This window comes from Malania oleifera, chromosome 8 (assembly GCF_029873635.1).
Source record: "Malania oleifera isolate guangnan ecotype guangnan chromosome 8, ASM2987363v1, whole genome shotgun sequence".
NCBI lineage: Eukaryota > Viridiplantae > Streptophyta > Magnoliopsida > Santalales > Ximeniaceae > Malania > Malania oleifera.
In genome coordinates, this window is record NC_080424.1 from 105290500 (window position 1) to 105410929 (window position 120430).

General features: G+C 37.5%; 3 protein-coding genes across 19 annotated transcripts; 1 reads left to right on the forward strand and 2 right to left on the reverse strand.

The window, feature by feature from the left end:
* The first annotated feature begins 13245 nt into the window (after nucleotides 1-13245).
* Nucleotides 13246-70931, forward strand: LOC131162128 (RNA pseudouridine synthase 2, chloroplastic). Of its 10 annotated transcripts, none has more exons than XR_009138682.1 (10): nucleotides 13267-13731; nucleotides 14946-15089; nucleotides 39764-40045; nucleotides 40120-40322; nucleotides 40517-40595; nucleotides 46725-46900; nucleotides 47025-47137; nucleotides 48471-48595; nucleotides 69578-69661; nucleotides 70605-70658. XR_009138682.1 is itself a non-coding variant. In XM_058118303.1 (8 exons), the coding sequence occupies exons 1-7, from the start codon at nucleotides 13369-13371 to the stop codon at nucleotides 47134-47136; spliced, it is 1359 nt and encodes a 452-aa protein (XP_057974286.1). In that variant the 5' UTR covers nucleotides 13267-13368; the 3' UTR covers nucleotide 47137; nucleotides 70605-70732. The 10 variants fall into 10 exon arrangements, 8 of the variants coding, with proteins under 8 accessions (XP_057974284.1, XP_057974283.1, XP_057974288.1 ...); XR_009138683.1 differs by having other exon boundaries at nucleotides 13269-13731; nucleotides 39764-40015; nucleotides 70605-70653; XM_058118303.1 differs by lacking the exons at nucleotides 48471-48595; nucleotides 69578-69661 and having other exon boundaries at nucleotides 70605-70732.
* A 348-nt stretch (nucleotides 70932-71279) lies between these two features.
* On the reverse strand, nucleotides 71280-81212 carry LOC131162130 (probable prolyl 4-hydroxylase 3). 3 transcript variants are annotated; one of them, XR_009138685.1, is made up of 9 exons: nucleotides 80781-81212; nucleotides 80585-80678; nucleotides 79486-79583; nucleotides 79220-79317; nucleotides 74197-74326; nucleotides 73886-74073; nucleotides 73405-73491; nucleotides 73122-73330; nucleotides 71678-71811 (listed from the first exon to the last, which is right to left on the reverse strand). XR_009138685.1 is itself a non-coding variant. In XM_058118308.1 (8 exons), the coding sequence occupies exons 1-7, from the start codon at nucleotides 80975-80977 to the stop codon at nucleotides 73418-73420; spliced, it is 879 nt and encodes a 292-aa protein (XP_057974291.1). In that variant the 5' UTR covers nucleotides 80978-81212; the 3' UTR covers nucleotides 71280-71681; nucleotides 73405-73417. The 3 variants fall into 3 exon arrangements, 1 of the variants encoding a protein (XP_057974291.1); XR_009138684.1 differs by having other exon boundaries at nucleotides 73122-73167; nucleotides 80781-81206; XM_058118308.1 differs by lacking the exon at nucleotides 73122-73330 and having other exon boundaries at nucleotides 71280-71681.
* Nucleotides 81213-83316: 2104 nt separating this feature from the next.
* On the reverse strand, nucleotides 83317-106537 carry LOC131162131 (uncharacterized). 6 transcript variants are annotated; one of them, XR_009138686.1, is made up of 6 exons: nucleotides 106354-106518; nucleotides 97955-98058; nucleotides 97705-97801; nucleotides 92986-93104; nucleotides 92540-92879; nucleotides 92084-92435 (listed from the first exon to the last, which is right to left on the reverse strand). XR_009138686.1 is itself a non-coding variant. In XM_058118311.1 (4 exons), exon 4 carries the CDS (start codon nucleotides 83895-83897, stop codon nucleotides 83424-83426), a length of 474 nt encoding a protein of 157 aa, XP_057974294.1. In that variant the 5' UTR covers nucleotides 83898-83946; nucleotides 97705-97801; nucleotides 97955-97992; nucleotides 106354-106537; the 3' UTR covers nucleotides 83317-83423. The 6 variants fall into 6 exon arrangements, 5 of the variants coding, with proteins under 5 accessions (XP_057974294.1, XP_057974292.1, XP_057974295.1 ...); XM_058118311.1 differs by lacking the exons at nucleotides 92084-92435; nucleotides 92540-92879; nucleotides 92986-93104 and adding an exon at nucleotides 83317-83946 and having other exon boundaries at nucleotides 97955-97992; nucleotides 106354-106537; XM_058118309.1 differs by lacking the exons at nucleotides 92084-92435; nucleotides 92540-92879; nucleotides 92986-93104 and adding an exon at nucleotides 83317-83946 and having other exon boundaries at nucleotides 106354-106534.
* Between the last annotated feature and the right edge of the window lie 13893 nt (nucleotides 106538-120430).

Below are 120430 nucleotides of genomic sequence, written 5' to 3' on the forward strand. Positions count from 1 at the left end.
CACCCCACTTTGGAGCTTGCTAGGCTCGATCACAAGATGGTCTTGAAAAATAAGTTGTATGATTGGGTGAGACACTTCTCAGTAAGGATGGAATAAATTATCATCAGTGTGTGGCCAAATGAATTTTAGTGTATACAAAATATAATTATTTGTTAAACGACAACAACTGTTAAAATACTTATAGACTATATTCACACATGCAACATCTTTTATAAGCGAGAGTTCCTGAGGATTAGGGAGATTACACACTCATACATGTAATGCCCATTTGCTCTGATACCATATGTAACCTTGCCCATTTAGTTTGGGTAAGGCTACAACTGATACCTATCAGGGCACTTACTTTACTCAGCAAGCCCTCGCACAGGGAGTTTACCTTGCCCCAATCACACGAAATACTATAGAATAATATACATTTAATACTTTGCTTTAATTAACTTTCATTTACTAACTATAACTCACACACATTCAACATCAATCATGCCACAAAATCACATGCACATATACCACAGCACATCCACAGTTACCGTGCATTCAACCTACATTCATGCACTCACACCCACAAATGAAAATGCACATTTACTTCACTTCCCAATACTTTCTTACACAAGCCTTCAACGTTAGTATAGACTTCACACAGAGTTTCTATACTGAGTTTCACCACTTCATCACACCACACAGGCCTTCTGTAATGACCCAAAGAATAATGGTATTTAAATAATAATTAAGAGAATGGAAAAATGGAAACAAAAAAGAAAAGGGGGCAGCAGCGTTCGTTGACGACATTGTATATTGGGTTTGTTGACGAAGGTGTGCTTCGTCAACAAAAAGATACCTAGAGAGGGTTTTTGGGTAACTCTTAATTAAGTCAACGAAAGGGAGAGTTCGTCGACAAATTGCCTCTTGACCTCGTCGACGAAGTGACGTGGCTCATCAACAAAGCCCCTAGTATAAATAGCCTAAAACTCAGTTTTATGCAGAAAAAATCGGCAGAAATGCTCTCTCTCTCTCTCTCCTCCTCCCTACGATTTCTCTATCCACTCTCTTTGATTTCGGCTCAGTCGTTCGCCGGATCGACGATCTGAAGCCACCATGATGCTCCTGGGGAAGTTCTCTCCAAATCTGCCAGAGCGAATCATTGATGGGATTGAGTTGAAATTCATCCCTAGGTTAAGGTAAGGTTTTTTATGCCTAATTTGGTCATTTTGTAGTTGTAAGAAAGGTTATTCATGAAGAAATACTGAAGTTTAGTTTTGAGAGTTGTCGTTTTCAGGGTGTTGAACGGGAAACCCTGCGGGTGCAAGACGAGCATGTTTTAGGGGGTTTCTTTTCAGTGTTAGGTAAGGGAATAAATTAAAGCAGTTATTTTCCATGTAAATTATTATTATTTATCATCATTAATTTTCAAAAAAGCATGTATTATACTTGATTATTATTGAGAAAATGCATACTTGGGAAAATACTGATGTTATACAGGAAATACGATTTTAGAATGAAATGTATGATTTTACTCAGCATTGTGTGGCATGAATATTATTTTACCTGATAAGTATTATAATATGTCGAATTTATGAATAAAGTAAGTTTTTCAGAAGTTATGAGATAATGCAGTACATTATGGTTTCAAAATACATGATGAATGAATTATTTATCCAAAACGATATTTATGAAATGTTCGGTACAAGGCCATGATTGATAGTTGGCGCAAGGCCGTGTATGATATATGATTTCGATGCAAGGTTGTATGTATGATTTTGGCACAAGGCCACAGATATGAAAGAAACGAGCGCAAGGCACTATGTATGTATGTTATTTCAGAAAATGTTATCAATCTATTTATGTTAGACAAGTATATTATCATGTATTATATGTTATCAAAGCCCGGATGTTAGTTTAGTTCAGTTATAGGAGCACGGTACCATAACTATACAGATCATAAATTATGTTTAGACTTGTGCTAACCACCCCACTAGGGGGTGAGAGATAGATAGTCGATGTGGCTTTCAGTGTAGAGTTGTAGACGTTCACCTGACAGTCTGGACCAAGGTGTGGCGGGCCCATCATACTTATAGACATTTTTGACTCAAAAGTGGTCGACCAGTCACTGTCGGGTCCTGCCTTCGGGCTGCACAACCCGTAATGGGGGGTAATATATGACATCAGCTACCTACACATCTTGGGTGAATTTTCAGTATTACCAGTTATATTAGACATTTCATGATCAGTATAAACTATTAGAAATTATGAAAGTTATGTTTATTCAAATATGTTACGATAAATGTTTTAAGGTAAATGAAATGTATTGTATATGTAGAATTGCATCAAATATTTATGTTGTCACACATCTATATTTAGTTTATTTTCCCTTACTAAGAAGTGTCTCACCCCCAACATTAAATAATTTTTCAGGAAATCCAGAAAGACCGGTTGATCAAGGCCTCCATTGAGTTAAGTTTGTGTTACCCCGCTAGGAGGGTAAGTGTTGAACTAGGATCAACGACTTTTGTTATAAGATCCTAGGAAATACTTTTTGGTATTTTTGGATATTTTGGAGATTGTGTATAAATACAGAACATGATGGTTTATAGTTAACTCTGGTATTATGTATTTTATGGTTTGAGAATGTGATTTTATATTTACTACTGCTTAGATTTCCACTGTATATGTTAGGTATGTGTCCCCGTTACCCACGGGTTCGGGTGGACTGTATTATTTATTCTTAATTATGTGATAGGATAAGTAGGTCGTTACACCTTCACTGTAACGCCCCTATTTTCATACAATTTTTTTATTTTAAAATAATAAATAAATATTCACTTGTCCTCAACAACATTCATAAATCGGTCACGTCAACAACCTTATTACCATTCATATGACCCGACCCTCATTGAGTACCGGATAAAAAGTTATTTCATTTATACAACCTAACAACGGAAGACGGTATATACATAACAGTCGGAATACAGTATCCAGAGTATCAACATATATATCACTACCCCATACTCGAAAATAACTCAACTCTAGGGGAATTACACCTCCCCTAATCCAAAACTCACCCTATGTGTCAGGGTCTCGGCTCCCTATGATCACGGAGCTTCATTACTTAGCCTGTCCCTGTTCCCTTAAAAATTTAGATAACTTGGGTGAGACACATCTCAGTAAGAAGAAATAAATTATTTACAGTGTGTGACAATATAAGTTCAGTTATAACACACTTTACTTTTCAAATCAACGTTTCATTTGAGAAAAATACACTGATAAACAAATTCTCATAATTATATAGATATACCACACAAGCTTTTATAAGCTTTAAAATCATTTCTCAAATTCAATTATTTCCAACACAAATTTACCCGCGAAGTTCTCAAGAATATGGAAGATTACCCGCCCATACAGGTAGTTTCCCTCTGCCCTAACACGTTATGCAGCCAAATATGACCACATTTGATACCTATCAGGGCACTCACCTTACTCAGTAAGCCCTCTGGTGGAGAGTTTCACTTCGCCCCAATTATTTATATTATTAACTCACGCTAATCCATTTCTCAACTTTATCATTCTCTATTTCTCAATTTCCATTATTTCTTTCATTTCTCATTTTAGCCCATTTTGTCATTCTTTCACTTTCCGTTTCAATTTCACTTTTCGGCTCATGAGTATCCTTGGTATCAAATACTAACATCGCGTCTGTAACTCATGGTCACCCTAAGGATCTTTCTTTCCACGCCATGCTCCCCCCCATGGTCAAGGTTGTGTGGCCCGAAGGCTGGATCCAACCGCGGTTGGCCAATCCGGTTAAATCAAAATATCATGTCACATATCACGTCTATAGTACGACTGGCCGGCCTATAGCCCTGATCCAGACTCAAGGAGCCCAATAACTCTACAAAATGGCTCAGTCAACAGTCACGCCACACGCTCCAAGAGTCTGTGTGGTTGCACTACACCACTAGCAATGGTACCGTGCTCAATATCACAACTATCCATCAGGGTTCACTACCACATATCCGCAATTATTATGTAGTATTGACATTTCATCAATCATATTTCAATTCCATATTATAGTATTCATATTTCCCATTTTTACATTTCAGTATTTCCATATCAATATACATCATTATTCTCATATCAATATATCTCAATCCATCTCAATATAAATGTTCTCATCGGTTTCTGTGCACATTTTATCATCTCATAATAGTATATATCGTGTTTCACGTATTTCAACATTTCTCAAAATACTCATTTCAATAATTCGCAAAATCTCATTTTTTATGCAAATTATTTTTACACACATATAAATACCATATTTCGTTATTTTCCACTAATCACAACAATAATTCTCATTTCAATATTTTCTTAGAAATAACTCATTGTTATATTTCACATTTTTCAATATACGTCATATGCCACACAGTTTTCATCTAATATTCATAATATATTAATTTCACACTCCAAAATATTACAATTAAATATTACTCAAATGCCACACAATTTATCTGATATTTATGTCACAATAATTTTCAGACAAAATACCATATGCTCATTTTCACATATTAATTCAAATAGTAGTTCTAAAAATACTGTTATAATTTATTCTCCTTACCTAACTTACTAAGAGTCTCATTAGAACCCAAATCCTACGCCCTTGGCGCCTGAAACTCCAATCCTACAATTTGTATTTTCCCCAGATTAATTAACTCATCTCCCCAAAATAATACTCATCTAACATTCCCTAGGCTCCATATACCCCAAATTAACATTTAAATTATTATTTAACACCCTTACTTAATTTTCTGAATTATGTTTGCGGGTCCCGAATTTACACCTGTGGCACTCACCTGGACCCTAAATTCCGAAAATCTTACTTCAACTTCAGATGCTCAATATTTTAGCATTTATAATTTAATACTAATTAAATAATAATAAGCTCCTTAATAAACCCCTTATCCCAAATTTGGGGTTATGCCTACGACGACCTCACGAAAATTCCGTTCTGCTAGTCTAGTAGAGAATCATCCTTAGATTCTTGTGGTCGTGGTTGGTCGTCAATTGGGCTTATAATTTGCAAGAAGTTGAGGTAAAAATGGAGATTTAGCTTATCCCAAGAGATACGTCTACGCCGCTCCTACTACCAATCCGCTCTAGTAAAAATGATGGCAGCGAAAAATGGAGTCCAACGGTATCTTCTGATTTTCGATCGGGTGAAAATCCGTCACGGAACTAAGGAGAGAGGGAGAGAGAAATGGAGAGTTACAGAGAGACTGAAGCTTCTTGCTTTAGGTGAATTGTTATATATATATAATTAATATTAATAATAATATATTTTATTAACAAAAATAAAAATAAATTTCAATTCTTATTTTTTTTCTTTTTTCTTTTTATAAATTTAATTAATTAATTAATTAATTTTTTTTATTTTTTTATTTTATTTTTGAATCACTCCACTAATCTTGTATAATCATTTCTTAGGTTATTACATTCAACATCAGTATAAACTTCAAACAAAGTTTCTATACTAAGATTCACCACTCCATCATGCCACACAGGGCTTTGGCATCAGTATAGACTTCACACAGAGTTTCTATACCAAGCATCACCATTTCATCACGTCGCACAGATACAACATACAAGACCCTATTCATAGTAAAGCAGTAAGATGACCTCCTCATGCCTGCGAACGTCTTACCCCGTCTATATAAATGACAATATAACGACCTCCTCGAATCCTGCCAACTTTATATTGTGATTTACAACACTATAACATATCAGATACACACCCCACAGCAATCACAACCAATTTATTATAAAAATGTTAATATCATGCCACACGATTTAAAGTGTAACGACTCGAATTTAAAATGGAATTTTGAGTAATAAAGAAAGAGGGAAATAGAGACAAAAACAGAAGGAGGCCGTAGACTTAGCGTTCGTCGACGACATTGCATTTAGGAAATAAAATAATTTTTAAGAGATTGCCTGAATTCATCGACGAACACAGGATTTCGTCAACGAAGTCTTTAAGAATTTCATCGACGAACATAGGGCTTTGTTGACGAGAAAATACCGAGAGGGGTTTTGAGGCAGTCTGAATTTTGTCGACGAATGCGGAGTCTCGTCGACAAAATTTATGAAGAACTCGTTGACGAAGATTGGGCTCGTCGACGAATTCTGCTGTCTATAAATACTAAAAATCCAATTTTTATTTCATTTGAAGCTTCCTCTCTCACTCTCTCTCTCTCTCTCATCTTCGGCCCTCTCATTCTCTCTCTTTGATTTTGGGCTAGTTGTACGCCAGATCGAAGATCTGAGGTTACCATGACGCTCCTGGCGAAGTTCCCTATAAGTTTGCTAGAGCGGATCGTTAGGGAAACGAAGTAGGAAATCATCCCCGAGTGGAGGTAAGGCTTTTTAAGCCAAATTAGCCTTTATGATAGTTATAGAAATTGACGTACGCATGAAAATACTGATGTTTAATACTGGGAGTTTTGAGTTTCAGGGTATTGATCAGGAAATCCTACGGGGATCAGCTAGGAAATTTTAGGGGCTTTCTCAGTAGTCAGGTAAGGGAATAAACTAAAGCAGTTATTTTCCATGCATGTTATTATTAATTATGAGCACATTTATTTTCAGAAAAGCCTATGCTATCTTTGTATATTACATATGAAATGTATGTTTGGAAAATACTGCTATTATGATAGAAATGTATATGTATGTACGAGATGCTAGAAATGATGATTTTTAAAATATGAAGCATGACTTTAAACGACATATGTGTGGCATGAACATTATTTTTATGTGAAGTGAATCAAGATATGATTGATTTTACGAGCAAACATATTTCCAGGTGTTTTGAAAATACGAGTTATGTTATACTGAGTTTGATGAATATATAAAAAATGAGTTATTTTCAGAATGTAAATACCTGAAACGTATTTATGTTATTGGCGCGATGCCATGTATTTATATTATCAGCATGAGGCCGTATTTACGATTTTGGCGCGAGGCCATGTATTTATATTATCGGCACGAGGCCGTATATACGATTTTGGCGCGAGGTCATGTATTTATGATTTCTGCACGAGGCCGTATCTATGTTTTCGGCACGAGGCCATGATGATGTTATGTATGTTCATGTATTATATGTTATTACAATTAGGATGTTAGTTTAGTTCAGTTCAGGGCTCGGTACCGTAGCTATTTGTGTAGATTAGATATCTACGTCAGATTAGTGCTAACCATTCCACGAGGGGATGGGAGATGGATAGTCGATGTGACTTTCAGTAGAGTGTGGACGTCCACCTGACAGTCCGAATTAGGGTGTGGCGGGCCATCATACTTACAGACATATTTGATTCGGCAGTGGTCAGCTAGCCATTGTCGGGTCCCGCCTACGGGCTGCACAACCCATCATGGGGGGTAATACATGACATTGCTAGCTATTCATCCTGGGTAAATTTTCAGTATTACAGTTATAACAGATGCTTATGTATGTTATGATTTATTAGCAAATATGGAAGTACATGATTATCCAGTATGATATTATGATCATTTTCAGAGTTATGAAATGTACTGTATATATTTAAATACTTTAAATGTTCATGTTGCCACACAACTGTATTTAATTTATTTTCCCTTATTGAAAAGTGTCTCACCCCCAACATTACATGATTTTTCAGGAAACCCAGAGAAACCGGTGGGTCAAGGCTGCCGTTGAGTGAGTGGAGCTTCCCTACTAGAAGGGTAAGCGTTGAACTAGGACTAGGAGATTTTTTTGTTGTATGGTCCTAGTGTCATTTTTTATTTTTTTTGAAAGATTGTAAATAAATACAGTATTTTAGGAATGTAAATAACTCTGGTATTATGTTTCATGGTTGAATGATTGAGATTTTATTTTACTGCTGCTTAGGCTTCCGGTGTGATTGACAGGTGTCCCCATTACCCACGGGTTCGGGTTGACCATTTTATCTAATATATTACATTTTATGTTAAGAAATCGACGGACGTTAGATAAAGTATAATTTCGAAATACCATAAACTACCCAAGAAAAATACATTTTTTAACGAAAATTAGGTCTAATTGCCTCCACAATTTTATTTAACCACGAGTATATTTTTCAGAAACAATGATGATCAACCTACACATTTTAGGTTTTTCTCAAATACATATAATAATCAAAAACACTCATTTCATATGCCTGAATCATATAGAAAATTATATATAGCATATACGAGATCATATACTCCAATTTAATCAATTAATTTTTCTAAAAAAAATAAAAGTATGACATAATTTATTCCGCTTACCTTAGCCTTGGAGTGATGCCTAAGATCCCCAAACCTAAAATTTGCTTCGATTAATTTGCTAAGGATCGAAGCCGGGACCTCGTGGTGATGTTCGTTTTTTTATTTGGCTTACGGATGGAGAAAAAATGAGGAGAGAGAGTGGGAGAGCGCGAGGAGAGAGAGAGAGAGAGCATTTGGATGGGGGGCTTCTGTGAATCTTACAATATATATATATATATATATATATATAATATGATATAATATTATATTATATTATTAAATCAATAAAAATTATTAATTAATTAATTTTTTTAGGATCACACTTACATAGACATTGTTTTTAGGGTCGTTACATCTCATTTGTGCGTTTAGTATATGAACATATTTATTTTTCAGAAGGCACAAATGATCAATGTCAAATGGAAGCCACGAGGCACTCAAAGCACACATCACATGGCTTATTCCATGGTAAAGTGAAGAGCAAGGAGTGAAGACACATATTTTTTCAGTTTTAATGTATTTAGTTTCATTTGTAAGTGTATGTCTCATTTAATCTGAATTAAACCTCACTAATGACCATAGATTTGCCCCAGGAACTCAAGATTTCATGGAAAACCTTTTCTATTAAAAATGATAAACAAAATCAAAAGGTTTGCAATGGTTTTTTAAGTTGAAAGAAGGCTAAAACTCATTTTTCTTAAGGGGTCAGTCGATCAGTTCATAAGCCCAGTCGACCGAAGTTAAGAAATAGTTGAAACCCAAGTTTTTTAAAGGGATCAGTTGACCAAATCATAAGCCTGGTCAACTGACATTCATTCGAGGATGATCTAGCAGACTGGATCATTATCCCAGCCGACCGAATCGCGCGAAAAGGGAAATTGCACTTGGGTCGGTCGACCGAACCTTAGTTTAGTCGGCCGGAACTCTCAGGTTTCGGTAATTCTAACCAGAAAACGAGCATAAAATTTGAAATATATTATTATAATACCTAACGGTCATATAACTGTTATAATTTGTTTTTAGCTATAAATACCAGGCCCAACATACTTGGAGACATTTTTTAATATATTATTAAATACTCTTGATATATTTGAGCATTTATTATACTCATTTCGCAAGAATCAAAAGTTCTTCTATTCTTTTTTTATTTGGAAAATTTCTTTTGAGAGAAATACCCAAACTTCACTTACTTTTGTTTTGAAAATATTTTTGGAGAAATCATTTATTACTATTGAATCTTTGAGCATTTATTATACACACTTTTCTCACGTCAAAGATCATTTAGTCTCATTTATTTGCATAAATCTTTTTGAGAGAAATACCCAAACTTTATGGAACTTCATTCTTATCTTTTGAGAGTGTTTTAGAAAAGTTTATTCATTGTACTCATTTGCTCGTAAAGGAGCATTTATTGTACACAAAACTTTATTCTCATTTGTATATTTTGCGGTTCAGGTTTAGAATCGTGCCAAGCGAGAGCACATTGTTTGGAGAGGTAGCTCCGCCTACAAGGAGTGGTGTAAAAGGCATCTCCACCTGTAAGGAGGGTTGTATGAGGTGGCTCCAGCTTGATTGAAGGAGTGAATAGTGGAAATCCTCAAGTAGTTGTCATGAGGCAAGGACATAGGTGGGAATAGTTGAATCTCGTAAAAATCGTCGTGTTTGTTTTCTCTATCCCTACTCTCATTTATATTTCCGCACTTGTATGTTTAACTATTTATAGTTTTGTGATTGTTTGATTAACCATAAACTTGAGAATGGTTGTGTTTTAAAAATAAGCTAACAAGTTGACCTAGATATTTAAAATATCCAATTCACCCACCTTTTGGGATACCCCAAAACTCACAATTGTTATCAGAGCTTTGTTACAAAAAGCTTAAACGTATTTGTTAAAGATCACATGGCTCATATTGATGTATCCCCTTTTAGTGAGGGACAATCATTTACATGCCCTCCAATCTTTTGCGGTGTTAACTATACGTTTTGGAAACAAATAATGAGAATTTTTCTTCAAAACATGGATTGGAGATTGTAAAGAGTTGTTGCTAAGGGAGATTATATACCTAAGAAAACTATTGAAAATAAAAGTGTTCCTAAAACTGAAGATGATTTTAGTGAAGATGATATGAAGTTATTGCAAGTAAATGCTAGTACTATGAAAGCCTTATTTGTGCTTTAGATGCAAATGAATTTAATAGAATCATGACTTGCAAAAATGCTAACAAAATTTGAGATAAATTAAAAATCACATATAAAGGAAGTACTAATGTTAAGGATAGTCGTATTGATATGCTTACTAGTGAATATGAGGCTTTCAAAATGACTCAAAATGAATCCATACAATCTATACACACTTGATTCACACACATCACAAATTCTTCATATGCTATTGGAAAGACTTATCCTACTTATGAGATGATCAAGAAGGTACTCAGAGGATTACCTCCAAACTGGGAGCCAAAAGTAATAACTATAGTTGAAGGGAGAAATTTGAAAGAAATGACGCTAGACGAGCTCATTGGATCTCTGATCGCATACGAAATGGCGATCAATGAGACAATAAATGAGTAGAGTAAAACGAAGAAGGTTGCTCTCAAAGCTTCTGCAAGTAGCTCCGGTGAGGAAAGTGACCAGGACACTGACGAAAACATGACTTTGTTGACCAAGAAGTTTGACAAGTTCTTTAAAAAGAACATGAGATTTGCCAAAAAAATATCGAGGCTCAATAATAGAAAAGGGAGAGTCGAGCAAGAGAGAGCAGAAATCAGATCCTCCGACGTGCTACAACTGCAAAAAGGTTGGCCACATCAAGCCGAAGTGTCCATTGTTCAAGAAGGACTCCAAAGAGAAAATGAAGGCAATGAAAGCCTTCACGTGGGACAAACCAAGTTCCAGTAGTCCTGACAACGACTCTAGCGAAAATTAAGTTGCAAATTTGTGCCTAAGGAAGTTGACATAGATTTTTAAAATATCTAATTCACCCCCTATGGGGATTATACCAAAACTCACAGTATTCATATTCACTTTAGGGAATGGGGTTAAACCAGTTGGACGAGTTTGGTGATTTTTCATCAAAAGCTCGTTATTTTACTCTGCAATAAGACATGATATAAGTTCATAAAATTTAACAAACTTGCTCTCCTTATATTGCTGCTGTAGAAGCACATTAGTTGGATGAAAAGTCTTTTCAAGCATATCTTCATTAATAATATTTTCACCACATAATTTTATCTTTGAGCTAATCATATGCAGAGCTGAGCCATTCACGTTGAGCATTTGGTAAAATCATAGCATTTTAAAGGTCAAATCTATCATTTAAATTTTTCAGTTTTTAATTCTTCATCTAAATGGCGACGGAGGAAGATCATAACCATTACGCGATCCTGCAGGGATGCAGTATTTTCATTTAAAATAGTGTTTCCAAAATTCATTGCATTTATATGGATATCAATATAAAAAATCTATGATAAATAATTATTACCCTTGATATAAAGGGGAACAAATTCAACTTTGTTTAGGTTCGACATGTGGATAAATTAACAATAATAAGATAATTTAGAAAAATAAATATAAAAATTGAAATAAAACTGAGATAATAATAGATATAATACTACTTCCACCCTTTTGGGGGTACTTAAATATATTTATTCAGGAACATTATTTTTTTCTCAATTTGTACCATTCAGGAATATGATTTCAATTACAATATGAAAATAGATAATAATTATCACATCTTTCAAAGGTTAAATGTACTACATCATTTGGAGGATAAACGTCTCATCTCTTCATGAGGTTGATTTTAACATCTCTTTAGGAGATTAAAAATATACTAACGTACGTTAGGAGGTAAATATTTACCATCTCTTATGGAGACTAGATACATAACCTATTCAGACGGTCTATATTTTTTGGGAGATTAAATATATAAGTGAAAGATTTAAATATATTAGTCTATTCAAGAGGACTATCTCATCATCTCTTATGGAGATTGATATTCTTTAAACTTTAAAAGACATATTCTCTTTTGGAGAATATTATACTATTGTGGAGTAAAACTTACAAGAAATAAATTAAATATGATTTAAAAAATATTTCAGATATTTAGAGTTTCGTGCTGATAACGTGTTATAAAAGATATGGAAAAATAAATAGTGATGAAACATAAATTTTACGTAGTTTGGTTATGTTTACTCTACGAGTGGATGAGATAAAAAATTTTACTATTTCGGAAGGAATTACAAGATGATTTAGAACCGACCTTGTAGACACCCTATTTTTACTCGAATCAAATATAACAAAGGGGTTACAATATTATTATATTATTATTATTATTTCTATTGTTATTATTATTACTTTACTATTATTTTTTTTATTTTTTTATCATTCTTATTATTTATATTTTATTATTACTTTACTATAATTATTGTTATTATTATTACTATTTTTATTTATTATTATTATTATTAGTATTATCATTATTTTTAAATATTATTATTATTATCATTATCTTATTATTATTATTATTATTATTATCATAAAAGTACGAAAAAAAAAGAAGAAAAAGAAAAGAAAAGAAGGAGCTTAGGGTTTAGGAAAAAGCCTTTAAAAAGGCATTAGAGGCACAGAGGCCGCCGGGGCTGTAGGGGGCGGGGGATGCACAAAAGCAAAAATAAAAAAACCTAAGCTCTCCTTCTCTCATCTCGCATCTTCTCTCATCATTTTTATATGCCTATTCTCTATAAATATTTTTTTGTGGATCTTCAAATGAGAAAGAGAGAGGCCCTTTATAGGGCAATAAGGATAGTACATTATTGAGAGAGGGTCCTTTATAGGATAATAAGGATAGTACATTATTGAAAGAGGGCCTTTATAGGACAATAAGGATGGTCCATTATTCATGGTAGTGGATGATGAAGGGGTGGTAATTATTTATATTTTACTTTCATTAGCAATTGTACCAACTTTCGGCAGCGAAAATTTCGCCACTGAACAGTCCTTTCATCCACCATAAATGGTTTCATTGTTTCGATTTCCCTCCTTCTCTCATTACGTCTGCTTGTACTCTGCAACGAAGCGGAAAGGATGTTGTCCCTGAACGCAATCCCTTCTTTATCGGCCGTATCCGCTCAGGCTCTCTTCTCTTCACCGTGTTTCCACTTCTTTCCTAGAAACCCTAGAACCAGCTGCTGCTCTAGAGTTTGCAGAGCCTTCGGTGTTTATTCTGGCTATCCTGATGATTCATCTTCCGGTGAACGTGAAGAATGCGTCGCCGGCCTGACATCCAACTACGCCGGCCTCCGGTTGGAAGAGACTGTTGACATTGAGGCAGGCAAGCTCAGGCTCGATTCTTGGATATCATCTCGCATTTCCGGCGTAAGTAGAGCTCGTGTGCAATCAAGCATTCGGTTCGGGCTCGTCAGTGTTAATGGCAGGGTTGTTGATAAGGTGACTTTTACTCTAAACATTCGGTTGTTTCTCTGCTCCAGGGCTTGTTTGATTTTGGGTTGCTGTTGAACTTCGTGGGCGTTATGGCTGTCTAGGGTTTTTTCCAAACAGTTGATTTTGGGTTTCAAAAACTTGTTAGCATTGACTGTAAATTATCAATCACATAAAAAATTTCGTTTATATCTGGAATTAGCATTTGGTTATTGAGAAAACAGGGACAAGAAATGTTAACTTTAGTCAGCCAAACTGTTGTGAAAGACGTAATTGAGAAGATGGAAATTGTAGTTTTTGTTTATTTATTTATTTAATTATTTATTTTATGCGGTTCCTCATTTCATAGAAATTAAAGGGCATCAGGGTTTTTAGTGGTTTGATAATTGGTAGGACGGGTTATTTGCACCTAATGTTATGATATTGTAGCCTGTAGTCTTTATCTCTTTAAATAATACAGTTCTTTGTCTATAAAAAGAATGTTTTGATACTGTCGCTTGAGGAAGAAAGTACCTAGCTCTCTCCCTTGTTCCTAAATAATGTGAACCAAACAGGGTCAAGAGGTAAATCTTCTACCAAACTGAAAAAAAAAAAGGGTCAATTTACTAACAGGTTTTGGACGATGAGAGCAATGTGCTTACAAGTGTCTACAAAAGAACTAAACTGTGTTGCTCCTCTCATCAGACCATTTTATGGCATTGATGATCTTCATAGCTGCAGCTGGGTTGACAGTCTGATTTGATTGCTGGGAAAGTAGTGGCAATGAGGAGAGAACGAACTGTTGGTTCTCATGATAACCATTTTTTAAGGGTTTATTTGGTGGTTTGAAATACTTGTGTTTGTGGAGCTGCTTCATATTTTCTTCAGTCATGGGAGATTCAGATTATTTTGGTTGTTTGGGGTGGGAGATATGTTTGATCGTGAAAGAATGAGAGGTTATATACTTTAAAATGAATTGCTTTCTTTAGGATTTTTACCATTTCATTTGATGTCTTTCCATTTTTCTAAAAACCTGTTTTTTGTGGGAATTGTTAAATTATGAATCATATTCTTTTGAACACTTGTCCATTATTGCTCTATGTTGCAATATATATATATATATATATATATATATATATATATTTTTAGATTCTAAGATGTCTCTTTATTGTTATTATGGATTTTATCCAAGCTTTATGGAATTAGGCTATTACAAATCTAATTTGTTGTATGCCTGAGAGCAGGTTTCTCATGCGGTTAGACCTGGAGATAAGGTTAAATGCACAGTATCAGAATTACAACCCTTAAGGGCTGAAGCAGAAGATATACCTTTGGATATAGTTTATGAAGATGACTGCGTACTGGTTGTAAACAAGCCTCCTCACATGGTAATTGTCAAAATGTCTTCCTCTTTCCATGACTGGACTCATCCTGTGTTGAACATGAATGACACTCTCAAACACATATACTAAAAGGTGCAAGTTTTGCTTGTCATGTATCTATTGCCCTGAGGCACATGTATGAATATGACATATTTTGTTGTTTTATTTATATGATTTGTTTTTTCACTATGTGAGATTTAAATGTGCAATTTCTCATTTCAAATTTGAGCAAGTTTGTATCTTTTCGATATTCTAGAAATTTAGCTTCTAGACAAATTGTTTTGAGTTTTCATGATTTTTATTGTCCACCCCGAAGGTAATTTAGAACTATATTTTCCTCCATCTTCCTCACAAGTCACTACCATTTTGAGCATATTAATGAGCTCTTGATGTCCATCATAGTATTTAATTTGGTGTGATAGAATGACACTTAAACAATATTCTTTGTTGTAGATCATGTTTCATCCATTTATTTGATTTAGGAGATGATTGCTTTTTTTGCTTCCATCTGAGTTTGCTCTATAGGGTTTTTTTGGTAGGACATCGACTTTTTTTTTAATATCTTGTGTGATTGGTTGGCTTTACTAGGGTTTGTGTGGTACACAACAACAACAACAACAACAACAACAACAATAAACCAAACCTTAAGCCCCACTAGGTGGAATCGACTACATTAATCATTTTCCACTAAATTGTAGGGGTATTTGATATCATTGTAGAAATTATAAAAGTAAAAGTGAGAAACGGAAACTAAGAATTACAAATAAAAACTCAAAACCACTAACCTATTTAGTTAATGTTTCTAAAGCTAAAACAAACTAAAAACCTAATTGAACAAATGCTTAGTTTTTTCCCTTCAATCAAATAGCAATTAAAATTTTGATTAAAATAATAAAATACAAAAACAATGTAGATTAAAAATATTATAATAAAAATAGAAATTATTATTAGTTACTTTGCTTAATTATTACATTCTAGGTTCACTTTACAAGAACAATCTTATTGTACATGACAATAGGAAAATAGTGAAAATATGAATTTTATTAAATGTTATTTTTTAAATTTTTAAAAATTGTATGGATGATTTTATTTTAATTATCATAGTCATAGTTTTAATTTTAATAAAAGATTATGTATCGAAGAGAAGATTGTGTTTGTAACAGGTCGAGACCTTTATTGCTATCATGTAATGCCCTTTGGCCTGAAAAATCCTCTTGGGAGGCCCCGATAGCCTTCGGGGCTCCGATGCTTAGGTCAGTCCATTGCCATTGTAAATATCAGTTTTGCATGTCATTGTAAATATTGGTAGTACAAATTTGACTATAAACAACAATGCTTTGTGCTTATGAATATTTGTAGTGGTGAACACCAAGTCCAAGAGGTATAAATACCTCCTAAGAGGAGGCTAAGTTTGCTAAAGGTAGTTTAATAAGTCCAAGAGGCCCAAAGACCTTCCGAAAGGAGTTCAGCCCTTGTTACCTCATTAGGTTGCCTTAGATCAGCTTGGCCTTTTCTTAGATTGTCTTCATTTTCCTTGTGAATTTTTTAGGTTACCTTTAGCTAATTTAGCCTCCTCCTGGGAGGCCTTTGTGCCTCCACTCAATAACAAATCCTATTAGTAAATGGAAGGATAAATGGGCTTAGCCTACACTTAGCTAGTATGGGCTTCCCAAGGAGGTCTTTATAATAAACCGCCCCATGCTTATTCATGGAGTACAAGAGATGCTCATATGCGAATATCTCATAAGAGGTCATGTTAGGTTCTGAGTTCCTATTCTAAACAAAGTCAGGGTCCTTCCACCAAGGCTCCCCTCTCAAATTGACCTATCTAGAGACATAAAAGAATTTCCCTTTCCAGCTATGAAACGAGGAGGGGTTGGCATGGACCAAACTCTTGCTAGGACGGTAGGTGAAGTGACATCACCTAGGCTCATGGGGATGAGCTTTGAGTTGGAAGAAAGCCTTAACTAAGTTCAAACTCGGCGCGTACATCATTAGCTTATTTAGTTTCACCAGAACAACAAAATTGACTAGACTCAAGTAAGAACTAGGAGTTAGCAAACCTAGAGCGAGCCTACAGAATTGGAATACCTCAAATAAAACGGGATTTAAAGAGAGCCACAACCCATTTCTAAAATAGTCCTTGTATAGGCTCAGCTCCCCAAACTAGTGTTGGTGAACTCGATCCTTGTTGCTTGGGGGCCGAAGTTTAACCGAGTAAGGTATATGGAATACCTTAGTCGGAGGAGAGACTCCCTAGACAAGGTGCACACCTCTAGATGTGCCTTATGGGACGACGAGGTTGTTAGGTCGGTAGCTTTGACCCCATCTTGAATTCTCACTTCTATAGAGCTAACCCCACCTTGTGAGAGCTTAGTCAGAACAACCCTTTGGTGGCTCCAACTCTAATCCTCCATAATCACGCTGTTACCCTCAACAAGGACACCAAAGGAGACAAAGAGAGCACGTACCTATCAAAAAAGAGTTGATGGCGGCAAGAAGACGAAAGTAGTAGCTTTGAAACCGAACACTCCAAAGAGTCTAAAGAAAGAGAGCAAATTGAAAGTGACAAATGAAGGGAGGAAGAGAAGTGAATTTTTAGGAGAGTACAAGTTTTCTTTTTGGCGGGAAAAATTGGCGCCAAAAACTAGAAAATGGGGAGAGGACATGTGTCTATTGTGGAAAAACTTAAAAAACTTACACAACTTAAGAAATATCCCATCAAAGCTTACATAGGAAAGGGAAGACTTAGTCAAAGATAGATCAAGACTAAAAGAAAGATTAGTAGCACCTCGGTTGTGGAGAGCAAGAACCCATCTTTTTTCCACCAGCTTGGTTCAAGTTGCTGAGCTACGGAAGAGGGGACGTTTGTAGGGGTCTCAACCAAAGGAAAAACCGAGCAGCTCCATTAAGCTCAAAATCGAGATGTTTGTGGGGCCCACCAATTGAGCTTCCCTATTAAGCCCAAGATCGAGCTGTCTCACCAAGGTCAAGACCAAACTGCCTCGTTAAGCCTAAGACTGAGCTGCCCCACTGAGCTCAAGATCGCGCTACCCTGTTAAGCCCAAGATTGAGCTGCCCCACCAAGCTCAAGACTTAGTTGCTCCATTACCAAATTACTTCATTAAGCTCAAAATCATGTTGTTTGTGGGGCCCACTAACCAAGCTACCACATTTCTCCCAAAATCGACTTGCTTGTGGGGCTCACCAATTGAGCTGCCTCACCTCTCCCAAAGTCAACTTGCTTGTGGGGCTCACTAACTAAGTTGACCAACCTTGGGGCTGATCTCATCCATCCAATACATTAATCACTCTAACTGCCTAGGGAGCCCACACCTTCATGAGGGTAATTGTTAACCACCTACTTTTACAAAGAGACCCACGTTCCTACAATGAAAGGGGGGAATAAACCACGGAGTAGGGATGTCCATGTCTCGAAGATGGTTGTCACAAAAGAGGCTGAGTAACAAGAAGGGAGGTAAGTTTACTAGGAGGGGACATATTCATTCTCTCGAGGGGCTGATTTTTTCTCTTTTTCATGTTGATCTGAGGATAATGGACTAACTTAGGCATCAAAGAGATCCCCCGGAGGCCTCGAGGACCTCCCAAGAGCCCATTTTTTTGATTTTGCAAGTCAGAAGTGAGAGAGATTCATGACAAATTTTCAACTTAACCGACCTCTGAAATGGCGATCCCACTCCAACTGAGCTCTCCCGAGGCATAAGATAAATTTCCCACTCATAAAGTGAGGAGGGGTTAGCATGGACCAAACTCTTGCCAGGATGGTAGGTAAAATAGCACCATTGGGCTCTTGGGGATGAACTTTTTTTAGATGTATTCTAAGGCCTTTCAGAATGCTCTTATTCATGTTTTCCACCTGCTTGTTGTTCTGAGGATGAGCAACCGAGGAGAATCTCAACTCTATCCTTAGCTTTGAGTAGAATGTTTTGAACGTTTCACAATCATATTGCTTACCATGGTCTGTATTGACAATTCTAGGTGCGCTATACTTGCAAATCACCGATTTCCAAAAGAAAGTGGTGGTGCTCTTTCTAGTGATCTTGGCTATTGCTTCTGCCTCTACTCATTTGGTGAAATAGTCAATTGCTACTATCAGGTATTGCCTTCGTCCTTTGGTTACTGGCAATGGTTTGAGCAAGTCTAATCCCCATTGTGCAAATAGCCAGGGACTTGTAAGTGTTGAAAGCTTGGTAGCTGGTCTCCTTCATTGGGAGATCTCTCCGATGCCTAAGTTAGTTCATTGTCCTTGATTCAGCTTGAAAGAGGGAAAAGAATCAGCCCCTCAAGAGAGTGACTCTGTTCCCGTCTTGTTACTCAATCTCTTTTGTCATAATTGTCTTGGAGGCGTGGATAATAGGGGTGTAATTGGTTCTATTTGGTTTGATTTTAATTAAAAACCGATAATCAAACCCTACTAATCGGTTTTCAAACTACACAAATCTAAACCGAACCATACACCGACAGTTTATTCGAACCAAAAATCATTTTTTTCCAGTTCTATTTGGCTTTTTTTGGTTATTAAGACAAAAATTTATAACTTTAAAAAACCCTTAGTAGGGTGGGCCAAAAATATTAGGCCAAAAATAAAATATTTTATGTCTAAACAAATGGCCGTTGAATAGCAACCCACAAACTATTCAAATACCCAAAACAGATGAGCTTTGTTTAGTAAGCCCAGCTTATCAATTAAAAGATAAGCCTAGCCTACAACTATGCATTTATAGGAGGGGGAAGAATTTCCCTTCGTTCCTCCTGCCCATGTGGGACAATGGTCCACTTCCCTCTTTAGATCTCCAATTCTCCTCTCCAATCCTCTCACTCTTCCCTTTTTAGCTGTCTTATATTGGAAGAATGGAAGTGGGTGCTGCCTCGCCTTCTTTATAAATATGAAAAAGCTTCAACTTAATCATACTCCTCTTTATATGCATATATATATATGTATAATATACATGTAAATTATATGTGTACACACACACACACATATATGTGTGTGTGTGTGTGTGTATTATTAAAGTTTTTTATATGTAATTGGTTACACACACACACACACACACACACACATACACACATATATATATATATATATATATATATGAATATATGTATATTATTAAAGTTATTTTTATATTAATTGATTTTTCGGTTCGATTTTTTTATAAAACCGAAATCGAAATCAAAAGTTGGCTTTCATAAAATCCAAAACTGAAATCGAATACCGAAATCGAAACAATCGACCGAATTGTTTAACGGTTTGGTTTTGGTACAATTTTTGATTTTTCGGTAATTTTTGTTCACCCCTAGTGAATAACCATTATCCTTGTGAATACGTGGGTTCCCTAGATAGCTAGAGTGATCAATATCTTGGATGGATGAGATTAGCTCCAAGATTGATCAGCTTGATTAGTGGGCCCCACAAGCAGGTTGAGGTTGGTTTTAAGGGAAGTGAGGTAGCTTGGTTGGTGGGCCCCACAAGCAGGTCTGTTTTGGAAGAAGTGTGGCAACTCGGTTGGTGGGCCCCACAAGCGACTTGGTTTTGAGCTTAATAGAGTAGTTTGGTAATGGAGCAACTTAGTTTTGAGTTTGGTGGTGCAACTTAGTTTTGAGCTTAATGGGGCAGCTCGGTCTTGAGCTTGGTGGGGCAGCTCAGTTTGAGGCTTAACAGGATAGTTCGGTCTTGGTCTTAATATGGTAGCTCAATCCTGGGCTCAACAGGGCAGCTCGGTTGGTGGGCCCCACAAGCAACTCGATTTTGAGCTTAATAGAGTACCTCGGTTTCTCCTTTGGTTGAGACCCCTATAGATGTCTCCTCTTCTTCCACATGGTAACTTGAAGCAAGCTGGTGGATGAAAGTTAGGTTCTTGCGCATGCTTTCTATTGGCCTTAGAGTCGTGTCTAGATAGGGAGTGAATAGACTCTCTGGCATATTTTTGCTTTTTTCTACAAAATTTAAAATCTTGGCGAGAAGCAAATGATTATATCACAATATATAGAACATAAAACATGCATAAGATATAAATTAAAGAGTGTAGAGAAGAAAAGCTTAACATTGTTGTTTAACGTGTTTCGGCCCCTTGCCTATGTCTACGCCTTGAGTCACACCCAAGGTTTCGACAATCCACTATAACCTCCTTCACCGGCAGAGAAGCCGTTGTAACACAAGGGAACAAATCTCTTAACGCTCACCAAGAGCCTTCACACGGGAACAAATCCCTTTATGCTCACCAAGAGCCTTTCCAAGGGAACCAATCCCTTACCACTTGGTTCACAAAGAACCCTTACAAGATGAATATGAAATACAACAAAAATGCTCCTTGAATGAGCTGATATTTGATACAGTTGAAAACCTCGCACAACTCTCTCAAGGTAGTGAATCACAACAAGACTGAAGAGTAAGAGAGAAGTTGAGCACAAAGATGATGAACTAAATTAAGTGTGCTTGCAAAAGATATGCCAAAGATGTTAATCACTAAAAGTCATGTTTAAACAAGTCTTTGGACTTGTATTTATAGGCAAAGGGGCGAACTAGCCATTTTATGGCCGTTGGGGGTTTAATGTAAAAAACCATTTTGAAAACTAGCCATTCCGTTGGGTGTTCTGTTTCCGTCTCAAACTATCGACGGTTTTTCTGATATTGTCGACTGTTTTCCCCTGAAAGTCTTCAACATGAAAGTTGTGGGATTTTTTCTTAGCTTTCTATAGATACCAAGATCGCCCTTTTTGGAGTCTTCTAGCAAAAGTTATGCTCCAAATACTGAAGGGTGTTCAGGAAATTTGAGAGGTGCATAGATGATGTTTAAAAGATTATAACACTAATATGATTTAAAACTTATCTCATATAAAAATACATTTGAGTAAAGGATATTTTTATAAAACTCTTGTTTTGACTTTGAAAACTCATAAGTACTGAACTTATGATTTGGTGATATCCTATATACTCTTATGTCCTAGTATGCATATGCAATTTGCTCAACTCTTGCTCAATAAACATGTGTGAAATAGAACTACAAGAGTTACAGCAAATACTTCCTTAAACGTTCCCCATTACATATTTTTCTATATTAGCTTCCATTGGTATGTGCTTGAGCTCTTCCGATTGAGTGTCCTATTGATCTTTGCCACTCGAATGTCTATTCGGTTCGATCTTTGCCTTTGATCCAGTACTTTCATGTATTTGTCACTTGTACCTGTACTAAACATGATCTGCAAAGATATGATACACTTGGAACTACAAATAGGTTAATATCATCAAAACACATTAAATATGATTATGTAGCCACTAAGGCTAACAATCTCCCCATTTTTGATGATGTCTAACCTATTAGGATTTTACTTAATCGTTGCATTTGAGTTTGTACTTATCATAGCTTGATATGCAAAAATTAGTTTACCTAGAACCACTAATGGGTTGTTATTATCAAAACATGACAATTAAGATCATGTAGCTATCAAGGCTAACAATCTCCCCCTTTTTGATGATGGCAAACCATTGGTGTTCTTACAGGATATAATTTACAAGCTCCCCCTTAATTTATGCATATTGTTGAATAAGATGAAAATTTTACTTCCCCTTACTATATGCATATAAGGCATAATTAAATCATTTAACTCTATATTTTCATATTCTTTGAAGCTATAACACTCAATACATTTAGCAACAAATCTGAACTTCCATTTATAATCGTTTAAGCAACACTACACAAATTTGTTCATAATTTACTAACCTACAACACCCAATCTACAACACCAACCTAATTCCCCCCTTTTGATCATCATCAAAAAGAGAGGAACCATTCATTTAGCTTAAAATGCCCTAAAAGCTTATTAGGACCAGTTTCCATGTTGGTGAGGCAAGTATGTGCTGAACCAAAACGTCAGCCTGCCTCGATTGATTACCGTTGATGGTTTCCTTTGAAATTGTCGACGGTTTGGTGCAAAACCAAACCATCTTTGCCTAGATATGATTTATACTTACTCATGAATGTTTAAATGATAATTACTAATAAAACAAAACTTCATTTGATTTATCAATGCTTGAGAGCTGATAAGAGAGTATGGATGAAGACTCTTATATAAAGAATAATTAAACAATGAATAAATAAGAGTACTTAGAAGAAATTTTTCTTCTTTTTGAATCAATCATAAGTTGGTGAATTCTTGACAACTAATTGCATTAGACAATATATTGATGCCCATGGTTGAGTGTGGGTTTCTTAGGTAAGAACGAATGTTGATTTGGAGAACCCATTATTGCTTTGAGGTAATGATAAGATGAATCCCCTGTTTCTTTGATGTTGCCACGAGAGAGTATAAGGATCCAAAAGGTTTCAACTTATGAAGTTTTTTATTTGATTCTCAAAGCGATACTTAACCTGAATCAAGTGAGTTAAGGATAAGATCTAGTCAGTTCATCACTTGGCACTCAGAGGCTTCCATTATTGCCACTGCAGAGGACAAATTTTCCTCTAATTGTAAGAGATGTTGATTTATGTGGCAAGTTAGAAGCTCTAGGATATGATATTGAATTTTCCTAAGCATTTTGTTGAGCGCTTAAAGCTTTTGTTGAGCAAATATCTCAACAAAGTGAATCTTACATAAGAGGTAGATAATTCCTATGTTAAGATAACCTTTCCTTGAATTACTTTGGTATTGATTCCAAATTTGCATCCAAATAATGAGTCATATATACCTTGGTATGGGATGCTTATCAAATTTGAGTGTAGCCCGAGCGCTATTTGCTAATTCAGTACAATCATGATTCCAAAGTAATCAAAAGTGGACTTTTTCCATAAAGAGTTCATGCTTGTGATTGAAGCATGATAAGTTTGTCCTTACTATTTGGCAATGAGCATTTAGGAGTATACGAATCTTTATTGAACAATGCTCTTGGTAATAGGAGACATGTTCTCCCGATTGGCCACTAATGGGAAGGTACCCTTAAAACTAAAAATATGCTCACAAGTTGAGCAAGAATATGATATTATATAATTCTTCACCAAATTGATCGTGATTTGGTAAAGCTTTAATATGGAAGAGAATGCCTTTTGTATTAACAAAGGTTAAGAAATTTTCTCGTAGGTCAAGCATAGAGTGAGGAATACACGGAAGAATATTTCTAGATATACACAAGTAGATAACTACTTTAGAATCTACTAGTGCTCATAACTAGATTATGTGATTTAGAAAGCTTTACTAATGTTGTATTATCAGTGATGACTGAATTTTCATTTTTGAATGCTCTTGAATTTGGATCAAACATACAATATTGATGTTACAAGATGAGTTTAGGGTTGGATGATGCGTAGTGCCCATGTTGCTATGATTAACTCCTCTAAAACTCAATTCTTATGTAAGGGATAAAATATGCTATACTTTAGATATAATTACTATGTATCCAAATTTAAGCATATATTATCAAAAATTTTATAATTAAGGAAGACATCTCTTGTCCATAAGAGATGGGTTTACTTACTAAAGCATGCTTCTGAGACTTTATTCAAGACCTAAGTAATTCATATCAGAAATACAAGTTTCTATTCTCACCCAAAAAATAGGCTAGTTGAGTCCTTGTACATTTTGGAGGAATGATATCTAATGTCTCACGAAAGCAAATATTGTTTCATTCCTTTCTAGTCCTAAAGAACAAGCCTAAGTATAGAGCTTGTGAGAGTGTGCATGCTATTTTATCCCATAAGCTATAACCAATACTCTAAACAGAAATTAACCCATCAACAAGGATAAACACAGTTAAAATATCATATTGGTTTTTATCATTTGAACTCATTATATTGGCTTAATTTTATAAAGTCTCTAGCGTGGTAATCAAACAATTATTATGCGTTAACTGGGATTTTATACCTTGAGCGCTATTGTGACAAATGTCTCTAATTTTTGCACTATATAAACTTAGTCATCTCAATCCCTTTTTACCTAGGTATGGTTAAATCTACCTAAATCCTATATTCCTATTTACTAATCCTAGGTTTTGAGGAAGCAATAGTCTAAAACTTATGTGATTCGTTTTGGTACCCATTCTTCCTTGGGTCCCAAGGGGTTTTTCTTCTTTACTGCCCATTCCAGCTTCCTTTCTTTGCCTTTGACACCTCTAAAGGGGTAAGAATAATGGATGTGACCCTTTCTCTCACAATATAAACATATTTTGTTTGTGTGTAAGGGTTTTGACTTATTTGCACTATTTGATGAGGCATTAATATAACCATGGGAATTAAAATAGGAACCATAACTTAAATTCTTTTTGTAAAAGCTATTTCTTTGGGTTCCTAAGAGCTTATTAAGATTTTCTTTCCCTTTGGTGAATTTACAAATAATCTTACTGTAATCATCAATCTTCCTTTTTAATATTGTATTCTCCTTTAAACAATTTTCAATTTGATTTTTAAATTTGTCTTCCTTTACTTTGAAAATTTCATGATCCTTTTTGATTCATGCAATAAGCTCCTCGTATTTATTTTTGAAAGAGATATTTTCTTCTTTCAAGGAGAATTCCTTTTGTTTAAACAAAGCAAGCTCTTTCTCAAAATTTTTGTTCTTTCTTTTTACCAAAACTAATTCATCAAATAATTTAGCATAGGTATTTACTAATTCATCATAAGAAAGAGCATAATTATCATCATGAGAACTTACCTCTTCTTGCTCATTAGCTATGAGACAAGAATGTTCCGCTTCCTCCTCTATTTCATTGTCGGTGGAAATTCCATCGAATTTGTCCCAAGTTATTGCAGTATCCATATCACCGTTCTTCTTAACTTAGTATGTATCTTTGAGTTTGTCCCAAATTTCTTTTGCAGTTTCACATCCGCAAATGCGATTGTATTCTTCATTGCTCAAGCTACAATACAGATAATATTTTGTTTTGAAGTTAAGTTGTATTAACCTCTTTTCAACGGTTGTAAGCTCCGTCAATGACTTTGGGATATCTTCAGTCTTCTTGGTGAAGGAGAAGTCTCCATTTGAGATGATCTCCCACATATATAGGTCGCATGATTGAATGAAGATGGTCATTTTGTTCTTCCATGCCGGGTAGTTGGAGCCATTGAACATCGGTGGTTTGGTCATGGATTGTCCTTGAGAAACTGAAGTGTCTACCATATACGCCATTTGATCTTTCCGCCTTGGAATTTACTCCGATAATGTAAGCGCCTTGCTCTGATATCACTTGTTGGCCCTAGAGTCGTGTCTAGGAGAGGGGGGGGGGTGTGAATAGACTCATTGGTGTATTTTCGCTTTTCTCTACAAAATATAAAATCTTGGCAAGAAACAAATGATTATATCACAATATATAGAACATAAAACATGCACAAGATATAAACACCATTGTTTAACGTGGTTTGGCCCCTTGCCTATGTTCACGCCTTGAGTCACACCCAAGCAAGTACTTAGACCTTTTGACCGAAATTTAGAATTTCGAGGGGTCCCGAAAGGAAATTGAGAGACAGATTCTCTTTTGAAAAAATTCGACTGAAATTTCAAGCTTTCAGTAAATTTCGAACGAAATTTTGAAAATTTCGGCTGTTCTTCCGAAGTTTTCTGGAAATCATGGGGTAAAATTTTTAAAAAAAAAATTGGAGTGAGGAATTTCAGTGCTGTTTTGAGTATTCTCAGACTTTATTTTGCTTTTCCAGTTTTCCCACGTGATTGTGCAAGTTGTGCAACCTGTGAGTGTATACAGTGAAAACCAAATATCTTGCAGAGATGCTCTATATATTCAACCCAATAATTCCACCAATTCATCAAAGGCAGGGCTGCCACTACACAATTTATTTCTATAAATTAACTTCATGCAGTAGTCGGATACATACCTCAAAGCTTTCTTCTTCTTCCATCTTCAAACTTAAAAAAATAAATCCTAGATTCCAAATTTCTAGCTGCCTCCTGCCTCCACCTTCGAAGTTTGAACTCCGAAAAGCCCTAACCTTCGGATCCCCTCCTGCTCTGACCCTTCGAGCCTCTGCCTCTAGCCTTTGGCTTCACCGCTTCACCCTCCACCTCCATCTTTGTCGCACACTCACAGTTGCAGTCAGCAGCAAGAACTCCCATCGCTCAAGTCTGCAATCTTCCTTTCGGCTGAGGCTCTCGCAAAGCTGTGAGCAAGAAACCGAGAGACAAGAGTCCACTGTCGGCCCCCCTCCAGGAGCAGCACCTAGCTCCGTGAAATAAAAGGGCTGAACTAAAGGCAATTTGTGGTTTATGTTTTAAATGCCATATTTTAAGTTACCTATTTTTTTATTTACTCAAAATCTCCCTTCCCCTCAATATATTTACGACAATGCCCTCTCCCATTTACCCCTTAATTAGTTGATCCTACATTGCTACTAGTATAGTAAATAATAACTAGTAAATTTGGTAACTGAATAAAATTAAAATAATTTACTATTATTATCTTATTATAATATAAATTAATAAATTATTTCATTTATTACTTAATAATAATTTTGTAAAAATTATCATTAATTTTGTAATTTTAATTTAATAATTTAATATTTCTCTTAGTTATTAATTTATCTTTATTTAGCATCTAAATATTTTTATTTTAAAATTATAGAGTAACATCCAAATAATTTTTTTTTTTTACAAATTTAGAGTAATTTAACACCTAATCATTATAGCCTAGTAATTAAATAAATTAAAGTACTTATTAGCTTAATATAGTTTAAATTATTTCATTTATTTGACTAATTTAATTTCCATAATTTATTAGTAATTTTGTACATTATCATTAAATTTTGTAAATTTAATTTAATATTTTAATGGTTGTCTTATTTATTAATTTTATATTGATCATAAAACATCTCAAATAATTTTATTTTAAAATTGTTGACTAATTTAATACCTAATTTTTGATTCATTGTTACTTTTGTAGGAAAGTAAAATTATCTACAAAAATGTTTGAAGGAAGAAAACAAGATCCAACATGGGTACCTGATTCCTAATGTAAAGAATGGATTTATTTGCAAATACTGTGGAATACAAATGAAGAATGGTGGTGCAACAAGATTAAAAATGCACTTAGCAAATTATGACCCGCAACATAATATTAAATTCCGCGACAAAGTACCTCTAGAAGTTAAGCAGGAAATGAGAATTGTTTTAAAAAGAAAAACAACAACTAAGGCAAAAAAAAAAAGAAAAATGGATCAAATAAAAAATGAATTGCGTGGGAACTTGATGCAACCACAACAAATTGATGAAGAGGATGATGTTGACGATATTGCATACCCGCCTGACATTTCTCCCTATGAAAGGTCTGCATATCGTCAAACATTCTATGCTTCAAAATAGACGGAATGGGAAAGAGGCCAATCTCGTAGGTTTGCAGTTAGCCAACAAGGAGGCAGTTCAGGGGTTGGTAGTAGTGGAGGGCAACCTCTGATGAGGCGATCTCAAAGTGTGAGAGAGCCAGAAACAGAGCCATATATTTCAAAGCCTTCTCAATTTTTTAAGTCAGACACAACAAAACAAAAAAGCTTGAAAAATTTATTCAAATGAGGTAAAATAAAAGAAGAAATGAATAGGTTGATTTCAAAGTTTTTTATATATGATAGTGTTTCATCCGAGAAGGCAAAATCACCTCATTTTAAAAACGTGGTATGGGGTTGCCAATCAGTTGGAACGAGAGTCATTTCACTGACACCCTATGAAATTAGAACAAAATACCTTGATTTAGAGGTAAAAGAAATGGAAGGTCACGTAGAAGAAGTGAAGAAAAAGTGGGCAACGTATGGCTGCACTGTAATGTGTGATGGATGGACAGACCCTACAAAATTATCCATAATAAATTTCATGGTTTACTTGAAAGGAAGCACAATTTTTCTAAAGTTAGTGATGCTTCTGACAAAATAAAAGACCATGAATACATATATTCCCTATTAAAACATGTTGTGCAAGAGGTAGGAAAGCAACCTGTTGTCCAAGTGGTGATCGATAATGGCAGTGCCTACAAGAAAGCGGGTCTAAAATTAATGGAAACATTCGAGTTGTATTGGACTCTTTGCGCTGCCCATGGTATTGATCTCATTTTTGAAGAGATCGGAAAAAGAGAGGCAATAAGCACAGTAATCTTGCAGGGGAGACAAATCACTAATTTTATATATAATCATAGATGGTTGCTTGCTAAAATGAGGGAGCACTGTCAAGGGGATATTGTGCGTCCAGGGGCCACACGATGGTTACAAACTACATTGCCCTTGATACCCTACAAAAAAAAAAGTAGGTTTAAAATCTCTATTCACATATGATGAATGGGTTGTGCATGCTCTTAGTCAAACAAAAATGGGTAGAGAAATTGAAAGCATAGTTCTTAACCATCAATTTTGGGATAGAGTGGCAAAAGTTTGTAACATTTATGAGCCTATATATCGAGTATTGCGTATAGACGATAGTAAAGTGTGGCCAGCATTAAGAGTTGTGTTTGAAGCAATAAGAGTGATGAAAGAGGCCATTGAAGTAGGTGCAAGAAGTGCAAGATGGGTTCTCAAAGTAATTAATGGCCGGTGGGAAAGAACCCTTGAACATCCTCTTCATGCAACAGGTATAAAATATTTATAAATTTCAAGAAATTCATGTATCAAAATACTTATTACATATTTAAATTTTACTTTATTTGATTGACAACTTATTTTTTAAATTCAAAATGTCAATACAAAGAAGGTGTTGGGGAAGATCCTTATTTTCTTGATGTAGTTCACAAAGTTTTTAACACCTTTGAGCCACATTCCTCGGGCCTGGATCAAATTGGAAATGAGGTATATTTTTAAAATAAAATTTAAATAAAAGAAGTCTTAATCCATGTTTAATTATTTAATAACAATTTTTTTTTAGATTAATCTATTTAGAGATGCTAAAAGAAGTTGGAGAAGCAGCTGCTAAAGTAGCTAGGGCAACCATGACACCTGGTAAGTATTTATATATAAATGTACAATGCAAAGTTACAAATTTCAAGTACAATCTACTAAGTACTAACTTGTGTTCTTAAAATATCTTGCATAGTTGATTGGTGGATGATGTATGGATCAAGTGCTCCAATCCTAAGGAAGCTAGTATTGCACATTTTGTCACAAACCACATCTTCATCAGCTTGTGAACGAAATTGGAGCACACTTGCACTCATTCACACAAAGCAAAGAAATAGACTAGCCTACACGAGACTTCAGTAGCTTGTTTTTTGTTATTACAACATGAAGCTTCGAATAAGAGATATGGAGGCCCAAATGGATAAAGTGGCTGAACAAGATCCCCTGGACCTTCTTGACATATAAGTTGAATTGGGTGATGAGGATGAGTATCCACTTTTTTAGTGGATTAGACCATCCCATCTTGATGAACGAGACGGAAGTCGCCATCCACAAATGGCCAAGCATGCACGAGATGACCTTGGCATTGATGTTAATCAGGTGATGGTAGAAGAAGTAATATCTAGTAGTGATGATTCAAAAATGAATCTTGGGTCTAGATATGGAACTTCATCTACTATGCCCTGTAGTGGTGATGATGATAATGACGACGATGATGCTGGTGGTGACGGATCTAACCCCGGCGGTAGTAGTGGGTAAGGTGGTGATGGTGGGGACTATGGAGGAAATGAAGGATGGCAAGATTATAGACCAGAAGTGGAATATACACGTCCTCCCCAACTAGACCCACGAAGAGAAACACGTCCAGTTGATAGGCAGTATAGTCGTAAAAAAGGAAAAGGAAAGATGCATCAAATAGAAGAGGATACCTTTTCCCTTAGTATGGAATCTATGAGTATAGGAACAAAGCATGACTCTAATAGTTCTAGTGGTTATGAATCTACACATAACAACTCCTCACAATCTACATATGGCCAACCGTTTTCATATGCAAATGAGCAGGCACAACAATATGGAAATTGGCAACCACATGCCTATGGGTATGGACAAACATGCCAAAAGTATGGGTATGACCGGTATGCAAATGTAAAACAATCCTATGGACATACACAACAAGTAGAACCTGCAAGAAGACATCCTAGTACACGTAGATCTTATGGTTGAGTAGAATCTGCCATGAAGTAGATGACTATGGAAGAGTATGAACAACACATGTACACCCATACTCAATATTTTGGAAGTTTTATGACATGGAGTGATTATTGTAAACAATATATGTCATCTCAAAATCCTAATGATAGGGATAGGAGAGATGACTTTGAGCCACCAGGAAAGTCCATGTGGTATTAGATCATTAAATGTATGATATTTATTGAAAATGTAGTTGTTTAAATGATAAATTGTTGCTTTAAATCATTAAAGGAATGACTTCAAAACTTTATAATCATTTGAATGTTCTTCACTTCATAGTTTGTTTTGCCATATGCAGTTTAATATCCCGCACCCTAAAAACTTGTCACATATATATATATATATATATATTTTAAAATTTATTTTGATACCATATTAAGCATAATAATCTATTCTAATATTTCCTAAAGTTTTATTGTAAATTTTCATCATTTACTATAAATTTCCGTAATTTCTTTAAATCGAAATCAAAATTTCCATCAAAATTTCCGTAAATTGAGACCATCGAAATTTCCATCAAAATCGAAATTTAAGTCCTTGCACCCGAGGTTTCCACAATCCACTATAACCTCCTTCATTAGTGGAGAAGCCTTTACAACACAAAGGAACAAATCCCTTAACACTCACCAAGAGCCTTTCCAAGGGAACCAATCCCTTACCACTTGGTTCACAAAAACCCTTGCAAGATGAATATGAAATACAACAAAAATGCTCCTTGAATGAGCTGATATTTGATACAATTGAAAACCTCGCACAACTCTCTCGAGGTAATGAATCACAATAAGATTGAAGAGCAAGAGAGAAGTTGAGCACAAAGATGACAACTAAATTAATTGTGCTTGCAAATGATGTGCCAATGATGTTAATCACTAAAAGTCATGTTTAAACAAGTCTTTGAACTTGTATTGATAGGCAAAGGGGCGAACTAGCCATTTTATGGATTTTTGGGGTTTAATATAAAAGACCATTTTGAAAACTAGCTGTTTTTCGCCCGTTGGGTGTTTTGTTTCCGTCTCAATCCGTCGAGGGTTTTTTGAAATCGTTGATTGTTTTCCCCTGAAAGTATTCAACGTGAAAGTTGTGAGATTTTTTCTTAACTTTCCATAAATACCAAGATCTCCCTTTTTTGGAGTCTTCTAGCAAAAGTTATGCTCCAAATACTAAAGGGTGTTCAGGAAATTTGAGAGGTGCATAAATGATGTTTAAACCCAACTAGGACCAAGTTTTTAAAAATTATTACACTAATAGGATTTAAAACTTGTCCCATATAAAAATACAATTGAGTAAAGGATATTTTTATAAAACTCTTGTTTTGACTTTGAAAAGTCAAAAGTAATGAACTTATGATTTGGTGATATCTTATATACTCTTATGTCCTAGTATGCATATGCAATTTGCTTAACTCTTGCTCAATAAACATGTGTGAAACCGAACTACAAGAGTTACCGCAAATACTACCTCAAACACTCCCCATTACATATGTTTCTATATTAGCTTCCATTGGTATGTGCTTGAGCTCTTCCGATTGAGTGTCCTCTTGATCTTTGCCACTCGAATGTCTACCCTGTCCAATATTTGCCTTTGATCCAGTACTTCATGTATTTGTCACTTGTACCTGTACTAAGCATGATCTGCAAAGATAGGATACACTTGGAACTACAAATAGGTTTATATCATCAAAACACATTAAATATGATTATGTAGCCACTAAGGCTAACACTTTCCACAACTAAGGTGCTATTAATCTTCCCTTTGGCCTTGGTCTATTTTTGACCAAGACTTCCCTTTCCTATGTGACCTTTGATGGGATTTTTTATGCTTCCAATGTGTAAGCCTTTGAGTTTTCCCACAATGGACACATGTCCTCTCCCCATTGTCCAGTTTTTGGCACCAACTTTATCTACCAAAAAGAAAGCCCATGCTCTCCTATAAATTCGCATTTATTACTCCCTTCATTTCTCACTTTCCATTTGCTCTCTTTCTTTAGAGACTCTCTAGAGTGTTCTCTTTCGATGCTACTACTTTTGGCGGCCGTCAACTTTTCTTGCTGCCATTAACTTTTTCCCATTGGTACGTGTTCTCTTTGTCTCTTATGGTGTCTTTGTTGAGGGTAACAGGGTGATATGGAGGATCAAAGTTGGGGCCATTGAAGGGCTGATTTGACTAAGCTCTCATGAGGTGGGTTTAGCTTTGTAGAGGTGACAATTCAAGATGGGTTGAAATCACTGATCTAGCCACCTCATTGTCCCACAAGGCAAATCTGGAGGGTGCACCTTGTCTAGGGAGTCTTTCCTCTAGATAAGGGGGGCATTCCATATATCTTCCTTGGTTAGACTTCGACTCCTAGGCAGCAAGGATTGAGCTCACCAACATCAGTCTGGGGAGTTGAGCTTGTATGAGGACTATTTTAGAAATGGGTTGTGGCTCCCCTTAAATCCTATTCTATTGGAGGTATTCTAATTCTACGGGCTCACTCTAGGTAAGCTGGCTCCTAATTTTTACTTAAGCCTGGTCAGCTTTGTTGCCCTGGTGAAGCTATTGAGGTACACACCAAATTTGAACTTAGAGCTTTCTTCCAACTCAAAGCTTAAATCCAAGAGCCCGAGTGGTGCTACTTCACCTACCGTCTTGGCAAGAGTTTGGTTCTTGGCTTCATGCCAACCCTTCCTCACTTCATGGATGGAAGGGAAATTCTTTTATGCCTTGGAAGAGCTTGGTTGGAGTGGGGAGACTTGGTGGAAGGACCCTGATCTTGCTTCGAATAGGAGCTCACTCCCTAACATGACCTTCTACGAGATAGTTGTATATGAGCATCGCTTGGACTCTATAAATAAGCATAGGATGGTCAATTATAAGGACCTCCTTAGGGAGCCCATACTTGCTAGGTGCGTGCTAAGCCTATGTATCCTTCCTCCTACTAGCAGAATTAGCTTTGAATTTAACTTGTGTTTTCTTTTTTGTAGACATGGAGAGGTCAATTGACTCGAGCAAGTTCTAGAGGATGAGCAAGAGCAGCTGCAAGTCAAAAGGGAGGAAAGAATCGAGCTTGAGCGCTCCTCAAGTGGTTGCGACTCTAGGTAGGAAAGATTGGTCTCGTTAAACTGAGCAGGTTCGAACTCCCCTAACTGCCGCTCCCTGCAGGCCGACAAGTTCTCCTTTTTCTTGACCTGCCTCTAGCTCAGTGTTTTCCTAGTGCTCTGAGGGATGTGTTGCTCTTCTAATGGAGGTTGATCCTTCTCTACATTCCAACCTTCTATCTTCTAACATAAAGTCTCTAGGGAGGTGCAAATATTTTTGGTATTCTCTTCCCTTGGATGGTTTGGCTTTTCACGATTCTAGTTTGGTTTGCTAGCTCACCAAGTGCATAGTTGTCCCTGAGGATTGGCAAGGGCTAGAGGTCCTTGCCAGCAATTTATCTCATCAAAATAATAAGGTTTTAGTTTTCCTTTCTTATACTTTGCTCCTTCCTCACCTTCCTACTAGCACTAACTTTTTCTTCTCCTTTACTATTAGGTGGTAGTGCTATCCCATTTGCTCAAGGAGAAGATGAATGTGTATGTTTGGAATTTAGATGAATGTTATGGCAAGTTGGCCTCCTCTCGGAAGCTCTTCAACAAAAAGAGGGAGAAAAATCGGATGTTTCAAAGTCTGGCCCATGACTACTCCATCCAGTGCGTGGAGTTGAGGAGTTAGGTGGCTAGACTCAAGAAAGAGCTGGTTGTCGCTACAAGGAGGGTTGAGCAATTGGAGAAAGAGCTGGCTGAAACTAGGTGCATTGAAAAGAGGATGAAAGGCAAAATTGAAGAACTTAGGGCAGGAGCTGACTAGATCATTGAGGCCAATCGTCAATCGGAGGACTATCAAGATTGTTTGATGGAGCATCCTTTTGCAGCATAACAAGCTGCTTTTGAAAACTGCAAGAGTTAGGTCCTACAAAAATTCACCAACTTGGACCTAGTGGGGGTGAGCTTGGCGTGCTTTGGTAAGCAAAGTGACATGAGTGGGGACAAATTACTTTTTTTTTTTTTATGACATTTTGAATCTTTATTTGCATTGATCAAAACATTGGCCATTCAATTTCCTCTTTTTATTTATTATTTATTTTTTTGGCCATTTTGTACTTTCTTGTCATGCATCAATGAAAGGGTTTTGGCTCCAGCTTTTCAAAAATATGTTTAAGTATTGGATGATCCTTGTGTTGGTTTATTTGCCCCTTAAAGAGTTTCTTTGATTGGCTTTCTCTTCCCTTTTATGGAGATGTTTGTTACCTCATCAAGTTGCCTTGGATCAACTTGGCCTTTTCTTAGGTTGTCTTCATGTTCCTCTGGAATTTTTAGGTTGCCTTTAGCGGAATTAGCCTCCGCTTGGGAGGCCTTTTTGCCTTTGGGGCTTAGGAGGTTGCCTTAGGCAGACTTGGCCTCCTCTTGGGAGGTCTTTGTGCCTTTTGAGCTGATTAGGTTGCCTTAGGTAGACTAGACCTCCTCTGGGAGGTCTTTGTGCCTCTTTGGCTGTTTTGGTTGCCTTAGGCAGACCTGAAACCCTCTTGGGAGGTCTTTATGCCTCTTGAGTTGATTAGGTTGCCTTTGGCAGACTTCGCCACCTATTGGGAGGTCTTTATGCCTCTTGGGTTGATCAAGTAGTCTTAGGCAGACCTAGCCTCTTCTTGGGAGGTCTTTGTGCCTTTTGGACTTTGCAGGTTACTTTAGGTAGACTTGACCTCCTCTTGGGAGGTCTTTGTGCCTTTTGGGCTTAGCAGGTTGCCTTAGGCAGACCTTGCCACCTCTTAGGAGGTTCTTGTGCCTCTTGGGCTGATAAGATTTCCTTAGGCAAACCTAGTCTCCTCTTTGGAAGTCTTTGTATCTACTGGGCTTGTTGTTTACCACTACAAATATTCATAAGCACAGAGCATTGTTGTTTGTAGTCAGACATGTACTACCAATATTTACAATGACATGCAATAGTGATATTTACATTGGCATTTGCAACATTAATATTTACAATGACACATGTAGCATTGCTATTTACTATGATGTATGACACTAATATTTACAATGACACATGCGACACTGATATTTACAATGATGCGTGCAACACTAATATTTACAATGACATATGCAACATTGGTATTTACAATGACACATATTCACCAAGGTGAAAACCATTCAGTTTTAATAATAGTCCCTCTTTAGAAGGTCTGCATTCTAGGTTTTTCATAGTAATAAGCTTTCTTCATTGTCCAATCTATAGGTTTCGAGCTTTATCACCTGCGATTTTATACGGGCCGTCCCACTTCATCCTCACTTCTTATGACCTGGTTTTGCTATGGTGAAATCAACTCTGCGCAACACAAGGTCTCCCATGTCTAAGTACCTTTCTTTGATTTTGGCATTGTAGTATTGTGATACCTTCTGCTTGTAAGTTGCAACTCTGATATGAGCTTGACATAGACTTCTTCTGGCATGCTCGCCTGAACTCTTTATCTTGTCACTCGTCAAAAAAATTTGATCTAATGGCTCAGTACTCCAAGTTCTACTGGTACTACTATTTCTGTATCGAAGACCAAGTTAAAGGGTGTCTCTCTAGTTGTCCAAGGGGTTATGTGGTATGACCACAAAATGAGAGGGATCTCCTCCACCCATTTGCCATGAGTTTTTTTTTTAGACATGTTCTAAGGCTTTTCAAAATGGTCTTATTCATTTTTTTCACCTGCTCGTTGCTATGAGGATGAGCAGCCAAGGAGAATCTTAACTCTATCCGGAGCTTTGAGTTGAATGTTTTGAACTTTTTACAATCAAATTGCTTACCATGGTCTGTGATGACAATTTTGGGCCATACTTGCAAACCACCGATTTCCAAAAGAAAGTGGTGGTGCTATTTTCAGTGATCTTGGTTAATGCTTTTGCCTCTACCCTTTTGGTGAAGTAGTCAATTGCCATTATTAGGTAATGCCTCCCTTTTGTGGCTACTAGCAATGGTCCAAGTAGGTCTAATCTCCATTGTGCAAATGGCCAGGGACTCATAAGTTTTGAGAGCTTGGTAGTTGGTCTCCGCGGCATGTCAGAGCATCTTTGGCACCTATCACACCTCTATACAAATTGTGTGGTGTTGTCTTGCATGGTTGGCCAATAATAACCTTCCCGTATAGCTTTCTGCACTAAGGCCTTGCTCTTTGATGGCCTCCACATACTCCTTCATGCATCTCTTGGTGTACATATTTAACCTTGGTTGGTCGAAAGCACCTCAAGTATTACATTGTGAAAGACTTGCGATATAGTATTATTATTGCCATCTATTAGCACATACCTTGCAGCTTTATTCCTCAGTTTTGACGCCTCTTTTGGGTTGTCCAAGACTCGCCCTTGTTTTAAAAATTTTATGATTAGGTTTTGCCAATTGGACTCAACACCTACAAGGTTCACCCCTTTGGGAGTGAAGGCTGGGTGACTTGGACTTTTGTGGTATATGAATGATTTTTCTTCACCTATCTAGGCAGATGCTATCTTTGCTAGCAGTTTGGCTCTTGATTGTCACTTCTGTTTACTTGATGCAGATCAAATTTATCAAAGTGTTTTGTTAGTTTCCTCACTTCCCTTACATACAAAATCATTCTCTCCTCTTTGGTTTTATAATCTTCTTTACTTGTGCGACCATGAATCACTAAAGATCCTGTGGAACCTTGCTCCCATTTTTGTGCTAGTTTCAGCTCTAGCTATCAGGGCTTCATACTTGACGTCATTGTTTGTTGCTTCGAACTCTAATTTCAATGCGCATGCAATCTTCTCTCTTCCAGGCAAAGTAAGTACTAGCCCAGCCCCACTACCTTAGGAATTCGACAATCCGTCTATGTGAAGTATCCATGTACTCTAATCATCACCTTCTAGGCTTCAACTTTTGTAGAGGTTAATTGTGCGATGAAATCAGCCAAGACTTGAGCCTTTATAGCGGTTTGTAGTTGATGATGGACATTAAACTCACTGAGCTCTACTGACCACTTCATTGACCAGCCAAAGACTTAAGGGCGGTGGAGAATTTGCTTTGAGTGGTTGATCAATCAAGACCTCTACCTTGTGTGCTTGAAAATAAGGTTGTAACTTCCGAACAGCAGAGATTAGCACATATACTATTTTGTCTGTGAATGGATAATTGAGCTTGACTCCTTGAAGGACTCTACTCTTATAGTAGATCGACTTCTATGTCCCAGCTTCCTTTTCAAGAGAACCGAGCTCATAACTTCCTTGGTTGCTGCAAGGTATAAGAAAAGAACATCCCTTAGCTGGTTCAAGTTAATAGCACCTCGGTTGTGGAGAGCATGCACAAGAACCCATCTTTTTTTCCACTAGCTTGGTTCAAGTTACCAAGCTGGGGAAGAGGGAGCATTTTGTAGGGGTCTCAACCAAAGGAGAAACTGAGTTGCTCCATTGAGCCTAGGGCCAAGCTGCTGCGTTAAGCCCAAGACCGAGCTGCTCCATTAAGCCCAAGACTGAGCTGCCCCACTAAGCTCAAAATCGAGCTGCTCCATTACCAAACTACAATAAGATCAAAGCCAAGCTGCTTGTGAGGTCCACCAATGACCTGCCACACTTCTTCCAAAACCAACCTACTCGTGGGCCCACGAACCAGCTGCCTCACCTCTTCAAAAATCAACCTGATTGTGGGGCCCACTAATCGAGCTAATCAATCTTGGGGCTGATCTCATCCATCCAACACATGAATCAATCCAACTGTATAGGGAACCCACGTATTCACGAGACCCACTCTTATACCGGGGGATCTCTCCAATGCCCAAGTTAGTCAATTGTCCTCGGATCAGCGTGAAAGAAAAAAAAAACAGCCTTTTGAGACTCTGAATCTATCCCCTCCTAGTAAACTTACCTCCCTTCTTGTTACTCAGCCTCTTTCTGTCATAACTGTCTTGGAGAATAAAATGAATGATTTAATCCACAAAATTTAATTCTATATATTAAAGTATTGTGCCAAGTTGTCAATAAATTTTGGTTTTCACTTTTTTGATAAATATCTGAAAACAAACAATAGAACAAAAAACTAGTAACATAAACAAATGCGTTTTCATAATCAAGCTGCATCTTGTTTTTTCTTATTGATTTAGTTTTTTTTTTTCGTTTTTATTCTTTTCTTTTGTTTTTTGAGGGTTTTTCATCTGTTTTGGACATTATTGATTATTCTATCATAATAAATTGAGAATTTTTCATATGCTTTGTACATTATTGATTATTCTATCATAATAAACTTATTTTTCTGTAAAAAAAACAATACCTTTTGCTGTGTCATTAAGGTTGCTCATCCAGCACCTGACAATATTTTGAGGATTGGTGTTTTTTTGTTTTTTGTTTTTTTTTTTTTGGGGTTTCCATCTGGGTTTGATCTGCAGGGTTTTTTTTCCTTTGTTGGTGGTCTGATATCTAGTGTAATTGGTTGACTTTAGTAGCTTAATCTTGTTTTTTCTTATTGTTTTAGTTTCTTTTTGTTTTCTCTTTATCTTTTTCTTTTGGAGGATTTTTCATCCTCTTTATAAATTTTTGGTCATTCTGTCATAATAAATTTCTTTTTCTATAAATGTGTACTTTTTGGTCTGTAATTTAGGTTGTTCATCCAGCACCTGGCAATGCTACTGGTACACTTGTCAATGGCATTCTTCACCATTGCAGTCTTCCCACTGTTGCATACTCTGACAAGGAAGTACTTTGTGAGGCAGGAGATATTTCTGATAATGAGCTGAGTGACTTTTCTATAGATCAAGTTGGAATTAGTTACAGTACATTGGGAGGTTCTGTTCGCCCAGGAATTGTGCATAGGTTGGACAAAGGCACTAGTGGACTGCTTGTTGTTGCAAAGGTGACCCCCAAAGCAGCACAATTTAATGAAGTAACTTCAGGAATTCTGTGTATTCGTTATATTTGTTAGTTGAATTTGTCCTAAGGCTAATATTCCTATGGCAGAATGAGCATTCTCATGCCCATTTATGTGAACAATTCAAACTACGCACCATCCACAGAGTATATGTTAGTCTTACTTCTGGAGTGCCCTCCCCAACCTCAGGACGTGTTGATATCCCAATAGGCCGTGATTTAAGTAATCGGATTCGTATGACTGCTGCTTCTGGATCTAGTAATTGCGGCCAGGCCCGTCATGCTGCTAGTAGGTGATTTATCCCTTTCATTTTCCCATGCTCATAGTGCGTTGGGTTATACTGGTAGGGAAATGTCAAATGTTTTTGAGTTCAAAAAGTTGTGTGCCATTTTTTTTTCTTTATATCTTGCAATATTAACTATTTCATAAATGAATGTGCGGCAACCATATGAGATTAATGATGATCATAGGTTGAACTTCCACTAGGTATAAAGTAATTGAAACACTTGCTGGCGGTGGATCTGCATTAGTTGAGTGGAGATTAGAAACTGGGCGCACTCATCAGGTATTGTTTTCTTACATTTTAACTTCATTTAGATGTTTAGCTTCATGAATTACCCCCTTATCAGAATATGTGGGAATGTGTTCAATAAAAAAGGCGGGAATAGGTTTTTAAAACTGCCATGCTGTTTACATATTCCTTCCACAATTTTATGCAAACCATTTATCTGCCTAGGTATAAAGGGGCTTTATGTTAATCATTTACTTTTCCTTTTTTTTTTTTTTTTTCAAATGTCAGCTGTTATTTCCAAAGAAAGTATGTTTCTATCTATGCAGTTTATTCCCTCACCATTGAAGGAAGCTGGTGCATCTCATTCAAAACAAAGAATAAGATGTTTCTTCACAAGGACTAGTTAACCGAGTTAACTTATTTCTGATAACTAAGAGTATTGCATTAAAAGGGGGGAAAAAAACTAAGAGCTTGTTCACTTGTGGAAAACAATTTTATTTTCCATTTCTAGTTCTCCAAAAAAATTACAAAAATTCCATCTTATTTTATTAATTTTCCAACTTTTGTTTAGAGAATCTGGAAAACAACTTTTTATTGTTCAACTCTTCTATAGAAATGTTGGAAAACTGAAAATAAGGTGGCCTTTTTGCAATTCTTTGAAAAACTTGAAATGAAAAATGGAAATTGTTTTCGACAACTATATAGGTTCTAAGAGGGTTCCAAGGAGTCATCATCAGTTACAAGGGCTAAAAACAGAAAATGAGGAACCACAGTACAGCCTCTCTATAAAGAGCCAAAGTACTGCAGAAAGACCATTGGATCAAAACTTTTAAGACAAACATTTTCTTTTCAGTTTTCCTATGGAATTTTCCACTCCTTCAAAAGCTCCGAGATGCCTAGCACGACTGCTTTTACTAGAGGAATAGGATTGTGACTGCATTTCAGGTATGATTACAGATTTGTATAGGAACTTATTTTCAGAGTAGGATGTACGAAGATCTATTATTGAGGATTGTGACTGCATTGCAGGTATGATTATAGATTGGCTTAGGAACTTATTTTCAGAGGAGGATGTAGGAGGATCTATTATTGAGGGGATGGACTGGTTCCCCAATTTGATTGACAAAGCAGAGTCGCTTGAGATGCCTTTTAAGGAGGAGGAGGAGGAGATTAGGTGGTGTGTTTGGATGGTTTAACAATGGATTTTTTCCCAGGATTGTTGGGATTTTGAAGGATGGCCTTTCAAAGTCTTTGGGGAGTTTTTCGATGATGGGGTGGTAAGCAGGAGCCTCAACTCCATAAATATGCTGGTGCCTAAACAAGACTGCTACTAGAGTTAAAGACTTTAGGCCAATAAGTTTGCATACGTGTGTTTACAAGATTTAAACTTGTTCAATTACCATTTCACCTAAAAGCTTAAGCTGTTAGGTTGTAGGCCAACAATGTATTCTGAGAGGTAGGCAAATAGCGAATAACACCCATGTTGGGAACATGATAATTTTTTATGGCAAACTTACATTGATTAAACGAGACTAGAACCCAGGACCTCCTGGTAACCTGCTTTAACGCCATTTTAGATTACCATTTCACCTAAAAGCTTAAGGTGTTAGGTTGTTGGCCAACAATGTATATCAAACCTTAACATAACCAAAGTCTTATTTTAGAGCTTAGCAACAATCTTGGTGGATACCATCTCCTATAATTAGAGTGCTTTATTGGTGATGAACAGATTTTAGATGCTGCGTTGGCAGCAAATGAGATAGTAATGATGTGTTTAGAAGAAAGAGGAGTGGCTTGGTATTGAAATTGGATTTGATGCTATAAAAAAAAAAAAAAGAAATTTGATTTTGAAAAAGCTCTATGATAATGTTAATTGGGGTTGGATAGGGTTAAAGATTTTGGAGGAAGATGGAGGAACTAGATTCATGGGTGTCTCTCCTAAGTCTTTAGTGAATGGGAGGCCTTCTAGGGGTTTTAGGCTGGGTGATCCCTTATCGGCTTATCCCCCTTCCTTTTTACTATTGTAGCAGATAGGGCTGCTCCAGCCATTCACGAGTGGCTCAAGAGCTCGGCTCGGTAAGAGCTCGTTCATTATATAAATGACCAATTCCCAAGTCCAACTTTGAGGCTCGTTTAGTAAACGAGTGAAACATGAACATGAATGGGCTCGGCTTGTGAATGACTCGATTATAGGCTTGGTTTCAGCTTGTTTAATAGGCTTGGATTAGGGTCATTTGCAGGCTCGTTCAGTAAGGTCAAATTAGACTTGATAGACTATAATGAGCTTAAAAGTAAGGACTATTTAAGCTTGAACTTGTTTAGCTCAAATTCCATAACTTGAATTTATTAATAGGGCCAATGCCCAAGGCCGATAGGTTGGCTAGGTGGGGGGCAAATTATTTTTAAAGGCAAAATTAGTAAGATTTTTTTTTTTTGGGGTGCCTTTTTGCCTAACCCGAAGAGCCTCTCGCATCTCACAATGAGAGGTTTCAAAAGAACCAAACTGTTCATGAGGAGTTTGGTGGCTCGGCTTAGTAAGGACTCATTAACTCGTTCATTTGAATAATGAACAAGGTTGATCAAGTATATTAAAGCTCTGTTTGTGCTTGGATCAAGTTTGAGTTCAGTTAAAAATCTACTACAAGTTTGAGCGTGACCAAGCTCGGTTCTGCTCGGCTCATTTGCAGCCTTAGTGGTAGATGCTCTAAGCAAGATGATCGATAGAGGGGTTGAAAAATGCTTGGTGCGAGAATTAAGGTGGGTCATGACTCATGAGGATTTGGCTGATGATAGATTTTCTTTCTTTCAAAGGAAAGGAGCAGCTTCTTTAATGTGCTGAGTCTGATGACCATTTTGCAGGTTTTTGAGAAGGTGGCAGGGTTAAAACTTAATTTTTCCTAAGAGTGATATTGCGGGTGTAGGCACTGATCCGAGTTCTTTTGCTAAGTAAGCAGGTTGCGGGCCTATTACCTACTTAGGTGTCCCTTGAGGGGGCAAACCTTCCACTGACTCTTTTTGGAACCCAGTCTTTGAGACAATTACTTGGGGGTTGGATGGGTGGGAAGGAGCTTATTGCACTTTAGGGGTTTGTATTGTATTTCTCATCCATGCTTATCTTTATTCTATTCCCTTGTATTCCTTTTTTAGAATCTTCGTGAGAGTTTGTCTGATATTGGAGAAGTTAATGAGGGATTTTTAATGGTCGGGTGCTAGTGAGCAGAATAGAAACCACCTAATTGGGTTTGGGTGGACCACTGTTAGTAGGCCTTATGGGGAGGGAGTTCTACGTCTAGGTAATTTGGTGTCTAAAGACTTTTCTTTGGTGGGGAAGTGGTTAAGGCATTTTTCTTTAGAACCTAACTCTCTCTGGCACAAGACAATTTATAGGAATTTTGGACTTCACCAAATGGGTGGAAAGCTAATGCAGGAGTTAATATTGCTTGCTCAAGTCCTTTGAAATTTTTGTCTTAGATCCATTGTTCTTTCTTTTCTAATGTTCGTTATAAAGTGGGTAATGGGAAGAGAATCTGCTTTCAGAAGATCATTGGATCGGGGATGTGCTTTTGGCTACTAGGTTTTCTTATTTTTTTCATTTATCTGCTCTTCTGGAGTCTTCTCTAGCTGCCTTCCTCATTCTGCAAGGGGATGGCCATTCATGGGATTTCATTTTGGGAGGTATCTTAATGAGAAGCTAATGAGCTTGCTCCCTTGGCTATTGTGCTTGATTTTTTTTTTTTGTGTCCAGTTGGGAAATGATAAATATGTTTGGAGTTCAGGCTCTTTTGGGGATTTCTCATGCAAATCTTTCTTTTCTCATTTTATTCATGATTCTAATGTTAGTTCTTTTGCTCATTATTCTTTAATCTGGAAGGCTAAAGTTTCTTCAAAGATCAAGGACTTCCAAGGACTTTGATCCTTGTGAAAATCAACCCCAATGATTTGCTTCAAAAGCAAAAAAACTAACAAGGCCCTGTCTCCCAATGTTTGCATCCTTTGTTGTAGGAGCAGGGAAAACTACTCTCACTTGTTTCTATATTGTCCCTTTTCTTGGTTCTTTGGTGAAAATTGGGTGTGCCCTGCTTCTTTCGGGAGTTTTCTACTGTTATAGCCATGATTTTGTGCATTTGGTCGGAAATAAATGCTAGAATCTTTAAAAGTGTCACCACTTCCAGTAGCATGCTCTGGAGCAGAATGTTGTGTCCCTTTGGTGCTCGGAAAATGGATTCTCTTGGCACGTTTCTTTGGGAGGCTTGCAGCGGTGTTGGTTGGCATTACTCTATTAGAATTGTCTTGTATTTACCTTATTTTAGTTTAGCTGTTATCCTTCTCTAATGGGAGGATATCTTGTTCTCCCTGGGTTTTCTTCTCTCTTTTGTACTGCTTCTTTCTTCCTTTAATATAATTGTTTGTCTACCAAAACAAAAAAAATCAAGAGAAGAGAAAAGAGGAAGATACATTGGGGGGGTGTTATGGGGGGAGGAAAGCTCACTTTAACTTCCAAATTTCAAACTCAGTGTATTTGCCAAATTTCTAATTTATAGCTAAGACTACAATACAAAAAAAAAACCCCTAAAACAGTCATTTACAAACAAACCAGGTATACACATAAGATAAATAATTAAACTAAAGACATTGGGTTTAGGACCTTACAAGCTTTTGAGCCTATTCTTTGAAATTGACCTCCAAATAAGGTCCAATGGTTGGCTTCCCATCCCACATCACAGTTCCAACAAGGCTGATTGGCCTTAGCCAACAATTATTGAGCCATGTTTTAGCAGAATATTTTTACAGAATTAAATAGGAGAAACAGAATATGTAGTTGCCATGACAGTGACTATTTGAATTTCTATATATCATTGTCTAGGCATGGTATCGATTGGGGACCAGTGGGATCAGTATTCAGGAGTAACTATACTGAAAACTGTTTGGCAACACTAGGATGAGGTGATATGCTTTTTATTTCTGCATTCAAAGTAACAATTAATTAAAAAAATACCTTGAGTCCTTGACAAAAAGGCCATTGATTTGGTTTGCTAAAGCTACTATTTCAGAGGCAATCATTGTCCCAGCACCTAGCGAATAGCTTTCTTAAATCTATATCACTTCTTAACTTTAGGCTCGAATTATTTGGATGAAAATTTTTTTTTGGGAAAGAAATGCCTTCATGCTGCTAGCAAGGCTGCTGACTATTATGATTGATATTTAGTCAACTACTTGAATAATTTGCTCACAGCAAGTCTGGTTGTCATGCTTGTTTTATGAAAAGTGGCATCTCAAAATAAAACCATGGAATTGTTCTCAAAATAGATACCCTTATGATCTTCTCCTTAAGTTGAAAAACAATGGTTGCTAGATATGTTTGGCATTTTTTAGAACCTAATTCTCTATGCTATTGTATTTGTATATTAAAAAGAAACAATAATGGTAATTCTTCTCTCCTAGAGGGCATGGCTGATCTCTGGAGAATCAGGGAAGAAGGTTAGTGAGGGCAATGTATCAATGAAAATAAGAAGTGTGGCGACGAGGCTGATGAGGAGAGTGGTTTTGATTGTGAGTTTGCATGTGATGGTTGTTTATTATTGGGTGAACTTTGTCGTTTTGTAAGCATTATGGGAGGATGGTATGATTTGTATTCCTCAGATTTTGTGGGTAAACAACAGGATGACAAAAAGGAGGTTAGAGAGAAAGATATTGAAGTCAACTAATGGATAAGATGGGTGTGTGGTTGTCTGCCCCTGGATGACAAAATATAAGGGTGGATTGTGGTAAGACAGGATGAAAAATTGTTCTATAAATTATGATGGAAAGGACTAAGGAGTTGGGAAGGGCTTTCTCTATTTAATTGTTATAGATTGTTCTTCGGCGGTTTCTCTTTTTTCATTTATTTTTGTTTACTTTCAAGAACTTCTTGTCCTCGGATTCTAGTTCTTCTCAAAGCTCAGTAAATTTCTTTTGAAAAGAGATTACTTTTTGCAGAGCAGATGTTGCATCACCTTATTTTCTTCCTGTTTAATTTTTGGATTGGATATAGTCTATCAGATGTGCTGGATTAAGCTGTGAATAATGCATAACTGTTTTCTATGTTATTTATAGATATTATTTTTTCCCTGGTCTAACTGGTTTTTGGTAGTACTTTTTAATGTCAACAACATTTTTGTGCTCTGGATTTCTGTTTCGTAGTAGATACGTGCACATGCAAAGTACCTGGGAATTCCTCTTTTAGGAGATGAGGTGTATGGAGGTTCTAAGAGCATGGCCCTGTCATTGCTGCAGCCCAGAACTCCGCCTAGCTGCAATGATCTACTTCTGCAACTGGTTTCAAGATTAGAGAGGCCTTGCCTCCATGCAGTGGCTCTTGGGTTAGAATATAAAAACTAGTTTCTTATTATTTATGTATTTTTTATTCTGAGTTAAATGAAGACCATAACTTGTGGCAGAATCATCAAAGGTGCCCCCCCCCCCCCTTTCTTTTTTTTTTTGCAGGTTTAAGCACCCACACACTGGAGAGAGCCTAAATTTATCTTGCTCACCCCCTAAGGATTTCACTGAGATTTTAGGCCAATTACGTAAGATTAGCAAAATCAGCAATGGATAAGGTAACACCCCCCCTTTTTTTTCCCAAAACAAAAAAAAAAAAATGAAAAAAAAGAAAGAAAAAACTACCATTAAAAATAACTCTTAAAATTTTTGTTGTGCATTAAAGTATTGAAGTTCATGATTCTCCATGCTGTTGAACATGAAATGCATTCAGTTTCCTAGGGCACCTAATTGACAAATTTCATATGGACATCTCCTTTGATTGGGATGTTGTCATCATGGATTGATTATCATCGTGCATTAGTTTATTTCATGGGAAGTTGCTCTGTCACCACAATGGGTAGCTTAATTTTATAACCAAATTATCCAAGATGTTTACACATAATCCCATATTTCAATGAAGAGAGTTTTGAATGGATTATGTGTCAACATCTTGGGTAGTTTGGTTATAAAGTTTGGCTACCTAGTGCGATGATGTAGTAGTACTCTTGCATCCAGTATGCTAACTGTTAGGGTGTAATTCTGTCACTCTGATTCGAACCGTTATCAAATCAAATACCAAACAAAATGAGATTGTTTTCCAAATATGAAAATGATCCTTATCAGTAGCCAACAAACTAAGGAACTAACCATGGTTTGGATTTTTCTATTGGTTTTAAAAACCACCAAATGCAAGTTGTTGCTGCCCAATCTAGCTGGACTTGAAATTTTAACCTTTTAGACTAGTTTTATAAATAAATGTTTAATTTAATTAAACAGTTGAGGGCCCGAAATCAAAGGCCCAACTATTGGGTCCACTACAACATGGACGGCATGCACGGCCTGGCGCTTGTGTATGGGAGGGGTGTGTGTTTAGGGTATTCCTCTCCCTTTATACCATCTTCCTCGCGTACTCATCCTCGTCCATGCTCCCTAGCCCAAGTGGAAATAAAAGTTTTATAAAACTAATAAATAAAATAAAATTATACATGAAATGAACATTAAGACAAACAAATAAATATAAATTGTAAATTATAATCAATGTAGAATTGTAATTTGGGTATTCTGATTTTGGTTTGGATTTCATGTGAAACTGAAACTAAAAGTGAAATATATGTATGTATATATATATATATATAGACACACATATCTGTGGAACAATCTTCCATTTAGGTTCAGTTTTTCAATTTCAGTTCTCAGTTTTTTTTTTTTTCATTGTTTCTCACACGCGCTCACACACACACACACACACACATATATATATGAAACAATGAAAAAAAAAACAGAGAACTGGAATTGAAAAACTGAACCTAAGTGGAAGATTGTTCCATTTGAGTGTTTTTGAGGTTTTTGGTAATTTTCTTGCACCCCTACTAACTGTACCAACTTAATGCCACTGATGTTGATGACAAGAGCATAAAAGGGATGCTGCGAGATTTACCACATGTCATGCAAAGTGCAGAGTATCTGAAGCAAACTTTAGAAAGAGAACTTTGGTTAGCATGAAGTTAGCAGGAAAAGAAGGATTGCATTATTATGTAACTTCTTTAATCCTGCTTGAAATTTTGCTTCTCGTCAATTCTTTCTGCATAATTGTTTTTTTATTGCTAGTAAATCCAAAGTTGCTCGAGTATAAAAGTTAGATGCTTTAAATAAAAACAAAACAAAATAAAATAAACAGCTACAAGCAGCTTTCTGTAGCATTGTTGTAAGAGCATAATCTTCAAGTAAGATCAATCACCTCAAGACATTGTTTACAGAGCTCCCAAAGCTGTCACTGATAGCCCAATAGTTTCCATCAAATTGCAACTTCCTTCCAAATTGAATATTTTAGAGTTATATTTGGAAGGGAATCCTAGTCATGGTGGATTTTTTTTTTTTAAAAACCAAAATAGGTATATTTGAAGTTCAAATTACCAAAGCAGTGCCATTTCTAACTCTTTAAATATTTGGGGCAAATCTATTTCTTTAAAGTTCTGACAGCCCTAGGTCCTACTCCCTTTTTGCCGACCATTAATGTTGCCTGTGTTTTCAAAACACAAACAACCTTAAATGCTGTCTCAATGTTTTCAAATTCATGCAAGTTCACTTCTTTTCCCCTCAACCCACATTTTCCTCATTAAAGCAAACTAATATAATAATAATAAAGAAAAAAAAAAACTTTTAATGGGCGAAGCTTCACAATTTCCTTTGCCTCTTTGTGCAGTACACGTTGAAATGGTGAAATCTTGTTTTGGTAGAAGCAAGCCTTCTTCTCTAAGAATTTTAAGAGCTCTTTCATATATCTAGAGTGGCTTAGGTTTGGAAGATGGACAATGAAGTCCTATCCATGGGCTGTCTGGGTCATCAGGCCTTTTATGAATTTCAAGAGGTCTGCACGAGCTTCGTTTCTTACATCTGTGCAAGAATTCATTGCAGTCACAATCTTAGTCACATAGAAGGGTCTATGTCCTAGATAAAGTGTCCTTTAATTTTGTCAGTGTAAATGGGCGTTCTATTAGCTTTTACCCTGCTTATGGGAATTTCGTCTTCAAAAGTGACTGACTTTATCATTAAAAGATTGGGAGACAGGAGGAGTGCTTGCTGAAGCGGTTTCTGCTGGCTTGAAGATTGTTTTAACAGTCCCATCAGAGAGCCTTTCGAACTTAGAATTCGAAAGATGGACTGGTGTTGCCTGTTGATGAAGCTGTTCATAATTGGTGATCCATTTCAAGGGAATAAGCCTTTTTAATTCTTCTCTAGGAATTTGTCTCGGGATCTGAAGAATGGTAGGCACGTCTTCTTCTCGTTCATCAGTGATCAAAATAGTATCTTTGGCTTGACCTGGGAGGGGAAGATCAATAGCATGATCTTGAAGTCTATACATCAACTGGTGGTGAAGGGTAGCCATATATGCAGAGGCAACTTGTGGAGCTCATGTGATTTGTAGCTAGACCTTCATACAATTCCTCGGATTTTTATCCCTTAGGGGAATATTGAAATTTGGAAAGAAGGTGAGGCAAACGTTACCAGCTTGAAGGGTGGTGAGAGAAGTCCCAATAGCAGCATGCTCATACTAGGTATAAGTGGTATTGAGAAGAGTAATCCTGGCTGTTACAGGAAGTCCTTTACGACCATGAAGAGTAAGAAGGAGTCAAATCGCCCCAAAATGAAGGTGAGTATATCCTTCCCTGGTCCATTGGTTGATCAGGTCTTGATCAAGCTCAAGGTCGAAGTATTGCTCCTTAGCAGAAGTTGGAATAAGGCACTTGTCAAGAGCGGTGGTTTGAACGTATTCTTTGACATGGGGTCTGTTATGAGATATAAGGAGAGTACGGACTTGTCTTGCGAGAGATTTCTTTCTCCTGAAAATATTGTAAGGGTTTCCTGACAATATTATGAAACTATTAATAAGTTATTGAAAATCCCCCTGTTTGTTCACTACATGCGTTGAATAATTTATTCACTCACCACTGTCATATTTATACTGGTAGTTCTACTTACGCAGTGAATAGCGATGGACCAATACCGGTCATTATATCCATCCTCTGCCCATAGAGGTGTACGCCTAGGGAGTGGAAACTCCGTAAGTATGTGGACAGCATGGTCCACTCTCCATTGCCATCTTTGGAGGATACGCTTGTACTTAGTGCGTCTATCGGTTTGATGATTCCCGCACTGTTCACATTTGTGCAGATCCAGATAATGACGTCGGAGTTGTACCCTGTCTAAGTTGGACGGGAGATCTGCTGCCTCAGCCCAAACTACCGTAGTACACAGTTCGACAGGTGCCACTCCGTGATCTAAAAGCGGATTAGGGGAGTGCTGACAAGCCAAACTTGTACTCTAGTGAGACATATAGGCGGTAGATTAGCGTGCACATCCATTGTGTACAACATCCATATAAAATGCTATCAAACGATTTATGTAAGAAAAATACTGAGAATATTGAACATTACATAACCACATTTTACGATTCCAATGAAAAGAAATTGTATTACCTGGTCCTTACACATATTGATATGATCGCAGAGTATGTTGAGGGACGTGTGAGGCATGAAATGAAGTTCGCCATCTGTGATATCATATATTCATATAACGTTACACTTAAATATTTTAAATTTATTGAAACTAAAACAGATACTAACCTGGCCACAAGTGTGAACGGGCCATCGCCGACATTAGCAGGAAGATGTGGTTGGCCAACTCTAATTGGAGCAAGAAGGGGCATGTGCTCCCATGCCCAAATCTGCAAGAGGAAAAACGGATCTCCAACTGATTGGGCCCTGACCAACTTGGTACATCTCTTTATACAGTCATGCAAGTGCAGTGCTACACAAGCTATACGTCGACGTCCTCTCCAAGTCGCTCAGCAGAGGTAGGAACATCAACGACGCATAATATTGTGACTTGTTCACGAAAAACAAGCCACACATAAAGCGTAGTATGTACGCTCGAGCATACTACAGTACGTCCTCCTCCGATGCTTCATCAACAAGATTGGATATTACAAGACAGGGACGAGCTAGTCCGTCCACTCTAGTCGGTTGGGGGGGGGGGGGGTTTGCATCCAATTGGTCTTGTCACATAGCATGACCTAGTCCTGCTGTGTTGTGCTCGTAATAGCGTCGCCATCGATAGGTAATCCTATAATGATGGCGACATCCTGCAACTTTATCATCACCTCACCGCAGGGAAAATGAAATATGTGCGTCTCAGACCTCTAGCGCTTCAGCAATGTGCTAATTAAGTGGTGGTCCAGGCGAATGTACCGAATCTGGTACGTTGGATAGAACCCTGTTCATTGAATCCACGAAGTGCATCTGGGATGAGCATATCACTAAGTTTCTAATGTGCGCACACACTGATGTCCTTTAAAGGCGTCAGAATGATCCTCCTCCCGTGCCTTGTAGGAGAATGCTGTGTCACCAACGTCAAGACGAAAGAATCAATATGATCAAACTCCATATCTAAATGTTAAATATAATGGAAATCTAAAACGAATGTTAAAACCATAATTTATTGATGTTGTGGGGAGCGTGTAAGAGAAAGGTTTTAGATGAGTAGATGGACTTTCATGCAAAACCTTTGTAGTATATATAAGGGGAAGCCGGGTCACGGCCTTGAAAGCGTGAGGGGGGTTCACAAGAATTGGCACTTGACAATGTGTAGTGGGGGAGGGGGGCGAGGGGGGAGGGCAGTGGTGTAGAGGTCACGGGTGAAGCGCCTTTGGCTGGGGTGCTGCCACCGGTACATTTGCAGCCCTTTTTTTTTTTTTTCTCGTGCTGTCAGATCAGGGGCGTCCGCGGGTGTGGACACGTGGCAAAACCGACTTTTGGAAAGTCTGATTTTCTTGGCAATTTTTTATTTATTTATTTTCATATGCGTCAAATTCTAAGTGACTTGGATTCTATGTGCTGACTAGTAACGCGTCAGTCAGCCGTCCCATTCGTGCGTCAACTTGCATTGGGTTGTGCAACTTTTTTCTTTTTGTAAAATGCCAAATCGATTTTTGAAAAGTTGGTTGGGTACATTTCCATATTTTTTGCCCATTCCCTCTATATTTGTGTTTTTTTTTTTTTTTCAATACTTCTGTAAAAAACTCAATGTGGGCTTATATGAAAGAGAAATTTGGTTGCATGGAATTCTGAAATGTTGGGACAACATCTAGTGCTTTCCTCCATCACGGCTCAATTGGTAGGCAAGCAATGGGACCTAGGGCTGTCCTCAACTCCAAAATGCAAATTGCCCCAGATTTGTAAATTGTTTGAAATGCCCCCAAATTTGGTAATTTGAAGTTTCAAATATTCCATTTTAGTAAAAAAAAAAATAAGGAAAAAAAGATCAGGGAAGCTGATCAGCTGCTGTTCCATGTGCACAAAAGCCCAAATTGAACACCGATGCACATCCTCCTAACAAGAGTGTGGCTGTACAAGTCCCATGTGTAGAGGTTGGTGACGTCACACAACAAAGCACATAATTTTAGGACTTTCTATGGTGGTAGTTCTCAAGTTTTTTATGGAAATATTTAAAACAAAACAAAAAACACAAATATAGGAGAATGGGCAAAAAATATAGAAATATACCCAATCAACTTTTCAAAGTCGGTTTGGGATTTTTTTTTATAAAAAAGATGCAGAACTTGCTGCAAGTTGACATGCGGATGGGACGGTTGATTGGCGCTTTGCCAGTAAGCGCACAGAATCCAAAACGCTCAGAATTTGACGCAGATGAAAAAAAAAAAAAAAAGCTATCAGGCAAAGCCGACTTTCCAAAAGTCGGTTTTGCTACGTGTTCACACCTGCGGGTGCCCCAAACCTGACAGCACGGGAAAAAAAAAAAAGGCTGCAAATGTACTAAAAATCGACTTTCCAAAAGTAGATTTTCTTGATGTGGTAGCACCCCAGCCAAGGGTGCTTCATCCGTGACCCCTGCACCACTGCTCCCCTAGACTCTGTGAAGCCCCCCTCGTGCACGCTATGAAGCCCCCCTGCACATTGTCAAGTTCCCAATCACGTGACGCCCCCTCACTTTCAAGCCTATGACCCCCTTTCCCCCACCCCCCAACCCCTTATATAGATTGCAATTGTTTTGTATGGAAATCCATCTACTAATCTAAAACCTTTCTCTTACACGCTCCCCACTACATCCATAAATTACAGTTTTTACATTCATTTTAGATTTCCATTATATTTAATATTTAGACATGAAGTTTGGTCCAATTGATTGTTTCATCTTGACATTAGGGATCCAACATGCTTCCTACATGGCATGAGAGGAGGATCATTCTGACGCCTTAAAAGGGCGTCACTGTGTGCGCACATTAGAAACTTAGTGGTATGCTCATCTTAGAAGCATTCTGTGGATTCAGCAAGCAAGGTTCTATCTATTGTATCATATTCGGTACATTCGCCCTTAATTAGTGCATTGCTGGAGCGCTGGAGGCTGTAAACGCACACATTTCATTTTTCTTGCGGCGAGGTGACGATAACGAGCACGACATAGCAGGATTGGGTCATGCTGTGTGACAGGCTACTTGGATGCAACCCCTTCACTGGCTAGAGCGGACGAACTGGCTCGTCCTTGTCTATGTCATGGATGGATGAGGTAATATCCACTCTTGTTGATGAATAATAGGAGGACGACGTACTTCTGTATGCTCAAGTGTACATATTACGTCTCATGTGTGGCTTGTTGTTCGTGAAGAAGTCACAATACTATGCGTCGTTGATGTTCCTACCTTTGCTGAGCAACTTGGAGAGGACTTCGACATGTAGTTGGGGTAGCGTTGCACTTGCATGATTATACAGAGAGATGTGCCAAGTTGGTCGTGCGGGGGCGCAATTAGTTGAAGGTTTGCTATTCCTCCTGCAAGTTCGGACATGGGAGCATATGCCCTTCCTTTTTTTTTTTTGGGTTACGTCGAGTTTTCTGGGCTTACACTTTAGACTAATCCCATGCCTACGCCAGCCATGCCCTCAGCCAACACGTAGGAGGTAAATCGCGGATGTGCGTTGTAGGCGGCAGAGTTTGAACCCCTAACTTCACCTTTGTCCAAGGCCGTCTGGTGAACCTCCTTACCACCTGAGCTTATGCCCGGGGGTAGTGTATGCCCTTTCTTTTTTTCTTTGATCGGTAAAGGTAAACGTATATAATCTAAAGTGTATGTACAGACGTACTCTGGGCATACCCAGAGGGGACAAATGTAAAGTCCCAATCATAATTGCATAAGAATACCATCAAAAGCTAAATCTATAGCCTATCTAACATAAAATCCATATATATGAATCATAATAAATGTAAATGTAGGATAGCAAAAGAACATTTACTTTGTTATCTAACCTGGGATCCATATTGATGCTTCCGAGTCCATTTAGATTCATCTCCAACATTTCAGTGCTGTCTTTGAATTACAGCAGTGATGATGCTTCCAACTTTCCATTCTTCATAATTACAGCACGCCAAGACTGAGCTTTCATAACAATGCTTCGGAGATCCGTGATGAGCCCACACAGAAATCAAGGCTGCCTTTAGGATACAGCTAAATTGTTGCTTCAGAGTGTTCCAATTGATTCCTGTTTAGTCATCTCCAAACTTCAATGCTGTTGTTAATTTACAGCTGTGTTGCTTCCAGCCGTGATAAGAGACTGCAGCATCCTTATTTCATATATGCTGTAAACCAGATCTGAATTTTCAACCCTATCAAACATGAATTCAGCTGAATCACTCCACCCCACAACTGAATGCAGGACCAGCACCAGCATCATCCCAAATTCAGACTGACTCAATAGCCAGCGCTTCAGCCAATTCTGTCTGCATAACTGAATCTGGAGCCGTCCATACTGATTCTGACCATAGGCTGTATTCAAAACTACCCAAAAAATAAACTCTAAAATTTCTGATCAGAGCTGATCCCCAAAAATTTTTAATTACACGCAAACCAGGACTGGCATCAACACAATCTACCAACCAGAAAGGTGTATCTGAAGTGTTTCTAGTCCATCCCTTATTATAAAATGAAAGGAGTATTTGATGCTCTCTTTCTATGACCTTTTGTAAGCGGTTTTCTATCCATCCACCAGAAGAGCATTCCTATTCCCAGAGTGTATCAGATCTGGAAATTTATCATACAGGGTTCTAAATACATGAGTTTGAATGACCTTGATAATACCCTCTGTGGGAGTATCAACTTTCTCAAACAAGCATTTATTTCTAAAATGCCATATACAGTAAACTGTAGCTGCAAGGCCTGCCCTCTTTGCCACAGCATGAGCCCCCTTTCCTTTTGCTTCCTTTTTAACCCATTTTAGTGCAGCATTGATAGTGCTCATAGGTCTTTTACATCCAAGCCACGTTTTAATAGCCTCCCAAATTTCTTTGGTAACCTTACACTTAAAGAATAGGTGTGACTCAGACTCATCTTCAGATTTACAGAGTACACATATCGATTCTCTATCTGAACCTTGCAGCTTGTCATTTGTCAATAGTTTATTCTTAGCACTCAGCCATAAGATGAAAGAATGCTTAGGTATGCCTCCATTCTTCCAGACAACATTGGACCATGGCTTTATAGTGCCCTTCAACCTCCAGTAATTATAGGCATTCGAGCAGACCATCTCATTATCATGTGTCCATTGATCAAGCAACTGCTCTGCAGTTTCCCAGCTATTGCAATTCTGCACCAATAGATTTCTGATCTCTATGATTTTCTTGAATAATGGGGAGTGATCATGCTTAGCCGTGGCTTCCCATAAGCTGCCATTTCTCAGATAAACTTGGTTGATCCATTTTGATCACAGTGTATCCTTCTTTTTGTGAATATTCCAAAGAGTTTTGGTAAGAAGGGCTCTGTTCCAAGTTTCATGTCAAACACTCCCAGTCCCTCTTCAGTCTTGGGGAGACATATTTCCTTCCATGTAACCAGGGGTTTTACCCTATTGCCCCATAAAAATACCCTGCATAAACTGATTATCTGTTTAATGACAGCCACCGGAATAGGAAAAATGGAGAGCCAGAAGCATTCCATTCCCTGTACCACTGAGTTAATCAGTTCTACCTTCCCAGCATACGACAACGTTTTGATAGGCCAAGAATCGATGATGTTGCCAATTCTTGAGACCAGGGGAGCATAGTGTGTCACATTGAGTCTAGTAGAAGCCAGGGGAATCCCTAAATATCTGAATTGGAAGCACCCTTCTTGAAAGCCAGTGAGGAATTTTATATCTTCAAGTTCACAAGCATTCGGCCCTGCAGCATATACATTTGACTTCGTGGGATTGGCCATCAGACCTGAACATTCCGAAAAGCTTTTCCAAAGCATCCATTAGTTTTTTAACTGATCCATAATCTCCCCTGGAAAATAAAATAAGGTCATTAGCAAATGCTAAACATGTGATTTTCAATTCTCCACGCCTAGGATGGAAGTTAAAGTCTTTATCATCATTCAAGCTCTTCAGGGTTCTTGAGAAGTACTCACATATAACGAACAACAGTGGGGAAAGAGGATCACCCTGCCTTAGCCCTTTTTTGCCTTTAAAGAAACCCTACAAACTTCCATTAAGAGATAGTAAGTCGTAGTTGTAACACACTCCATCACCCACCTCACCATTTTATTCGGGAACTTTAACTTGACAAGCATTCCTCCTGAAATTCCAGGATATAGAATCATATGCTTTTTTCAGATCTACTTTCAACATACACCTTGGAGAAATTCTCTTCCTTGCGTATTTCCTTACTAGCTCCTAAACCAAATAGATGTTCTCTATCATGTATCTTTTTTCGACAAAAGCAGATTGTGCAGGGTTCACAATGCTATCAAGCATCGGGCTGATTCTGTTAGCTATAATCTTAGCCATGACTTTATATACGACATTGCAACAGGAAATGGGTCTAAAATCATGCACTGAATTAGAGTGTTGGGATTTGGGGATTACCACTATGGGCTGTGTGATTAAATTGCTTCAATAACTTTCCTTTTTCTAAGAATTCCATAATGGCACCAGTGAAGTCTTTTCCTATAGATCCCCAGGCAACTTTGAAAAAACTCGCAGTATAACCATCAGGTCCAGGGGACTTCCCATCTCCAATACTGAACAGGGCTTGTTTAATTTCTTCACTGGAAACCCTTCTGACCAGCTGAGCAGCCTGATCATTATTCAAGACAGGGCCCCTAGCAATAACCTCACTATTCACTTGAGAACATTCAATGTCAGTGCCCAGAAGATCTTTATAGAAGTTTAAGAATTCAGAAGCCACCTGCATCATTGAGTCTGTAAACTCCCCATTGTCTTTTTTCAGTTTCGCAATATGCTTTCTGGCATTGTTCCTTTTCAACTGAGCATGAAAAAATTTGGAGTTTCTATCACTGTTATCAAATAGGCACTTTTAACTTGTTGAGCAACAAAGCATTTGTTGGCTTTTTCTAATCTGTTAGCCTCTTCTTTTTTTTATGTAAACCTCTTTTTGCAATTCCAGATTCCCAGGGTCATTATGCAGGTTCTGTTGAGCCATCTTCAAGTCTGCGGAAGCTTTTTCAGCTCTACAAGAAATGTGGGAAAAGTGAGAGGCGTTCAGACCTTTCAAGTGGGGTTTCAGGTCTTTAAGTTTCATTACAAGCTTGTACATTTTGTGTCCCAAGACATCATTCCTCCAGGACCTCTTCACCACTTCTTGGAAACCAGGGTGTTGCCCCCACATGTTGAAGAATTTGAATGGTCTCCTCCCCATATCATCTTCCATAAGCAAGGACACAATGCAGGAAGCATGGTCAGAATGTATACCAGGGAACTGAAATAAGGCATGAGCTCCCAAATTCTCCATTTGCCACTGTTTGTTGACTACAACTCTATCCAGCTTAGACCATGTAGCCATTTGTCCAGGTGAGAAAACACCCAGAAGAGTTCAGATCCTGTAGCCCACATTCAGCAAAACATTGTCCCATATCTTTTATTTCATATGCAGTAACCGGTTTTCCATTACTTTTTTCATTGGGGTATAGAACACTATTGAAGTCACCCAACAACATCCATGGTACATTAAATTTCTTATCAAAGTCCTGAAGTGACTGCCACAGAGGCCTTCTAGTTACAATAGTATGCAGACCATAAACAAAACTGACACAAAAAATTTTTGATGTCACCTGACAGGTAAGAGAGCAGTGCACTACTTGAGCATTGCAGCAGATCACCTGCAGCTTGAGGGTTCCAAACAATCACAATTCTACCAGCTCCATGCTCGTCAAAGTTATTAGTTTGACACCAATTGACTAGTTTTTCCTTCACAAAGGCTTCTATTTTACAAGCTGTCATCTTTGTCTCCAGGATTCCCAAAACATCCAAATTTTCTTCCTAAATGAGGTTGAGCACTCCATTTTGTTTTAGGGGCATGTTGAAGCCCCTGATATTCCATGCTGCAATCTTCATCGATTCTTAGAAGGGGGTTTTAACCCCTTTCCAGTTGTTAAAGGATTGAATTGTACCCCTTTACCTTTCTTCTTTTTGCTGACAATTTGAAATTCCTCAGCTATCTCCTTTCCTTTATCTGTCATTCTGCTTTGAGTTTCTCTACTTGTTAAGCCTTTATCTTTCCCCTTCACTTCATTTAGCTTCTCATGACAGTCCTCTGTCTTCTTGATTTGCTCCTTCTCTTTCTCTATATTTTCTTGTGGCACCTTAAACTGATTCTCACCACAATCCCTATCTCCCTTTTCCAAATCATGCCCCTTCAGCACATTTCCTCAGGGGACCTCCACTGCTTCTTTAGGATTAGGCGAGCCATTATTGAATTCTTCTAGATCCTCAGAGGTATCTTCTTCAACTGATTCAGTTTTACTAGCATCAACAGCTTTCCTGACCTTAGTCTGGTTATGATCTTCACCATGGAGTCCCTTGCTGATGACATTACCCTCCTTACCCTTCTCTGAATTGCTGGTACCCGCCATATTTTCTGGGCCTTGTGCAGCCCTCTTGGGCCTGTATTGAGGGGCTGCAGGCTTCTTAGGGGTGAACCTTAGGTTACAAAAGGCTGCAGAGTGCCCCAAAGCTTTGCACTTAGGACAGAATCTGGGAAGCCCCTCATACACAATCTCCTGAGTAATTTCTATATTATCTGGCAGTAGGATATTCACACTGTACTTGATGTCTTTAGCCACGTCCACTTCCACCATTGCCCTAGCATAGGAAATTCTAACTCTGTTGGTTGTTAGTTTATCCATGCACAGAGGCCTTCCTATTTGTGAACAGATTTTCCCTATAGCACTTGGTTGCCACAACTCAAAGGGAAGGTCCTTCAATTGAACCCAAAACGGAACTACGGTCCTTTGCTCAATACCAAACTGAAAGAATCTAGGTATTCTCTTCAGGATAAGCATTCTTCCATATATATATATTTATATTATAGGGTCCATTTATGAGTACCTCATTAACATCCTCTTCCCTAGGGAATTTGAAGACTATCCAACCTTTATCATGTTGGGCAGAGATAACCTTTACCCTCCAGGAACCCATTAGATTATTTAGGGCCTCCTTACCAGGAAACTTGCTTGTGAAATACCCCAAAAGATGCTTGTTCACAATGCCTTCTGAATTGAACATCTCTGCTTCTGTAATATAAACCTTCTCCTCACTTGTAGAAAACACAGGTAGAGGACCACAGTTTTTTGGGTCTTTATTTTTCACAAAAAGTTCTGACCTGGGTACTCTCTTGTTGTTTTTGATGATTATATCACCATCTTGTCCTTCAGATAGCTTCTGTACAGATGTATCAAGGCCACCTGTGTTGCAGTCGGGGCCCCAAACAGTTTCAGCATTTCTCACATCTGCTCGCACTGCAATCACAGCATAGTTAACAATCTCCATAGAAACTTCATATGCAATGATTTTTTTACTTCCTCCAAATCCCTAATACCCAAACCACCCTCACAAACAGGCTTACATATATTAGACCAGGAACACCATTTCCTTTTCCTTTTGTCATTTACTCCACTCCAAAAAAAATTCGATAACATAGAATTTATCTTTGTGAAGACAATATTAGGAATGTCCATTACCGCCAATTGAACCGCCATTGATGATAATACATGCTTAATTAAAATTAAGCGGCCCCCTTGAGATAAAAGCTTAAATTTCCAACCCGCTATCTTTTTCCTCAATTTATCAACTAGGGGCTCTAAAGTATGGGCCGTAAGACGACCCGATACCAAAGGAACACTCAAGTATGTAGCAGGGAAACCTCCTTCCGCAAAGCCAGTCATCCTTAACAAGGATCTCTTCCGAGCATAAGCAATTCTCTTTGACAAAAAAATACTTGACTTGTCTTTATTTATCAATTGACCAGACCAATCCTCATATTTCTTAAGAGTCTTGATAAGCATTCGAATGGAACTTCTCTTACCATTGGCAAAAATAAGAATGTCATCCGCATAGAGAAGGTGAGATACCAAAGGCGCCCCCCCACAAGAATGATAGCAAGCTCCTATCTTATTCTCCATAAAAATTTTCTTTAAAAGCTGAGAAAGAACTTCCTATAAAATAATAAATAGATAAGGAGATAGAGGATCTCCTTGGCGAAGCCCTCGAGAAGGTTTAAAGAAACCTTTATAAGTGTCATTCATCATAATGGAGAACCAAGGCACATTCCGCCACTAAACCACAGAATCTTCGTGAGAATCCAAAGCTTTTCAGAACCAAGTTTAAAAAATCCCAATCGACCCTATCATATGCCTTAGCCATGTCTACTTTGATCATTAGATTTCTTATGCAGAGAATGAACCATTTCTTGTGTCAATGAAATATTTTCAAATATACTTCTATCAGGATTGAAAGCTCCCTGCTCCGGAGAAATTAGTACAGACAATAAACCTGTCATCCTTGCAAGAATAATTTTTGAAAAAAATTTGTAGATAACACTACAAAGACTAATAGGCCTAAACTTGTCAAAACTCGAGGATTCTGAACTTTTGGGATTAGAACAATGTAAGATGCAGAATAAAATCTCGGAAGAGGAGACCCAACAAAAAAATCTCTAGCTGCATCGATCACGTCTTCTTTTACAATATCCCAACAATCATGGAAAAAAGTCGAACCAAAATCATATGGATTTGGGCTACTATTTCTCGGGATAGAAAGAATAACATCCCTTACCTCCACCTCAGACGGTTCACGACAAAGAGCAATATTCTCCTCTTCAGAAACCATAGGAGATATTATATCAACAATATAATCTGTTTGACTGGGGCCTACACCTGTTAAGAAAGTTCGAAAATACCTTACTGCACGCTCATGAATAGCCTCCATAGAATCCAACACTTCTCCATTCGGAAGTTTCAATAAATGAATCATAGTCTTCTTCCTCCTTTGGTTTACAAATGCATGAAAGAATTTTGTATTGTTATCTCCCGCCTCCAAACATTTCTTTTTGGCTAGCTGAGAAATACGAATTTCCACTCTTTTCCCATGCTTCCAACTCGAGTTTAGTAAGGAAAAAATCTTCCTCCATTTCTGGCGAATACCCTTCCTAAAGCCGAGCCTCTAGAACCTCTATACTGTCCTCCAAATTTTTAATGTTCTGATGCACATGTCCAAAAACCTGTTTGTTCTAGTTTCGAATTGCAACTTTCGTATATTTCAATTTACCAGCAAGTCTAACTAAACTCGAGCCATGTGACTCCTCCCTCCAGGCTTCCTCTACGCAAGACTTAAAAGACTGATAAGTGCTCTACATATTTTGATACCTGAAGGGAGAAGGACCATACCGATGCAAATTTCTATGAAATCGAATAATCAATGGGTTATGATTTGAAGTTCTCCTCTTTTCATACTCAAAATAAATATTTGGCAAAGCTTGGAGAAGATTCGAATTATAGAGAACCCTATCCAATTTTGCCAAACTCCGAGAATTACCACTGTGACCATTACACCAAGACATGTTGCTGCCGGTACCAACCAAATCCATAAGACCACAGTTGTCCAAGCAAGTATTAAATTCCTCCATAGCCGATAACGACCTCATATGCCCACCAATACGTTCCGAATCTGAACGGATGATATTAAAATCTCCTGCCACTAACCAAGGGAAATCATCCCTCTTTACAAACTCCAAATCATTCCAAAGTTCTCGGCGATCTGTTTGATGACATTTAGCATAAACAAAAGAAGCCAAGAAATTCTGGTTCACAGAACTAAAAATACCCAAAATAACTTGATCAAACATATGTTGTAACTCAAAGTGCACTTCCTCTTCCCAAAACATCCAAAGTTTACCCCCCACAGATGCATTCGAACAAAAATTCGGAAAATTTAGAAGGCCAGTCCATTGCGACATCAAACTTTCATCAGAAAATGGCTCTGAAAAATCCAAAATAGAAGGCGAGAATTTCCTCATTAACTTTTGTAAATGATTTTTCGACGTGCTTAAACCCCGCACGTTCCACACTAGAATTGTATTAATCATAAATCAAGTTTCTTTGGACGGGTAATAACCCGTTGAGACTTCTTCTCACTTTGCCCATTAATATCCTTCAACTTGACAAGCGGAACATGTAAATCATCATCTGAACAAAAGCTTTTTTCCAATGGGAGTTTCTCTAAAGTATTTGTCTCCACCTCCCTATACAATTCACAATTATGTGGGACATACCTGGCCATGATTGTACACTCTTGTTCCAAAATTTATGTAACCATATTACTAGACGTCATCAACTGATCACGCACTACTATACCATCTTCCACTATCAGAATATCAGCATCGGGAGCACCCAAGACTAGTTCAACAATCTCCTCCCTCTGAACAATCTCATATTGTTTTGTGTTCATCTGCAAAGTCTCCACTTCAGGCCTCGGATCTTCAGGAACAAACTCCCCCTCTTCCATCTCACTTTGCGGAACTGTCTCAACCACTGGCAAAATTTGTGATGTCGTTGCACCCTCTTGAACATGAGCCTCCTCTAAAGGTTCTTCAACAATGCATGACTCTATCAATTCTCTCTGAACTTCCTTCCCTTTATCCAATTTCTTCACATGCCAAACTTCTTGTCGATTTTCTTGTCTACCATTTTTCGTATCCTTACATGTATCCCCAATTTTCTATTTCCTTTCACCCCCTCGGCATACCACCTTTGAAAGTCCCTGTCTATGACATTTCTCACAATAAAATCCTTGCTTTTCGTACCTCACTTCCTGCCAAATTTTCTGATTTGCAGAAACAATAATCGGGAAAGCATCCACCTGATCTGCCAATAAATCCACCTCCACGCACATTCTCGCACCCGTAGCCCTAGTTCGATTAAGCGTAGCATTGTCAGTTCCTAGGTATCGACCAAACCTCGTGGCTAGAATTTGTAAACAATTAGGCCCGTACATGTGCATCGGAAGACCAGGGAGAAATAACCATTGAGGGGCCAAGGATGGTTCCTACTTCAGATTGAAATCCTTTGTCCATCGAAAAAGACGAAACGGAAACCTAGCCAAAATCCTTCCTTCATGAGACCATCCATGAAGAAAATCTCGTTCATTCTTCATCTGAACCAGTACGTGAAAATCATCCATGAAACTAACAGAAGGGATCTCCGAAAGGACCCACAACTTTATGATATTCAAATAGATAACGTCAATGGATGGTCTAGAGCGCCAAAATTTCAAAACCAACGCAAATCGGAAATCTTCCGCCACTTTGTTCATCTTAGCCTCATAGAATATGAAACCAATATCTCCATCTACATCAATAGGATATCTCATGGCTAGTTTGAAAGAGGAAGACGACGGGTTAACAGCATGAGAACGTGATATTACATGGGCATACGACAAAGGTCCTGAACCACCTTTCGAAAGAGGCCCCACTAGTGGAGGATCCCCCAGAGAGCTGGCAGGCGCCGCCATCGAATCCTAGACCGTAGGCGTCTTACTTCAACGAAATTGAAGAGAGAGTTACTTGATTAAGGATGTTTCAGAGTCCCAATAGAAGAATGGCTTGCCGAAATTCAATGTCCTAGAAACCTGGCAGGTAGCGAAGTGGGCGACTGTGGTTGCGGCTGGTGACTCTTCTCTCTGACGAAACATGCATAGTAGGAGGAGGTTGGGGATGTTGAGCGGGAGAGAGGTAGAGTTCGAAGTCCCTGTGGGTGTCGAACTTCCCTTGGTTCTAAATTCCCTCACATTCTCGAACTCGTCGTCGTCTCAACATCGTTGTCGCGAGAGCTTCTCCTCAGAAAATCCCATAAACGGCATAGACTGCCGTCTGAATTTCCTCTGCGAAACCCGAACAGCACCGAGTCGTCGTCATCGCGAGGGCTAGGGGTCCCGCCGTCGTCATCGCGAGATCTAGAGTTCCTGAACTCATCGTCATCTCACTACTGTCGTCGCAAGAAACTCTCCTATGCAAGTCCTGGAAACACCACAGACCGCCGTCTGATTCTCTGCAAAACCTCGAAGCGGCTCCCTCACTTCCCGAGCTCGTCATCGTCTCAACACCGTCGTCGCGAGAGCTTCTCCTCTCCAAATCCCGGAAGACGGCACAGACCGCTGTCTGAGTCTCCTCTGCAAAACCCCGAACGGCACCGAGTCGCCGTCATTGCGAGGGCTGGGGGTCCTGCCATCGTCGTCGTCGCAAGAGCTAGGGTTTCCTATAGGCAAATGTTGCCAAACTAAAATTGCTGCTGGTTAGGGATGAGTCATTAAGTGATGTTGATGCTCACTGGACCTTCCTTTTATTAATGGTGATAATCCTCTCCTCGCTGCCTCTTGGATGCAGGCTTTCAAATTTAGATCACATAAAAAGTTATAGCATATCTTAACATTAAGCATTGACCCCTAATTCAGGAAAGATATTACAGATCTGTTTCCTAAATAACTATACAACAATTTATGGTAGGTTTGATAGATTTATTTCCTAAATAAATGTAGAACAATTTATGGTAAGTTTGTTGTCTATCCTACTAACATACTCGTGGTACAAAACAGCAAGCACTCTGTAGATTGTTGTAAACATCAAGGATTACATTATAATCATTAACAGTTTTCCCACTATGTCAGCTGAAGACAGCAGCACTCCACTGGTCTTTGCAAGTCTGAAGTGGAGTAGGTGAATCTTTGAAGACTCTTATTTCTTTCTTTCCAAGTGCACCAAAAGATGGCGAGAGGGATGAGGTTCAAAACCTTTAGCTTCTCCTTGGTGGCTCTGATGCATTTTGAAGCTCAAATCTCCCCTCCAATTGAATTTGCCATAACCCACTGCTGTCCAGTCAAGGATAGAACCAAATTCCACAAGTTCCTTGTCCAGGGGCAGTGGAGAAGACTGGTTTACTGATTCTGCATCAGCCATTCAAAGAAAACACCTATTTACAACTGTAAGCCCTCTTTTCTACAGATTGTCAAGAGTTAAAATGTTTCCATGTACGGAATCGCAAAAAAAAATAAAAAAAAATGGCAACCTTTGAAGGGGTTTTCGTCCTCTAAATGTGAATCCAAGGGGAGTTGTTGGGATTTGTTCCCAACGATGAGAGCTTCTTGTAGAAAGATTTAATAGTGAAAAGACCATTTTTGTCCAAACCCCATTTTGGTTTGTTGGGGATGTTTGGTAAATTCATCAGTCCACATAGTTGTCTATGTACCAATAGAAGATTTGGCAGCTACCGCTGCTCCTGCTTTGTCGGGTGGAACTCCTGGTTGAGGTGTTACTTGGAATGTTGTCAAGATATCAGCATCCCCAACGATGAGAGCTTCTTGTAGAAAGATTTAATAATGAAAACACCATTTTCGTCCAAAACCCATTTTGGTTCGTTGGGAATGTTTTTGTAACGGAATTTATAGAGAACTTTGTAAAAGTCAAGAGAGTGCATGAAGTTCCCAATGTGCCCCATTTTGTGATCAGTGATTTGGAGATGATGATTGATAAGGGCATTTGTTACGAGCCAAGGTATAGATGGAAGGAAAGATAGCTTTAAGATTACTATTCTCACGCCACACATCAAGCCAAATGTAAGCATTGGCCTTTCTCCTTATAAACCTCCATAACCACTTCCGGTTAAGGGCTTTTTTGAAAGTGCAAGGGATTTCAACGCAAAACCCTCCAATCAAATGGATTGTTTGGCCACTCCTCATCTAACAAGGTGATATTTAAACTCCTCCCCTAAGCTTCCCTAAAAAAAATATTCTCTTAATTCCCTCTAATCTCCTAGTGATTGAGGTCGATAAGAAAAGTAGGGACATGAAATAAATTGGAAGATTAGTCAAAATGCTCTTGATAAGGGTGAGTCTCCCTCCTTTTGATAAGAAATTTCTTTTCCATCTTGCCCAGCTCCTTTCAAGCTTTTCAATAAATAGGGTCCTTGACACCTTTGTTTTTGAATTTGGCTCCAAGGGGGTTCACTTTCGTGAAGGTTCATTTTCAGGCCTGAAACGACCTCAAATCCTAACAAAATGCATCGAAGGTTGAGAATATGAATGAAGTCATCTTTGCAAAATATGATTGTATCATTTGCAAAAAAGAGATGAGAAACTTTTATTAGCCTTCCATTTCTACCCTCCTTGACACCTCTAAAGGTCCCTCCTTCAATAGCTTTCATCAGCATGAGACTAAGCACCTCCATAACCAAAATTAATAGAAAAAGGGACAAGGGATCTCCTTGTCTCAAGCCTCTTGAGGAGTGAAAAAAATCGAAAGGGCAGCCATTTATAAGCACTGAGAAGCTTGGGATTTTGATGCATTCAGCTATCCAACCATGCCAGAGCTCCCAAAAGCCCATTTTCCTGTGGAGATAAAGCAAGTTCCAGTTGGCATGATCAAATGCTTTCTAAATATCCAGTTTTCACGCTATTCCCCTTTTTCCCTCCTTCAGATAGGCATCCACCACCTCATTAGCAATAATTGCAACATCCATAATCTGTCTTCCAACCACAAAAGCAGGCTGATACTGATCAATGACTTCCGGTATTGCTTTTTTGAACCTTTAAGCTAGGACTTTGGCAATGATTTTATAAATGCTTCCCACCAAGCTAATAGGGTGGAAATCCTTGATGTTAACAGCCCTAACTTTCTTTGGACAAGAGTGATGAAAGTGGTATTGATGCAACTACGAATTTTCCTGATCTATGAAACTCCTAGAACACGTTTAACATGTTGTGCCTGAGGAGGCTCCAATTAGCTTGTAAGAAAGCCAAAGAAAAACCACCCAGTCTAGGCACTTTATCCCCATTGCAATTTTTAATAGCTTGGAGGACTTTTCTTCTTCAAAGAGTGTCTCAAGCCACCCCATAGTGAAAGAACCGAGAGATCTGAAATTGATGCCATCCACTACAGGTCTTCGAGTCTTGGGTTTAGTGTAAAGGTCTTTATAAAAATCACAAATATCTTTCCTAAAATCCTCATCCTTGGTTAAGGTGATTTCTCCAATTTCAATGTTGGATAAGGTGTTACTTCTACAATGAGTGTTTGTTGTCTGATGGAAGAATTTTGTATTACGGTCCCCCTTCTTGAGCCATAAAGCTTTGGATTTCTGCCTCCAAGATATTTCTTCAAGACTACTAACGTTGTTCAATTCCTTCTTAAGCATAGATCTATTGGCTCTTTGTTATCATCAAGACCCTGGATAATTTCCCGCTCATCAAGCTTTTTGATGCCATTAAGGATAATAATCTTCTTCGCTTGAACATTCCCAAAAGTGATTCTGTTCCATATCTTCAGCTTTTCTTTTATTCCATTCAACTTTGAGATAAGCACAAAACTAGCCTTCTCCATGACCACCAAATTGTCACTAACTTCCCGTTACCATCATGTTTTAACCAAATATTCTTGAAGCGAAAGGGGGTTGGTCCCCATTTAACTCCCCCAATGTCAAGGGTGACAGGAAAATGATCTGACATGGGCCTAGGAAGTAGACTCTGTATGACGTGAGAAAAGTGAAGTTCCAACTCAACTGAAATTACCAATCCTTGGAAAGGAAGGTGGCTCCCTGTAGTTAGATCAAGTGAAGTTGCCACCAATGAGAGTCCTTTACTTGGGAATTTTCTCATGCTACTGGTCTCAAGGCTGCCCACACTTCTTTCATGCAGATGCATAACCATATTGAAGTCACCTTCAATTGTCTGAGGAGCATCCCATCTACTCCTAATCTTGAAGAGCTCATTCCAAAAAAGAGACCTGGAGTGTCCTTCACTTGGGCCGTAAACCAGTGTGAAAATCCACTGAAAATTATCACTTGTGCTTTTGAACGAATAGGAGATTGAGAAAGAGTTGATGGAGTGGTCTAACAATCCCACAACACTAGGCTTCCATCAAGCTAGAATACCCCCTGAGCTGCCTACCGCTCCAAGCATCAAACCCCACTGTCCAAAGGCCATCAAAGCAGCCAAGCCACATTAGCTTGCCTTTTGGAAAAGACTGTAAAGAGAGAACTGATCTTTGGCTACATGTCGCTGGTCTTCTGATCCACTCCTTTTCTGCTTGTTAGATGTTAAAATTGCCAAGCTGCATTAGTCTTTCAAATTTATTTGTAGTTGTGGTTTTTTGAGTGCCAATATTTGTGGTTCTTCTTTAAACTTCTCCAACTTAGTGACGTAAGGTAAAGGCGGCCCCCCCCCCACCCCCAAACAATGCCTCATTCTCAAAAGAAAGCCTTGAATAATTGAAATGACAGTATCACCCGGGGGGGTCAATATAACACAGTTGAATGTATGTGTGTCATTTTAATCTCTCACTAGTTTTATATAACGGTAACATTATAATAAAGGTGCCATTTCTTGTATAAGCTCACTTTTCTAATAATTTCTTCTTAAATGTCCTACTGTACCCAATTGGGTTATGCAATCCTTCATATGGGTTTGTTGTAATTTGACACTGGTGCATTTGTGCACAATGCATTCTTAGCTGGGTGCCTCGAAATGATAAGGCGAAACACTCATTTTGTGTTTCCAGCAAGCCTAGGAAGTGAAGATTGTTTGCAGTGGTGTCATCTATTTGGCTTATTATGTGTCTGGCTTAATTTAGGTTATTTTGTATTTGATCGCACTTCAAACAATTTAGATAATGACTGTTGAAATTTTTTTTTCTAGTAACATTACTCTCAGACTTGCTAGGCAAAATTTACATGTTGATATGCGATGATATGGATTGTCAGAAGCACGGTAATTTGGTATGTAAGTTTTGTTCTCAAAGTAATGATCCATCAGTTTTGTATTGAAGATATTTCTGATCATAAAGATTATAGGTGGGACATTGATGTCTTTCCAATGTTCTCATTTGTACTTGTCTCTCCTCGAGTCCCTTTTATATTTGACCGTGAGAAGTTGAGCTGACAGTAGCCAAAGAAACTGAAAAAGATCTGTAATGAGGAGGTGCCATTTTAAACGTGTAGCTTCCCAACCCTCCCACCCCCACAAAACCCCAAATGTTAATAAAGCTGGAAGACTAAACCTTTTGATATGAAATTGTAAGGAGGATAAATATGTATTCCATTTTGAGTAGAGAACCAATACACTTAATATGTATTCCTTAGATTGGATAAAAACTCTTCAATGCTTTCCTCCAGCTCGATGACACTTCATTTTCTTTAGCTACTCTTTTTCTTTTTTGTTTAAATGTTTCATTGGGACTCTCGTTGGACTGGTCTTATCCAGGAGGGTGGCTTGTCCCCCTCGTCCTAATTCCTTCCTGCATCATCTGAAAATATGAACATAGACCTCGAACATAAGAGTACTGTGATCAGACCATTAGATGCTTTAGTATGTTTTTTAGTAATGCAATGTCAGTTTTTCTCGTGTGTTTGGAGTAAAATGATCAAACTTGTGCTGCAAAGTATTTATATTGCAAATTGAATCTATTCATATGAGTCTTTTAAGTTAGTATTCTCAATATTGAGTTTGACAAGCATGTGTACATGTGTTCTAATGGTGGGAGGATAATATTTCAGTAAGTAATTAAATTGAACTATAAAATCTCGTCTCTTTAATTTCCTTGCGAGTGAAGATCCATATGGCGCATAGGATTCTTAATGCTTCCTTCTTTATAGTTGGTTGCTTTAATTAATTAATTAATTTTACTTAGCATTGGTAGCTTTAATTTTCTTTGGTTTTATTGCAGGAAAGAAGCAGCCTTGAATTCAAATAATATCTTGTATGGAGGAAAACACATCAAAGAAATGTGGAAACCATTTTCATGTGTTGCAAATTTGGAGCTGCATATGATATTTTTTGTGGAACAAGCCACATCCCTCTCACCCAAAAATTTTGTGCCTAGACCTTGGTGGATAATTACTTTATTACTTACCTCTTAATTTTAGAAATTGTGTATAAACTGGGTTTATGTAGCTGAGAAAACACATTTCCAATTTTTTTTTTTCTTTTGTAGGATACTTGGATCACGTTTAATTTATAAATTTAAGTGGCATTTGATTTGCAGGATCTCAAATGGATTTTTTTTTTTTTGGATTAAAAAGTCACATTGCAATGATATTATAATTCCTGAAAATTTTATAAGCCTCCATAATTTAAAAAATAAGCAATGTGTGTTTGATGTTTTTTATCTTCTTTTTGGAACTCTCCAGTAAGGCACTTTAACCTAGTTGTCAATTTTGGGAAAAAAAACCAAGTAAAAAAATTGGGGCCAACTGAAAGTGACAAATCACCATTTCCTTCCTGGGAAAAAACAGAAACAAATATCAGCAAATATCTTTGTATATCATTAAGTAAAAAAAATTGGGGTCAAATGAAAGTGACAAATCACCATTTCCTTCCTGGTAAAAAACAGAAACAAAAATCAGCAAACATCTTTGTATATCAACTCATTTATCTTTTGTAGTTTACTTTACATCAGGCTGTCAATCCATGACCTCCTGCCCGTCTCCACACTCCTAAAACTAATTGTCAAAATATGAGGATAACATATATGTTCCTCACAAGCCATGCAAAGCTGAGTTTTCCTTTCTTTTTTTGAACAGAGGGAAGGACAAATGGGTCCTAACCCAAATGGTTAAAAGTGGGTTTTACAAGGCCAGAAAAGACAAAAAAAAAAAAAAAAATGCCTACAAAATCTGCAAGGGTCGAGACACGAGAGCCAAAGGAATTGCAGGGCAGGCGCCCTATGTAAGGGCTAGGCCTGCAGTATTTTTAACACAATCTTTCGCCAAAAGTAACCCACAACACATCACCTCCGTGGAGCCTGCCAAAATTAAAAAGTCCAATGGATAAAGCAAACAAGCTGGGAACAGCGATCATCACTATACAAATTACAAATTGCCAAGCAAATAAGGTACCACCAGTGTAAAAGTAAAACAGAATGTATAATGCTTCTACATCATATGGAGTAGGGGTGTACAAAATTTACCGAAAAACCGAGAACCGGACCGAAACCGAACCGTTTGAAGCTTCGGTTCGGTTTTTCGGTTTCGGTAATCGGTTTCGGTTTTGTATATATAAAAAATAGATTTTCGGTTTCGGTTTCGGTTTCACTCAAAAACCGAACCGTAAAAACCGAAAACCGATTATAATTTCAAAATAATTATCTATGGGAACTTTGATTACAAGTACATGAAAAAGAAATTATACCTATATTAATTTTTTAATTTAAATTATTGACTCATATTTTGCAAAGGAGTGGGGAAGGATTTTATAAAGGAGAATGAGAACAAAAACTTCCCGTTTTGGCAATGTGGGATGAGTGCTTGGGAAGAACTGAACCACCAGCTTGCTACAGTGCTACAGTGCTACTACCACAGCAGGCGCTAGGCATCATCGTCTCCATCTCCTGCCTCCTGGTAACCTGCACACTGCACAGTGCCGACAGCCGAGTGCCGACGGCCATGCCCCCCAAGTCTCCGACACTTACGCCCACACCAACGACGCTCACGCCCACCGCCCACGCCAGTCGCCAACGCCCACATCTCCACGATGCTCACGCCCACCGCACACTGCTTGTGCACAGTGCCGACTACCATGCTCTCCGAGTCTCCGACGCTCACGCCCACCGCCCACGCCAGTCGCCAACGCCCACCCCACATCTCCACGCCGACACAGTCACACACTGCAACGCCCAGTCGCCCACGCTCACGCTCACACAGACACACACAGCAACGCCCACACTCACGCTCACACAGACACACACAGGCACACTGGACACAGCAACTCCCACATCTCCACACAGCAACGCCCACGCTCACACACAGGCACACAGCAATGCCCGTCGCCCAAGCCAGTCGCTCACGGTCACGCCCACATTATCTTGGTGCTCTGGCCGTCCCACATCGATTGGAAATGGGAAGAAAAAATTTTCCTCACCCTATTTATTGAAGTTGGATCTACTTGTTCACTTACGTGCTGGGCTTTTCACTCAAAGTCGTGGCCCGGTTGGCCGTGACCCAGTTGGGCGTGGCCCAGTTGGCCGTGGCCTGACTTGGCTGGCTTTATTTAATTACGTTTTTATATTGTTTGTTTAAAATTTGATAAAACCGAATTAACCGAACCGAACCGTAAAATAAACGGTTTGGTTTGGTTTTAAACCGACGGTATACGGTTCGGTTGCGGTTCAGTAGTTTTAAAAACCGATAGGTTCGGTTCGGTTGACGGTTTTGGTAATAACCGAACCGAACCGAACCGTGTACACCCCTAATATGGAGGATCCAAGGAGAGCACGACGTATGCAGTCTTCCCTAGACATCTCCACAACCACATCTATCAGTTGAAGGCCAGCGTCCTATCCACTCACCCTCGCAACTCATGCTTAGTTGTGAAAAATAGTTTTTATTTTCCTTCCCAGTGTTTGAAGAACATCCGTTCATTGTTTTTCAAGTTTTTCAATGAAATGTTGGAAAACTAGAAAACAGAGTGACTTAAAATTAATGACTTCAAATACTGTCCATAAAATGACTGCAGCAATAGAAAAATACCTTTCAAAAGTGACTACCCTTTGTACTCCTCAACATGCAACCACTTTGTAGATGACCACTTGTTCCCTTTAATAACAGGACAACCACCTGAAATAAACCACGACACATATCAAGCTCATGAATCATTTTGGTTATGTTTGATATGCAGAATGTGAATTCTTAAGAATATATATTAGTTTTAATAGGTTTAGTTATAATTAATTATACAAAAAATTATATTGTTACTATAAAGTAAATAACAAGGAGAAATTTGTTTATTAGTCAATAGAGACAAGGAACAATTATTCCAAAATTTCACCATGGGGGTGTTTATTCTTTCCATATTACATCTTGAATGAAATAATTAGAAATATATAAGGAATAACTATTCCCTCAATTCTCAAAATTTAAACTATATTTTATCTTAATCCATAAACAGCTATTCTGCCAAATCAAACAAGCCTTATGTTTAATGAGTTGGTATAGTTGAATAATTCCTCACCATGCAAGCTTGAAGGATCTAAGGTGGCATCAGGCCTCATGCTCCAGAACAGCAATGCATCGCCCATTTTTGGTTTAACAGAAAGGCCCTTCTTACCACATTCGGATAACTCATTCCACCATGGCACTGAACTGAAATTTGCCTTGACTGATGGAAAGACAGTCTCACCCCCCTCCTCAACATCTGACCTGCATCAATAAGGACAAAATAAACAGACAAAAAGAAATCAGTGCATTAAGATGTGTCTCAATGAAAATTGAATGCTGTGCTAATAACAAACAAAACAAGGGTAAACAAAAGATAAATCTTACAAATACATCAAGACAGTAGCTATCCGTTGCCCCCCACGCTTACTGTTGAACTCATCAAGGAAGTAATCGAAGTGAGGCTCATATTTCTGCCCAGCTTCATAGTGCAGAACTTGAAGCCCTTCTCCATGCTCTGTATATTGCAAAATTATTACAGCCAGCATATAAAGTACCCAAGAATAAAAAAAGAAAACAATGAGATTTGAGAAACAAAAGAAAATTTACATGTCGATACTGGTTTCAGTGAATAATATGAAGAAAACAAATTATGATTTTTCAGTTACAAGTGCAGAGTTTAAAAGTAAATCTCGGGAGTTGAAAAAAAAAAAGAACAAACCACTTCAGTTAACATATAACATCTTTCTGTGGAGGAAAATAATCCCAAATTTAAAATTAATGAGCAAGCTCAAGGCTCCAAGAAAATTTCACTGAGCACACATTGATTTACCAACTTTTCTTTAAAAGAATGAGATTTATTGTATAGTAAACGTAGCTTGAATTCCTCAACATAAAATTAAAGCATTGCTCATACAAATTACAGACCGATAGAAAGGAATCTTAAACCACCAGAGACCCAACTAACAACACAACCATTGGAACGCCGCGACAACCACACATAAGAGCTCAGTAGTGCCTTCTGAATTAAGACATTAATATTTGCTGAGGAAGATACAAGGAACACTAGAAAAGCCAAAACAAGTTCAAGACGTGCAAATGGGATAAAGAAAATATTTAAGTGGTTGGTACTGAAGTTAGTAAACCTCTCTCTCTCTCTCTCTCTCTCTCTGCAATATTCATCAAGGACAATACAAGAAAAAAATGGCCAAGTTGAACACAAGAAAAAACAACCATTTCCTCGCATAGCATAAAAGAACATAGTGCTACCATACATTGGAAGTGTAAAACAAGTTCAACACATGCAAATGCAATTAAGAAGATATCTAAGTGATTGAGTTGAACAAAAGAAAAAACAACCTTTTCCCCACACAGCATAAAAGAACATAATGCTCATGTATATTGAAAGAGCACAGAAAGTTCAAGACACTAAATTCCCTCCCTCCCTCCCTCCCCCCCACACAGCATAAAAGAACATAATGCCCATGTATATTGAAGAGCACAGCAAGTTCAAGAAACTAAATTCCCTCCCTCTCTCTCTCTCTCTCTCTCTCCACATAGCATAAAAGAACATAATGCCCTTGTACATTGGAAAGGAAAAACAAGTTCAATGCACTAAAGTTATGAAGTTACCATCTTACAAGGCCAAATACTCTTGGGTGACCAACAACAAAGTAGTGCCATGAGGGAAGGGTGAAAACATGAAACTGTAAGAGCTCCCAAGCAAAATTAGAGAAGCCCAGGGGCTCTAACCGCATGCCTATTGAAAATAATCCAGCAACACATAGGCAGTGGCTTCATAAGGGAACCCATCCAAAGCCATTGTGAAAGCAAGTTGAACATAATAAAAAACGACATTTTTCCTAAGGAGTGAAACAGAGCAGAAAACCGTAAGCTCCCAAGCAGTGGGAGGAGCCCAGGGCTCTAAGCATATGCTTGTTGAAGAATGAGCCAGCGACTCACAAGTAGTGGCCTAGTGACTTGGTAAGGAACCCACTGGAGGCATAGTGAAAGCATGTTGAACATAAGAAAAAACAATCTATCTTTTTCTCACACATCATAAATGAACATAATCTCTCTCTCTCTCTCTCTCTCTCTCTCTCTCTCTGAGAGAACCCTCCAAAGCCATAGAAAACAACCTTTTAACATAATGCCCCTGTATATCAAAAGGGCAAAACAAGCTCAAGCCATGCAAATGCAAATATAGAAAACAAAGTGGTTGGTGAAGTTGTTAAACATCCACTCTAATTGTGACACAACTCAGCACCATGCACAGAAACCCAATGCAACAATATTCAAACCTAATTCTCTAATGTTTCAAATAGCATCCACTCTAATCATGACACAACTTACCACAGGCATAAAGGCCTGATGCAACAATATTCAAAGCTAATAGATTTTTCGCATGCAATTGAGATAATTGGGTGTATGCTTCCTTCCCCAGAAAATGATGCAACAAATTCCATTCCCCATCCAGACAACACACAATTTGAATAAAGAAGTATAAATCAGAATAGGAACTGATGACAGCTGAATTAAAAATGAGAATCAAGTAGAGTTATAAATCGGTATGGGCCAAAAAAGAAATCAGGGTTTTAAAATCCAGACCAGGACGGCCAGACCAACCCAGTTCAAACGGAATCAGGCACCTGTCTGGTCTGAGAAACAGCTGACACTTGGAAATGAAGTGACCCAGTAAGAAATCAGGTGAGCTAGTGAGAACCGACCGTACCAGTAAAGGCTAGGTTAATCCGGTGTGATAAACAAACAGGAAAAAAAAACACACACACAAAAGTTTGGAAAAATAAAAAAGTACTAAAAACTAAGGAAACCCCTGATGGCTTGTTTAGCTGTGGAAAACATTTTTCCTTTTTCATTTCCAAATTTTCAAATAGTTATAAAAATGCCACCTCATCTTCCAATTTTCCAAAATTTATATAGGAAATCTGGAAAACAAATTTTAAAAATGTTTCAACATTCCTAACCAAATTTGAAAAACTAGAAAACAAGGTGGTATTATTTGTAATTATTTGAAAATATGGAAGTAAAAAATAAATCAATTTTCCACAAGTGAACAGGGCCTAAGCCTCTCTACTCTCTGACTCAAAATAGAGAGCACTTTGCCTCTCAGCCCCTCTTCGGCAGAACTGCAGATCCTCCTCCTCCCCCAGACGGCAGTGCAGCAGCCTCCCCCTCCAGTAGTCAATGACACAGAGAGGCTAAAATCCCTAAGCCTCTCTCTAAGAACTCTTCATCTCAACAGAGAGAGCCATTCTGCATCTCAGCACCTCTTCAGCAGATTGGGAAATCCTCCTATCCCAGCCTGCAGCACAGACTCCTCCTATGGCAGCCAGTGACTCAGCGTCCTCCTCCTCCAGCCTAAGACACAGCCTCCTGCAGCAGCTTAAGTCGCAGCAGCTCCACCTCTTTCATCAGGTTGAAATTTTTGTTACTTGTTAGAGAATGCTGCATCAAGTCTGAATTTTGAACGTTTCATACTTTTCTAAATTAAAATGCAAAGCATGCTCTTTTGAAATCATTTGATTTCCCATATAAAATTAAGCATGTTGAGAAGATTTTGAATGGTTACTTATTTCTTCTATAAACTCTGGAAGTAGCAGTAGGTTTTTAAATTAAGACTAACAAACAGAAAAATCATTGTTTGTGATAGGCAGTAGTTTTAAATTTAAACATTGCAACCTAAAATAACACCCCACTATGTAAATTGCAATGTTTATTATTTAATTTATTTGTATGCTAACTGAAATTTCTCAAGTGAGTAGTAAATTAATAATTGCAAGTTTTATAAACTCATAGCCACACATTTGATTAATTGAAGATTTTCAATACAATAGTTAATAGTAAATTCATATTTTTAATTGTAATAACTATCGTGGAATTAAACTTACGAGTCGTACAATGAAACTGTGATAAAAGGCGATCAAACAAAGAAAAAGATTAGAAATGAGGCTCTCATAAAATCAATATGGTTTTATGCCTACGAGATCAATTACAGAAATCATATATCTTTTAAAAAGATAATGGAAAATTTTAGAGAAAAGAAAGGGATTTGCATATGGTTTTTATTGACTTGGGGCAAGCTTGTGATAGGATACCTAGAAAATTCCTATGGTGGGTTCTAATGAAAAAAATAAAAAGGAGTATGCAATACATATACCTATGTCATTAATGACATGTACATAATGACTAGCATTAGGACTACTAGTGGAGAGTTAAGGAAATTTCCAATCACAATACATGTGCATTACGATCAACCTGAACTCTTTTTTTTTTTTTTGCTTTGGTGATGGATAAACTTACTAGGAACATCTCAAATAAAGTTTCTTTGTATATGTTGTTCACAGATGATATTCTCTTGGTTGATGAAACTATAATAGAGTAGAATCAAAGTTAGAATTATGGAGAGAAGCTTTAGAATCTAAGGATTTTAGGATAAGTAGAAACAAGACATAATACATGAATTCCAGTGCTTAAAAGGAATATAGAAGAAAAGATTAAACTTGATAGCCAAGAAATTAATAGCACTAATAAATTTCGATACCCTGAATCTATTATTTAAAGTTAAGGAGAAATTGAAGAAGATGTAATACATAAAGTTAAAGCAGGATGGGTAAAATGGAGATGTACTTCAAGCGTGTTGTGTGATTGTAGAACACACTTAAAATTAAAGGAAAGTTTTATAAGAAGCTTTTAAGACCATGCTATATGGATCAAAATGTTGAGCAACTAAGGAACAACATATCCAAAAAGAATAAGTTCTCGAAATGAGAATGTTAAGATGGATGAGTGGTATAACATTAAAAGATATTAGTAGAAGAACATATTCGCAGTAAGTTAGGAATTATACCTCTGGAGGATAAGACAAGGAAGGGGCAGCTAGGCCAAATAGTGTACCATTGAGGAGTGAGCTAGTTACTGTAGAAGAAGGGGAACGAGACCTAAAATAACTTGGAATGAGATTGTTATTAAGGATTTAATAGCCCTCAAAATATCAGAGGACACCATACATGATCATGTAATTTGGCGCGTGGCGGAGAAGGATTCATGTAGCCGACCTCATCTAGTGCAACTAAAATCTTTGTTTTGTTGTTGTTGTTTAAACTTTAAAGCCTAGATTAGTTTTACATATTCATGTTTTAATTTAATGATAAATCTAAAATATGCATAATTAACTTACCTTTTATATACATCCAATGGCTTGGGTTGGTCACTAGTTTGATTTTCGAAATCATGCTCTTGATCTAAAATTACTTTCATTTATATTTGCAATGGAACTTTTGTGAGAAAAAAATTATAATATCTTTCAAACTTGTGAGACATCTAAGGCTTTTTACCACATTATCAACAAAGAGTGCACAAACATAATAAAATACAATATACATAATCATACCTGTAGGGATAAAAGTATAGTCTGCAATCCTTTTCTCAATTTTTGTAATTATTTTATCTTGTCCTCTCCTCAAGAACATTCCAGAACTTGTACGCACTCTGCAGACAAGAGACGTCAAGTACACTTGTACAAGTAATCTTTAGACAGTAAAAATATAAATACAAATAAAGCTAATAAAAAGGGAAAAAGTGGCTGAATAAGTTTCCTTCAAATTAATACTTCTGTTTCTCCAGTGGAAACAAAGATGGTGGATTTGAAAAGCAAACCTGCTGTCTTTGCTCTGACCTGTTACGCTATCAACAACGGATGACTTTCTCATATGAGGTTTCGCAAGATTTATTAAGTACTCACATTCTTCCTTTGACTGTTAAAAATAACATCCATGTCAAGTGCTTAGTTTATGTGTTGCATGTTGTCATAAAAATTGTACTCTTGAAAAAGAAGAGGGGGCTGGGACCATTGGTTATTCTTGAATAACATTCAAAAGATATGAAATTTTTTGCTAAGCTTTAAAAAAAAAAAAAAAGAAGCCCATTTCCCCAAAACTATGGTTTTGAAACCTCAACTAGACTGGGCGGCGGTCTGGGTCGCCCTTGGTTTTACCAATTTGGGTGTATTGTAGAGAACCGGATTTGAAGTAAATAGGGTAAACCTGCCCAAAACCAAATACCAAGAAGACTTTTGGAGAAGGAAGGAGAAGACTCTAACAACTGCACTCATCCTAGAATTTGAAATATGATTGAACAAATTATATATATAGACCACACACTGCATATATACAAAAAATAAAATGAACAAAGAGATCAATCAAACCATTAACTCATTCATTCTTAAGTAACTCTGGAATAGAATCGAACATTTTTTTACTACCATTTAATATTTGTATATTTGCCAATACTAATTAGTAGCTTCAAGAATATCTTAAAAATAATAAAGGAAATAGTACAAAAAATATCCTAGGCATTACAAGCATCAGCTTTTATGCAGGACATTAAAATCCAGACTGGTGCCACTGAATTGGCTGATCGTAAGCAGAACGCCAGAACCTATAAGCTTCAAAGAGTTTTTTTTTCCTGTAAAATAATCAAAGCATGACACAAACTGGGTGCGTCAAACGCACATCAATAAGCCATGCTCGATTTCCAAATAGAAATGCAACATAGAAAATTAAATCTCCAATTCGAATCTTAAACTTCATGACCAGCTACGTAGAGGGATTTTCAGATGAGCAACTCCCCAGAACTAGTTACCAAAAATCATTACACAAAACAAAGACAATTTTCCAGTCCCCTTATAAATGAACAATTTGTTTTTTAATAAAAAAAATAACTAAAAAAATGTAGATGCAAAGGATGGAAAAATCACCAAGAAATTATGATAAATGAAAGCTCTGGGCTCCCAAGAAAGAACTTCAGTCCATTGCTCTCCTCTCTCCCCAAAACCACCACCACCACTACCACTGCAACCAAAAGACAAATTATTACTTAAAAATAAAAATAAAAAGGCGTCACGAATCAGCGTTGGCGTCGAACGGATCAATCTCTCAATCATAAGTACGTACCCAAGCGCGAGCTTGCGCGAGACGAAACTGAGATCATTGGCCGACGAAGACTCGTCCTCGGTGCCGATCGGAAGCGACAAAATTCCGAGAGCTAGGAGCATGAGGAGAACGATCGACAGCATGAGGAGCATGCTCAGAACCAGAGCCAATGTCGACAATTTTTTGCCCTGGTGTCGCGAATGCCTCGGCTTCGCCATCGTTGATTCCAGCTCCCAAACAGGATCGAAAACAAAAATCGAAAACCCTAGGTTTCTCGCGAAGACGAAGACTTATACCTGAACTTCAATTGCTACAGGCTATAGCTCCTCGCCTCCTCTCTAATCAATCCGTACGAATTATGAAACCGCCAATTCTATTTTCCGGGCGCAATAAATGGCCTCCGTTGCCGGACTTTGGTTTTCCGTGGGCCGTCGCTCATTTTAATATATATATTCATTACCGACACATTTGGACATTCTAATGCTTAATGCGTAATTACGATTTTACCCCTACTTGGCATGTGGAATGACTCGTGAGTCCTGAGAATTAAAAATAACCAAAAAACAGTTACATGAAAACAGTAAATAAGATTTACACAAATTAATTGAGTTGTTAATTGGTTTATAATACAAATAATAATATTTTCTAAGTATGAGTGTAATGGTTTAAATTTTTTGTATAAAAAAATTAAAAGAAATTAATAAATGAATGACTCAATTTTAATATAAGGTATAAATATATATTCAGCTTTCATAAAATGTGCACCAGACTAAGTCTCACTTTTTAAATGTATACATATGTGTCTAAAATGAAATTAGTTTATTGTATAACTTAAATAATATTAGATGAAATAAATTTAGTTTATTGTCAAATTTAAATAATATTTCGATAGCATTTGTTTGGTATTCAGCAACAGATGCAAAAATTTTTTTAAGGAAAGCAGCGTACAGATATATTTTATGCAAATGGAAGGAAAAATATTAAAATAAGCAATATAAAATTTCACAAAATTTATCTTTCAAAAAATTTGAAGTTGCGGACTCTAATGTGGAAGTACTACATGTCACAAATTATTAGGATCAATTTTTTAAGAAATCTATATTTTGAGTCAACATTTCAATTACAAAATTACTAGTTCTAATTTTAACCATAGTAGTTAATATATGAAAAAAAGTTAAGCAATAAATATATATATATGTATAATATAAAAAAAATGACAGCTCAACGCACAAAACTCCCATGTATGTGGGGTCCGAGAAAAGAGCAGACTGTAATAGATTTATAGTACGCAGTCTCACCTTGTATTTTTGTAAAAAAACTGTTTCCATGCCTCGAACCCGTAACATTTAAGTCATACACGACAACTTTAAATGTATAATATATGTTATTTAAATAATATTTGTCATTAAATTAATAAAATTACAAAGAAAATTAATTTAAACTTAATTTAACCCTCTAAAACTTAACTAATTAAAGCAATTTAAACTCAAGTCAAATACAATTAGCAACTGGAGTTGGAAAAACTCACACCCTATGGGCGGTCAACTCAGGGGTATTTTTGGCAATGACGACGCTTTTGGTTTGGAGGTTCAGCACAACGTTTTTCTCCTCCTCCCTCAGGTTGCCATGTTCAGTCAAACTCCAAGACACGCCATAGGTACCTCTTTTTTGTTTTGCTTTCTCTTATCGTTGTGATGATACAAACTCGTGTCAGGACACCGATAGATGTAGGTGTGCAGTCTTGCACACCTATACCTATCGATGTTCTGCCACGAGCACAGACCTATATCATATAGTATGATTGACTTGTACCTAGAATGAATGATATTATTTTTAAAATCTATATTAGATTGCAGATAAGTTAATGTAATTTGCAGTAGGGAAATTTTGAAAGAAAAGAAAAAGAAAGATGGGGTAAACATGAATTGTCATGACATTGACTTATGTCTGAGATCATTTCTTTTGTGACATTAGTCGAGGGAAAGAGAAGTAAAAGAAATGAAATTAAAGATTTTATTTTCTCGTCCTTTATCTTTCGGTTCCAAAGATAATTATAAGATGATTTCTTTTCAAAGTATTTTTGCTAGTGATTTGTTTGTTTCCAGAATATCTTTTTTTGCATTTTAAGTTGCAAAATAGTATTTGAATAGTTTGAATTTAATTAGTACTTCGAAATTAAAATTTTTATTTTTCTAAACATTGGGAGCCTATAAAGAGCCTTTATGTACTAGATTTAATACAATTAAATTATAATTATATCTGTGTTTTGATGTCTTCCCTACACCAAAAGGATTATATAGATGGATATAAAAAGAGAAGTTGTCTCATCCAACACAACGTGGGAGGAACCAGAAAGAACAAAGGAGCAAGTCTAGTGGAAATTAATGGAAGGAAATGACCAGTGAACTGGGGTAAGAATTATACATTATGCTAAAAATTTTGCAGTCTATTTTCTATTTGGACTTTTACCTCCATGGATTTTCTCAACAGCTAAACAAAGGATTAGGGTTTTCCCAGTCCCTGAATAAATGTAACAAATTAACAAATAAATGAAGGATTTACAGGTGAATGCAACTTAATTTTATTGATTTGACAATAATATCAGAAAAACAACATGATCTTATACATTATCCTCAAATACAAGGACACCAAATTTAATATATTTCACCTTCCATCACTGCTGCTAGGCTCCTGTGCAATCTGCTGCTTCTGCTTCTCCACAAGCTTCTCAAGAGCCTGCTGCACAGCTTCTTGCCCACCAATGAGTAAGCGAGTGATGATCTCTGGATCTTTCTCAAACCGGGCCTCCTCAAACTCCCTTCGGGCATTCTCTCTAAGGATGTCTCGCCATAGAGCACCTTTTAAGTCAGGCCACGTGAAGAACCGGGTGGCCCGGAGGATGTCCCGGTAGAGACTTAATGCTTCTCGGCGACTGCTGGTGAGTTGATGACGATTTATGAGCTCTTCTTCATCGTCATCGTAGGATTTCTCTTTCTTGACAAGGTGCCTATCTAAAAGCTCCTCTACAGTGAAGGAGCCTTCGTGCAAAAGACGCCTATGAACAGCTATGTTGCTGCAGATGATGATGGGGTTCAAATAGGTTGCTACACTTCGCCATGTCTGCACTCTCATGACCATCTTTGTTCTCTTACAAGGAAGGAAACTCACAGAATAGGTGGCAAGGTCTCTGCAGATACCAATGCAAGATCCACATCATCACATTTGACACGTAGAAAAAACATACTATTTATGTCGTCTAGGGCTGCAAACAATGTTAAAAAAACAAATTATTTATCTCGTATAGGGCTGCAAACAAGCCAAACAGACCCACGACTGGCGGTGTATCAAGGAAGCTGCAGGAAATAGGAGATTCAGAGTTTGGGGGGGGGGGGGAGAGCATGTGAGGCCTCTCCAGTGGTCAAGTGATAGGGGTGCACAAAATTTACCAGAACACCAAAAACTGGCCCAAAACAGGGCCGAAATAAGTTTCTATTTGGTTTTTAGGATTTCGGTTTTGGTTCTGGTTTTTGAAAATAGAAAATTTCAGTTTTCAGTTTTGGTTTCAGTTCCAACCTGAAAACGAACCATAAAACTGAAATAACGTAAAATAAATTAATATATATTAGTTTTATCATGTAATATAATGCCAGAGGTTTTAACTAATATTGATATATCAACTAGTAATTACTTTTACAAAAAAATTCCCCTTTTTTATACAAAATTATGACATTTTTATTTTCTCAGCTTCCCTCCAAATTTTAATCAAAGTAGAAAAATGAGTGAAAGAGGGAACTGGTGGGATTTTATAAAGCTGGGGAGTCTCCCATTCCCTCATGACTTCTCATGTGAAACAAGGAGAGTAGGAGATCAAAGTCATTGCTCCCTGTCCCACATTGGATATGCTAGAGATGTTCAGCCTCTCCCTCCCTATAAATATAGGTTGCCCCCCATTAGCAAGTTCATCAAACTTGCTGGCCAACATTAGTCTCTCCTAAAATTGTGTTGGGAGTCCTTGCAGTTTAGGTTTCCAACTCTGGAGTCCTTGCTGGCCAGGAAACTTGATAGGCTTCCGTTATAATCGGCTTATTATCCAAACCAAACCATAGAATCACTGAACCAGCCAGTGAGAAAACCAAATGGTTCTCGTTCAGTTTCAGTTCAGTATTTCAAAAAACTGAATTTTGCAATTCGGTGTTCTGTATTGATCAAAACTGAAATGCACCAAAACAATTTCACCCCTATCAGATGGCAATGAAATTTCGAAGGGTGGTGTTTTGGATGGTTTTGATTTTGATGGTGTAGGGGCCTAGGGGTGGTGCAAAATGGTTGCTGGGAAAGGGTGCTCAAATTTATGGGGCATAATTGTAATTTTCTGGAAAGTTGCAGATGAACAATGGTTCAATTCTCTGCAATTTTGAATGCCTGCATGGTGAGCATGATTTGCTCTGAAGCCGATTTGATGCAAGGCAAACGATAGAATTCAGAAATAGAGAGAGAGCTGAGAGAATTACGAAAGAGAATTAGAAGAAGAGAAGGTAAGAAGAAGAGTGTAGAAGGAGAAGCAGCAGAACAGGTACAGAACTGAAGGATAAGCAGAGAGAGAGACAGAACGAGGAAGAACAAAACAGAGATGGAAAAGGAAGAAAAGGGATGGCGAAGAAGAAGAAGAAGAAGAAGAAGAGAATCTGTGGAAGAGGGAGAGAGAGAGGGAAACTGCAGCAGTTCTGATTTCAAATGATTAACTGACAATAACTTACATGTCCCAAACTTATACTGGCTACTAACTAAAACAAATATTTACATAAAAGCCCCACTAAAACAAGAAATTACAAAATAACTCAAAGTAGTTAAATATACAAAATAAACCTACACTAAATAAACTTCTAAAATAACCAGAGTTTTCCCAAACTAAAATACAAACCCTGGCAACAATATAAACATATAAAGTTCCTCCATTGATGGTGTTCCATCATCCAATGTTGCCACCATTTTTTGGTAATGGCCCAATCTTGACATTCAGACAGTGACAATCTACCCTTAAAACACAATTTAGAACAAAATGCAGCCACTCAAAGCCTGATGAATGTCTGAGCAGACCCTAATTTAACAAAAGTAGATAAAAATTTAGTCTATAAGCACAACTAGCTTCAAGTTCAGCAAAATTGCTACAGCTATTTTTCCTGTATAGAACAAGCCTAAATCAAGAGGAGCTGATGGAGAACCACCGATGGAGAAGTTTAGATGTTTATATTTTAGTTAGGATTTTCATTTTAGTTTGGAAAAATTCTGGTTATTTTGGAAGTTTAGTCAATTTAGGTTTATTTTGTATATCTTAAGTACTTTGGGGTTACTTTACAATTATATGTTTTAGCTGAGGTCATAAGTTGTAATGTTGGGGTATAAGTACTTTCTTTGTAATGCTTCAGACAGCTATTCAGAATTCCCAGACAGTTTTCTCACTTTCTTTGCAATGTATTAGTCAGCTATTCAAAATTCCCAGACAGTTTTCTCACTTTGTAGTCCCTCTCTTTATCTGTTCTTCTTCAATTCCCTGCTCTGCCTTCAATTTCTGTCTCTGTTCTTCTGTCCAGCTATTCAGAATTCCCAGACAGTTTTCCCACTTTCTAGTCCCTCTCTTTATCTGTTCTTCTTCAATTCCCTGCTCTACCTTCAATTTCTGTCTCTGTTCTTCTGTTCTGTCCTGCACAGCAACCTCTCCTTTTTTTCCCTTCTTCTCCCCTCCTCCTCTCTGCTTCTCTCCCTGAATTCCCTCTCCGTTTCTAACTCTTTACTGCCCTACATCAATTTGGTATCAAAACAAACCACCATCACCGCACAGGCTGTTCATCTGCAACTTCCAGCCAATTGCCTGCACAGTGATGAGTCACTACTTCCAGCCAAAATTACAGTTTGTGCCACTCATTTTTAGAACATCATTTTCCAGTCAACATTTCATTACACCTCCCTCACTGTTAAAAACAGAAATCCCTGAAACACTAGTTCCATATCATCTTCATACAAAGCGGGGTGTGGCCCCCATGCGCCACTTGAAATTTTCTAGCTGCCGACCCCTTCAAAATCCAACTTTGCTGGAGTTGTTTTTGTCAACGGAACAGCAAACAGCAAAATATTTCTTTCCTTATTTCAGCCCACAATTATTTCCTTATTTCTCCATTCATTATTTTGTATAGTTAGCATATATTTTTTGATAGATTATAGTTTACATGTATAGGACTAGAATCATGCTGGAACGAACTTACTTTCCATGTATAGCATTCTTGTAAAGTTTATATATAATATACAGAACTCAAGGCCAAACCATTCGACCATCCACACAATATTTTGACACGGTATCAGAGCCAGCCGACTGCTAATTTTTTTCCCCCTCGAATTTTTTTTTGTCTTCTCGGTTTCGGAGGTGCCTCTCGTTTCTGTGGCTGTCGGGGGTCTATTCTCTTCTTGAATTTTTTTTTTGGCCCTCTGTTTTTTGGTATTTCTGTGACTGAGGGGCTGTCAGAACAGCTTCCTGTTGCTGTTCCAGTGCTTCTCTGTCCTTGTGATTCTCAGCACAGCAGGTTTCTTGGTTCGCAATTTATTCTTTAGTGCAGGCAGGTCGATCGGAACAGCTTTCTGTTGCTGTTTCTGGTGCTTTTCTATCCTTGTGATTCTCAGCACAGCAGGTTCTTGGTTCACAATTTATTTTTAGTGCAGGCAGGTCAATCGGAACAGCTTTCTGTTGCTGTTTCTGGTGCTTTTCTGTTCTTGTGATTCTCAGCACAGCAGGTTCTTGGTTCACGATTTATTTTTTAGTGCAGGCAGGTTGATCTTGGTTATCTTTGTCCCTGCGTTGATTTATTTTTTGGGCTTCTCAATTTTCTGGTAGTATTTTTCTTTCGGCACAGTCTGTTTTTTTCTTTTTGGGGCTTCTCGATTTTGTCCTTTATTTAGCATGGACTCCGCACTTGTATGTGCCAAGTTTACGGGCAACAATTATTCTACGTGAGCTTTTCAATTTGAACTTTTCCTCAAGGGAAAAGATCTTTGGGGTCATATTGATGGCACAGATTGTGCGCCCAATCCTGATAAATCCAAGGATTCAGCGGCTTGTCCTTCATGGGCTGTGCTTGATGCTTGGATTATGTCTTGGTTTCTTGGCTCAGTTAAGACACATATTGTCCCCAACTAGCGGCCTTATCACACCGCTCAATCCATGTGGACTTATTTGAAAACAATATATCATCAAAATAATAATGCCCGTCGTTTTCAATTAGAGCATGCGATTGTCATGTTTCAACATGACAATTGCTCCATCCAAGACTATTATTCGGCGTTTCAGACTCTTTGGAATGAATATTCTGATCTGGTTACCGCAGATGTCCCTGTTGCCTCTCTTCCCATTATTCAACGTCTTCACAAGACTAGTTGTCGTGATTGGTTTTTTATGAAACTTCGTCCCAAGTATGAATCTGTTCACTCTTCTCTGCTGAATCGCTCTTCTGTTCCTTCTCTTGATGTTTGTTTTGGTGAGTTACTTCGTGAAAAACGACTTAGTACTCAAGTTACACTGGCACAATCTCATGGTAGTTCAAGGTCCGTCCTTGTGGCTTATGTCGCTCAACGATGGGGACCACCTGCGCATTCTAGCACCTTGTAGTGTTTTTGCTACAAAGAATTTGGGCATATCGCTGCTAATTGTCCCAAGAAATACTACTCTTATTGCAAGAAGGGTCACATTATCAAAGACTGTCGTATCCGCCTGCATAATTGTTAGGCCCAGGCATTTCAGACTTTTGTTTTTGTAATCCCCCCCCCCCCCCCCCCCCACAATGACTTTCGCGGCCCTTGGCTCTTCTTCAGGTGACTCCTCTATTCTTGCACCTCCTACAGCGAATTACTGCACGCCCGAAATGGTGCAACAAATGCTAATTTCGACATTATCAGCAATGGGGCTCCAAGGTAACAATTCTACTAAACTCTGGTATGTGGACTCGAGTGCCTCTAATCACATGACGAATAATCCCACTACTTTGTGTCATGTTCGACCCTGCGCTGGTCAATTTGCTATTCAAACTGCCAATGGCAGTTCTTTGCCAATAGCTACTATCGGAGATGCCTCTTTTAAGTTCACTAATGTGTTCCTTGCTCCTCAGCTTTCCACGAATCTTATTTCTGTTGGTCAGTTAGTTGATAACAAGTGATTTGTTAATTTTTCTAGTGATGATTGTGTTGTGCAGGACCAGGTAACAAGGGAGCCAATTGCAAAGGGACCTAAAGTGGGGCACTTGTTTCCACTACTTTTGTCTGTTCCAGCACTTTCTCCAGTTTCTTCTATTAAGTCTTTTTCTTGTAATAATGTTTCAGATCTTAGTATGGTGTGGCATCATCGTTTAGGTCATCCCAATACTCAAATCTTATCTCATGTATTAAACTCTGGTTTACTTGGTAATAAAGAACTTTCTTCTTTATCTCTTGAGTGTGCTTCTTGCAAACTTGGTAAAAGCAAACTCTTCCCTTCCCTTTGCATGCTAGTAGAGTTTCCCAGTGTTTTGATCTTATCCATAGTGATATTTGAGGACCTTCCCCAATTAGTTCACATGAAAAATTTAAATACTATGTGACTTTCATTGATGATCATAGCAGATTTACTTGGGTCTACTTTCTTCGCTCTAAATCTGAGGTTTTTCAAACTTTCACCGAGTTTTTAGCATATGTTGAAAATCAATTTTCTACTTCTATTAAGACATTACGCATAGATTCTGGTAGTGAATATTTGTTACTGAGTTTCAGGCATTTTTAGCTTCTAAAGGTATTATTCATCAACGTTCATGTCCTGCTACTCCCCAACAAAATGGAGGAGCCGAATGCAAAAATCATCATCTCCTAGATGTGGTACGTACTCTCTTGCTGGAATCCTCTGTTCCATCCATGTTCTAGGTTGAGGCTCTGAAAACTGCTACTTGATTAATTGTTTACCTTCTCAAGTCCTACTCATGGAGTCTCCCTATTTCCGCTTATTTGCTAAGCAACGCAGTTATGATAACCTTTGTACCTTTGGTTGTGTATGTTTTGTTCATTTAACTCCTTATGAGTGACATAAATTATCTGCTCAATCTGTTTGATGTGCATTCTTGGGATATAATGTGTGTCAAAAGGGATTTGTTTGCTATGATCCTACATTGCATCGTACACACATTTCTAGGAATGTTATTTTTTTTTTTGAAAATCAACATTTTTTTCCTGTGTCTTCTATACCCTCCTCTTCTACTGTGATTCTACCCTCCTTTGAGGAGCGGTTCTTGGATCCTCATCAAGTCAATTCTCGTTTTAAACCAGGTATTGTGTATACGCGACGCTCCCGCGCACAGTCTCTTCCGATGGCTCATCCAATATCTAATTCTTCCAAGCTCCAGATTCAATTAGTTGCAGCACCTCCAGAGCCTTAGGTACGTCGCTCTCCTTGAGTGTCTGTACCCCCGGATAGGTATGGGTTTCGCTCTTCCAGTTCTAGCAATTCTGTTTCAACTCTTACTGCTACATTGTCCAATTTAGATATTCCCACATCCTACTCACACGCTGCCAAGCATGATTGTTGGCGACAAGCTATGCAGGAAGAAATTGCTGCTCTAAAGGCCAATCACACCTGGGACATTGACCCTTGTCCTCCCATCATTGTTCCTCTGAGGAGCAAATGGGTTTACTCAGTCAAGGTCCGATCTGATGGAAGTTTGGATCGTTACAAAGCTCGCCTTGTTGCACTTTGGAATAATCAGGAATATGGTATCAATTATGAAGAGACCTTTACTCATGTGGCTTAGATGACAAATGTTCATACGATTCTGGCTATTGCTGCTTCCAGTGATTGGTCACTACATCAAATGGATGTCAAGAATGTTTTTCTTCACGGGGATCTTAAAGAGTGTATTGATATGAAGTCACCCCCAAGCTTGTTTCCCTCTCCAACTTCACATGTGTGTAAGCTTTGTCGCTCTCTTTATGGTCTCAAACAAGCTTTGAGGGCCTGGTTTGATAAATTCCGCACCACTTTATTACAATTTTCTTTCAAGCAGAGCAAGTATGACACTTCATTGTTTCTTCGGAAATCACACATGGGTATTGTTGTTCTTTTGGTTTATGTTGATGATATTATGATTACTGGTTCTGATTCTGCTTTACTTGCTCAGCTCAAAACTCATCTCTCAGAGTTCTTTCATATAAAAGATCTTGCGTCTCTCACATATTTTCTTGGTCTTGAGGTGCATCATAGTCCCTCTAGTATTTCACTCGATCAACATTAGTATGCTAATGATTTAGTGGCTTTAGCTGACCTTCAGGAGGGTACTTCTGTTGATACTCCCATGGAATAATGTCAAGCTTCGCAAAGAGGAGGGTGACTTACTTGCTGATCAAAGTTTATACCGGAAATTGGTGGGTAGTCTTGTCTATCTCACCATTACAAGACCAGACATTTCTCTTGTTGTAGAGCAAGTCAACCAGTTTCTTCAGACTCCTTGTTATCTTCATTTGGCTGCTGTCCGTAAGATCATACGCTATGTTCGAGGCACTTCAACCTGTGGTTTATTCTTCCCTGCAGGCAATTCTACTTGCCTTGCTACTTATAGCAACGCTGATTGGGCTGGTAATGCGGATACATGTCACTCCATCACTGGTTGGTGTGTGTTCTTAGGTGATGCATTGATCTCTTGGAAGAGTAAGAAGCAAGACAAAGTTTCTAAGTCATCGACGGAATTTGAATACCAGGCGATGTCTCTTGCTTGTTCTGAAATTATTTGACTTTGAGGGTTTGCTTGCTGAGCTAGATTTTTCTGAGACCAATCCTACACCTCTACATGCCGATAATACAAGTGCTATCCAGATCACGGTCAATCCTGTCTATCATGAGCGCACGAAGCATATTGAAGTCGATTGTCACTCAATCCGTGAAGCATTTGAAGCTCGTGTCATTACTCTTCCACAAATTTCCACTAAATTACAAATTGTTGATATCTTCACCAAAGTTCTCACTCGTCATCGAGATTGCTTCCTAAGTAGCAATTGATGTTTGTTGATCAACCCACATCAATTTGAGGGGGGCTATCAACGGAACAGCAAACAACAAAAGATTTCTTTCCTTATTTCAACCCACAATTATTTCTTTATTTTTCCATTCATTATTTTGCAGCGTTTTAAAAGGCGAGGCGTTTTACCCTCCGCGAGGCGAGGCGTAAGCCTCAAGGGGTTGAGGCGTAAGCCTCTTGGGATTGTATTTTTTTTTTTAAATTAATAAATAATAAAATTATATATATAATATTAAAATGAGAAAAATATTAGAATAATGGAGAAAAAAATAAAAACATAATTCTTAAGTACCATATAAGCCAATTTTAGCTAACTCAAACAATGCATGTTAAAAATAAGCCATAAATTTTCAAAAAGAAGAGAAAAAACCAAATTACAACATCACAATGTCTCATCATCCAAGATTCTAATTTCTAAGATTCTAGTAAATCTTAATCAACAAAGTTCAGTGGGAACTATCAAGATCTTCATCAACATCCTCATCTTCATCATAATCATCTATAATAGGAGCTCTTCCACTAATAAATTCCTCTCCCACTTCAACATCATTGTCTTCCTCAATTGTTTCCAATGTTAGCCTCTTGCCTTTGTCTTGAGTGCCTACATATTCAATAAAGCTATAGGTTAAGAGTTAGGAGAAATGGAGAATTATAAATTAGTAGATTCAAAAATGACTATTGATATGTATATACTCAAGTTCTCACAATAATCACTAATCTTCCTTTTTCTAGGAAGATTAGAATGCGAGCTACCAGAAGCTTGTGTTGCTTTAGCATCATCTCCTTCAAGAGGTACCATGGGCAAAGCTCTAATAGCATCAACATCTAGGACATTTTCATCATCAACCGAAGAAGTATCTTTTGGGAGGCTAGGTTCTTCCTTCTCTGTGATCCATTCATCATCTGAAGCTACTTCTAGCACCAATATTGGATCATAATTTTGTCTTCTTCTTATAGCTCTCTTCCTCAATTTGGTGTTGTACTTGACGAAAACTAGAGCATTCAATCTCTTGTGCTCTAATCAATTCCTCTTTTTCGTATGAATCTACAATTGAGTTTAGATCATTTAAATTTTTAGATATTAGAAGATATTTTCATATTTGAGTGAAACCATAATAACATGGCATTTGTAAGAAGTAAGAACTAAGAACCTGCTCAAATGTGCTCCAATTCCTCTCACATCCACTAACACTACATGTCAGGCTAAGAACACGAATAGCAAAGTTCATCAATTCAAGGGTCTTTGTCCCAAAACGCTTCCACCAATTAGCTACAAAATAAAAAAGAACATGTTTAAGTTCCAAGTTATAAGAATAAACAAGGATAGAGTACTACTAATTAACTATTTTTTACTGAAATATTACTTTTACCCAGGGCTTCTCAACATTCTGGAGTCAACAACCACTCGAGTCCCAAAATCCCCTTGTGCATTGTCAAACAAATAAAATTGGACGCCTGCAGCTAGCATCTCCTCATATGTCAACATTCTATCCATGCATTCAAATAGTCATTTCTTCACTTCTTCACAATCAGAGAAGTTCTCTTTATAACGCAATTGGGATTTAAATAATATCCTGCAGCATGTGCCCCCAGGCATAAGCTAAGGTGGTAAAGACTTGCCCCAAAAGGCCGCTTATAACGGTGGATCTGGGGTCCGAACCCTACCACCTGCAGCGCACATCTGGATCTACCTCCTACGTGTTGGATGCGGGCATGGCTGGCATTGGTGTGGGATTAGTCTGGTGCGTACGCCCAGGAAACCCGGCATATCCAAAAAAAAAATCCTGCAGCATGTAAATGGTGATGAAGTTGTGAAGTCCATCTATAATCTATTTTTCTCCAAATGGGTCCATACTTCTTCTCATTTCTAGAAAAATTTGCAGCAATTTTTTCCTTTGCCGAACCCATCATTTCATAGAGAAACCCCATGGCTGGTCTTTCCTTAGAATCAACTTCCCTTAGAACACACACGAGGAACAACACTTTATCAACTTCCCTTAGAACACACACGAGGAACAACACTTTTGATAACATATGCCATGTGAGGCCAAAAATGTTGGTCAAATAAAACTATTGAGCAAATCCTTATACCTTCATGCATTTTTGCATATGTAGAAGTGCACCACATCTCCGAATAGAACATAGATTGAAGGCCTTGCTTTTATTTTTAAATGCTCTGAAGTGTCAAAAATGCAATAGCAAAGCGCGTCATTGCAGGGCGGATCAGTTCTTTGTTGTTGGTGAAATGCTTCGTCATAATTGCAAGTACATAGGAATGATTATAAATACATTTCACAACTTGCTTAGCCTTTAGGATTGTGCCTGCATGGATCTTCAATTTTGCAATATCCTCCAACATAAGACCTAAACAATGTGCAGCACGTGGAGTCCAATAGAGCTTGTCCCTCTATTCCATAAGCTTTATTCCACCATTTATCATGTTCTTTGCATTATCAGTTATCACCTGCACAACATTCTCCTCACCAACTTCCTCGACCACCTCATCCATATACTTTAATAACAAATCACCATTTTTTATAGAATCATAAGCTTCAATGGATTTTAAAAACCATGTACCAACGGGACTATTCACAAGGAAATTAATCAAGACCCTTGAACACCCATCGGTCCATCCATCAATCGTAATAGAACATCCATATTCTTTCTAAGCCTTTTTGTGGCCTTTCAACATGCCATCGATGTCTTTCACTTCATCTTTAAGGATCCACATCCTCATCTCATGCATAGATGGAGGCTTGAAACCTAGCCCATAATTAGCAATTTCATCCACCATAACATGCCAATATACGTCATCCATCAAATTAAATGGTAAAGCATTGTTGAACATGCAACGGCCAACTTTCCTACACACTTCATTTCTTTCTTCCTTCTTCCATTTTGAGTTTAGAGTGGATTGTTTGGTCTGTGAAAATGAAAACTTATCCATTAGACCTCTAGCCCTAGGAGTATGGCCACTCCCACTATTTTGCTGCTCAAAATCTCCAACATTGGGCCTAGCACTCTGACTCCCTCCTCCTGGACCCTGCCCAATCTCTTCAAGAAGTTCATTTCTTTTACCCTTCTCTTCTCAGAATTTTTCAAGAGCATTCTTACACTCATCACTCACGTTTTGAGGGCTTTTGGGCAAGGTTTCATTCCCTTCCTTGTACCAGCCAAATGATGTTTAAACCTTGCGACAGTCCCACTGCAATGTTGATCACAAAATTTGCATCTAAAATATTTTTCTCCATCAACTTCTTTTATGTATTTCCAAACAAAAAAAAATATTTTTTTTTTTTTGCCCCTTGGAATCAGCTTCAAACATATTTCAGCAAGTGCAGCAAGATTTAATTTAAGCAATTAAAATATGAAACAAAAACTTGAGAGATGAATAAAGAACTCAGACCCTTCGGACAGAGACTTCAAAAGAAAGAGAGCAGATGCTGAGAGAGAGAGAGAGAGAGAGCAGAGGATTCAAGAGAGAGAGAGCAAAGGCTTCGTCGAGGCTTCAAAAGAGAGAGCAGAGGCTTCACCGAGCTTCGTCAAGTCTTCAAAAGAGAGAGCAGAGGCTTCGTCAAGGGTTCGAGAGAGAGCAGATGCTTTGTCGAGCTTCGTCCAAGCTTCGAAGAGAGAGCGAAGGCTTCGTCAGGCTTCAGCGACAGAGCAGAGGAGAAGAAGCTTTGCGGGAGGGAGAGGGAGGATATGGTTTCAGTGTGTTTTGGGTTCTAGACTTATAAAATTGTGTTTTAACCTAAGAATACCGAAAGGCGTACGCCTTGCATATGAGGCATAAAAAAGCGTGGTTTTTTGGCTGAGGCGTACGCTTTGGTGGATTTTTGCCTTTACACATATGCCTTGGTGCGTTTTTGTCCCAAAACGCCTCAAGGCGCGCCTCAAAAAAGCCTTTCGAAACACTGTTATTTTGTACAGTTAGCATATATTTTTTGACAGATTATAGTTTACATGTATAGAGCTAAAATCATGCTAGAACTTATTTACTTTCCATGTATAGCATTCTTGTCAAGTCTATATATAATATACAGAACTCAAGGCCAAACCATTCGGCCATTCACACAATATTCTGACAGTTTTGACACACCACCACTAACATTCATTCACCATCCTTTGATCTACCTCCATCCATGAAATCATCACCAGAGGACCCTCGCTGCAGGCACATGCACCCCATGCACTGCAATGCGCATGTGGAAAATTGCCATTCTTCTCCAGCTTTGAGAACTGTGAGAAATTGGTTCTACCCACAATTTTTTGGTTTTTCTCCTGAGATTTTGAATTTGTTTGACTGTAAACTGATTGATCAAGTCTGGTTCACATTTCTTAGGATAAGTCAGCCTAAGAGCACCTCACACAAGTTCAGAACTGAGGAATATTGAATTTTTCCAGGATATTTGAATTTTTTTGCGATATTTTGATCCTAGTCTCAAGAAATCCATCTTCAATTGTTTGATGCATACATTTGGAGGATAAATTCAGTATGCCAGCACCATTTCAAGTTTATTGTTGGAGTTCTCTTGTAGCATCAACAAGAAATTGAAGCGAAATATTTGAAGAATCTCTTAAAACTGCACACAAGGAATTTTGATAATGCTGCATAAGCTTACACTACTTGGCCTCCATAGAAATTGATCAAATGTTACCAATGTAATTGGTACTTGTTTGAATTTGCATTGGTCCATATTTTCTCTCTTGAAAAAAATAATGATGAGTCAATTCCCAACATCTAGTTCCCACCAACTTGGAAATTCTCAACAATTGATAAAACCTAGATATTGATCAAGCTCTCATTTTTTCTTAGATTGGTTGGACGACATGGAGAATTATTTTAATTGGTATGGAGTGTGGACCACCGGAGTATCTACTTTGCTAAATCAAAACTTCCAAGTTTAGGCTGTTTAGCAAAGCAATTTGGCAAAAAATTGGAACGAACAAATACTATAATGGAGAACCCCCTATCCCCACATTCAGCAATTAGTCGACCATCTGTGTAGTCTTAGGCAACTTTCTTCTAGTGTCACTGATTATTACATTAAATTTACAGACCTCATTTATCAATGTCCTCTTGGTGAGGAATATAAAGCTTTGATTACGTTCAAGAAAGGGTTGCAGTCTGAGGGATGAAATTAGAAAGCATACAATAAAGCAAATTTGAAAGCGTCCCACTACTTTATGCGAGGCTTACCACATGGCTTTGGAAGCTGAGAGATTTCTCCAGCTCCCACCCATAACACCACTTCCAATCTTAAAGAGTTTCATCTAACTAGATCAATTTCTCAATGGTCAAAACTCAACAGGTAGCCTAGGCCCACCCAATACGTTCAAGAGAAAACTCAAATTGCTGAGAACATATCAAATATCAGAATGCCGATTCAAATTGTTGCATAACTGAGTTTCCTAACTATGTACAAGATTTGCTATTATTAGTGGACAACTTTTTGATTCTTCAATGGAGATAAATCATGAATCTTGTTATGAAAATTAGGCCTTAAACTTGTCTTTAGTGACCTTAAATACTGTTGGTACCTCTAGGCTAGAGATGGACCTTCACTTGCCATCAAACTTGGTTGTTGAGACTTTCAATGAACATCAAGATTAGTTGCCAACTACTAGAACAGATATGTTTGTCAATAACCTTGCTCTTCAACCTCAGCTTTCCATATCTAGCCCAAAAATTGAGTAACAATTGATTGCTCCTCTGTTAAAAATTCTTTAATCATGAATCCAACTATTGAAAATCCCCTTAAAGATTATTTCCCCTTCATCCACTAAATTTTTACCTCCACTCCTCGGGCCTTCTCCCTCCATGTCTCCTTTAATCAATATAAAAAACAAATATAGGCCATATGGCTTACCAGATGAAAATTGTGAAAGGGATCCTTGAAAGGGGTCCTCAAAATGGGAATCTACGCATTCTTGTAGCCTTCTTAAGACAGCTTCACCACCACCTTCCTGAAAAGCACAATCAAATATAAGCATATATATCCAAAAAAGGATAGTTGAAGTGCCAGCGTGAAAAAAGGGCAGCCCGGTGCACAAAGCTCCCGCGTATGCAAAAACCGAGGAAGGGGCGGACCACAATGGGTCTACAGTATGCAACCTTACCTTACATTTTTGCAAAAAGCCGTTTCCACGCCTCGAACCTGTGACCTCCAGGTCACACGGCGACAACCATCGTGCCAGTGAAAAACAAATAGATATGAATTAGCCTAGAAATGATAAATCAGAATTTCCATAGAGGAAAACAAAAGAGGAGGGAGAATATAAGGGAAATTTCATGGATAGTCATTGAACTTTAGCATTAGTTTCTAATTAGTCTTCAAATTTCAATTTATAATATATTATTCACTTTACTTTAAATATTTTTTCAATGTCATCTAATGTACAACAATCGTCTTCTGTTACTAACAAAATGCTTTCCTGACATCTCAATTAATCATCCAATAAGCTCATGTTCTAGTCAAACCTATTTACCACTTTATGAAATTTTTGCCAACTGTAAGAGAATTAGGGACTAGGGTTTTGCCAAATAAAATCCATATTTTCTATATTTCAATGAATTTTCTTATTTTTTATGACCAAGACTGATTGAGGTAGCTGATTGAGATGCTAGGAGAGCGTTCAGTCAACAACAGAGGATTGTTGTTGCATATTGGATAATATTTTAAAAAATGAAAATTTTGGTTCATCATATAGCAAAATTGAAGTTCTTGATCAATTTGAAATTACTACTAAAGTTCAGTCACCATTTATAACATTTATCCAAATATTGGCTATCAAGACAAGTGATAGATTAACAGATTGGAAGAACATCACCCAAGAAAAATTGTAGTAACATAAATCAAAATGAATCACTTTGAACAAAGTCCCAAAAATACAAAAATAAAAATCCACACATACACACCAAATCAAATCATTGGCACGCAGTGCACAAAACCAACAAGGAGAAACCAAAAATTAGCATCAATTGCAGCAAACAAATCCAGGAAACTAAAAACAAGAAAAAAACAAAAAAACAAAAAACAAAAACAAAAACAAACTTAAAAAGTAGAACAAGAAATTAGGGACTAGATGACGAAACGAAGAGTCTATAGCTTTTGAGGACTCACAGTGGTGGATATAGAAGAGAATGAACCAGAGCGGATGAAATTGTAAAGAAACGCAAGTGAAGAGAGGTGAATAAATTTTGTGTCAGTGTGTCGGTGTGTGTGTGTGTGTGTGTGTGTGTGAGAGAGAGAGAGAGAGAGAGAGGGGGGGAGCCAAAATACAAACAGGGAGAGGAACACAGGCAGAGGAGATGCAGTCTGTTCAGGGTAGAAAGAGGCGGCCTAGGCAAGCAGACGACAGTTAGCAGTGACCACATGCGGCTATGGCGATGGGTCCGATTCGACAAAGTCGCAGACCACCTACGTTCTTGTTTCATTGGTCCTCCCATCTTATTTTGCCTGATTAGTTACCAAAATTTTTAATTTTTGAAATAAATATAAATTGTTTATTTTAATTTTCAAGAAAAATTATACAACTTTTATGATTTTTTTATTATTTTTTATAGTTTTCTTACAAATATTAACAAATTTAAAATAAGGTGATAATTCAGCAATAATTTAAGATTTTAAATAAAACTATTTTTCTTGAAGAGCGATATTTTCTTTCAATAATTTAGGGCATTTTAATTGTGATTTTTTTTTTAATAATTATTTCACAAAAATAAAAATTTTAGTGTATTTTAAAGTTTTTCAAGATCAATAATCAAAAATCTTCTCTTACAAACATTGGGCCATACAACAAAAACAAGCCTTAAGTCCCACTAGGTGGGGTCGGCTATATGAATCATTTTCCGCCAATTTATGCGATCATGGAGCATCACTTACTCAAATAAGAAAGACGAAGATAGATAAAGGTGATGATAGAAAGGCTAGCTAACAATCAGATGATCCACTCTCTTTATTTCAATTCTCAATTATCAATTTGTGTTTGAGGTTAGAAGACCACGCTTCGACCAAGGCTAACTTGACCTTATGCTCTGGGGACGATGACGCTCAAACGAGAATCTTTTGAAAGAATCCAAAGTGTAAAGCATACTGATGCAACCTTTATTTTACTGATCCTTCAACTCCAATTGGCATAGAAGGATGCAATGCCCTCTGATAAAATAACAAATCCTCCAAACAAGAAATCAATTTAATATCCAACTCTATTGGTAGCTCAAGCAAACATGAATTTGGTCTATATTCTAGATTGATGGATGATGTTCCACTAGATTTGGTTAAGACATGGAGGGAGAAGACGCGAGGAGTGGAGGTAAAAATTTAATGGATGGAGGGGAAATAATCTTAAGGGGATTTCAACAGTTGGATTCATGATTAAAGAATTTTCAATAAACTTTAGAGCAATCAATTGTTACACACTTTTTGGGTTAGAAATGGAAAGGTGAGTTGAAGAGCAAGGTCATAGAAGAATGTACCTATTCTAGTAGTTGGCAACTAATCCTGAAGTTCATTGAAAATCTCAACAACCAAGGTTGATGGCAAGTGAAGGTCCATCTCTAGCCTAGAGATACCTACATTGTTTAAGGTCACTAAAGACAAGCCTAAGGCCTGGTTTTCATAACAAGATTCACGATTTATCTTCACCAAAGAATCAAAAAGTTGTGCACTAATAATAGAACAACTTTTACATAGTTAGAATACTCAGTTATGCAGCAATTTGCATGGGCATTCTGATATTTGATTGTTCTCAGCAATTTGTGTTTTCTGTTGAACATCTTGGTTGGGCATAGGGCTACCTTTTGAGTCTTGACCATTGAGAAATTGATCTAGTTAGACAAAACACTCTAAGATTAGGTTTGTGATTTTTCAATATTATTTGTTTTTTTAAGATTGAATAGAGATATATTTTAATTAGGATGTTAAAAGATAAAACAAAAAAGGGAGAAGTATTAGCAGTTATGAATTGTATGTGATATAAAAAAAAAAATTTTTTCTATCAGGTATGTTCTTATCAAGTCACTACAAATTAAAATAATGAGGTATATATTTATTAACGTGGTGCAGTGGGGGTGCAGGGGGATTTATAGATAGAAATAGGATAAGCTAGTACACATCTCCTGAGTTTTATATATATATATATATACATATCTGTGAATTTGAAAATGCATTGGATGAAGTATATTTCCAAGTACAAAGAAATGGGAGATGAACCTTTAATTTGAAAATGAATCAAACGATGTGGATGATCAATGATTGGTGATCAAGTAATATTTTTTTTATGTACAATAATTGATCTCCTGATGTGTTTTAGAATTTATATCTTCAAGTATTTCGTAATAATCGAATAGATTACAGAGAATTTATATGTCTGTTCTCCAGCTTTCATTTAGGATTAGATCCTTTGTTTAATTACTTTAATCAATTATTCCCCAATTCTAACCAACTCTTTGGATGGAGGGGATATTTTTTATATCTTTTCATCTACCCGAACTTTGGAGCAAGTAACATAAGTTGGTAACAGCTTGCCTATTCATTCTAAGTTGCGCTATGCAAGATGAGTCACTCACATATGCTAGGTGGCAGATGTTCTTTCTTTTTAAATAGAAATCCGTGATATACCTTCCACTCAAAGATTTTTTTTGCATGTCTTCGTAACAAATGGGAAGTACAAAGGTACCACCAGGATACTACACATTGCATGTTTTTTCGATATGTCTCTATTGCTACCAACTTCTTTTGTCTTATCAAAAGGTTTTGATCTATGTTTAAACGTGCCATAACTGCAATAGATACACCCAAAAGAAAAATTTATAAATATTAAATGAAATAATAATAGTAATGTAAAAAAAAAAAGATTTGCAATATATAAAATAAAAAAAAATAGTATAAACACATGCTCCATTGCTAGCTATGGAATTCCCCATAGACTACAAAAAAATGACGAGAACACTATTGAACGATCTAAGGCCAGCCTCCAAAGAATCCCCATAGACCATAAAAAAATGGCATGCAAGAATTTTACATAAAATAGAATGAATTCATAAAGTAAGAACCTTTTTGTTGCAAAAACAAGTTCTATCCAGCAACAGATGTAGATAAAATAGAATGAATTTATGTGAATGAAAACTATACACAATAATAAATATTAACAGAGGCATTGCCATAAGCAGCTCCAAGTATCACATATATAAGTTGTTCTAGTAATCCCTAGCTCTAATCGTCATGTTATGTTACCAAAAATAAAAGAAAATATAATTATCATGTTATGTTAATCAAAAGAACAGAAAATAAACTTTCTCCATATATAAGTAGTTCTAGTAATCCCTAGCTCTAATCATGTTTTGCTTAGGCAAAATGGACCACATCCATCAATAGGTTGTTTGGATAACTAAGACCCTGTCATTGGAAACTGCATCAGTCCAATATAAGGTGAGCTGAGTCAGCTGACTGCTGCAGATCTACATAGTTATGTAAGCCTGGACAGGAAACAGAATTTTCAAGGAGCTAAAGTGAGCCCAATTCATGAAGGGCACGTAGCAGCTTAATCAATGCCAAGACATAACTGCTTTTGATTTTTTAAAGCATGGCATATCATATTCTCTTTTAGACACAACCCCAAAAAACCAACACACAACATTAGAACAATTGGAGCAACCACAAACCAGGTGAACCACCGAAACTACCATGGACTAATTCTGATTTATTTCGTGGGTATCTAAGCAATATAAGCTTTTTGTAACTTTGCTATATTCTCGGGATGACCCTAGTAAACATAGAATCTTCATAGATAAGTCTTTTTTCTGCCTTTCTTAAACTTGACTGTTTATATCTCTTAATATTAAAGGTTTCATACAAGAATAAATCTAATAAAAGAGGTTTGACATTATTTGAGCTTAATCATGAGCAGTTCCCAGCAATATTATAGTCTACAAGGGTGTTAGTCCCAACTATGCATTCCTTACATCAAACTCAGCATAGATCCATTACGTCTCCTTCTTAGGACTTTGGTCTTTGCTTAGATTATCTTGATACTCAAAAAAACACGTGTCTAACAATATAAAGATATAAGATTAGCACAAAATGAAAAGATAAAAGGGGGTTAAAGGAATATTATTACTATTTTTTATATGGATTACAAAGAAAAGTGTTGGTAGACTATTGCTTGGTTGTAATAATATTTATTGCCTTAAATAGGTTTACCGTTTACATATCTAGATCTCTTTCTTAGTATCAAGAATATGTAAGGAACCACACTCCTTTTATAAATGAAGTCCTTCGTTGGTGCTTTGTATCTTCGGCTAAACTACAATGCCTCAGGGAAACACAGAAAGAGGCTTTCTTGCATAAAATAACAAGAACAACATAACAAGTATCAATTACAAGAGCACTGCTCTCCAATCTCTTGTGAGGTCAGACAGCAGTGCACCCAAAGGGATGCGACAAATGCCACTAAACATTTATTACTAGTTACTTGTAATACCCCTGCTCACATGTTTAGTTAATATATCTATTACAAATTATTTTATTTAAACATATATTCAAGATTTGTTAAGCGGCATATGTATATTCTCAACTTTTCTGCGATACATCAAGAAATGTGATATATCCTAAGGCAAGAACACCCAAAAAAAAAAGAGAGTACATAACCTTAGATGTCCTATTGTGTACTCATTATATGCCATGTGTGCACGCTCTAAATGGATAACCCAAAATGGTTGAGGGAAAAAATGAAAACTGCTGACGAGCACTTGATATAAACTTTTATAGCCCTCAGGTTCAGTTTTTGAGAGGTGGTGTGTGATGCAACATGCATGGAGGAAAGACACTACAGAATTTGTCAAGTTAGAAATCTAACTTTAGGATTGCAAGACATTTAGTGGAAAAAGACCTCTCACGCAGAAATGCAGAAGTTGAGGGCATGGAAGGTGCCACTCAGTGAATCCTCAACCCACCTTCCAGATCTCAGAAAATTCTGAACAGATAAGAATTGATAAGAAAATGGAAAGGAAAATTCCTATTCATCATCTGGATTAACATAAATATAAGTACATAACAGACTTGCACATGCAATGTGCCTAGGAAAATGACTATTCTGAACTTAAATACCCAGTTGAATTCCATGTGAGAAGGATTACTGGAAGCGGAAGAGATGCAAGGGAAGTGAACATACCTGCGAACAGTATCATATTGAACATATATTGCCAACAGCATCATATATTGCCATATGATACATAAGAACAACCTTTTCAATGAACAAATGTGGTTCTCCTATAATTAATTTAAGAAGTACTGGCACGGAGTAAATCAATAATACTTGGAACTTCTAATAAAAATAATTAATTTACCTTCTGACATATATTGGACACATACCAAGCAGTGTTAGCAGCACATAGCGCTTCCAGAAGTATTAGGTGTTTCCTAGTTGGTTTTCAATGGGCCACACTGAAGACAAAGCTGGGTATAACCCTGCTCCAGGCTCAAGCTGAGGTTGGAAATAAATAGTGAAATAAGAGTTACAAAGTCCCAGTGTCCAAGGATGCATCATCCTCACTTTTTGAGAGAAGGCCAAAATGGAGAAAAGGCCGAGAAGCACACATTCAGGGCCAACAAAAATTAACACATTGCAGAGGAAGATATCGGGGTTTGGTAAGGCTAGGACCATGATTTTAAAAACTGCTATCGTGGAAGTTTTGACAAAGCTGCTTCGATATAAAACAGCTCATGGTACTCTGTCTTATCATCCAAAATGTAAGAGGTTAAAATTAAGCCACACCCAATGGTGACTACATCCATCCAAACCTAAAGGTGAATCACTACCTGTTGCATATTCCACTCCAGCTAGAAAGTTGGTGCAAAGACTCTCATCCATGAACATGGGCATCAGTTTAGACTATGATTTTCATGAACCATTGGAAACGCATCATTAAGCACAGGGATTTTGGTAAAGTGACTAACAGCTGCAATTAACCCAGCCCCAGTTCTTAAAGTTATCTTATTCCACCAAGTTACGTGACAAGATTTTATAATCTTTCGAAGAAAATGGTCAATTGGTGAGTCGTTGACAGTAGGGGTGAGCAAACGGTCAATTCGGTCAAATTCGGGTAATTAACCAAATTAACCGAAAAATTCGGTTAAATAGTGTTGTTAACCGAACCGACCGAACTGATGGATGACACCGAACCAACCCGACCGAATTGCCAATTCGGATAATTCGGTTAACCGATTTTAATCGAAATTATTTGGGATTAATTGCTAGAAACATAATACAATTATAATTTTTTTTTTAACCAAATCCAGCTTAATTGCTTCTTGTTTTCCTTTCATTTCCTCAAACAAAATGCTTGATCCAAACAATTGAAGCTTGCAAGATCTACACAGGCAATAAAACGAAGAATGGTACTCTATCCACAACATAAAGCATTCTTACCTTAAAAACTTTTACATGCTTACTATGTCATCAACAGTCGATTGACCTAAAGAAACACGCATGGCTTTGTTCATTGAAGGCAAAAACTAAAATAAAACAATATGCTTACCTATTGCATTCATATTCATAACTTAGCAAGTGGCAATCATATGCATAAATCTCAAAAAAATGTAGTTCTGGGTTTCAATTATTAAAAATGCATGCAATGAGCACTCCTTGATCATCCCACTGAAATTTAATCGATGCATTTGTTGTGAATAGCATTTTAATGAATAAATTTGCATCACTTTTACTGGCTAAAAGAAAATAAAATTACAATACAGCATTTTTCCACAAAATCAAATGGAAGCAAACACTTGATAATGTTTCAAAGGAATATGTTCTCATTGAACTTTCAAGATTTAAAATTTTCAAGCACTAAATAATGCATTCCAATAAAACTAACCAAGAACTAGGATAAATTTTCTCTAGATTTCACCTAATTTTCATGGCTCTAAAGTGGAGTTTGGGAGCATCCATTAAATATTTTGAAGCTGAATTTAGTAAATTTGAAAGAAAGTCAATACAATTTTATTCTACATTTTGTCCAAATCCACACAAATTCAATTTTAATGCCTGAAACTCATATACACCCAATCATAGAGTAATTGAATTTCAATTGGGTGCTTGAACAGCCATAGATCAGTAAACAAATTTGACCTTGATACAAACAGTTCAACAGCTTAGTAATGAACTTAAGAAAGTTAAATTCAACGCATCCATCTCCATTCCACTTTGTAAACGTCAAAACTTTGTCGTCTCCAACATCAGGAAATACCAAAATGTTAACTCAAAGCATCATGCCTCCTTCCCAACCGCAATATGAAGGAAAATCAAACATCAAATATGAAAATTTCAGCGAAGAACGAAAAATTACGAAGCAGTGTGAAGATTTCTACCAGAAATTTAAAATGGAGCAGCAAAAATGTCGATAAATGCGAACCCAAAAAACGCAGATAAATATAATAAAAAAAGTGGAAGAAGAAGAAGAAGAAGAAGAAGAAGAAGAAGAAGAGGAGGAGGAGGAGGAGGAGGAGAGGAAGAGTTACCGGGTTTGCACAGCGAGCTGGTGGCCGCCGGAGCAAGAAGAATGGAAGTATGGAACACAAACGCAGCGACTGGTTGGGGCTTCGGTCTGAGAGCGAAGTGAGCTGTGAGAGACAAGGGTGTGAGACCCCTCCGCCCTTTTTCCCCCCAGGCCCAAGCCCGACTGCCCGAGCTCTAATCCCTAACAAATAAAATTTATATTCATAATTTATATTTAAAATCTATCGATTAATTCATCAATTGAATTATTTTTTACTGTTAATCGAACCGAAACCAATTAACCGAATTTTTGTAAAATCCCAATTAAACCGATTGAACTGGGTTTTTTACCCAAACCGAAGCGGCCAATTTCGATCTGTTAATTTGATTAATTCGGTTTTCCCCGAATTATGCTCACCCCTAGTTAATAGCAAGCAACCACCACTGAACATTTATGTTATATAGACACAATCGAAGAACAATTTAAGGCAACAACATTTTTAGAATTTCAGCTCTAAATTGGTTCCAATATTTTCTACACATTCACATATATTTGGAAGAATTTGAACTTCTAACATAAAAGTATTTTCCATAATTAAGCTACAATTCTAAACTTCACCTGAAAATTAGCACACACGACTTGCAACACCGAAATGCCGCTGAACTAAAGAAACCACCGCCGGGAGAATGTTCTTTGAACAAAGCCTAAATACTTCTCGAGTCCCAAAACCCTACAAATAAGTTGTTGAATCGCTCAAATTGATAGATTTCTACAGCACAAATAGAGCTCTGAACAACAAAGAAAAACCCTAATCACTGCACTGGAGACACACCGTTTCTATTAGAGATATGTACACTTTCCATTTTAGCACAATATTCACTTTCCATTTTTTCCAATTCTCTTATGTATATATACCCTTGTAATCCTGGTATTATGTGAAAATCAATATAGAAAAAACTTTTCTCCGAATTAAACATGGTATCAGAGCACTAGATCTTGACCTCTTTTTTCTTTTCTTTTCTCCTTTGCCGCCACCGTCAGTCTTCTTCCGCTCGGCTAGTCTCTGTTGCAGCTTCGGCATATGCTCTGCTCCAGTTTCCACTCGACGCGTCTTCCACTTCCGCTCGGCTCGTCTAAACCTGATCGCGGCTCGTCTCTGTTCATGCTCTGGTTTTTTTTTTCGGCGGTCCAGCCATCGCAATTCGGTGTTACTTGTCTTTTCCGGCAGTGTTACTTGTCTTCGTCGTTGGCATCTCTCCCTCACTCTCCGGCGGCTCTCGAGTTCTCGATTTTTCGTTTTGGCTCACAGGTTCTTAGTTTCGGTTGTCTTCTCCGACGCTCTGCTCATTTTGCTCTCTATTTGCCTACAGAAACTCTGCCCCTTTCTCGTCGTTTCTCAGCCTTCGGCATTCGCTCAGGCTCGTTCGCCGTTCATCTTCTCCGGCAGTTCTCCAATGACTCCATTTTTCTGGCAATCTGTCTGCTCTCTGTTTTTTTCCAGTTGTCTTTCAGTTTCTCAACATCTCAGTTCATCTTCCATCTCTCTGTTTAGTTCTCCTTTCTTCTTCGGCAGTAGTCTTCTACTGGTTTGGTTCGGTGTCAGTTCTCAGTCCCGGCTGGTGCATCTCCGGTGCTCCCTCGGTTTTTTCCCGTCATCTCGACTAGTTTTCTCCAGTATCACTAGTGCTCACAACAGCTTCTCCGGAGCTCTATTATCCTGTCGGGCGTTTTTCAGACTTGCATACACGTGGTCCTCTCTCGGCTGCATCTCTGTTTTCCGACATCTTTCCACAGTTCTCTCTCGATTCTCTCGCGCAATAGTCGCCGGTGTCCTCGCTCTGATCATCTCCTCCAGGCATCTCAGTTCATCTCAATCTCCAGCGACTTCTGGGTAGCCTCCGGCTTCTCCGGCCTCATCTCGGTGCACCGTTCTTTCTCTGGTGTCGTATCTATTCTTCGACATACTCAGATTAAGCAATCTCTGAATTTGCCTTTCAATTCTTACGACGAGGTTATTAAATCGAAGGTTTTTTTTTTTTTTTTTGCCGTCGCGGAGATCGGGTCTGGCTCAATTCGGTGGTTTGATTCATCTGAACTAATATGAAATTATGTCCAACGTCACATCTGGTTCTTCAATGGCTGCAAATAATATCACGGGTTATTCAACTTCTTCTAAGATTGCTATCCTTGGTCTCACCAGTGAACAATGTTGTTGACTCTTGGATCTTTTATCACCCTTGAACACCAACTCTGTCAATTTTGCTGGTAACCTCACCTTTTGTCATTCTGCTTTTCTTTCTAACACTGAATGGATTGTTGATTCAGGTGTCTCCGATCACATGACTTCCAATTTGTCTTCTCTTGATAATATTCAACTTCTCAATCAGTCATGTCCTATTAAGCTTCCCAATGGTGACATTGTTTCTGTAACTCATACCTGCACTATGCGGTTTTCTCCTACTTCCTCTCTTTCTAATGTTTTTTATATGCCTTCATTTAAATTTAACTTGTTATCCATCAACAGACTTACCAAGGATCTCAATTGTGTTGCTATATTTTTTTCAACCTTTTGTGTCTTTTGGGACCTATCAACGAGAAGGCTGATTGGAATGTGTGAAGTACGGGATGGACTTTACCACTATAAAGCTCCCCCCGCCTCAGTTTTTCACTCTCAGTGTGTTTCTAACACTACTCATTGGCACCAACGTCTTGGTCACCCTTCTATTCCATGTATTCCTAAAACCTTAAATATCGCTTCTTCTCATTTGCCTTGTGATGTTTGTGCTAGAGCAAAATACACTTGTTTACCTTTTTTTTTTAAACACAAATAAGAGCACATTTTGTTTTAATCGGATTTATTGTGATATATGGGGTGGTTATTCTACAGCTTCACTTTCTGGTGCACATTATTTTTTAACAATCGTGGATAATTACTCGTGTGCTACATGGGTCTACCTTATGCGCATGAAATATGATACTTTCGCTTGCCTTAAGAATTTTTGTGCCATGGTTCAAAATCAGTTCAATTGCACTATTAAGCACATGAGCACTGATAATGGTCAAGAATTTATATGCACTCCACTTCAAACTTTTTTTCCATGATCACGACACTTTTCATGAGCGCATATGTGTGGATAGACCTCAACAGAATTGTAGTGACCCAAAGAAAAATGAGTATTTTAATGATAAAGAGGGAGAGAAAATAGATACAGAAACAGAATGAGGCCGTAGATTTCGTCGACGATATTGTAATTTGGAGAAAATATTAAATAATCATAATTTCAGAATTTTGCCAGGCTTCATCGACGAACACAGGATCTCGTCGACGAAGGTCTTCAGAATTTCGTCGATGAACACAGGGCTTCGTCGACGAGAAAATACCGATAGATGGTCCGGGGTGCTTTGAATTTCGTCGACGAACACAGGGTCTCGTCAATGAATTTTGTGAAGGGCTCGTCGACGAAGTGACGTGGCTCGTCGATGAACCTGGCCCTATAAAAGGCGGGAAACCGAGATATTTCTCATTTTCTCTCGCCGCTCTCTCTCTCCTCTCTCTCTCCTACGACTCCCTCTCCTTCTCTCTTCATTTTCGGCCCCACCAGTCGCTGGATCGACGATCCGAAGCTACCACGATGCTTCTGGCGGAGTTCTCTACGCTTCTACCAGAACGGATCGTCGGGAAATCAGAGTTGGAAATCATCCCAAATTCAGGGTAAGCCTTTTTAGTCACTTTTTGGCCTCATGACAGTAATAGGAAATAATGTAGGTAGGAAAATACTGATGTTTAGTTCTGGAAAATATTGATTTCAGGGTGTTTTGTAGGAGGCCCTGCGAGTATCGGGCTAGAGTACAATAGGGGTTTTTCGAAGTTAAGGTAAGGGAAATATGCGATACTAGGAAAATCCCAAATATTGTACAGTGTATGTATTTACGAAAATTATGTATTTTACTATGGTATGGCTTGTGATTATGTATATGGTACGGGGATATGTTTTACGAATTTAGTTTCCTGATTTATTATGAATTTTAGTATTATGGTTATACGAACTTCAATATCATGATCTTACGAATTTCAATACCATGATTATACGAATTCCAGTATTAAGAATATGTAGTTTCATGTTATGATTATTCAAATTTCAGCACGTTATGCAGCATCATGGTTATTTCAGTATTTTAGAATCATGGTAAATCCATTAATTATGTATAGAAATATATTATATGATATCAGACCCTGTTGGACTTGCAGCTACAGAGCACGGTACCGTTGCTACAGATACTATGTTACTTTATGAGTGCAACCACCTATTTAGATAATACGTGGTACGGTCGACCACCCAGGCCCTTGAAGAGGTTAGGCTCCCCATCTAGATATGGGTTGAGGTGGGCAGGTCGACTGACGGAGTTCAGTGATTTATTCCTAGTTGGCCAACCAGGGTAAATCCAGCCTACGGGCTACACAACCTCGTCATGAGGGGCATGTCATGACACAGATAGCCATAGGGAACAGTTTCAGTTATTATTACATACGTACGGATTTACAGAAACAGGGACTCTACTTATGTACACTAGAAGTATTTTGAATTATAACCATAATACTGATATGTTAAGCAATAGGGAAAAGGGGTGGTGTGTTTTATTATTTATACTGTACTTTTGTACTCAGTTATTCATGTTTATATGAAACAGATTTCATGATATATAGTAGCTCATTTGCCACACACTAATAATAACATATTTTCTTTTACTGAGCGTTGGCTCATCCCAGTATTGAAATATTTTTCAGGTGATCCGGGTACGCGAGCAGATCAGGCTCGCAAATAGAGGGCGTTTATAGTGCCCCATCAAAGAGTGAGTATCATTTTTGGGAATGATTTTGTGTAGTCCTAGCTAGTTGAGGGCATTTTTGGGGATACAGTTATGTTGTATATATTGCAAAACATTTCAGAACTCTGGTATTGAATGTAATGGTTTAGGTTATGTTTATATGATTCTGCTTCTCGTTGCTTAGGTTAACACGATGGTATCAGAATATGTTAATTGCTATTATGGGAAAAAAATCATGTTAATTAAGCAGGTCGTTACAAGAATCGTGTTACTGAGCGTAAACATCGTCATCTTCTTAATATGGCTCGGTGTTTACATTTTCAAGCTAATCTTCCTATCTCCTTTTGGGGTGAATGCATTCTTACAGTTACTTATTTAATTAACTGCACTCCTTCACCTAGTCTCAATCATCAATCCTCTTATGAACTTCTTTTTCAGAAACCACCGTCATATACACACTTGCGCATGTTTGGGTGCTTGTGCTATGCCCACACTATTCATCAACACCGCGATAAATTCTATCCTCGTGCTCTTCGCTGTGTTTTCTTAGGTTATCCTACTCATCATAAGGCTTATCATGTTTACGATATTGAAAACAAAAAAAAAAAAATTCATCTCCCGTGATGTCACTTTTGAAGAAAATGTTTTTCCCTATCATCTCATCTCTCCAACTTCTACATTTTCTTCAGTCATTCCTTTTCCTATTCTTGATATACATCCTTCCTACACTTTACCTCCTCCGCCAACCACACCAAACCCTAGCCCCTCATTTTTTCTCTCCTTCTCCCTTGGTCTCCTCCCCGACACCCCCACCCTCACCCCCTCCACCTCCACCCCTCCACCTACCTCTTTACTACCCAAACGAGCTGTCACTCATCCCTATCAATTGGTTGATTATATCTGCCCTACTTTACTAAAGTCCTCCACGACTTCACAGGTTTCAAGATGTCCCTCAAGTATGGTTCATTGTCTCTCCTTTTTTATATCTTATTACCATTTCTCTACTTAACATTTGGCTTTTCTTTCTGCTATGTCCCAACATCTCGAACCCACCTCGTATTCGTAGGCTGTGCTACACTCCCATTGGCGTGATGCCATGACTTCTCAAATCCAAACCTTAGAAACCAATAATACATGGGTTCTTCAACACCTTCCACTTGGAAAAAAATTAATTGGCTATAAATGGGTGTTCAAAACAAAACTTTGGGCTGATGGATCCATAGAGAGACACAAAGCTAGCTTGGTGGCCAAGGGCTACACTAAGATAAAAGGTTTGGATTATCATGATACTTTTGCTCCTGTTGCTAAACTCGTTATTGTCAAGTGTGTTCTTACAGTAGCGGCCGCTCGGAATTGGCATCTCCTTCAATTGGACGTCAACAACGCTTTTCTCCATGGTGACCTCGATGAGGAGGTTTATATGATCCCTCCCCCGGGTTATTGCAAACAAGGGGAGATTCATGTTTGTCATATTCAAAAATCCCTTTATGGCCTCAAGCAAGTTTCTCGCAATTGGTTCTCTAATTTATCTTCTATTTTACTTGCTGCGAGTTTCACCCAATCTCAGGCCGATCACTCGCTTTTCACCCGCTCTCGGGGTCAATCTTTTACTCTTATACTTGTTTATGTTTGTTGACTTTTTGAGTCCGATCCCTATTTTGATAATGACAAACCACAGTATCCCACTTGTGTAATTGAGTATGAACAGGTTTATATTTCTGTAAGCACAAGTGATGAATGCAAAATGAAAGTCGTAAAGAGCACTGAGAAGAACACCAATCGGCATATTCCATGGAGCATTAAGGAGCAGAAGACATGAAGACTTTATTTATTTTCTGGGTTGTAATAGTAATTAGGGTTGAATGTGCATGCATCCTACATGATTTAAAATTGAAGCTCTACCTGACCTTAGATTGACCATAAGATCTCCAAATAACATGAAAAACTTTTTTCATAAAATGCCTAACTTATACAAAGGTTTTTAAATGGTTTTAAAGTTAAAATAAGGCAAAAACTAAATTTTTCAAAGGGGTCGGTCAACCGGCCAGTCGACCGAATGTTAGAAATGAGCAATTTTCTCACTCAATTCGATCTCATATCAAACCATGTTCAACATGAAAATTGTGGAATTTTCCCATAGATTGATTTTGATACCAAGAAAGTTCAAATTGGAGTTACACAGAAAAAGTTGTGGCCAAAACACTGAAACGTGCCCGTGAGAGAAAAACTCCCTTCATGTTTCTTTTGTCTCATTGGTGGACATTTTCCTCAAACCAAAAATCATTATATTAAAATGTGTTCAACATTAAAGTTGTGAGATTTTCTTTTACCTTTCTATTGATATCAAGAACATCTAATTTGGAGTTGTATAGAAAAAGTTATGGCCAAAACACTGAATAGTGTTTGCGTAGAAAAGTAGAGGCCGGTCGACCGAACCTTCACTACGGTCGACCGAAACTCGTTAATTTCAAGCCTCGGTCGACTGTACCTTGAGCCTGGTCGACCGACCTTCTCGGGAAAGTGTCCCAACAGCCGAAAAAAGGCTAGTTTTCAAAATAAAAATATATTTTAAGGTCCCAACGGCTAACGGTCACAAGGAGTTTTTGCCTATAAATACAACCCCAAAACACTTGAAAATTGTTGGAGAATCCCTTTGTTAATTTAGTTTATCATTCTTTGATTCTCTCACACTTCTATACCCTATTTGTTCTTTAAATTCTCATTTCTCTCCTACTCTTCTTTTATTTGAAAATCATTTTGGGAGAAAATATTCTTGGGGGTTTTATGTGAAGAGGCTTAAGCATATATCATATGCATATATATTACTTGATGGTCTTCTTCTTTCATTTGTGATATATTTTCAAAGATTTAAATGTCTCCTATTCTCTTCTTTTGAAAACCATTTTTGGGGAAAATATTTTTGGAGTTATATTTGAAAAGGCTTGAGCATATAACATTCTCTATATGTATATTGCTTGAAGGTCTTTCTATTTTTCATGTTTTCAAAGATTAAATTTCTCCCATATTCTTTTATTTGGAAAAATATTTTTTAAAGAAATTTATTGTGAATAATGTCTTGAAGGCTTGGGCTAGTATTCTTGCTTATATATTTTGCTTGAATGCCTTATTGGGATTAATTTTATTAAGGTCAATCATTTTGAAGAAAATCCTAATATTCTCCTACTCTTATCTTGACGTACATTTGTTGGAGAGTTTCTTTGGGTTATACAAGAGGGAGCCTTGAGCATATATCAATTTAATATATACTTGCTTGAGAGGCTTCTCCTTCTATTTTATAAAGGTCAATTATTTTAGAAAAGAAAATCATTTTCTAAACTCTCAAGTTTTACTTGAAAAATATTTTGAGAGAAAACTCATACTCTACATGGGCTTCATTTCAAAATCATATGAGAATACATATTAGATTTTAATGTTGTACATATCTGCTTGTATTTCAGAAGCATATTTTATGTACAAAATGATTTTATTGTAACGGTTCGGTTCAGCCCATTAATTGAACTGGGGAGTCTCAGCCCCACAAGTGAGACCGGTTCGGTTCAGCCCGAAATTGAACTAAGGAGTCTCAGCCCCGCAAGTGAGATTAGTTTGGATCAGCCTAATAATTGAGCTGGGGTTTTCCTCACCCCGTTAGAAGAGGATGTAAAAGGCTTTTACTCTACCCGATTAAGTGAGCAGGTATAGTGGAATCCTTAGGGGTAAGCCCAAGGCGGTGATGTAGGCTGGTTTGTCCGAACCTCGATAACAAATCTGGTGTCTCTCTTTCTATCTTATTTAAATTCTTGCATTTTAATTTCAGCATGTGTATGAATGTTTATTTAATGTCGAAATTATTTTCATGCACACATTTGATTTAAATAAGATACTGTACACGTGTATGTTTGCTTTTATTGTTAAACTCACTTTACATACACGTATACATGTTGAATGGGATATAATACTGTGGTGAATCGGTGAATTGTTTAAATTAGCCAAAAAGTTTTTAAAACCCAATTCACCCCCCCTCTTGGAATCACACCAATTCCAACAATGTTGATGACATTCTCATGGCAAGTAATGATCTCTCTGATATTAGCACTTTCAAAGTCATGCTCGCTTAGAAATTCAAACTCAAGGATCTTGGCAAATTGAAATATTTCCTTGGCCTCGAAGTTGCTCGCTCTCCCACTGGCATTTTTTTCAACCAACGCAAATATGCTTTTGACATCCTCACTGATAGCGGTCATCTGGGTGCTCGTCCTGCCCACTTTCCCATGGAACAAAATCTAAATCTCAATAATACTGATGGTGATCTTCTCTCCGATCCAAGCTCATTTCGGCTACTCGTTGGACATTTGATCTATCTCACCATTACTCTTCTGGACATTGTATTTCCAGTCAATATTCTCAGTCAATTTATGCACCAGCCTAGACAACCGCATTATGATATTGTTGTATGTGTTCTTCGATACATTAAGGCATCTCCAGTAGGGGTGAGCATAATTCGGGGAAAACCAAATTAACAAGCCGAAATTGATTAGTTCGGTTCAGGTAAAAAAACCTGGTTCGGTCAATTCAGTTGGGATTTTACAAAAATTCAGTTAATCGGTTTCGGTTCGATTAATAGTAAAAAATAATTCGATTAATCGATTTATTAATTAATTAGATTTTAAATATAAATTATGAAAATAAATTTTATTTGTTAGGGAATAGGGCTTGGGCTGTCGGGCTTGGGCCTTGGGAGGAAAAAGGGTGGAGGGGTCTCACACTCTCATCTCTCACAGCTCACTTCGTTCTCAGACCGAAACCCTAGCTAGTCGCTGCATTTGTGTTTAATACTTCCATTCTTCTTGCTCTGGTGGCCACCAGCTCGCCTTGCAATCCCGATAACTTTTCCTCTCCTCCTCCTCCTCTTCTTCTTCTTCTTCTTCTTCCACTTTTGTTTTTATATTTATTTGCGTTTTTTGGGTTCGCATTTATCGACATTTTTGCTGCTCCATTTTTAATTTATGGTAGAAATCTTCACACTGCTTCGTAATTTTTCGTTCTTGGTTGAAATTTTCATATTTGATGTTTGATTTTCCTTCATATTGCGGTTGGGAAGGAGGCATGATGCTTTGAGTTAACATTTTGGTATTTCCTAATGTTGGAGACTGTTGGTCTGGTTGAGTGTCTAGAGGGGGGATGAATGGACGTTTTTTGCAGATATGCAAATTTTCTATAAACACAAAAATCTTGTTAAGAACAAGTGCATAAAATCACAATATAAAAGTGTAGCAAATGGTAATGAATGAGCAGTATAAAAGAGAGATGAGAGAAGAGAAACTTAACACGGTGATATTAACATGGTTCGGCACCCCGCCTACGTCCACGCCTTGAGACCAACTCAAGGATTCCCAAAATCCACTATACGATCCTCCTTCAGGTGGAGAAGCCAATACACACAATTGCTCACAAAGAGCTTCAACAAGGTACTCACTTAGAGATACCCTACAATGGCTCACAAAGGGCCTTTATTTACAAGTAGTTAATGAGAAGTGAATACAATATTAAATGCTCCCTTTGAGCTGAGTATCATAACAATATCCTCACACTGTGTCCTCTTTTCAATGGAGTAAAAACAAAAGCAAAAGCAGCAAAAAGAGGGTGAGTGAGTATTAGGGAAACCCTAGAATGAAAGCACAAATAAATGATCTTGATGAGTAAAATAGATTTCTTAGTGAGAAGTAAATGTAATAACCCTTATTTAAACATCAAATGAGCGAGCTGGGTGCTGGAGAGCCGTTGGGTATTTATTGATGCAAGACAAGGGTCAAACTAGCCATTCTGCTGCATTTAATGAACCCTGCAGCCCGACATTCGTCGACGAGGTCTGTACTTCATCGATGAGCTCTTCAGTAAATTCGTCGACGAAACCCTGTGTTCATCGATGAGTTGCTGGTTCTAAATTCAGGTGCCTCTCAGTTTCTTTTCATCGACAAGAACCCTATGTTCTTCAATGAGGTCTTCAATATATTCATCAACGAGACCCTGTGTTCGTCGACGAGGTTTGTGTTATACTTGTCGACGAAGCCCTGTGTTCGTCGACGAGTCCCTTCTTCCTTCTTTAGAAAAAGTCCTTTTAAGTTATAAGAAAGGTCCTTGTCTGTTTTAAGGGTTTTTTTACACCTTAAATAGATTTACTTGTTTTTGTTGTGTGTGTGTGATATGCCCATTTCTTGCTCTTCATTTGAGTCACTCCATATACAAGGGATTTTACAATATAATTTCTCTCACTTTCACACTCAGTCTTTAGAATACTTGCATATGATGTATAGTTCATGAATGCTTTGAGTGGCTGAACTTTTGGTCATGTCACAAGTTGCTTATGGCTTATTTGAAACTTATTGCTTTGGTACCATTCTGTGCAGCTGATCATGACTAGAGAAAAAGGTTAGTAGCCTTAAAGAACTGCTAATAAGTTATTGTCATCAAAACATAATTGGAATGAAAGACCCTTAACCACTTGGTCTAACAGAGACAACAAAGTTTTGACGTTTACAAAGTGGAATGGAGATGGATGCGTTGAATTTAACTTTCTTAAGTTCATTACTAAGCTATTGAACTGTTTGTATCAAGGTCAAATTTGTTTACTGATCTATGGCTGTTCAAGCACCCAATTGAAATTCAATTATTATATGACTGGGTGTATATGAGTTTCAAGCATTAAAATTGAATTTGCGTGGATTTGGACAAAATGTAGAATAAAATTGTATTAACTTTCTTTCAAATTTACTAAATTTAACTTCAAAATATTTAATGGATGCTCCCAAACACCACCTAGGTGTAATGAAAATTAGGTGAAATCTAGAAAAAATTTATCCTGGTTCTTTGTTAGTTTTATTGGAATGCATTATTTAGTGCTTGAAAATTTTTAATCTTGAAAGTTCAATGAGAACATATTCCATTGAAACATTATCAAGTGTCTGCTTTCATTTGATTTTGTGGAAAAATGCTGTATTGTAATTTTATTTTCTTTTAACCAGAAAAAGTGATGCAAATTTATTCATTAAAATGCTATTCACAACAAATGCATCGATTAAATTTCAGTGGGATGATCAATGCGTGCTCATTGCATGCATTTTTAATAATTGAAACCCAGAACCACGTTTTTTTGAGCTTTATGCATATGATTGTCACTTGTTAAGTTTTGAATATGAAGGCAATAGGTAAGCATATTGTTTTATTTTAGTTTTTTCCTTCAATAAACAAAGCCATGCGTGTTTCTTTAGGTCAATCTACTATTGATGACATAGTAAGCATGTAATAGTTTTTAAGGTAAAAATGCTTTATGTTGTGGATAGGGTACCATTATTCGTTTTATTGCCGGTGTAGATCTTGCATACTTCAATTGTTTGGATCAATCATTTTGTTTGAGGAAATGAAAGGAAAACAAGAAGCAATTAAATTGGATTTGGTTAAAAAAAATTATAATTGTATTCCGTTTCTAGCAATTAATCCCAAATAATTTCGATTAAAATCGGTTAATCGAATTACCTGAATTGGCAATTCGGTTGGGTCGGTTTGGTGTGATCCATCAGTTCGGTCGGTTCGGTTAACAACACTATTTAACTGAATTTTTCAGTTAATTCGGTTAATTACCCGAATTTGGCCGAACCGACCGTTTGCTCACCCCTAATCTCTAGGTCAAGGCTTATTTTTTCCTACTGCCAACACTCTTCAAGTCTTCACTTATTCTGATTCAGATTGGGCTAGTTGTCCACTCACTCGCTGTTTCACCACTTGGTTTTTCATTCAGTTGGGCACTAGTCCAATTTCCTGGCGCACTAAGAAACAAACTACAGTCTCTCGCTCCTCTGTCCAAGCTAAGTACCAGACACTTGCTTCCACTACCTGTGAACTTATATGGCTTAAAACTCTTTTAAATGATTTTGGCGCACCGCATTCTCAGCCTATGCTCTTACATTGTGACTCTTACATTGTGACAACCAAACAACTATTCACATTGCCCAAAATCCTGTTTTCCATGAACGTACTAAATATATAGAAATCGATTGTCATATTGTTCGTGAAAAGTTACGGGCTAGTCTCTTCTTCACTAAGCATATTCCTATCCACAGTTAGCTTGCCGATATATTCACCAAAACTTTGGGTCGTGATCATTTCCAAAACTTATCACGCAAGGTTGACATTACGGATCTCCATGCTCTAACTTGAGGGGGAGTATTAGAGATATCTACACTTTATTTTAGCACAATATTTACTTCCCATTTTTTCCAATTCTCTTATGTATATATACCCTCGTAATGCTTGTATTATGTGAAAATTAATATAGAAAAAACTTTTCTCCCAATTTAATAGTTTCAAACCAGATTTAAGCTCGTCTCCACAAGGAGAAGCTAAAAAGTGAGGAGAAACAGATGGGGTATGGCGGAGAGAGAGAGAGAGAGAGAGAGAGTTTGTTTAAATGTTAAAAAAATTGTTTTTTATTTTTAAAATTCAAAATAATCCTAATAAAAAAGAAATTTGCTTTTCTATTTTTATAAAAGATAATATTTGATCATTGATTTCTTTAATTTGAATTTCGATTTGTATGAATTTAAAATAAATTCTATATATACTCAACACAAATTAAAATTTCATATTCCAATTTCATACTCATATATGTAAAATAAAAGTTAAAAATCTAAAACGATAATGAAAATACATTTTTCAACTTTTTTACATAAATTGAGTAATTTCAAAATAAAAATAAAAATTTAAAAATAAAATTATTTTCACAAATAAGTAATGTTAAAATTGTTACTATTATTTATTTATTTCGTACATAAGTAAAAACCATTTTTCACAATTAAATGGGCCGTTAATATTTATATAAAATTATTAAAAATAAATTAAACTACTTATACTTAAACTTAAGTGCCAATGTATACCAAATTTTAATTTGTTTTAATTGAGTCCTGAAAAAATAACTCAACTTAATATTAACTTGAAAGATCAATAAATACAATTTATTTAGTTTACTTGTTTCTTATAAATTATTTTAACGTTAAGAATGATTATTTTTCATCTTTTGAGATATTTGGATTTTAAAAATTAGGGAAAAATAGTAATACGAAAAATAAAATATCTCCTACCATGTAATTCAAATACTAAAACTTCAATTAATGAATGACCAAAAAAAAGCTCATGCCCCTCTTTTTAGTTTGAACTTCTTTCCCCAATTAACAATTAGCACAAAGAGCAATATTGTTCCGATCCAAAGATTCGTTATC

Bases quoted from the DNA above. Each gene is read 5' to 3' on its own strand.
- LOC131162128 (XM_058118300.1), top strand. From the start codon at position 13,369: ATGTTGTCCCTGAACGCAATCCCTTCTTTATCGGCCGTATCCGCTCAG. The intron at 13,732-14,945 runs GTGACTTTTACT...GCCTGAGAGCAG, and splicing joins ATGGCAGGGTTGTTGATAAG to GTTTCTCATGCGGTTAGACC. The intron at 15,090-39,763 runs GTAATTGTCAAA...TCTGTAATTTAG, and splicing joins TAAACAAGCCTCCTCACATG to GTTGTTCATCCAGCACCTGG.
- LOC131162130 (XM_058118308.1), bottom strand. From the start codon at position 80,977: ATGGCGAAGCCGAGGCATTCGCGACACCAGGGCAAAAAATTGTCGACA. The intron at 74,327-79,219 runs GTATGATTATGT...TGCAATATACAG, and splicing joins CTATACTTTTATCCCTACAG to AGCATGGAGAAGGGCTTCAA. The intron at 74,074-74,196 runs GTAAGATTTATC...TTATTGATGCAG, and splicing joins GCTACTGTCTTGATGTATTT to GTCAGATGTTGAGGAGGGGG.
- LOC131162131 (XM_058118312.1), bottom strand. From the start codon at position 83,897: ATGGTCATGAGAGTGCAGACATGGCGAAGTGTAGCAACCTATTTGAAC.